This window comes from Aplidium turbinatum, chromosome 15, assembly GCF_918807975.1.
Source record: "Aplidium turbinatum chromosome 15, kaAplTurb1.1, whole genome shotgun sequence".
Classification (NCBI taxonomy): domain Eukaryota; kingdom Metazoa; phylum Chordata; class Ascidiacea; order Aplousobranchia; family Polyclinidae; genus Aplidium; species Aplidium turbinatum.
Window position 1 is genome coordinate 2,427,032 of NC_137486.1, and position 144,179 is coordinate 2,571,210.

A 144,179-nucleotide genomic window follows, 5' to 3' on the forward strand; every position below is an offset into this window, starting at 1 on the left:
AAAACAAACGTCTCATTAGGTTCTGTTTGCGATCTAATCTTCCCAATGTTGCTTTTTGGCAACACTGGGAAGGAAAGGGTTAAGAAAAGTAACCTTCTTAAATTTTAAATCTACTTGCAGATCTCTAATTTAATTTCAAAAAAATAATTAATTATTGCTTTTTCTAACAACACCTTGAAATAGTTTAACCTGGCAACACCGCATACAAATGAACCGATTCGACGTTACTTACAATGTGACTCATCTTGATTACTTTTTTACTTTCAGATCGACTCAACTTTTTTGTTAAAATTTAAAAAAAAATTACCTAACCTGGCAACACTGTAACAAATTAATTGATTTGATTTTTTTATTTAAATTGTTTCATGAAAACTAATTCTTTCCACACTTGGATTACTGTGCATCCTTTCCATTGTTTACCTTTATTGATGGAAGTTGTTGAATCAATGTAGTGTTGACGCAAATAATTGACGTTGATTTAATGTTGACACAATTAATTGTTATAACGTTGATAAAACGTAAACAACTTTCACTTTATTGTCCAAAACGTAAACAACCGATCCAGTGCTTCTTGTAACTTGGATCTTTCCTCCATGTTCGGAGATCTCTTCCCCCTCCATCGCCATCATTGAGGGAATTTAACATCACAACTTCCTCCTCAACTTTGCGCAATACCTTGATGACGTCACCGAGAGAGCAAGTTCTCGTGTTTGGCAAGGTTATGAACATATCAAATAGCCACTCTCCTGTGTAGTGCTGTATAGATTCATTCATTGAGATTCATTCATCTTCTCAATCTTCAATTCTGCAGAATATGAAAAATCTTACACGTGAACTGAACACATGATTCCATAACTTTACAATTTTGTGCATTGAACAATACATATCAACTTACGTTTAGCTTGTGATATCTCTGGAGGTGTTGCGAAACCATCCCCACTTGTTTGGCACATAGTCGGCATTGCTTTAGTGCCTTTATTTTGTGGTTGATGCGCGACATAGCGCACAGTCTCTGGCTTTCCTCGCCGTTGTTAATTTTGTGGGCTTTTATGAGGTGCTGCGCGATATTTTTTGTAATCTTTTCTTGTAATCACCATCATTGAGGGAATTCAACATCAAAACTTCCTCCTCAACTTTGCCCAACACCTTGATGACGTCATCGATAGAGCAAGGTCTCGTGTTTGGCAAGGTTATCAACATACCAAATAGCCACTCTCCTAAGAAAAGTTCACTATGAAGGAAAGGGTTAAGAAAAATAACCTTCTTAAAATCTACTTGCAGATCTCTGATTTGAATTGAAAAAAATGATTGCTTTTTCTAGCAACACCTTGAAATAGTTTAATCTGGCAACACCGCATACAAATGAACTGATTCGACGTTACTTACAATGTGGCTCATCTTGACTGCTTTTTTTGTTTGAGATCAACTCAAATTCTTTGTTAAAATTTAAAAAAATAATTACCTAATCTGGCTACACTGTAAACAAATTAGTTGATTTAACCCATTAAAAGCCGCCACAAGTTCCCATTGCTCTTTTTAGGAAATATTTCAGCCACAAAGTTGTATTGTCATAACTTTTGAATTAGTTTAAAAAATTTTGATGATTTTTGCTTTTTTGATGCATTTTTTTGTTTGCCTTTTAAAAGGACACCGGCCACATAGTCAAATGTAAATCTCGCGATACCTTAACATAAGAAGGTGTTTGTTTCGGTAGAAATTTGTCAGATCTTTCTTGAAGGACGTTTCAAAGTTATTGTATGAACATATTATATTCACAATGACCATCGGCGTAGCTAGTGAGAGGGTGCCCCCCCCCCATTAGGGTGCATCAAATGCCCTCACCTTTTTCTATTAACCCTACCTTTTTTTTGGTGGTGAGGTTCATCCTAAAAATAAAAACTGTGAAGTTTGGAGTTGATTGGACAATGTTAAGGGGTAGCAGATGGCTTGTTTTTATGACAACATGTTGCTCGAGAATAAAATGGTGTATAAATACCATATCTCGGTTCAAGAAAGGGGTAGAGACTTGATTTTTGCACCAAAAGATGCGTAATTGGCAAGTTTATATGTAACTTGTTAACATACTATAGGTCTAAAACCTTTATTGGTCAAGTTATTCTCAAAAACCTGATTTTTGGCGAATTTGGGTAACACTGCACGAAATTTCTGAAAAACGAAAACGCAAGTCAACTTTTTCAAAGCAGAGTGAATAAATGAAGACAGAAATTAAACAGTAGAAATGTTCACAATGTCAGTAAGACAGTGTCTAAATTCCAAGTATTAGTGCAAGTTCCATTTATAGAGTGAGGTACCATGACAATGAACCCAATTGTCTGTTGCGTTGATTTGGCAGTGTATGTCTACAGTTTTCAACTACCTGCAATACTTTCTGGTACCGTAACGGTCTTCCTTCATTGCTGTACCAATAAATTCGTAACCAAGTTTGACTCCTCTCTCTGCAGCATCATTTACAATGCTGATGCTACTTACAATGAGCTTAGCTTTGTTATATCCATCGTCAATGTGCCAATCTTTCAGAGGTTTGTAGAGAAATCCATGGTCTAATTTCATAATTTTGAAAAAAGACCAAGAATCCATCCCGACGTACCTTGAAAGATCATGTGTTGCCTCTGTTGGCATCTTTGGAAAAGTAGGTTTTCTAAATCCTGTGCCATGTCTCTTGGTGCATAGATCATCATCAACTTCATGTTTCAACATCTTGGTCACTATCAGCTCTTTAATGCTGTCATGTACTGCATTACTAAATATAGCTAATGGTACAAGTTCTTCTGTGAGGTACCACATGTGGTTACCAAAGCTCTTGATTGCTGCATTAGAAATCACCCCATCTATATCCTTGAAACTGATTAAAGAATTCATGAAAAGTTGATCATTGTGTGGTGCACTTAGGGATGGGCAAAATAGAAGAATCGGCTATTCTAGAATTATTCTAGAATAATTTTTCTAATTTAGAATTTCGAATACCTATTCTAGAATAATTTTGTTTAATTTCAGAAAATGTCAAAAAGCTTTGTTTTTATTCTGGTTTTATTGAAGACACATCATGGAAAAGTGGCAACGAAACGAAAAACAACAGTAGCTGCCTAGGAAAGCAAGTGTTTGTTGCAGCAAAGAATGTTTAAAGCTTCTAAATGCTTGCCAGTGAGCCGCAATCAAGTTTTGATGCTGTTAATCCAGCACTCGAGAAGGATCTTTCTGAGGATGCAGAGGTGGCTAAATACTTCCTCGCAAGATCAAGCAACAGCGGGAACTTTTCTTTATTTTTGTTCCACCATTCAACTGCATCGCTGTTTGGCACTTTTGCGTAAAGGTACGATTGGATTACCGGAGTTCCATAGATCATCCATTTCATTGGATTGCTGCATTGTTGTGGAACTTACAACACTAGGTGTAGCGGTAGCCTCACCCAGAGTTGAATAAATTGTGTTCCATGTTTCGTACGATGAAAATAAATGCAAATCCAGAGCACAACGGTCTTCATACGTCTACAAACCGCACTGCTAAAGGGAGCTGGCTAGCCGTTTTCGCTAGAGCGAATAGCTATCGCTGAGCCGAATGTAATTGATCGGCGAAAAATCGATAAAAAATTTTGGCAGTCGGAAAAGTCAAACTTCGATACTATGACACCTTGCTATTATGCCACTCTCGCTACTATACCACTTTTGATCGTCACCAACTAAATTCAATAGAAAATATATTTACTATGCCACTCCTTACCCTCGCTACTGTGCCACATGAGAGTACAGTATTACTGTATTAACGAAACAATAAACGCTACGAACGAAACGATTAAACGGCTGTAAAACGTCAAAAGTATATGTATGTGCACGTAATGTGTTTTCTCAAGTTATCTATTGTAGCTCAGCCCAAAACTCTGAGGAATCGTCAGCTGGCGCATGTTCTTTAAGCGGATTTCATGCACCTCGTCGTCTAGCCGATCGCATGCTTGCATCACACATTCACACTGGGCTTCCCTCATCTCTGCTGCATGAACTTCCGGACAGTGCTCCATCTCGAACGAAACGATTTCCTCCTTAACAATTATCTCATCATCTTCGCTTTCAATCGGCTCCTTGGCATTACATTGTCACGTCACAAGTCACATTTTTACGTCACATTTTTACAAACTCTCGCTACTATGCCACTTTCTCCCGGTCCCAAAGGGTGGCATAGTATCGAAGTTTGACTGTAGTTTCATTTCGGTTTGTAAAATTTGATTCGAAATGTGATTTCAATTCGAATAATTAGATATTCGGTTTGCAACTATTCGAAATTCTATATTGCCCATCCCTAGGTGCACTTGAGGGTGCAAGTGCTGTGAGCCACCATGGGATATAGCAAAAGACTACAAACTGCACAAAGCGCCTTATCTTTGGCAGCTGATCTCTTGCAAGTATGACCCCTTTCGGTAGTTCTCTTAATATCTTTGAACCCATTAGATCAATTTTTATGGCATAAAGAAGTTTAGCCATCCAACGAGCTTTATGTAATGCACCAGGTCTGTTGAACGAAAACCCTTTCAACTCATCTCCACCACTCAGATACAGAAGAACTAAAGTGACTAGTTCCTTGTAATCTCCTCTGCTAAATGTTTGCATTAAGTAGCTCTTGCACAGCTCTGCAATTTCACCTTTTCTTGCCGATAAAGCAGGAGGAAGTTCTGGAAAATCAATATCTTCTGTGTTTTGGTGTGTAATGGTTGAGAATTTTTCTTTAAACCTTGTAAAGAGGCTAATGTCAGGACTCTTGGATACTTCAATGTGCAAGGCATCCCACACATGTGTCAGAACTACTTTACCAACATGGTGACGACATGCATACCAGAGAAGGGGGCGATTGAGTCTCCTTTGTAGCGTCACACATGCAGCCGTTTGGGATCCTGTGTTAGAATTAGTAGTGTCAAACACCGTGCAGTCAGACACTCTGCACAGTTCCATTTCTTAATTAGTTGACAGCTAGCTTCTGCGATCAGATCTCCGGTCTTTTCCTTAGACTTATGAGGAATTGCTGGTACTCCTAACAGCTTTGTCCCACCAACTCCCGATAGAAGAACTGGTAATCTTTCTTGTTTGCTAGCACCATCCAAAGTATTCATCAACTTTCCATCCCAGTGGAGATTTGCAACAAATGGTGGTGTCCAATGCTCTGCAATTTTCTCTGCAATCGTCTGTACCGTTTCAACTCTATATCTTTGAGTAGTTGCATAGCTAAGGCTCAGTTTAGATGGATCTCCTTTAGCTGTTGTAACAATGTCATGCATAACAGAAGAGATTGCAGCTTATGAAATCTTGTTTCTAACTAAAGACTGAACAACAGTAGGTGATTTAAGTATGTTAGGAGGAATAAAAACCGTCAGACCAGTCTTGACACATCTTTTGTGGGATCTTTTGGCACAAGTATAGAGAAGAACCGGAGAATCATTACCTTCCCGTTCAACATCACTACCACTGAATGCAGTACTTGATCACGTAGCCTCAATTTGTCTTGCTTTTTCACTGTCTATCCTCTTTAACTCCTGTTGTTTCCCTTTTCTTACATTTTCTTCAGTCACCGTTAGTGTTCTGTCCACACCTCCCATTGCAGCCTTCCTGTCTGTCATCATGGATTGTAAAAACCGTTTATCCTCCTCATTTTCTATTCTATCCATGGCGTTTCTTGGTCATAACTTCATAGTTGCTTCGAGTCGTCTTTTAAAGTTATTCACTCTTTCTCCTTGCTTCCCTGAAGTACGAAATTGCGGTTGAATTTTAATGATTTTTTTCATATCATCAAAAAGTTTCTCCACCTCCTCAACCATTTTATGTTGAAGAGTTGGAATCCTTGCGCAAGTATAAAAAGGCTTTACAGTTTCTACAGTTTTGTTGGCTGCCTCGCGTCTGCTACTGGCTGTTTGATGATGGGCCAAGAAGCAGAGCAGGACTTGACGAGCTGTAGGTAATCGGCTACCTGTTATTCTCTTGTCAAAATCTGTTGGAATAGTGCCCAGAAGGAAGAATCGAGGATCTTTAGCAGGAGTCATTGTAATCTACTAATTATCTAATTTTCATTCCAATATAAATTATATTTTATGAATAATATAACCTGAAAATACAAAACAGTACATTAATGCAAACAAAAATTTTATTCCAGTGTAAACACAATGAATGCTGATTTCAGCTGTGATATCATGTTAAACCATGTTTATTGACTTACATACAAAATACATGAATTTATCACTTACACAGTTCTTATTCCACAAATATTTCTCTTCATAAATACATTATAAAAATAATTGTGTAGCCATGTCAAAATGTGCACTTATCGCAAAAAATCCCAAAATCAGTTTTTACGAATAATTTGAAAAATTAAGGCTTTAGGTCTATAGTATGTTAACAAGTTACATATAAACTTGGCAATTCCGCATCTTTTGGTACCAAAATCCATTCTCTACGGCCTTCTTTAACTGAGATATGGTATATTTGAGCTATATTTGGCCTGCGTTACTTGTCGTCATAGAAACGGGCCATCTGCTACCCCTTAACATTGTCCAATCAACTCCAAACTTCACATTGTGGTGTTTTAGGATGAACCTCACCACCAAAAAAAAGGTAGGGTCCACTGCGTTAATTTTGTATAATCATGGGGCATTTGATCCACCCTACCCCCCATTAGGCAGCCCCCCCACCCCGGTCGGAAGCTTGTAACCGCAGAATATTTTTAAACCTAAACGAAAAAGCATAGTAAAAATTCTTTTTTGAAACGGATTTGCCTCGAATTCTATTTGCTGCTTCCTACTTTACTCGTTCAGGGGTGCAAAATCTTGGTCCGCCGCGGGCGGCACAAACAATAGCGATGCGCCACTGACAGTCGTCGGCTCCAGCTCGTGACCGAGCATTGGTTTTTTCATCAAATCAAATTTGGCTTTGGATGGTGATGTCATATATGGCTTTGAAGGCCAGTCTATGATGGAAAAGACGTGGGCAAAAGTCACATTGTATGGGAGGTATGGATTGTATGGAGGGAGGGACGTGGAAGTTTTAGCTTTTCTAGTGTTCGTTTTTCGTGGGCTTTTTGTATTATATCCTTTCTTTTCGAAAATTTCCGTGCCTTTCTTAGATCTTTTTCTCCAGAGTAATCTGTCACTAGCAAGGTTTTCCCATGAATCTAGATCAATGTTTGCATGGTTGAGGGAGACTTTCAGCTGATCTTTGTATCTCATTTTTGGTTTTCGGGGGGGGGAGGGGTTCCTGTCTCTAGTTGCCCCCTCTTCGTTGTCCCTTCTCATGACATGTCTTGGCCAGCGAAGGCAGTGTTGCAATATGGTGGCTTCTGAACTGGGCAACCTAGCGCGATCAAGAATTGCATCTTTAGTGAGACAATCTTCCCAACGAGTGCCTAGCATTTGATCCAGTTTCTTCTGCTGAAAATTTTCAAGACGTTTGATGTCACGGCGGTATAATGTCCAGGTTTCACAAGCATAGAGAAGGGTGGATAGAACGACTGCCCGGAGGACCATAATTTTTGTGCGGATAGATATACAGTAGCATGGTTGTTGAAAACACGATGGTTAAGTCTTCCATAGGCACAATGTGCTGCTTTTACACGATGTTCAATATTCTTTGACCGTGTTACAAACAACCAAAAAAATGTGGCCATGTGGCTGGTGTCCTTTTAAAATGCAACAATAAATATAAAGCAAAACAAACAAATAAAAGAACCAAAACCTTACACAAATTAGAGTGTAGTAGGAAGCATAATATTATAGAGTGTCAAACAATGAAGAGACATAATTCATATTTATTACCAATAGGCAATAAAACGTGCATGTTCCTCCTCACTTCACTTCATCGGGCTCTTCTCATTTTTCAACAATTTTCAAACTTTCACAAAATTCAGAAAAGTACGTTGTTCGCAAATATTTATCAACACCTTCCAAAACAGACCCTAAACAACTACTAGCAAGTTCAAAATGATTCAATCAAAATAAGATGATGCAATACTGATGCATTAAAAACGATGTCCTTTTAAAAGGACACCGGCCGTAAATGGGTTAATTTCTTAAAATTATTTCATGAAAAGTAATAAGTTTAAAGAAACAAACTTACTTTTGTTTATGTTTATCGGCCCTCAAGTTGAAGAGCAAAAAGAAGGGGCGTCAATGGGCAAGACTAAGTGTCGTTGAAGAGACCTTCAGGCAGAGGTCACCCCCCCCCCCAACCCTTTGCTAACAACTCAACTGCATCATTGCAACGTTGAACTTTATATTGATACAACGTTGTCTATCATTGATACTTCATCGTCGTCACACATTCAATTCATATAATAAACAAATAATCAAAGCATAACATCAATTTAATATAAAAATAAACAAAATAGCTCAATCATCATCAGCAGAATCATCTTCGATTCTTGTGTGTGATGTAAACATCGAAGTTAACCCAGATCTACAATTTTTATAAAGGACAAAGCAAATAATTAATTTCAAGAAGTTTCCACACTTGAAATACTTTGCATCCTTTCAATTGTTTACCTTGTTTATTGATGGAAGTTGTTGAGTCAATGTAGTGTTGACGCGAATAGTTGACGTTGTGTTAATGTTGACACAATTAATTGTTATAACGTTGATACAACATAAACAACTCTCACTTTATTGTCCAACCGATCCAGTGCTTCTTGTAGCTTGGATCTTAACTCTGGAGAAGAAAATGAACAACTGAAGTTTCCCACAACATTTTTTGACAATGATGCTTTTTTATTGACCGACTGCTCTAAAATCACATTTGGCGTATTTATCTCTGCCTTGGCAGTTATTAATGTACATTTAGCATTTTGTGAAATGTTCATCTGGCAACCCTGGTATAACTAGAGGCAGGCTGGTTCTCGTGGCGAGTTTAAATCCTACACTGTGTTTTTTTTTTGTTTTTTTTTATAGAAATTGCAATTCCGTCGCTTTTTGTCATACGTTTAAGAAAAGTAACCTTCTTAAATCTTAAAATCTACTTATAGGTCTCTGATTAAAATTGAAAAAAATAATTGCATTTTCTAGCAACACTTTGAAATAGACAGATAAAACTTTGAAATAGTTTAACCTGGCAACACCGTATACAAATGAACCGATTCGACGTTACTTGCAATGTGGCTCATCTTGATTACTTTTTTACTTTCAGATCTCCGACTCAAGTTGTATGTTAAACTTTAATAAAAAAATTACCTAATCTGGCAACACTGTAAACAAATTAATTGATTTGAATTCTTTATTTAAATTATTTCATGAAAAGTAATTCTTTCCACACTTGGATTACTTTGCATCCTTTCAATTGTTTACCTTGTTTATTGATACCTATATAACGTTGATACAACATAAACAACTTTCACTTTATTGTCCGACCGATCCAGTGCTTCTTGTAGCTTGGATCTTTCCTCCATGTTCGGATTTCTCTTCCACCTCCATCACCATCATTGAGGAAATTCAACATCACAACTTCCTCCTTAACTTTGCCCAACACCTCGATGACATCATCGAGAGAGCAAGTTCTCGTGTTTGGCAAGGTTATCAACATATCAAATAGCCACTCTCCTGTGTAGTGCTGTATAGATTCATTCATCTTCTTAATCTTCAGTTCTGTAGAATATGAAGAATCTTACACGTGAACACATACACAATTCGAAGAATGTTTGCGAACAATTTTGCTTTTTAATAGTGTTATTGCATATGCGTTCTAAAACATTGATATGGTCAGCTAGAAATTTTGTTACGATTTTGGACTTTTGAGCTGTGGCACCATTTTGCATAAAATAATCGCACTGATGTATCCTCCAGAATATAACAAGATGTTCTTTTGAAACATTAATATAATTGCTTCATTTCATTGTTACATTTTTAAGAAGGAAGTACAAATCTGCCCTCCCAGATTTCCACTGAAAGCACCCCATACTATTACACTGCGTGGTGGTTTCATTTTTTTAACCGCAGAATTTGGGTCATAGCGTAATGCGGTACTCTACTCGAATACCTTCGGGAACTCCTCTCTCCCGTCTAAAAGTGGTTTCATCACTAAACATTACTTTTCTCCACCGTGCAGCTGCCCAATGTCTATATTTTCTTACAAAAGTTGCCTTTTCTACTTCATTACTGAAGTGAGCATGGGCTTCTTGGCTTCACGGTGGCATTGGAGATCAAGATCCTTCTGCAATCGATGCCCAGTTGTCCTGGTTGTGATATGAAGCTCAGGGTGTTTCTTTTTTAATTCAACTGCGGTTATAGGCGTGTATGAAGTTACTTCATCTCAAATCTTATCCGTTCTTGACGAGGCCATCTTCAAATGCATCAGAGCCCGATTTCCTCTTCAGAACTATCCCTGGTGGTATCGACGCTGCCGATCTTTATAGATAAACTGCCTGTCTTTGGACACTTATATCTCTAGCTACACTAATTATAGAATTTCTCGGCAAAATAGAAAATCGGAAAGTAGGAAATAGAATTTCTCGGAAAGTTTTGATTTGTGATACAAATTTTTAAGTCCTCAAAATTTAAAAAAAAAATTAAAAACTAGTCAGATTTCACCGACCTACTTATTCACCATCATACGACACAACACGAGGCACTCAGAGCAATGGTTGTAGATTCATAGCGAAATATATCAGAAAACTGCTTGATAACCAGTTATAAAGTGAAATTTTTCTTAATAAATCTTGCTGAAAAATGACTCCCACTTGTCGAGCTTTGTAGGTTTTACAAACACTCGTAACGTTCACAGAGGACTTGTGTATTTTGTATAAAGCACGGAACTCTTCCACGACAGTTATCGTTTGCATGGTCACGAGGTGCTTACAGTTGATTGCACACTAAACCGTCAGATTGTATCGTTCGATCGTTGTTTTTGTATTTGAAATGGCATTTAATATAGATTAAATATTTTCTGTGTTTTTTGTAGTTAGAAAATTCTGTTATTGTAACTTACTACAAAATATCATCGCGAGCTGCGACAAAAGTTAGTAGCTACATCCGCTCTTGGTGGGTAGTGCGGCTGGCCTGTCCCGATCCCGACGAGTCAAAGATGTACATGGGATTCGATTTGCTATATTTCAAATAAAAACTAGATGTAGAACCCTATGTTCTACGTAGCAAGCAATTTCACCTATTGAGATCTCTCGCCAAACCCGAATAGCTAAGATGGTGCGGCTTTCTAAGGCAATTGGGTCGCTATCTTCTCGTCTGCAGGTGCCGTCGGACAATAAAAGTTAAATAAAGTCTTGTACTCGTCTCTCCTAAGTGCACTCTTACTAAACCAAGATGAAATTTCAGCTAAAAGAAAGCCTAAAGCTGAAGGAAGCTTTTCAAAGCCTTTTTCTACACACAGAGCAAGACTGTGGCAAATGCACTTAACAAAACACAGCTGGGCGATTCCTTCAAAATCCTTGAAAACAACAAGTTTTGCTCTCCCACCATGTTTGCTGCTCCATCACTTCCAAATCCGATGCAGTTCTTAAAATCCATACCAGCATCTGCAAGAGTTTGTTTCAGCAAACAAAACAAAGCTTCTCCTGTAGCTCTGGTGACGGGAACTAATCCAATAACCCAACATCAAGCCTTTCATTGAAGTAAATCACAAGAGCACACATATGTTTGTCAGAGGAAATGTCAGTAGATTCATCACAAATCAAAGAAAAGGGCTTGTTTTTTATATCTTCCATGAATTCTTCAAATAATGATTTGGACAAAACGTTGTGAATTATTTTGGAGCACTTCGTTCTGTGCAAGCGAATATTGGCTAAAGCACTACCTGTGCCATGCTTTTAAATGATCCACAGTTGATACAGAACAATGACAACATACCGAAGCAGCAAGCTCCATTTCCACTTTTTTAACTTCCAGTGAAGGTGACACGCTTTGAAATGTTATTTTTCTTGAATTGTTAGTTGCATTTTCTCTTTTCTTGTGTTCGTCTGTTTTGTGATGCTGGATGATGGCTGCTTTTCGTACCGCAAGCACTTTTCTGCAAAGTTTGCAATAAGGTGCATCTCCTCCATCACTAGATTTAGAGATCCAAGGAAATTCATCAGACCATTCTGAACGAAATTTTCGTTGACCATCATAACGTGGTTTCCATTTCCTTGATGCTATTATTATTCAATTTTGAATTTCCTATACTCTACTGTTACTGTAAAGGGTTGCCAGATTGTAAAGTAAATCTCTGGTAGAAATTCAGAAACAGTTTTTTTAATTTTAAAAATATACCAAGAATATACCAGTTTTCCAAAATACCGTATACCAAACGAAAAAATCGCATACCAAACAGGTTTGAAATATACCAGATTTCTGGAATTTGGTATATAAATATACCAGTTGGCAACCCTGTCACGCACCGATGCTTTGCTGGTTCAGCTCTGGATAGAAATGGTTCGCCATCTTTTGTTGGTTTGTGTCGTCTTTGACTCGTTGTCGTCGTCGTTGTTCGTCGTCGTTGTTTATCGTTGTTGTTTGTCGTCGTTGTTTATCGTTGTTGTTTGTCGTCGTTGTTTATCGTTGTTGTTTATCGTTGTTGTTTATCGTCGTTGTTTGTCGTCGTTGTTTGTCGTCGTTGTTTGTCGTCGTTGTTTATCGTTGTTGTTTGTCGTCGTTGTTTGTCGTCGTTGTTTGTCGTCGTTGTTTGTCGTCGTTGTTTGTCGTCGTTGTTTATCGTCGTTGTTTGTCGTCGTTGTTTATCGTTGTTGTTTGTCGTCGTTGTTTATCGTCGTTGTTTGTCGTCGTTGTTTATCGTCGTTGTTTGTCGTCGTTGTTTATCGTCGTTGTTTGTCGTCGTTGTTTATCGTCGTTGTTTATCGTTGTTGTTTGTCGTCGTTGTTTGTCGTCGTTGTTTATCGTCGTTGTTTGTCGTCGTTGTTTATCGTTGTTGTTTGTCGTCGTTGTTTGTCGTCGTTGTTTATCGTCGTTGTTTGTCGTCGTTGTTTATCGTCGTTGTTTGTCGTCGTTGTTTGTCGTCGTTGTTTATCGTCGTTGTTTGTCGTCGTTGACTTGTCGTTGAGTGCAACCGATACTCTGTTTTGTAATGTCTTATTTTACTTTGAAAATGACAAAGAGTCTAGACACATTTCAACTGATACTTATCCATGATGTTTGTGTACGAAAAGGAATATTGTTTTATCGTCATCAACAACAAAAAATATTTTGAACATTGTTGTGTGCAGTGGATTTAGTACATTTTAGCAACAACGCTGTCGATCAGTCATGCAGCCGACAGTGGGGCAGCGGCAGTGGCATTGACAGGGGGTACTTTTAGACCGGGGTCCAGGATCATTTTAGGGCGCCGAAATTTTTCAAAACGCCGCGTGCTAAATATTTAACATTACATTGTGGCAATAGATGTTACTTCTGGTGCTAAACTACCATGTCATGTCGCATGTGAGCTTATAAAGTTTAAAGAATTAATTGTTATGGGGCCCGGATTTTTTCAAATCATTACTTTCCAAGTATTTAACATTGCACTGTCACTGAAAGCTATAAATTCAGTCTTGTTAGTAGGCTATATTTAAATGCATTGCATGTTACTTTCGGTACGGTACTAAACTGTAAGCTCATGTAGGCTAATTTAAAAACAAAGTAATTTTATAGGGCCCGAGTTTTTTAAACATCTACTCTAGAGGTCTAGTTGATTACTCTAGCGGTCTAGTTGATTACTCTTGAGGTCTACTGCTCAGCAATACCATTTTTTTAGTTAACTTATAACAAAAGACATATTGGATAAAGTTTATGTAGTAGGCTACATTTTACACTTGGGCTGTCAGTGTTTGCAATTTTGTTTGACTGATTGGTAGGCTAATCAACTGATAAACTATTTTATTTGTTAATTTTTGCATCAGCCAAGATTGTATCGCTTAACAACAGAGTAGGGTTACCAAGTAGTGGAGCCTGATGACAATTCTTTTGGGTGTTCACATCTTTTAGAACACTTCAAACACATGCTTGATTTTTACAAGGATTCTTTATAGCCTATCAGTTCAGTTTGTTTTTATTTGAGGTATGAAAATTAGCGGGCCTTATTGGCTGCAGACAGTGGCTCCGAGAGGGGGGGAGGAAGTCGGGCTACTTTCCCCCCTAACATAACATTGTAAAGGAAAAACGAGTAGTTTTTCGTTTTGTCACTTTAGAGGGGGGCCCATTTTTACTACCGTACTAAAATAAAAATTTATCAACTTAAAAATATTTGAATGAAATGCGTAGTTACAAGTATTTTTCGATCATTGTAGATGCTACTTTAGATATTTCTTATCAAGAACAAACCATTCTTGTATTGAGTCCAGCTATGTTAAACTGCTTCAGCGCGTGAAATCTGTTGCTGTTAAGCCTGCTGATCTCTGTATCACTGAACGTTTTATCTTGTTCTAACTTGAAAACTAGTGCTGCTTTGGCTAAGCGTGTATTATGTTTGCTTGACCAACTGTACCTTGACATGAAAAACTGCGTTTGCCAGGCTTATAATGGATCCAACATAGCCTATTTGGAAAAGTGCCAAGCAAGATTGAAGGAAGTAAACCCTTCTTGCCTATTTTCTGCTTAAGGATGTCATTGCTTAAATGCACTAGAGTTGGAGTTCATGGTGTGCAGCGTTGTCCAAATATTATATCAGTTTTAAGTAGTCTAATTGATCGACTACAAGCTTACATGTCATTTTCAATTGCAGCCAAGCCAGATAGGAAGTTCTAAAGAAAGTTATCCCATTTCCAAGCAGCCTACCTGAGCAGTTTCAAACTTGTGCTTCTCTGCATTATGTAGATCACAGTCCTAAGCGAGATTCACTCTACTAACCTATTTATGCAGAGATAAAGAGCTGTGCAATGTTTTTCGGCCCCAGAGGAGGCCCACACGACGACGACAAATGGACAATAAGCTGATGGATTTAATGGAGTTAAAGGAAGATGTAAGCAAAGTTACAGAAAGCTGGAAAGAGTTGACTACTCGCAAGCTTAAGTTGTTATGGGAACTATGAATTAAAATTTTTTTTATTTTTTTGGGGACGGAACGCTCCAACAACTCCACTTCACCAGCTCAATCTTACAAACGAAATTTATTCTACTGTAGGGGAAGGTATGGACTGATGAGCCACTTTTTCACATTAAAAGCTATAGTTGGTTAACCAATCACTCTATGACAGGGGTTCTTAACCTTTTTTGTCTCGTTTACCCCTTGCCGAATGAAAAAAGTAAAATTTACCCCCACCGTTTTGGTGGCATCTTGTGATGTCATCATGTCCAGTCAACCATGCGAAGAAATGCAAAACATCCTTTTTTGTATGGATTTACCTTGGCAATAATTAGGTTGTGTACAGTAAAAATGTGGCATAGCCTACATACGCTGCTGAAATGAAACTGGTAGTCTACTTGCGTGGAGATAAAAGAAAAAGACGAAAACTCACATTAGCATAAATTTGAATCAAAATCGAGTGCAACACTACCAGTTTTTTAATAACTGAAAAAATGAAGTTTGCTTTAATTTATGATTCAGTAAATTTACCCCCTTGGTAGGTGAAATTTACCCCCAAGGGGTAAATTTACCCCTGGTTAAGAACCCCTGCTCTATGATGACGAAACTTTCACACAACATAGTGTGATCACTTCAGTATATTGTGTAAAAAAGTCAACCACATATAATTATAAGATCAACAAAAATATTTGACAACATTGACGGTGATCAGAGTGGTTTAAGGGTGCAAACGCGTTTGGACCCTTGAACCACCGGGTATGGACCCTTGAACCACTCTGATAAGTTTGACCTGAAAGATGTTTAGAGCAAACTTTTATGATACAATAAATACGCAGTTTGCAAAAATAGATTAAGCAATATTAAACTGCGAAAAGTCGGTTCAAAACTTTTTAATGTCGACTGTTTGTTTTGTCGCTTCTGCAAGTGGTGGGGGGAGGGCAAAAACAATTGATAAGGCATCACCAGCTTCGCTAGTCATTTTAAAATAGCCTACGTTACATTCTACTTACAATACACAATAATTTCTAAATTGAAAAATAAATGAAACATGTTTATTGTCCCTCAATTAGACATTGTGCTAACCCATGAACTATGTGGTTCAAGGGACAACACTTTTGGTAGATCTTTGGGCAGAACTGTTGGTGACAAAGTTCCATCTTAGCTTTACTTAATTAGAATGAAGTAAAGTCTAAATGAACTGTACTAAATCCTGCACTATATAGCCCATTACAAGTTCTGAATTTTATATCTCGATGCTAGCTGTATTTAAGTTTCTGTAAAGCTCCAAACGCAAACGAGAAATTTTACTAAAACACCTCAAAATCACACCCCACCCTCTAACTTGCAAAATTTTAAAAGATTCCATCCAGAACTTTCCAAGAAATACGATTGAACTAAATGCAACTTATTTAGTTGATAAAAAATCTACTATAAGGTTTTATTTGAATTTGGAAGGGGGTGGTTCATGGGTCAGGTATGGTCATGGGTCCATACCTTCCCCTACGCTATGTTGCAAAGGATTCGCTAGCTGTTGGTAGTTTATTCACAAATGTATCAACAAACTCAAAGATATCGATAAGTTTGAAGTCCTATGGAAATATCATTGTATGTCTGATGTGTAGTTGCGGGCATGTGGAACAAATTTAAACAAGTTGTAGGCTACAACAATGACATTTTGGATGAGTTTGTAGGCTACTTTTGAAAGAAAGCTACCTAGCAAACTTGAGCTGCAAACCGGAACGCATCACCTCAGGCTCATGATATCTGCTCAAGGAAATCATTGATTGCAACTTTCGAAACACTTTTCCAAATATTTTTGTTGCTCTGAAAATTTGTTACGTAAACCAATAGCCTACCTCCAACGGTTGCAAGTTAAAAACGTAGTTTTAGCACACAGAAAGTTGTAAGAATTGTTTACGCTCCACCACGACTCAAAACCGAGTGAACAGTTTATGCATGTTGTGCATCAAATTAGACGTTTCAAAATCTTTATTATTTGATGCTGTGATCCGTAACTTTGCATTGCAAAAGGTTTGGAATGGATTGAATGCTTTTTGAGCTATTTTCATTGCCAGCACTGTGTCTGTGTGTTTACAACTCTTCCTCTATCTACTGTAAGTTATACTAAAATTATCACCTATAACAATTTCGATTCACAACATGACTGGAGCCAACGCAGATGCAGTGACGCAGACTTGTCAAAGGAGGACGTTATCACCGACCCAAAAGCGATTCTTCCAGGATTCCACACAACAAACAGACAAGAATTCATCAGCAAACACGCCCACACTGCCCAAACACCAGAGAGTTTGCACAAACTACTGCATTCTTTGAATATGGTGCATTTTTCTTGGAGGTGTCTTTATTTGGGGATAGAGAATCGTTTTGGTACGGGACCTAAATTATCCTCTTAACGGCCATGGCCAAAGGCACCATGTATGAGATGTGCATGTGAACATCATATAACTTCACTGCGATTCTTTCAAGAGAAAATACTGAGCAACAATGGCAATTTTGCTGCAAGTGTAGTCGAGTAATTTTTGCTGATTTTCGTATTGAAATAATTTTTTTCTTATAAATATATACGCTGTTTAAAATCGAAACTTTAAAGGAATTCAATTTCACGATGAGGAAAGTAGCCAAGTTCGGCTTAAGACACATGATGCAAGGCATGATACAAATTCGTTACTTGTATTTTTGCTGAAAAATGTTTTTTTAGGGCCCACTTTTAGTATTGTTTCCCGACCAGTCATGATTTCTCTCGGAGGCCCTGGCTGCAGATGTCTAGAAAAAGGTAGAAGCGACAAAGCACGGACGCTATAACGTGCATAATACCAAAGCAGAACAATCTGTAGGTAGGCCTACTACAGCTATTGGAAAAAAAAGGCAAACTTATTGTGCAAACTTATTGTAAAGCCTGCTGATGAAGTAATGATATGTTGTTTTTTTGCTATAACCACAAATTCTAAGCCAACAAGGTTTTTAGTGGTCTGTGGAAAGTGTGAAGCTGAAATGCAGACACCTCACATAAAAAGTCATATTATCTTCCAGTTTTAAAATGTGTAGTTTTAAAAGTCAAAATCAAAAATAAAACAAAATCTATCTGCCAAGTCCTTGTAAACTTTCAACTATTCACCTACTCTAAACTGTTACTCTGTTTGGTGGCTTTGATTTTAAATTCACTTTCATCTACGTAACCTCGAAATCTACATCGTATGCACGTCGTGAACTTTTACGGTTTTGACACCTTGTTTTTGTTGGTTTTGTTCGCGTGCACTATTTTTTAACTTCATCATTATGCTACTGTTGCATTCCGACAAAAAATACTAAAACTAGCCTAATGTCACCATTGTGCCAAGCGAATGATGCTTTGAATGCAATAAAAGTGTGACCACATCGTTTTCATGATTTTGAAGTTCTATAAAATTCGTGAGTGCACTTTTTTTCTAGTTTTCATGTGCTTAGGAAACGTTCAAATATTACGTAACTCCTTCGAGGGGGAGGGGGGGTTTATGCAAAGCGTTAGGCTACGTTAGCGTCACATCGGGGGGAGGGGGTCCAAGCAAAATGTTACGTAACGCTTTCGAGTACGGAATGGTATTTTTTTGTGCTGAATTCGTGGTGAAAAAGCGTTACATGGGGGAGGGGGGTTGATAAAAAACGTTACGTTGGCGTTACATGGGGGAGAGGGGAGATCAAAAATTCGGAAAAAGGGCGTTACATAATATTTGAACGTTCCCTTAGGCTATAAATATATTTTCTAAACCTGTGATTTTTTTAGTTTACGTTTTGTCAGTAAATTTAGGACATCCCTGATTTAGAATCTCACTGCAATATGACATAATTACAAATCGTGAGCGACTAATATTTTGAGATATAAGCTTTGCTAAAAGTGTAAAAACATGTGGCAGCACTGATGTTTACCACATTCTTCACTTGACAAGTGGATGGACACTTGGTGTTCTTTCTATGAATCCTTGGTTGGGAATATGACAATCTATTGGAATATTCAAACAAATAATAAACCTTTACTTAGCCGCTGAACAATGGAAACAGAAAACTGCTTTGTGTAATCCATAGTCTATCGCACGCTAAATGTTTATTGCAAAAATGCGCACCTCAGGCAGGTCAATGCGAGCAGAGGCATAGCGAATATCACACGTGCGCTGTTGAAAAATGAAGCTGCCATTACAAAACCCTTCAAATGCAAGACAATGTCAAAGTTGAGCTTCAGAAGAGGCTCTCTGACGATAAATATTTCCAATTAAACACTGGCATTGCAATTGATGTCGAAAGTATTGCAAGAAACATCACAGTATAGTCGCCAGCTATGAAAGATGGTTGCAGACACCACATGGACTAAAGCTGCTGGTAACTTCACAAACAATGATAACGAGTATTTCAATTAACATATTTCAAGCTTAATATCATCATAAAATTCAGCAATACTCCTGTGACTCAACTTCTGCAACACTTTCAGCCCCAGGCTAGCTTTGTAAAAATAGCAATCGTTGATGCTAGGAAACAGTTTTGTCGTCATGTTTACTTGACCATTGAGGCGTCATTTCAAATGATGTCATGAGGAACCGAGCTTTTGCTTTGACACACAGCAACGACAACCACTCAGCATGTCTGTGAAACTAATAATAAGCAGTCCAAAACAATCAGTAGGTGGTGGACTGCATCAGATGTGACTGGAGGAGACTCGGCTCAGACTCTTCCTCAGCTTTAGAAGTGGTGCAAACGTTTCTCTCGATATGTAGTGGCTGTGATGCTTAGTCTTGTCCATCACTATGGATACTTCGGTGGCAGTGCTGGGTCGGCATAGGTTAGGGCAATCCACTGCGAAGGCATCGGAAGTTTCATCAAAAGCATTATGTGGCGAACTCACATCGTCCGAAGAGCTTGAACTTGACGATGAGCTCTCTGCAGCCAACGTGCGGTGAGGAGAAAGAGGACTGTGCTGTCTCACAAACCTTTTTAACTTTCCATCATGGTCACTGTGGTTTCGTGAAAAAAAGGCACTGTCGCGTTGCCGAGCTTGCCCCTTTGACGTGTTTTCTAAAAATGTACTTGTCGACACCTTGCGGTGCATGTTTGGACTCATTTCAATCGGCAAATTGGCGGTAGAGAACACTTTTTCAAACAGACGTTGAACGCTGGCAGGATCTTTGGCCGTAACATCAACATGAGCACGCCGCGTCTGGACCAAGGATTCCTGTCCACTCTGCATCCAGTCGGCCACGTTATCAGCAGTTACGACTCGCTCTTCTTCCAAATCAGATTTGTTTCCGGCCAGAGTTATAGGAACGCTCCATACGCTTTTTTTTCGACAATTCCAATTTCTCAAATTGCTGCTGTGCTGTTTGGCTTCGCTCGCTTGCGCTTGCTTTGCGCACTCAACCATCTTAGCCGTCGCTTTCGCGCTTTCGAAGCTGTTTGCGTCTGTGATCGAATAAACAATGAGGAAAACGTCTCCTGCAAAATAAAAATATACGTTTTCATCATCTTTCTAGACCAGACGGTTTTAGTCAAATTGATTTGCAATGATGCTACAGCAGCTACACACACGTTGCTGCACATGTAATTTAAAAGGTTTTGCCGTAAAAATATTAAGCTATATTGGAGCCTTGGTTGCAAAGCAAATGATCTTAATTATAGTAAAGCGTTGGTGTATGAAGTAGAATATGTTCGGGCAAAAACAGACAAGAAAATTAAATGGGTATATAGTAGAGTTAGGTAGCCTACAAAATCAGGATAGCGAGTAAGTTAAATATTTTGTTTTCTCAAAACTTTGTGGAATCACGGCAGCAATGATATTGAAACGTTCAGGTATTTCTACCAACTCTTTTACCTTCGGGTGCGCTTTACTCTTATAGAAATAATTCATTAAACCCAGTCTTTGAAGCTTCGACGTATTGCTCGCATAAATTTAATTTACTTTTGATCTTTTCGAATCATCCTAAAGATGCGACTGAACATGACGTCACTATGACGTCGGTTAGCTGTTGGGATGATATTCAGAGGGTTGGTTACTAGAGGCGCTATTCTGCTGCAATGAGGTTTATTTACAATCACTTGAATGAAAGCCTGGACACTATTGTTGGTAGATGTTGTAAACAAAGTGTCGGCATGGACTGGCGCACTTCAAATAATGGAAGATTAACAGGTGGTCGTTTTCTCGCGATCTTGCTAGCAGCCTTGCACATTGTGCAATAAATAAGTCTGCACATCACTCAGCCTGCCTTTGCAATTTTTCACCTGATGGATTAATTAATTATTATTTGATGTTCTCGAATGTTGATCTCGATGAGCCTCACGAAGCTTCATTTTGTTTTAAAATATTTTAAAGTTTGTTTTATTTCGAACACGTTGGAGCAACAATTGCTAAACTGAATACACAACTTGTTACTGCCGTCCAACATCGTTGATCTGTTTTGTTTTTGAAAATTAAAAATACAAAAGAAAATCATTGAAATTTCCAAAAAGAAAACACCTACGCGTTGAATCGAAAGGACGTTTCTAGCATAGATAAACGTACAAATCGTTTTGCGATGATTCGTTTGTGTCGTTGAGAAATCTTTCAGGCTAGTATCTAATCACCTTCTCAGATAAAGCCGAGTTGGTTGAAAAGACGCATTTTTTTCATGCAAATATAGTACGACAATTATTCGTGCAGGCTATCTCACCAATTTGATTGCACGTTTGTACACTCGGTGGTAGTAGGCTAGTAGCCTGGAAGCCAGTGGTTTTGTTCCCCACTTCACATGCTTGTGTTGATATAGTCTACTTTCGAAAGTAACAGTGAATTGGGTTCAAAAAAACCTTTCGCTTGCCTCTAGCTTCGATGTGTAAAGCTATTATATTCTTGACAATAGAGTTGTTTTTCATGGATGCGCATTGCATAACATCAAAACTACGTTCTCACCTGACATGAGGGTTATCTTTTGGTTTATCTGGTTTGAGTTCATCCCGGAAGTTTCCAGAATGTCGAGTTGGTATGTGCGACCTTTAATTGTGTAGATTTTACGATGGAATTCTTCCACGGATGGAATGTACGTGTCACTGTGAAACGAAAGATCTGGTGTTTTAACTAAACCCTTTATCATGGTCAGATAAAGACGTCAATCATGCGTAATTTTTAAGTTGATTTCAATGACGTCACCAGTTGTTTGCCTTTATTTCTAACCATCACAGTGATTGACACATGTAATGACAATGCCTAGTTTGAATCAAATGGAAATATATCACATCCTATGCAATCATGTCATTTCTTTCTCATCAATGTCCTTGGGACGTAAAAGATGGCTTCAACTGCAATAAGCGATATACCAGCGTCTCAATAAGCGGGAAAAGGTGGAAAACCCTTAGGATTTAAACATGTATGAATACTTGTTTGGTTAGTTAGGCTGCAGGTAGTTGGGTAGTAAAGCTACATGGCTGTAGCTCACACGACCAATTTGGCTTACCAAATTGCTCGAGTAATCCCGGCAGCAATGAAGTAATCCTACCTGAAACCCTTCCCCATGAACTGCGACATGATCTGGGTTTTCCCTGATCTCGATGCTCCGAGAACAACCAACCTCAGCTTGCGTTCTTCACTGACAGCAATTGGGAAGAGTGTGGATTGATCGTTACGCTCGAATGACCTGAAAAAAAAATCAATAATGACATCCGGCTTGACGCTTGACTGGCTCCGGTTGTTCGCAAACAAACGAGTTCAACGACCAATCAACTGGTTTTGAAAGCGAACATGATAGCGAGAAACCCAGCTAACCAGAAACAGTGATTGTTGTCTCAACAAATTAACTTGAACATATTGCTGAACATGTAAACAAGCAAAGCACCTAAACAAACGAGAGAAGCAAATTTCCACAAAGATTATTTTTCGAGAAGCGCTACATTCGCCAAAGACTTATTTTCACAATAAAACAAACAATCACAAACAGCATTGCGTAAAGCGTCAACAAGTCCATTGTGACGTGCTTGACGAGTCAATGATCCGATCTACCCTTCCAAAGCAACTTGTTTATTTGCGCACCAGCAACATTATTGACAAACTTCCGGCGACCAAACAAGTTCGTGGATAAGAAGAAGACTCTAGACACGAGGCTGCATTGTTTCGGTCGTTGGTGGTGCCATCATTAAAATTTTGAGCGTGATTTGGCACATTGTGCATTGATTGCAGTTGTTTTCCGACAAAGAAAAATAAATTGAATTGAAGGTAATTAAAGTTTTTTATTTTCGTTTTTAGATTAATTTCTTGTCGCTTGTCACTGCTGATCAAACCCATTGTCGTTTGCAGCCGACCATAAGTCATAGCAAGCACCTTTTACACCACAAAAGCTTTCAAATTGATGACTTCACCCATAAGATTCAAAAACCAAGTATATAAATGCATTTTTAGCTGTAAAACTGCAGTGGGCGCTACATGGGTTGTAAGTAACAGAGCCTTCGGCACATTAACAAAGAATTTAATCAAAAGAACATTAAATTATATACCATGGGTTGAACAAACTTAATAATCTTGTTACAAAGAAGCGTGCCACGTTCACACCCTGACGCCATAGTTTAACGACATATTGACTTAATTACATTGGCAAGTTGTTTTTTTCTAATCCTCGGTAATTTGACCCAACTTTGCCCCATTCATGTTTTCTATACGTCATAATGTGTTATTGTAGCTTGGCGAAACTAATGTTTTCGATGTCAAAATGTTGACCAACACATGAATGGAGGGGGGCTTCCCCTGTCTAATTCAGGTGAAGTCGTCAAGGTTGATGTCTTGTTTTGTTCGAGTGGCGTAATCAGTCTGTTTTTCCTTCGCGCTGTCACGGGAGAAAGCGCTCTCGTTGCATCCAGTTGCTTTCTGCGTTGATTATGACGTAACAAGCCAATGATGATCACGAGCCGGCAAGCATAATGCGATTTGTAGAATATTTCCTCAGGTTCTCGAATCAATAAATGCACTCTGCGCCACCAATCAATGTCACCTCGCCTTGCGTGCTTGTCATAATGTTCTAACAAGACCAAAAAACGCCTAAAACGAACCCTGATAATATTTGAATAATTTAAACGAATCGATGTGAAGCTAACTTGATGACGGGGCAATGTAGCAGTATACCTCAGTGAAAATCCTTGCAAAACTTTCATAAATCTCGTTATTGTGTTGAGATTGAGAACCCTGACGTCATTTCTGTTGCACGTACAAGAATTAAAAAGTTAATACTCAACTGCGGAAAGACATTAACTTTATGAGGTAACATTTAAATCTAAGTTAAAAGTCGTGTAATTTACTGTGTGCTTTGTTGGCAACTAAGATTTGCAGAAAAGTTGACAAAACTACAATATAACAACATGTTATCATGCGCTTGGCAAGCCCAAACAAATAATATTATTGCTACTGTTTGTTTTCTTAAGGCGTAATGGAAAGAAGTCGCGTGTTATCGCGCCCAAGCTCCGCAAGCACTCCCAACCGCGCCTGTTCAAACTTGGTTTGTAAACGCCTTTTCAAATATGCTAGTCTACACCTTTATTTTAAACAATAAACAAGAAGAATTTAGTTGCTCTAGAATTCTTCTCTACACACGACACACACTCTTTTTTCAGCAGCACACTTCAACCAAAAGTTCAGCAAATGCATAAAAATATGATGCACTCTACATCTATCAAGAGATGCTGCCTAACAACATGCTATCGGGAGCCACTACAACAAAAGCGCTCCGTGCCAAACATTCGTCCTCTGGCGCATTGCAGGTGGATCGTTTTAATACGTGGCCCTCGCTTTATGAAAAGTGTTTTGAATATTCATGTTTTTGTATAAACTGCTGTTTGTCGTTGCCACTCCTACATGCTCAGGTATTTATCATCTATGACACAGTATTATAGCAACAACGATCAAACATAAAGACAAGTGTTATGTTGTTTTTCCATTCAATTCATGCAGTTGAGTTTGAAGTTGTTATAATCTTTGGGTCGTTTTTTTTTCAGTGCTTGTGATTATGTACTGTGGCTGCTTCATTGTTTATAGATGTACTGTTTATAGATTTAATAAACCATTGTATTTTATTCGGATGTAAATAGGATACTGACAGGTCTATGAATGTAGATTAAAGTTAAGTCAGCCTTATTTACTTTAGTTGAACGGCCAATTTGATGCCTGTGGAGTTATTAGACTGCACTACCTCAGAAATTATGAGTTAATGTTGCGTTTTTGAAAACATATTTGCAGAGACAAAATGTGGGCAAAGTTTGAAAAATTTGGGCAAGTTTTGTTTGCTCCTCGCCCAAAAAAACGTGTTACTCTCCTGCGGCTATGGTCCTTCTGACAACACACTGAGCTGAACAGCACTTCATAAAAATGAAAACATCAATTACTTACATTGTGTTAATATCTTTCAAGAAGGCGTCTTTGACAGATTGTAAATTTCAAACACAAAAACAATTTGCCAAAATTTAATGTTACGAAATTAGAATATTTTTCTGCAAAAAAAATATTTAAAGGTAAGTTCATACAAAGGCTCGTATCTTTAAGTATACTTCTGTTCACTGTCCTCTTTTTGCCCTTTTGAAGCCATTTTTTGGTGAGATCTCCTTTATTTTAGAAACAGCAATAAACACCAAAATGCAATGGCTTGAGGGAGGGCGATATTGTCCTTCCACAAGATTTGCTTTGTTGAGCGCCATAACATGATTGTCCAATATCCACGCACGACCCATGTTTGTTTGTTGTTCTGTGGAAGAATGCAGCGTTCCTCTAGACTCTAGAGAGTCTAGAGTAGACTCTAAAGCAGGGTTTCCCAAACTGTGGTCCGCGGACCATTGATGGTCCACGACGACTGCACAGGTAGTACGTGGCGATATGACAGGAAATTAAAAAGTCACACATATACGTTGTACAGTACGTAGCCTACCCTGTCAAAGATAATTGCCGCAGTTCTTTACAACTTAAATGATTTCGAAAGCTTTTGTTATCCAGTATCGTAAATCTTACTTGTTGCACCTTCGTTGCAGTTAAAAAGTAGTTTACGAAAAGTTAGTGGTCCGTGGCCCAAAAAAGTTTGGGAAACCCTGCTCTAGAGGCTAAAGTTGTACCAAGAGCACAATATGACTTGCATGGTTTCATTGCGTTTTCTGCAGCCTACAGGTAGGCTGCGATCATACTTGTAGCATCAGCTCGAACTTATAAAGAAATTTTAATCTCATCGCTGTTTCCCTGACTTAGCGTGCAATTTAACTTTTTGCATTTCAGAAATCTTTATTTTCCGCTCTATCTACCGGATTCTTATCACGCCACTCTGGTCATTCAGCCGCCGCTCATGCAGTGGCGGATAGGCCGTTCGCATTCCTTGGATGCCAATATCCAGAGACTGACACTGCTTGCTGTCTTCCATTGTGTTTTATAGAGTTTCAAAGCCGCTTTTTTTTGTTCGGTTCAGGCTTGTCTCGCTCCACTGGACCGTCATTGTACATTTCCTTGGGCGAGTGTCAACTTTTCATCCGGGTCACTGGAGAATTATCAGTACATGACGAACACTGCACTTAAAAAAAATGAGGTTTTTTGAGAAAGAAATTCTCAGTAAATTCATGGACATTTTGTATCTGATGATACATTGTAAAAGATCATTTGAAATTGTACGACCCTCACGCTGAGAGTGAGGTACATCGGCAGCATTCGTGGAAAGGCCATAAATAGTTACGATGTGATTGTGAAGAGTTGCTACAAAGTGAGACAAACTACCACAGTTGAGCCGATTCCCGCAGCAACAATACGATGGTTTAACTCCAAGGCCACATACATCACGGTGGCCTACACACATGTGATGAGGCAGCACAATTGACGTTAAATCCATTCTCAGACTGAAAAAGCCTTCGAAAATTTCATATCATAATTCCCGGCAGTTTGTTTTGCACCTTCGTTGCGTTTAGCTTTTAAGTTTTGAGAACAAACTCAGAATCGTAGGCTAATTGGACGATCATATTTTACGTCCTCACAACGTATACTTGTTAATTGCTTCTTAATTCAAAACTGCATATGCTATTTGAATTGATCGTATGTTAACTTCAACGTGAACTGACGTTACTATATATGTATCAACAAGGCATCGGCTGAGTTGTAAGCTGTGTTGGGTTTCTCAAGCCGGGTTAGAGCTTGAGTTTAAAGAAATAAATTAGGTTTAAATTCCAAACATCTTTTGCAGGCCACCTTGACTTTGCTTCTGTGATTATAGTCTAGAAAATTTGACTTTTTTAATTATTAAAAATAATAATAAAAAATTTCGTAAAATTAAAGGTTAAAAAGTTTAAGTTTGCTGCTTACCACTGAACTTCACTTAGGCCTACTACTCAAATTTACTAAACAAGCATTTGTTTATATCTGAGAAGGTCACAAAAAGCATTTTTGATCAAAAGCCACCTTTTTTTTTGTTTAAGACCCCTACTCTGAGAAGATAGTTTTGTATCTCGTACCTAGAAATTCTTGATTACGTGAACGTCTGTGATAATAAGTAAAAACCTAACCAAGAGCACTAGGCTCCACTTTGCTGCGACATTCAATGCATAACGCGCGATGGTAGAAGAAGCAAAATAATTTTTAAAACTCTTTCTCATAATCTTTGACTCGGTACTTTCAAGAAACTGAAGTTTTTGTTGAAATAAATTTCTTTTCTTAACCTGCCGTACTTCATGCAAATTGCCGCACGACCCTGGTCTACATTGGATTGTTGACTGACTTGGACGCCACCATTGTTGACCGCGCTCGCTCGGTGGATCCGGGTCCGTGTCGACTGATACCTTTGTTGGTTTTATTTGATGTCCATGTCGCTATTATGACGTCACTAACAATAAGTACGAATAACAATCGATAACGCGAAAGCAGCGGTAGAGAGTCTTCAGGTACAAACAAATCTACTTAGAACTAGACCCACGCTGGTGAAGTGCAAATTGATCTTTCTATAGCCAAGCGTCAGCAGAACAGCCGTTTTATCATTAAACATTTTTCTGCTTTACTATTTTTGTTGTTGGATACAATCAAGTTATTTTTGTGTTTCAATATCAATTGTTTGTTTATACCACCCACTAGATAAAAATACAAACTAATACAATTAATCGAAAATGGCAACGTGAAAGAATTTCAACGTTCGTTCTGACCAAATTATAAAGTACCAATTCCACTCCTGAACGCATTGGATTCTTTCCTGGAGAGGAATACCTCCCCGGCTGGAAAGTACTGATTTAAACTTTTTTTTTAATTTGAAGAAGTTGACAAGTTGTCGTCTGATCGTACCTGCTTATACGTACCTGCTTATACAACGTCTGATCGTACCTGCTTATACAACGTCTGATCGTACCTGCTTATACAACGTCTGATCGTACCTGCTTATACGTACCTGCTTATACAATCGTCCACATGCTGCTTATACAACGTCTGCTCAACGAAGCCGACAGACATCTCTGCGGCTAATTAAGTGGACAATACATGGAAATCCAAATAGAAGTCAACAACCGTTTGATTGAGTCTCCCTCCTCCAAGTCAGCAGTTGTGAACTGAGTAAATGGCGAGCAAGTGACAACTGAGCTAACAATATTTCAGCAAGTGGTTGAAGTTAAAAAATGATGAAACTGAGCAAGTAACAACAGAGAAACCCGAAACTTGGCATGTCACAAGTCAGCAAATTCAGTTTAGCAAGCGATGACCAAGCCGTCCGAACTGAGCAAGCTAATCTCATTTGCTGACTTGACAGTAGCTGCAATGTACTTGCTGAGTTAAAGCCATGGTATGCTGTTTCTCCAGAAAGTGTAAAATGAGGTAGGTTTGTTTGCTTCCAATGAAACATAGCAACAAAGAAAAATCTTTTAGTCAAACTTGTTTACGTTTACAACATGGCCACCTGGAGATGCGGCCTAGCTACTGGCTATTGCTAGTGTTTGACCGACATTTTTTGAGATGTTTTTACTTTTTGCGGTTTCCTAATGACATAAAACTTTTTTGTTGCCTTGAAGAAGCAGTAGCAAATGAGACAAAATAAGTTGAAAAACGCTAAATCAGACTGTTATTGAAAAATTAACAGTCTGACTAAAATCTTCGAAATCAAATTTTCTTTGTTTTTCAACATGTGAGGATGTTAAAACCTATTGTGTCATCTGAGGAAAAGAGAGAAGAATGCTTAAAAATCTAAGTTTTTGAAAAAATCATTTACCAAAGTTAGAAAAACCTGGAAATTTCTGCAAAATGTGACAAATCAGGCCGTATCTTTAGATGGCCATGTTTACAATCATAATACAGTTCTATCAAAGTGTCATTAAAAACTTTAAAAAACTTTGCACGATGTGTGTTTAAGGTCGCGATAAATTAAAACTCTGTACCGTACTTATATTTCAGATTCGTTCTTATTTTAGGTTGTGGGTTGTTATCACATTGAAATTGTAAGAAAAGAAGATGTCATACCTACAAACATCTGTTGGACTTAATCAACAAATTTGCAAATTTCTAATGAAAAAACGTAGCTTACCGTTAATGAAGCTTGCTCGACCATCTTGTAGCCTTCTTTAGCGCAAATAAACACCTACGGTACGTTTTGTGGCCTGCCAGGCCTACTTTTGCTACTGCCGTTAAATAAGTGTAGGTTTCCATAGTTTAACATGGTCTCTCATGCAATTTTTTTTTAATTTTCTTTGAAAAAATTTCTGCGTGCGCCACTGCTCGCTTATCCAGTGCTTTAACAACTCCTCCTAGTTGGAACTGTGATGTAACTGTGACCTCCTCTGGTCCTGGTTAATCAGATTGAGTTGTTGACAGTAGTGTTTACAGGGGGTCCAGGAGGTACTTTTGGACCCGGATAATTTTAGGGGCCGGAAGCTTTTCAAGGGGCCAGGGAACAGACACTACAGTGTATTCTTTAGATTATACAATAAGTTTTTCTTATAAATGTATTTGATCCGATGACATTTGAGGCCAAATGATCTCATTAGTAAGCCCGGGCTCAAAGTATCATCTCTCAACGGCCCTGATTGTTCAACACAGAGCGTACTTAGCGATTTTTTAGGTTTGTGAATTGTATGCTATTGTGATGTAAGCTTGTTGTGTGCTGTTCTAGAATCTAACTGGCAAATGTTATTTCACTCTCACAAGAAAGTAATGGCTTGGTTTCTTAACTACTGTAGGCCACTTCTCCCACTGCAAACGTTTATGATTCAACTCACTACGTCATCAATAAAGAAATTCATTTTAGGCAAAAAGTGTTTTTACTGCGTTGTGTTTTGCAGGTGGTTCCAGGCATCATGCTCAAAAACACTGACCCCAGCAGAAACATCATCTCACGTCTTGACGTCATCGATGCAAAACCGTGGCCTCTTATTTCCAGACCACTGCGCTGCTGTTGTTTGTTGCAGGAATTATTTTGCACGAGTGCGTACTAAATGCTCTCAAGACAGAGGCATTGTTTGTGCCAAGTGGTAATAAACGTCATAATCTACACGCTTGCTGCTTGTTCCCAAGATCAAAGTGAAGCCATCGACATTTGCCCTAGTTGCCATAGCCAAGTTCCTCATGTAACAACGTCATAATGGCATGAATGAATCAGAACTGACGAGAAATGCCGAAATATTTTTTTGCTTTTGAAAACTGATATGAAAGGCAATATTGTAAGTTTTTTAATCCAATAGCTACTTGTTGTTCGCCTGTAGAGGGTACAGACTGCACCAATAAGGTTGCCATATGATGACGCACAACTCCTGAAAGATAACAGTCGCATCAACCAAGTTTTTGACTCAAACACGTTTATGGTATACATTCTGTGAACAACCAAACCACTAGATTGCACAAATTCTTTGGCGAGATTCACACCAAACATACAAAACTGTCTTCAGCAGCATACAAAAACGTCGCACAAAAAATGGCGCATGGTTGTTTCCTTTGATTTTCAGAAATTTTATTCCTGGTGTGAATGGTAAAAGGAAACAAACATGCGCCATTTTTCGTGCGACGTTTTTGTATGCTGAAGACAGTTTTGTATGTTTGGTGCGAATCTCGCCCAAGAAATATATTTTCCCTGTAGCAGCATTGATGAAATACGATGCAAGAGCAAGTGTAACAACGGGTTGGGTTATGTTCGGACAGGTTTAATGCATGAATGGAGTCTTTTTGGTGTAAATAGTAAAGCTGCGTCTGCGTGAAGCGTAGAAGTCCGGTCATGAAAAATGAATTTTTGTTTTGTGATTAGCAGAATAGCCTGATTTGTTAATTTTAGGTGATCCAGAAAATTTCTTATTATTTTATTGTTGCAACTCTTTGAGCAGACGCTCGATGACGATGACGTGATCAACATGAGAAGATAAAATTTCAGATTTTAGCAGTTTCACACATAAATATTTCTTGATCAAAATAATGCAAATAGTGCACTGCGGTACTGCTACAAAATTGAAAGCCAGCTTTTTGTATTAAACTATACGATAAAATGCACTCTAAAGTTGTCCAAAAACTCTTAAAATGCCTTTCAAACTTCACATGACTTTTATGCCTCGGTATTGTCCGTCATTTAATCAAACTTTATATCAGTAGTCCCCGCTTATTGATCCAACGGTTCAGTGGCGGCTGGTGCTGTTTGTGAGCAGTGCGGCTGCAATAAATAGTCCGGAAGGCGAAGCCCGTCGCTGAGTTCGCCGCGATGCATTCAAACTTTGTTAAAAAGTTGATGTAATTATAAAAAAAAACTGACAGTATTGCTTTGGCAACAAACTTTACTAGTATTGAGCTTACTCTTGACTAGCCTAGCCGTTGCATACAATGTTCAAGTAATTTTGAGATGCCCTAGGCTGGACTAGCACTTCCTATAACCTGTTGAATACCCTAACTCTACAGTTAACACTTCTACATTCATGGCTCATCGCTATTCTACGAAATAAAAATTAACTTTAAAAAGTCTGTAAAGTTATTCGGTTAGGTGGTTGGTCACAACGGTAAACCATAATTTCTTCATGGGAAAATTGTAACATAAGATTTCCGGATCCGTTCGTTCGTCTGCATGCAATGACCGAAAGGAAACACTCTTCTGAAAACGTCTATTCAAGAATTGTATTTCTGTAAAAATAGCAAGGCTGTCGAAATTGGAACGCAACACCATACGCCACTAAAACTTGTCACTACAATACAAATTACTGAAATAAAGACGGAGATTTCGTCCAGCTGGCAAGCACTAAGCAAAACAGTTAAATATGCGACCAACTTTTCAAGCAACAATTTTAAAATGACGAGAATAGATTGCAATATTTCAAACGCACGTAAGCAGCTTCTGTGACGTAATAATTATAAGCATTATGAAGCTATTCAAACACCTGTTGAATTTGGCTTACATCATATCTCGTAATTCAAGATTTAACGATGATGTAATGCTTCAACAGGTGTGACAAAGGTGATGCAATCTTTGCTTATTTTTTAGTAATATTCTATTACGTCAGACGCCCAGATTCAGTAGACCTGAACGGTTTTATGTGACGTTTGATTTGTACAGATATTGTCCGTAACGGTAGGCACTTTAACGTATTCCACTGGTCGACGCAATCATGCGTGACATAGTCTACGATTCATCTTCTACTGGTGGATGCAATCACGTGATTTTTTAGCCAATCAGAGCGCTTGAAATCCAGAATCTCGGACTGCAGACAAGTTTGCCCAACGTCGCTGTTGCCAAACGAAACTTTTAATATTTTAATTTCCTATCCGCAATTCTTAAGTGAAAAAAGTAACCGGGTTGGACAAACACAGAGGAAAACATATTTTCTCTCTTCTCTTTCTTTCAGGTGGGGCTGCAGCTCTGCAGCTCCATGGCACGAGCCGCCACTGCAACGGTTAATATCCGCTTATTAAGCCCAGTTTGGTCTGGTGAGTAGGCTATAGTTTTTTTCATAGGGGCAAGTTTGGTGCAAGAAAGATTCAATTTGACTGTTTATTTATGGTATAGTTCAGTTCAGTTTATTTTTGTTTTGTTGGCGAAAAAAAAAGAAAAAAACAACAATATACAAAAACACAAATATTTCGCACAACAAGGATGGCAGCGAAAGACCAAAAGGTCACAAAGGTCAGTATAATTAGAATACTGACAGGTCTACAAATGTAGATTAAAGTTAAGTCAGCCTTGTTTACTTTAGTTGCACGTTTTATTGCCTGTATTTTCGTATAGGCTACTGCCAAGTTGATGACCGTGGAGTTATTAGACCAGGCAGTGGCGGCTCGTCCATAGAAACTGCAAAACTGCAGCACCCCCTGCACATTTCAGTATTTTTTTTTTAATAATTTCACGTTTTTTCTCATGTTTTCTATAAATCCTACCGACTGGAAGTTTCATAATTTCTGGATTTTAAAAAGTATTATGATTTTTTAAGTTCTGTATTTGGCAGCTCTGAACTGCAAGCAATGCAGTTGCGATCTTATAAAAGAACAAAGAGAAATTATGACGTCATATTTTGGCTGAGGTTGCTTTAAATCCTACAATAGACCTTTTGCACATTCAAAATCACCAGAGCGTGACGTTTGAGTTACGTGGAGTCTGAGGGTTGAGAATCGCTTGTTTGTTACGGTTTATGAAGGCGTTTCTTGTTATTGCAAGCAAGCGTGAGGTCGATGGCAGGTGAAAGTAAATTTTTTGTGTTTATGAATTGTTGTAGGTTATCGGTACACTTCAATTCTTGTTCGTTTTAATCATAGTGTTGGTTAACAGACTAGGAAAGGCAATTTAGGACGGCCATTGTAAAGCTTGTGCATTTTGACCGGGAATTATGGACCACGATAGTGGCACCTTGTCTTGCAACATTTTATTTCATTCTGCATAACATAATATGCAACGAACCAACCACACTTCATTGATGATACCAAGCATAGTCACTGGTATTTTCCTGTCGAAGATGTGAAATTGACGAATTTTTTATGGTCCTCTCTACATGAATGAGATTGCGTGCAATACTTCGTTCATTCAACACTTCGTCCTCACTCATTTGAGGCCTTCTACCTAGGAACGGTGAGATATTTAAATGTAGACCAATACCATGTAGGCTAAGTCTTTTTCTACAAGAAACCCTTTATCGGCCATAACAGCATCATAAAGTGCAGTTCATTAGCAGCTATTTTTTGCTTCAAAAGGTGAAATAATCTACTCTTCTGACATATTTCTTTGTCACTCACATTACCAGTGTACAACTCAAATACAAACATATTACCCCCATTTGGATCAACTCTCACTAATGACTAATGCCTTTGCAGTGTTCGTACTTTTATAGTTCGTTTCGAGACGTACTTCAATGCAGTCGATGATGATCATGGTGCTTGGGTGGTCCTTTTTGAAGTCCGGCTTCATGGTTGTTTGTTGTTTGTTTTATTATCTTTATCCTGCATTGCGGGAAAGCGGACTTGAGCGCTATGCATCGGTCTACGCCTTCCGACGTACACCTGACCCACGCTGCAGCCGACTGCAATGTCTGTTTCCGGTTGTCTGTGACTCTATTTATGACTTAAATTTGGTACTACCCATTACTCGAAATCGATCACTGGGTAGAGGCAATTATCGTAAAGTTTCTTGCCCAGAGAAACAACAGCAAGTGCGGGTGGCTGGAGTCGAACATGCAGGCTCTCGACTGCGAGCCCAACGCGCTAACCACTCGGCCACTGCTGCCGACACTCGGCCACTGCTGCCGACGAATAACGTCACGATGAGGGAATAAGTTCAAACTAATCAACCTTAAATACATGAGGTGCATTGTACAGTACGAATGCAGAACTAATACCAAACCTTGTGCTTTAAGTCTGTATAAAACAAACCCAGGCGAAGCTTCAACACCAGCAAAAATTCAATCTTCCACCGCTAATCTATGTAGATGCAGTGCTCCTGTAACATTTTGAGGTATTTCGAAAATAGCCTCATCATTAAGTTCTGCATCAATATTTTGATTTGCATGCTTAGCTTTTGAAGCTGTATAAAACAAGAAATTGAACTGAACTGAACTGAACTGAACTGAAATTCTTCTTATCTTTGCCCGGCAAGATCGCTTCCAATACAGCAAAGAACTGGTCGAACTCGAAGGTTGACACTTCTGTAGCCTAAGTTTACAACTTAAAAGAGTTATATTTTTTGGCACATTATACTGAAACACTGATACACGCCTGTAAAGACCACAAAACAACAGCTCAAGCAAACGTTAAACAATTTATTCGCCTGCAAACTACACCACTAACTCTATCCCACAGCATTGTAAACAGCGACAAGTCGTTCACGACTCCAACGTCACGCTCTGTTGGTTTGTTATGCAAAAGGTCTATTTCGAACTGCAAATTTTGCAGTTGCAGGTCACGTGGTCAAGCTAGCTACTGTTGCAAATACTTCATTGTTTTCAAGCACGATATTAGGTGGCTGCGACTGATGTTGTTACATGGTTAGACTAATGTGCTTTGCTTTCTGCACAAAAAGATAAAGCTTAGAGACTAGGTTATCATTATTGTTGTTGAATTAAATTTTGTTAAGGTTCATTGTTAACTTACGATAATAAGTTAAGGTCAAAGGTCACATGCTAAAACAACCTATTTAAACTTGTTGAACATCAGGAAATTAAGTGCTCAAATAGCCTCAGAATTCATGAAATACCACTAAAATAAGATAAGATTTTATGGGGGTCATGCCCCCAGACCCCCCTTGCTTGGCATTGCGCCTTTGGCGCTCACTCTTTCACGTATACCTCCGGTTGCAGCACCCCCTGCTATAAATACCACGAGCCGCCACTGAGACCAGGGGTCTGGAACCAATGGTTCGCGAGCCATATATGGTTTTTGTGACGGCATCCAGCTCACAGAAAGTTTTATCTTAACTTTTCGTTATAATTAAAGCTGAAAATATGCTCAGAATGCACCAAATTAAATGCATTTTTTCAAAATTTTCTCGGAGAGGTCTCCTAGGGTCTGTTTTTATCATCTTCAGCAAACACGTGGCTGCCTGGCTGGTGGCTTCACAAAATTGTAGCTTTTATGGCTCTCTTACCTAAACAGGTTCCCTACTCCCTAGGCTATATTAGACTATACACCACCTCAGAGATTAGGAGTAGGCCTAATGTTGCGTTTTCAATGTAGGCTATCTTTGGAAAAACAAAATTTGGGCAAATTTTGTTCACCCCCAAAATGTATGACTCTCCTACGGCCATGAATCAACGATTCATTGGCCGCTTAATACAGAGCAGTCCTGAACGTGTTTTGCTCAAGCGCACACCCCGAGAGTCGAACCAGCGCCTCTTGATCTTAAAGCTTCACAAAGTTCATTAATAAGTTCACCAAGTGACACGATAATCAACTGAGCGATCGAGGCGGACTGGGCAAAAATACGCAAAACCTTTTATGCGTCTTTTTTGCATAAACAGAGGCCTTCTTTCAAGGTAGCCACCCATAGATATGACAATTCCCCGTAAGACACCGCCAACCAATCAGATCATATGTTTAACTGACTACCGTTCAATCGTGACCCCTCTAGTATTCACTATTCAGCCAGAAAGTTGATCTTACTCAGAACTTTGTTTGGTAGTTACAGAACAAACTAGATTTATGACAAGGGTGGGAATCGAACCCACGTCATCGAAATGTATTCCCTAGCCTTAACCCATTAGACCAGTCTGGCTACGGCGGCACGTTCACTGATTTTACTTTCTATGAGAAAAGTTTGCGTGTTTTCTCTATTTTAACTGTAACTTTCTGGTTGGTTGAAACGCTCTTCCCGCAACTTCTCATTGGTTCAATGATTCATTTGTCTTACCAAAATTTTTTATGTTTAAGTAGCCTACCTACCTTTTTGCAATGGTGGTTTTGACAACATTTATTTGAGTTGATATTATCAATGGTTTGCAAACTCAAAACTAAGAGCGGTTGGAGCAAAATGATTTATAAATGCGCGACAACACTTCCAAGAAAAACGCATCATGTCTAACAAGTACGAGGCGGTTTCTTCAAGTTAACGGGCCTCTTGGAATGGTTACAACTCAACATCATCCCGAGTCTAAAACACTTTCTGGACCACCCTGTCAACGTTACTGCCAACAATCGCTTGGTTAAAACATTATGAGGTAAATATTAATAAAGGCCGCCGGAGTTGACATTCTCTGGCCGGAACATCCTGCCTCTGGTGCATCACTAGTTGATTTCCAATGGTAGAAAAAGTAACCTTTCTACCTGAGATGTAGTGTAGACCTACGGTGTTTTGCGCTAAACCAAAGTTGTTTATTTAATATTTTTGTTTGGAAAATCAAAATAGAAAATAATTACAAAAGACACTGGTCCGTGTGCAATGCACGGTCATACATCTTGACTTTCGCGTTTTGTCGCTTCTACTTTTTGTTATCAACCTCTACTCTATTTGGCATGAATGGGCTTCTTTATGACGTCAGAATTAAAAACCAAACTGGTTTAAAGTTTTTACTTTACGACGCCTTTCAACGTCTGCATAGCCGAGTGGTGAGAACACTGGAACGGCAATCGAAAGGGCGCCGGTTCGACACCGCTCGAGAGCATGCCGCTGTGTCTATGGCAGGACACTTAAAGGCCTGCCTGAAGGTGGACACGAAGATTGGCTTCCTTGCCTTCCCGTCCACTTAATCTAAATCTTCAACCACCGGGTGTAAGCCTGGATACGACAAACAAAAACGTCTGGAAGATCTTCTGTGATCGTAGTGTGCTACATGTTGTCGCAATAGGCGCAAAATAAAACTTGATTATTAAAAACAATCCTGGTTTCAAGCAAAATTTGCGAAACTTTTATTTGCAGTGGGAAAATGTTTTGTCCTCCGACAGCTATGGCCAGTGACGTAACAGGCTGGATTCCTCCATCGAGCTATCATGGATGCGCTGTAACCTTTCTGAAGCATCAGTCGACCAACCAACGCATCGCGTGTATGGAACGCAACTTGCCTTTTCTCGTAACCTGGGAAAGTCAGCGAAACGCAACAATGCTCAACAGTGACGTCATTAACACAGCAAGCTGTGAAACTATTACCAATATTCACATCGATTCATACAATTCTGAAGCAAATTTTCTATGAAGTTATTTCGAGCGAAATATCATTGGCTTCAAAATCAAGATGTTTAGTTTTAAGCAATAATTGGGCTTGGCCGTTTGAAGTAACAAGCAGGCCATGACCCAGATAAAGAACAGCCAGTGCGCTCATGGCCAACATCAACAATGAGTTCTCGACATCAATTACTTTCCCTGGAATCTGTTCTGATTTCAGACAAGCTCTCACGCGGACGGTCAGTTGCAAGAACTCTTGAGCCAGTGGTGACGGTCTGATCGTGATACATCTCACGAACCAGACGAGTAGGCGTCAATCGACTCGCGACGTTGCCGCCGTTTCGATCGTTTCTCTTTTTTGTGCTTCTTGTCACGAGGCTTATCACGTGATCTTTCGGGTGAATCATGAGCTCTCATCTTTTCTTCATGACGTGATTTGTGTTTTTGTGAATGGTTTCTGTCGTGACGTCTTTCACGTGAACCCCTCTCTCGATCATGATTTTGTGATCTACGAACTCTGTCACGTGACTGATGGTGCTTCCCAGGAAATACGTCATGATCGACGCGGCCGCGAGAAGTCTTCTGTTGCAACATATCCCCGTGAACGTCATCACGTTTGTGACGTCGTGTGTGATCCTTTCCCTCGTGATGTCGTCTTCCTCGCACCTCCTCCTCATCAACGTGCTCCTCCTCACGACCTCTTCCAACGGAAGTCTTCGATTTCGCGGTGTGTACGTCATCATTAGTCTCCGTCGTGGCATCAATGGAGTCTCGGGAGCGATATTTGTGCTTCTTCTTTTTCTTCTTCTTCTTCTTTGATGCTTTTTTATGTTTATCAGAATCAGAATTAGTGAAGTTGGAATAATCTGAAAGAACAAGAGCATCCACATCCTCCAGTGCAGCGGACCGCATGCTCATGGCTTTCACTGCCTTTCCTTTCAAAGACACCACACTCTTATCAGGGGGGCTGGGATGATCTTGAGACTCCTCATCATTGTAATCAGGCTCAAAGTTGGATTCATCAGGATTCCCCATTGACACGCGCCTTCCTTGCTTTTCGTCACTAAGCTTCGAGTTCCTCCTTAAGGTGATCACCATCCTCGCATCTGTGATCGGCTTCTCCTTCTCTCCAACAGGTGGCTTCGTTGTAGGAGTTGTGTCAATCTCCTTATGAGATGCTGGCGATCTAAGTTCTGCTTCAACTTCTTTTGTTGCTTCCTTGATAAGAGTAGGAGGATTTCGTTTGATCCGGATGCGACGACCTTTCACAGCTGCTTTAGTCTCCTGTGACTTCATCACGCGTTGACCAACATCCCTTCTGTCAGCGACTTCTTTCCCTTCATCATCAGATTTCTCCCACCTGCAACAACATCTGGTTACAACCGATGCCTCTCAAGAAAACCAAGCCACCTTGAACTATCACAGTATCACACTCTTGGAGTGATCCGACGTGACCAGGGCTGCGATTTTTTCTTTGTCGAAGGACCAAAAATTCTGCGTTTGTTTGTCGAATGGTAATATGACGTCACAAGAATCAAATAAGCGTTTGGCCGCGAATTACCGCACAAGTTGTGTGGATGTACGTCAGAGTCACTTGAGTTTTTAATCGCACGCTGGTTGAGTGATTGCAAAGGGGTATCCAGCGCTGAGTTATGTACCTACCGGACGTGTATATTGTTTGTTTTGCTCCAAGAAGAGAGCTGTAATAAACGCGAAACTGAGGATCGCAAAACGAAAAAGCCCTTAGGCTATACCGCTAGCGTAACCTACTGCAAGATTTTTTTTCCTTTGGCATCTCTTTAGTCTTGCAGTCTCGCTTGGTAGTACGTAAATAGTTATACACGTACCCGCACGCAAACACAGTTAGGAGCGAAATATGCAAGTTACCAAATGTTTGATGCCAGGCGTTAAAACTTCGATCAACATATTTTTCCGCAGTGTTGGAGAACTCCTTTCCATAAAAATAACGGGTTTTTTCATCTGTATTTCTGAACACCTGGTCGGAAACTAGGCTGTTTTCTAGATGAGAAAAGCTTTAAGATGTGAAAGTATCCAACAAAGTCATTTTAACAGTGCAATATTGTTAATTGGCTCATACGGCGAAATACAAACTGGCGTAGACAATGAAAACTAAAAGTAGCCTAGGTTGTTCCATCTGTAAAAGAAACCCGTTGTGTCGAAAAGCACGAAACGTGTGTGGTGAAATGTTTGATGCCAGGCGTTAGAACTTCGATCAAAGCATTTTTCCGCAGTGTTCAAAGTGGCGGCGCGGACGCCTTGGGAATTTTTCGAGTGAACTGTCACTTTTAGGCCTTGCCTTGAAGTACCTGGAGCAAGAATTTACGTAAGTCGACACTCTTATGATTGCATCACCTGATTCTCCCACCCCCCAATTGTTCAGTTTTTATTTAGTTTTTTTCCCGTAAGACCCGTAAGCGTTTGTCGAATAGTGACGGCGCGTGTCAAGCGGCATTGCCGCCGAAAAAGGCAAAAATCGCAGCCTGGACATGACATTTTTCGATTTAGATAAAAGGAAGCGAAACTGCAAATTTAGCTTTCTCGGCCTCGATATTTCAAAGCATTGATCAGAAGCACTTAAAACTCGTATGACGTGATAATTGTAACATTCTTATACAACCTCGTCATATAAAGTTGATGTCACTGGTAGGCGCTTTAACGTATTACACTTTCCCAAACAGTAACGAAATCATGCGTGACATGTGACATCACTGATGATTCGCGAGAAATCGTAGACTATGTCACGCATGATTGCGTTATTGTTTTGGGCAAGTGTAATAAGTTAAAGTGCATACCGATGTCACTTGCACGAAGATTAAGTTCATTAATAAGTCATAAACATGCATGGCAGTCCGTCACACAGCGGCACACAGTAGGCAAGCGCGAAACAACGCAGACAAACACCACGTCACAGTCACGTGGGACTTACTTAGATTTGGGGATGGTGATTTTCACTAGCTCGTCCCCTGTGGGCGCTGGTCCACTCCCATCGTACTCCACAAACTTCCTGTCCTTCCCTTGAACCAACTTTTTCTCTCTTCCAGAGGGGGACGCTGTTTGCACAACCGGTCTGCGCTTGCGTGACACCTTGCGGGAGTCTTGATTGAGTTCAGGCTTACGATTTGAGTCCACAGCACTCTCTGCCACTTCTGCATTCATCTCTACCTCACTCTTCACGTCAACTTCCCGATGTTGTGAAGGCAAAGAGGAGGTCATTGGTGATGTAGTTTTAGTTTCTTGCCGGATTTTTGTCGATTTTAATTTTGATTTTGTAGTTTTGTCTCTTGTTTTAGTTTTAACCTTCTTCTGCTCTTCACCCCGGGCATTTTGTGGGGACTTGATTGAAGATCCAGCGTCCAAACTCTTTTCAACTGCTTTCGTCACTTGCTCTTCTAGCATTAAGTGATTTTGTTCGTCGACCAAGCGATCCTTCCTCTTGAGTTGTGCTGCATCATCATCAGTGGTTGATTTTCCTTGGCCAGGAGATGAACCTCCAACTGCCGTAGCTACCTGGTCACCGGCCACTGCAGACAAATCACCAACATCTTTGTCATCAGATGGTAGATCCTCCTTCAAAATCGGTGCAGGGTCCGGAACAGTTTTATTTTTATTATCATCATTCATTGGAGAGAATATCTTGTTAATTTTTGGTTTGGATACCTTCTCTTTACTTCTCTCTTCTTCGTTCTTACTAGGTTTGGACAGTTTGCTTCTCTTTGTAGAATCCGACTTCTTCACTTTGGTGACCACCTCAGATGGCTGATCGGATTTACGTTTTGATAACTTACTTGATGACTCACTTTTGCTGCCTCGTGATAACTTGGACGACGCTTTCTTTGATTGGCTCTCCTTTCTGTCAAGCTTTGATGAATCTTTTCCTCCATCACTTTCAAATTTTCTTACTTCTCGTCGTGGCTTCTTTCCTGCTTTTCCAATGTCATCACTTCTTTTGCTGGATGATTTAATTCGTTGTATCGGCTCCAAATCATCTGGAAGAGGCCGCTCATCTCGCACAGGCGTTCCATCCCCATCTCCAATATCAGGTCGAGGAGACGGCTTGTTTCGCTTTCCCACGCGCGGCATACCTCGATCCGGGGAAACATCACGTGGATAGTTGCGACTTCGCTTGCGCGCGCGATGTTCATCATAATTGCCGCGGTCGTTGCGTCTTCGCTCATCACCATAGCGACTTTCTCGAGGGTAGTCTTCTCTTCTTCGTGTTTCTCGGTATTGACGCTGATGACGTTCCTCGTCGAACCGCTGTCGGGATCGAGGTGAGAGCTGCATTCGATACTGTTCCTCTTTAGGATCAAAACCTCTGGAGGTTGGAGCAACATTGCGACCTCTGAAACGATTGTTGTAGTAATCAGCATCTCCACCACGATCCATGTGGCGGTGCATCTGACCGGGTTGTTCAATATAGTGAGGAGGAGGAGGAATCCGTTGATTGTTCCAAGGCTGTGCATCCATTCCAAATGGAGGAGCATGTGGAGGCAACCCACCCATGGGGTTGATTAGCACGGAATTTTGGATGGGTGGATGGTTGGAAGGGAGCATGGTGGGGCCAGTACCAGGAGGTGAGGGCGACTTAGAGTAACGTGACTGGATGAATCTATCATAGGGAGGAGGAGGCATGATTCCACGTTCGTACCAGTCTCTTTCATACGTCTGCCTGTAGTGGGCGTAGAGTGCTTGATCACGCTCGAAGTCTGCTGCTTCCTTTGTAGGGAGGCCAGGGATAGTGGGCTCTGTTCGAGTGATCACTGGTATGAGGGGATGCATTGCATCACTTTCGTTCCGATGGGGGGAATGCGATTTGCGGCCCCGTTCAAAAGATCTGCGACGACCCCTGCCAGGATAACTACTCTTCTTCTGTGGGGAGTAACTCCTCTCGGACCTCCTGAAAGATAAAGCATGATTGCAAATTGGGAACTACTGAAATTTAACTGAAAATAAAACTTTGTTCTTGCAACAGCAAAGCAAATGTGGACATGGAGTTTGACAAAACAAATCGTTTATTTTCTTCCTTGCAGAAAACGATCAAAAGTTTTAAGAAGTCAACTTGAGAAAAAGCACTAAACTTTTTACTGTAGAATTTGTACATTTAAAATCAGTTTGCAAACTTTACATTTAGTCATTAAGGGTCCTTAGGACTGGAAAGTTTGCTGAAAGGTTTCCGTGACCACAAAATGTTGGGAACCTCTTCTTAAAGGCCCCTATAAAATTAAATTGTTGTTGAAAAGGAAGTTGTATGACTGGTACACTCAAGCAAAATGATATAGGTTATTTTGCCACAACTCAATGGGTCTGCGCTCGTTAGCAAGTCAATGTTATGGTTTGACAAAGGTGGGCTCAAACACTCTCACCACCTCATCCTATCTCAGATTGATTGAACAACTTTCAAACAAACCGGTTTCTGTTGTGAGGACTCCTCTCCCTCCTAGGTTGCTTTTTCCGACTGTAGCTTCGACTTCTCCGCTTCTTCCTCGGGGAAGAGCTCCTATCCGACCAGGAGGCAGAACCATGGCGCCGACTTCTGACAGGTCGCTTAGTTGGTCGCTTACGTTTGCTTTGTCGAGGTGGAGGAGAGCGCGAGAAGCTCCGAGAGTAAGAGCTGCTTGTCCTTGTGGAAATGTTATAGTTTGTGAAGATCCAGCAGTAGAAAGCATTCGTGAAAGCGGGGAATCGTCACCGTTAACCTTTGTGGGGTTATAGAGACAATATCAGCGATTCCATGAACCACCACTATCTATGCTGGCCGTTGGAAGATGTTAATGTGGAACGATGTTTTGACATACAGTAACAAGGTAAGGATTTGAATGACATCAACTGCTCAGTCATCAAGGTCATCTATGACTGCTCAAACAAAAACTGCAAACTTACCAGGAAGATGCCGAGTAGGACGAATAGGAGCTGGATGTCTGGGAGGAGTAGCTGGAGTAGGAAGCGGAGCGAGATGACTTTGATGAATAACTTCCGGACGACGACCTAAAGAGACCCAATAAGTTTATAGTCGACAACAAAAAGTGATGAGATGAATAGATCGTTAACAAACCGATCAATCACCTGCTTCTTCGGCGTGGTCGCTGCTTCAGTTTCTCAGCAAACTCATCCGACATGATGTCCAGTTTCGACTTGTGGCCGCGACGTTCCGCGCGCTTTCGCGGCGATCGCTCATTCCTACCAGGCGACCTACCGCGACTATGCTGGTGACGATCTGATGACGTGCTAAAAAGATGCGTGCGTAATGATGACGAAGTTCAAATCCCTCACTGCGTTGGTAACATGACGATTAATAACGTTATGGTGACATCCTGTCAAGTTACCACATAACCTACCTCGGTTTGATGGTTGGTATGATGGCTGTCTCAGATCCGGGTGGCGGAGGGATCACTGCAAATAACAAAATGTTTCATATACAAACCATTCATTATGTGAGAAACAACACCTGGCTTAGTCATGTGTCAAGACTGATACATGTACACAAGTGGACCAACTGGCTAGTTCCATCGAGCAAGTAGAGGTTCGCTGGAACCCAGCGTAAAAGCCTGCTTCTTTAACAGAACAAATCGTTGGAACAATGAGTCACAAATTAACTACCCTCACCTGCAGAGGTGATGACCTTGCCAAGAGATGGAATTGCCATTCCAGGAGGAGGAGGGAGGGATCCGGGATGAGGAGGGAAACCTGGAGGGGGCTGAGAGAAAGGAGTTGGTCCCAAAGTTGGAGGTGGAATCATAACATGGAATGGAAATGGAGGAGGTGGCCTTTGATACATCGTCGAATCAGGGTTGATCACCTGAACAAAACAAAATAATTATCATCATTAAAATCAACTAAACTACACTTCTACGGGCAGCTCAACAAGAGTTCGAAAGTAAGACAACATACCTGGGGGGGCAAACGAGGCAATCCAGGGACAAGACCAGGAATAGCTTGACCCGGAGGTGGAAGCTGTGGCATGGAAGTTGGCGGAAGTGGATGCATCTGTGGGGGGATGGCAAGATTAGATGGTGGAAGTATGTTCTGGGGTGGGGGAAGAATATTGTGAATTGGAGGGGGTGTAGAACTAGAATGTTCACTGACAACTGTATGATGCCGTGTAATGGGGACAGCAGTACTGGGCTTACTGGGAGGGGTAGGATCGAGTTGAGGTTCAGGAGTAGGTGGGCCTAAATCATGAGATGTGGGGGAACTATTATCATCGAGGTGGTGGGTACCATCATCAATTGAATGATTTGATGAGGTTGTCTCCGTTTCAATAGTTACTAGTGGCTTTGCATCATTGTTTTCCGGCCTCTCTTCTGAAGCCTGCTCAAGACGTTCCTCTTTTTCCTCAGCTATTGGCAATGGTTCAACAACACTCTTTGGTGGATGCTCAACATGGATGGATAAATCTTTGGAGTCTTCAGCACTTCCAGGTTCGGGCTCCTGCATGGACTTTTCAAGAGGTTGAATTCCAGTTAATTCTCCACTTGTTTGTCCCACGGAACTTCTGAAAAGACGATTTATTTTGTTTTTCTCCCTTAATTTACACTACAAATAATTATACATCAAAAACAACATCTCACAGCGAGAAGTCGAAATAACACCAATTCCATGAAACATCGATCTATGTCACTCCACATGCCTCTCTTAATGACTGGAGCCTGAAGTGTAGAACGTAGTTATCGGGTTTTTAATACTTTTTTCTGCACTCGGAGACGTCTTTTACACTTTTAGTTTCAACCCAATCACATCTGACCCTTCTTAATTGAAAAATCAATAGTATCAAACACCCTAATAGCAAGAACTTCACATGGCCAGCACCACACAATGCCTTCTTCGTTAGAGCATCTGGAGCCGAGAATCGGTTATTTTACCATCACAAGCTCACGGTGTTTTTCAAGGCTACACTGAAGCTGCTTAGAGCAGACATATGTGTCTTGTCGTCCAAGAAACACAGGTTTAGTGGACAAAGATGATGTTTTTTGTTCCTCAGCGCCACACTAACAAACAAAAAATGTCACTTGGACAGTTGAGGCGCTTTAACGTTCCATGCCTGTCTTGGCTAATGTCGGTAAATTTGGATGGTCGCCGGTAATAAAGGAATGGAGGTTGGTGCTACTTTGTTAGACCTGTGGTCCGCTAAGTTAGCCGAGGAGATTTGTTTTCCAGATATTGTCTTGTTCAATACAAAGCGAAATAAATTTGTTGGCCTTAGTTAGACAAACCTTTTTTCTTCCGCGAGAGGACGAACCACTCTGGCAGTAGGAGGGGATATGCCGGGGGGAAGAGGCTCACTGGTGTTAGCTTTCACCCTGAAAATATAAGTTCTTAGGAATAACAGTAGTGCACATTGGATCGTCCCTCAAGGTTACTTAAAGAGACTTTCAAATTTAGGAACCTTGTATCATAAGTATCCCTATCCTTTTCTAAGACTTCTTTTAACACACAAATTTTTGAAACTTATTTGATTTTCTTTTTAAAGGATTAAAAATAGTTCTTTACAAAAAACAAAACTATAACACCAAAAGATCTCAGCCATCCGGACAGCATTAACAAAAAACTGAAGTGAGTGAAATAAACAGTGAAACAATACTGGCTCTACCTTTAAGAAGGTGCCTTCCCGCAGGTAAAGCGCTAACGAATGAGGTGACGCCGCGTGGGCAGAAACAATTAAGCAAATGAGCCTCGGGAACACACATTAGATTAGTCGAAAGCAGGTCCCTGAATTGCACTGGTTGGTCTTGGTCGCAAACCCACCAGTGCCAATAATAATAGACATGAAGTAATTAGACACCTACTTGGGTTCGCTTGAGTCAGGAGTGGAATTAAACGTGTAGCTGTCACTGGGGGTGCTGCTGGGGAGTGACGTGGTCTCGATTGGAGTGGATTGCATCTTTGGCTCTAATGGAGTCGACTCTTTGCTCCCTGCATCAACTACTGGGTCTTCTGACTTGCCTAGTTTGATTCGGATTGGCTGGTTTGGATCCCTTGGAGAGCCACTGCCACCTTCCGGAGCCCGCTTGGCCAGGTTGTACGGCTTTGATGCCACCACTTGATTGGAGGTTGCCTTAACAACATAACCGCTGTTTCCCACCTGTCGGTGCTCGGCCGAGAGGTCACGTGATGACTGTCCATAGCTGACCTTCATCGGAGGAGTAGGCTTATTTTTAGGGGCTTCGGTGGGCGCGGGTCGAGGCCACACAGGGGCGTTTGCCCTTTTCTTAGCGATCCCAGTGTCATTTTTGAATTTGTTCACAGCCTGGAATACAAAATTCATTGAGGAATGCAGCCGGTGCTTCGCCAGGAATGGTAAAAACGTTTGCTCGATACAAATTTGATCAATAACATGTTTGCATGAGCATGACATATATACCTGTCTGAGGAACTTGTTGGCGATAAGCGAGTCTGGTGAGATATTCGCCTTGTGACAGGTCGGGCACTGGTGGTTGTCAGAGTCTAGCAATGCATTGCGGATGCCTGGATGAAAGAAATTCATCTCCATGAAAGTTAAATAGATGGTATCACATCGGAAAGTTTGTCTAAGTTTAACACGACACAAACTAATAACAGATTTGATCTAAAAAATGAAACAAAGTTGAATGGCACTTCCGTTGCCTTTCCATCGTCTCAGTGACGCAGACCAAATGTTGTAAATAAAACTGACAAAGAAGCGAAACTGTGGCATCAGATAACTTACATTCGTCACAATAGCTGTTGCCGCAGCAAGGAATGACGACTGCATCCACAAGCAAATCCTTACAAAGGAGGCAAATTAATTCATCCGGGATGGGTTCCTCTTCATCCTCCTCCTGAGTGGTTTCTGCCGGAGCAGGAACAAAGGGAGGTCGCTCCTTCTTTCCAATGTCATAGCCTTTCCTGTAATAAATGAATACATCATCAGGGATTAGTTTGTGAAAAGCCTTGTCCTTGTAAGATGGAAACTCACTTCAAAATTACAACTCACAATGTTGTCGCTTCATAGAGATGTGCCGATACCAATATTTTCGCCGATACCGATATTTTGCTGATACTTTAGTGTTGTAAAAAGAAGCAGTTTTGGTATTTGCAAGGATGCTAATGCTAAGTTTAGCCTTATTTGCATAAAACTATTATCTCTATTAAAAAAAGCTTTGAATTGGCATAATTTAGTTGCAAAGATTCAATCAATCCAATTTCCTTGTATTGTTGTGTCATAATAGTAGTGTTTAGTAATAAAAAGCCGCTATGATTGAGGACTGGGGCTTTAGGGCACAAACATCATAATTGCGGTTTCTGAAAATTAATAAAGGGATTATCAATTTTTTGTGTTAATTTCCATCCAAGTTTGTGATTTAATTTTAACCTTTTTGTTGAAATAAACTTATCAAGCTTCATCATGGCAGCGTAAGTTAAGCTACGGGGTATGCAACGAACTCCCACAATTTTATTGCATTTAGTTGATGTAATGTTGCATTTGTTTGGCTATTTTTTTAGATCAAAATTTTAAGAGTAGTTGACAGATATCCTCAATGATCATGTTTTTACCTTTAGTCAATTAGAAATTACTGTTACATTGAAATTTGAGCGTTTTGGTTCTTTTCAATTAGATTAAAAACATTAGTGAAAAGTAAAAAGTGAATTGAAATTTACTTTTGGACGCCTGTACGTTCGTAGGCTACACAACCCGCGTAAGTAGTTACGGTCTGACAAACGAAATGTAATGCAAATCGACGATTCCGGTGCTTGAGTGAACGTCATTCTGTACTTCCAAGATGCTCAGATTTGCGGCGATTTTTCACAATTTGTCACTTCACACTTCACAGCAACATCAGGAAAATTTATAATGATAAACTGTTTGACTTTGCAAGAAAAGTGCTGAATTTTACATAGAATCGTTTCATTCGATTTGAACAGGCTTTAGATCAGGGGTGACGAACCTTTTTGCGGTCGCGGGCTACTTTGTCAATTACACATGAGTTATCGGGTCATACAACTTTTTAATCGTAACCTAGGCCTACCATGAAATGGTATTATTATTCCATGAAAGGTATTATTCATGAAAAGTAACAAACGGAAGATGAAAGTAATAAAACTCACACAGTTGAAGTTATCTTACGCAGAATCGAAACATACAACAGTAAAAAATAAAAACAAATCAACTTGAGCAAAAATAATAGAGCAACAGTACTTGCACTGATAATGAAGAGTTTAATTTTCGAAGCGTTTGCTTTTATATGAGCAGGAGCGCCGGAAGCGGGGGGGAAGGGGGGCGAATGCTCCTGCCTTTTTTTCTGTGAAAAGGGGGGTAGGGGGGCAATGGTGAACTTTTAAGGTCATGTAAGCTACTGCGCATTTTGCAATATAACAATTTCTGCTATTCGCTTTTAGCCTAATTATAATCTTTCATTTTTGCTTCAAAATAATATTCACGACACAAAATTCTGTATCACAGTAGGTTACATCATTATAACTAACTTAGGGCCCGCAAAAGTCAATAAAGTCAAAAAATTTTAAGGACCTCGTCTATCCGCAAATCAAAGAGTAAAGTTGTTTTCAGCACCTAAGGGACTGTTTCTAAGAAGTTTATAGGTCAAAATAAAGTCAACATTTGCAATAAAGTCAAGATTTGTCAAATTATGGCTTTTGACAAACTTTTTGTGCTTCTTGAGAGCAATTTTTGTCAAAATTCTCGTGGAAGCATTGTACATCAGGAACTGCGCCACAATTAAACCATATCCATAAAAGCAGGAAATATGTCACAATGACCATGTCAACATCAGCAGTAACTTTTATCGCAAATTGTCCATTGTTTATTCATTGTTACGTAAGCTATTTAAATATTTATTATAAAACACTTCCTCTTCACAAACGTGTTCTTTTCGAAGATCAACAGTTTTGATTTTAGGGATAGCCTACTGACCTTCTGTAATACAAAAATGCCTAAGCAAGCTAAATCGTCTTCAGCTAAAGATAGACGGATTTGTCGAGATTTTTCTATCGCCATTAAACACGACGCACTTTTTATAATCCATAAAACACCTTGACTGTGTAACAAAATATTACGTTTGGGTCTGAAATCGACAAAATATTATGTTTGGGTAACTGATATCTATTCAAGGAAGAACTGTGCCCTCTACAAATAAGCAATTTCGTTAGGTCAAAATAGGATAAAAATAAAGTCAAAAAAATTTTTTTTAGGTTAAAATAAAAATGGCCCGAATTATAACATAGTATGATGCCTTTCCGTGCCATTGTTCTTTGTATACCGGATACTTGTATCATTAATGAGCTGATAGATGAGTATTATCGCTATACCTTACCTTAAAACTTAAAGGCATACTAAAGGAAAATTTCAAACCGGAATTAAGCATTAAAATGAGTAAACTGAACATTCAAGAATACATTTCAAAAACAATTACCCAAAAAAATTTGTTTTCAATGGCGCTGGCAAGGCCCAAAGTCCAGTGTTTCATTTATTTTCATTTTTTTCAAAATGACCAAAACGTGTAAACACAGCTCAAGAATACGTCATAAAGTCCAGCAATAACAAAAGCCACGTTACCAATCTGATGTTTTGAGCAAACTGTCTGCTGTTTTGATGTTAAAATGTGCTGTTTTGATGTAAATACATACATAGCCTACAGTCAAATCGCCCGCAGTAACAATTATTGCGTGATCGGTTGATTGCTAGACTTTATGACGTAGACTTTATGACGTTCTTTACAGTCGCACGCTTCGTTGCTCAGGCCAATCTCGTTTTGAAAGCTCTGACAAAAGCACGCGCACAATGATGGTCAGACCGCAATGGGGCAAAATTTTATTGAAAATCGTTTTATGGTAGCATGTTAAACACAAAGAACGTGGAAAATCGCCAAGTCAGGTTTTTCCTTTAATACCCCTTTAAAAAAATGCCTTTCAGCAATAAAAGTACCCTTTTTTCATAATCCTGCCCCCCCAGTCAAAAATCGTTCCGGCACCCCTGCATATGAGTATGATTTCTTCTTTTTTTGGCTCTATCCTTTTTGCTCAAGTTGACTAAACGTTTCGACCATTATGTTCCGAAACAACAAATCAGTTAATGAAATTTCTTTTTCAAACAACAAACAAAAGCCCATGCGAATCATACAGCTGAAGCTATCTAATGCAGCATTGAAGCATAAAATATTAAAAAAAACATTGAAAGATTGAATTTTTTTGCCTAGTGGGATTTTTGAAAAGTTTTTTGCTTGACTAAGCGTTCAATATTAGGTCCAACAAACAATGTGGCCACTCTCAAGTACATACCAAGATTTTCATCTGTCAGCCTCGACCTGTAACAACTTTTTGTAAATTGCATTTTAGAAAAGAACTGTTCGCATAGATACGTGCTGCCTTTGAGCTTTGAGATGTCTTTTGTCTTTAATGCATGAGCGATTGTCAAATTATTTTGCGGGCCGCACAAAATTCTTTGACGGGCCGCAGGTTCGTCACCTCTGCTTTAGATGAAAACTACGTTTGCTTCGGAAAACGGTAAAGCAGAACTTACGGGGAAACCACAAGTGAAACAAGTAACTTTAGCCACCATGCGTCTTTTGCTAATTAACATAATATTGTTAATTTAATTTCTCTAAGTCAACACTCAATAATAATTATCGTGATGTGACATAGATTATAGTATTTTATCTGTCCAGTCAACACCACTGCATCCAACAGTGCAACAGGCATTAGTGCGATAATCGTTTGGTTCACTAACACCAACATTAATAAGCATTTTTCTTGCTTGACGCTTTCGTAGCAAACCGGTTTTTTAATTGTTTCAGCATTGGCAAATAAAAAATCAATCTATAACCCGTCGTCTGTTGCTTTGTTTAAAAACTTTAACGTTTGAATAACTTTACTGTATCAACGGAAGCAAAACAAAATCTTGTCAGTGAACGGGAAAAAGTTTGGAAAGCTACAGTATACTATAACACTGCACTGTAATTATTTTACATTATAACGCGCATAGTTTGTGCCACAAACAAAACCTTGACTTTATTTTGCGTTTGGTTCATTTTCTTTGGCGAAAATATAATTTTGGCTTCGTTATAATTATTCTAGAATAGATTCGAATCCTCAACTATTCGAAATCCCATCCCTATTTGCGTCACATTTTTGTAGCTTCTCATAGGCCATTTTTGCTCTTCGCTATCTCCGTTGCGTTACTTGGTTTGCGTTGATGTAACGAAATGTTGGGCTGCAAAAAAATTCAAACACAAATCCATGAATGCCAATTACAAAATGTTGCTTTGATGTATTGTAATGTTAATGCGTAATGTCTTATAAGAATGAATTGAAAAGGAGTCTAATCACTCAAAATGAAAGCAATGTCACCACGAATCCTCACTGAACCAATCAGCAAAAGGTCTTGACTCTTGTTGCGCCATAACCTTATTTTTTCTGATCTGTGGAGCTGACGATGTGACGTCATTAAGTCGCTTTGAGATGTAATTTCATGATGTCATACGGACGAAAAACTTAATTAGTTTTTTGCTCCGTTAGAAGTAAAAAAGACAGATGATAAACATTGGAAAATTTGAGTCTCCTTTACAATTTAAGAATCGAGCAACGCAAAAGCGCTGAAACATAATGTTCTGTTGGAGTGAAACAATCACTGTAAGTAAACAAGGCCAAAAGGGGCGCGCAAGAAGTCATGGGAGTGTGAGGTGTCAAAAATTTGAACAAGTTGTTATTCTGCATCAGTGTGATGTTAGTTACTACAATAGTAAGGTACTTCAAAAAAATCTATATCTTTGATGATTGCGAAAAATTCGCAAGAAATGCATTTTTTTACATTTTTTAGCATCAACAGTGACTGCAAGAGTAAGGTTTGGTTCGGTGAAATTCAGAGTGTCGAGAGTTGTTATGTGGTAGAAGATTTCCCTTGAAAATGAGAGGAAGAATTTATACTAGTTACGTGAGATCTGCAATGCTGTAAGGAAGTGAGACACGGCGCTTACAGGAAAACGAATTGGCGATTTTAAAAGAACTGAGAGAGCGATGGTGAGAGCAATGTGTGGTGTGAAGCTGATGGACAAAAGAAATACCGAAGAACTTATGAACTGCTTGGGTTGAATGAGAATGTTGATAAGTTGGCAAAAGCAAATGAAGTGAGGTGGTATGGGCATGTTTTGAGAAGGGATGAAGATGATGTTTTGAGAAGAGCGCTAGAGTTGCAAGTGGAGGGTCGTAGAAAACAAGGAAGACCCAAGAAAACATGGAAAAAGCAAGTTGAGGAGAAAAGCAGCAAGGTCGGTGTGACAAGAGAGGACGCGTTAGAGTTAGGCAGATCGATGTGGAGGCAGGGTGTGGCGATTGCGGCATATCTCGGTTAACTTATGTATATTTTCAGATTTAACTTGTCGATACCGATATATCTCTATTTTTTTAAAGAAAATCATTTACATTTTTACCAGGAAGTTGACAACATTGCCAAGCACTGCAGTTAAGGACATACCAATTGGCTTCTAGCTAATATGACGTCATTAAAAATTTTGTTGTCAATAACCACAGACGGATCCACAGCCACTTTAATAACGCAACTTACTTGTCCATAACCGGCACCACGTATCTTCCATCTGCGGTGAGCATCGCACCCTTTGATTCTTTGTTCACTTCGATCATGTGACTGCGGGGAATCCCCGTCGCATGATGGTGTTGGCGAGCTGCTTCGGTCTGCCAGAAAAAGGAGTTGAAACGATTTGTTAGATGCACTCCAACAATGGACGAGTGTGCACTGTGCAACCATGCCAAGATTCAAGCACTCACCGGAAACAACTAATATTCAAAAAGTAACACTGATATAAATCATCGAAGTCATTGTCAGGTAGGATTGCTGCACACTGACGAATCAACCCCAAGCACAGATCGGGTGAGCGACTTGACATAAGTCTCGTTTGATACGAGGTGGAGTTACAAAAGCGCAAAGCGTATACAAAACAAAATGAATTATATACGCCATCCTTCTACAGTGCGTTAAAATGACACCATCCTTGAGTGAAGTGTGTGGAGTGTTACCTTAGGTAGAGGGCATTGTGATGAATAGTGACCCTGCTGGTTGCAACGGTAGCAACGGATCTGGCTCGAAACGACGGAAGCAGAGGAGCTTGGGTACTTGTAAGTGCCATAGCGTGGAGGGCGCACAAAACTAGATAGAACGCATTGACAAGTTTAACACCGTAGTTGGTTTCGATGTATACAAGATGACGACTAAATGTATTAGGCGGTTATAATTGAAAGACAGCAAAATAAAACAGCTGTTTACTGATAGCGCCGGTTTGACTTGACGGCTCATTTTTTAAGCATTTGTAATAAGAGCATCGTAGAGACAATGTTCAATTGTTCAGGTTCAACTCCAATTTTGGAAAATTTTCAAGGTTTCTTTTATGGCTAAATGGAAATTTTGGCAAGTTATACTCTTGGTTTCTTTTCCATAAACTCGGCATTAAAAAGACCGCGATGCTAGTACTCAAGTAGTAGTACAAAGGACCATATTGAAACTTAATTTTTGCATTTCTTAACAAAAGTATAGTTTAAGCTAGCCTGACATCTCCGCAAAAATGACATTGTATAATGAAAATTATCATTCGAATGCCAAACTTAGATACAAGGCAACCCGACCTGTTCCGATTTATGAAATAAATAACTCTGCACAAGATTTACTTTTTATTCTTTCTTTCATTGTCAAAAGAATTCAGAAAAATAAAAAGTAACTTTTGTGCAAAACCACTTATTTCACATCATATCAGAACAGGCCGGGTTGCCTAAGTGTATCTAAGTTGACCCTCGGATCACAAATTGCATTGTACGATGCAGTAGTTCAGTGCTTTTGACACTGTTTTACCGCACAGCAATTAATTGTATATGCAACTGTAACACACTTGCTTTCCTAAGCAGAAACTTGTCCATTAAAAACTTTGTTACTGAAGCTACTTGTAATTTAGTGCATACACTGCTTATTGCAATTGAAGTCTTTGCAAACAAAATACGACCTGACGCGCACAACATGTATTTAGGCATCGTACTTTGAGATAATCGCATATTTCAATTGCAGGTTTGTGCCGTGTTTTTTGGGGGAGCAAGTCTTTTAGGCGTAGACAGTTAGGCGCCAGCAGGATATTTACCTAAATGGCACCTAAATGAACAGGCACCACAGTGCTCCGCACCTAAATATCCTGACAAACAAACGCAAACAAAAACATTACGTAAGTAGCAACGGCACTTACTGTGAGGGATCGTACTCATTAGTTGATTGGGCAATGGCTGCTTTAATTTTATCCTCCTCCGATGCATTTGCCGCCGCAAGGTTGCTTGTCTACAAACATCACACTCAGTTGTGACAACTCAAAAAAAGTTACAAGTAAACCGACGTCCGGCAACAGACTCGAAAATATTAAATTACTTTAGTGACATTTTAAACCAAATTAATGTTTAAATGATTTGAATCGTTTTTCGATTTTATTCTAAAAATATGTAGAACTGTTATATATATCCGCCATGTCCAGCCCTGGTGTCTCAATACACAACCAGCCAGAGCAGCAAGGTGTCAAGAAAATTTTTCTGATGTCCAACTCAACCAGTAGCGTTGACAGGGGGGTCAAGAGGGTACTGTTGGACCCAGATTTATATCTGAAATGGTTGTTTAGGACCCGGATTTATATCTGAAATGGTTGTTCAGCTACAACAAGCTGTTCAGTGTTTATTTCTGTTTAAGTCCTTGTTAATGCCAATGACTAGTAGTATAGATGCCCTTCTCAGTCGGAGATACTGCAGTCAGACTCTCACTGATCATGTTGGGGGTGGAGGGAGTATGTCAGTGTGATATTGAAAATTAAATTTATTTGAAAGTATGCTACTAGATAAAAGATTCCAAATACGTAATGGAAGAAATTTTCCGTATTATTTTTACATTGCGGTTTTATGCAGAAGTTTGAAACCAGTCCTGATATAAAAAAGAGATACTTTGTTGAATATTTGGCAACGAAGTCATCAAATAAACAGGGTTGCTTGTGTCTTCTGTACTGGAACTGGTACTTAAAAATCACAATATTAGCATAGCATACCAGATGCAATGAACATGTTGAAAGAAGCGGTGCGGCACTGACACAAGATGTCTTAAATTCATACATCACCCCCCAATGAAACTACGGGGTGGACCTAACTCAACCAACATGGACCAAGCTCAACTACCTGTGCAACTACGAACAGAGTTGGCCGTTTCCACTCTAATATGTACAACTGGACTCATAAAACTTTTCTATTTTTGTGAACCAAAACTGTCCACTTGAAGCGGTTGACTGTCTCGTATCACCACTATAAGCCTCGTTACTCAATGCAACAAACAGTTTACCAGCCTCATTTTCTTTATCATAAATCGATTTCGCAATCACACCATCCTCAGTATCTTCTTCTTCTTTCGTTTGAGACTAGATCAAATCAAATTTCAGGGCAGGTGATGGAGAGCCAGGTGAGTGTAGCTTCGTCCAGCGTTGCTATACCATGCATTCCATGTGGTGCCTTATAGATCGGACATTTGAGAATGACATGGTCAGCAGTTTGTTCCTCCGCGCCGCATTCGCAGGCCGGTGAGGGAGCCAAACCCCACTTGTGCATGTTGGAATGGAAGCGTATGATCATATAGCATGTAGCATCATATAGCATATAGCATCATATAGCAACCTCAGTATGATCATATAACATGATCATGATATATGATACGGACATGATCATACTGAGGATGCTGTGATAGCGAAATCGATTTATGATGAAGAAAATGAGGCTGGTAAACTGTTTGTTGCATTGAGTAACGAGGCTTATATAAATATATACAACTTGAACTTGACTTTTTTTCGTCAGTGATGATACAGTCCCAGTATAATTACTGAAGAACTAAGTTTAAGAACGACTTGAGTCACATTTTTGAGATGTTAAAATTGCTGACGTGTTGTTCAATGATTAAAGCGTCCTTCTGTACAAAAGTTTTTTTGTGAACAGGATAACTTAGGCTACATACTTACATCATACAAACCAATACAATGTCGTTCATATAAGTTTTGCAATAATTTGAAAAAATTAACTTCCTTCTTTAAAAAACTTTTTTTGTCCAGTAGTCCACGTAGTCCAACGTAGTCCACGTAGTCCAACTAGTCCAGAAGTTCTTATAGTAAAGTCTTCGATTCTAATGTCATGGACAACTTACAATTTTTTACACAAACACATTTGGGTGAAAAGCATGGAAGATACAGAAAACTTTTTAGTGAGGAATATGGAAAATTTGTTGCACCTCTTTGCATTCAGGTTTAAGTGAAAAATTTCCCCTTGCAACATAAAACAATACATTCCATAGGCCACAAAAGATAAAACCGTGCTTGCACACTTGCAGACCATAAACACTCGAAAGTATCTGCATGGAGTCTAAAGACTTCACACTTTGTTGGCAAAATTCAAGTAAATTATTATTTAATGCAAAAAATAAAAAAAATTACCTTGGACAATTCTGCGAGGCTTAGTTTGGGAGCCGCATCATTCTCCTTCAGGATAAAACATCAATAGGTTATTTTATATTGTTATAATACAGTTTTGTAAAACATTGAACACAAGGTAAAAATCTTTAAGGTATTAGACTATTTCCACTTCTCTGTTTTTGCTTGTTCCATTGTGCTACTTGGATGCACTTTGAGGATGATGATTCCCAGTGTTGATTGAAGTTCTAACTGCTGATAGCCATTCATTTACATGCCAAGAATGTGCATTGTTATAACACCATTTAAAACTCCATTTGTGGAAATATCTATCTATTTTACTGCGAATGTGCGTGTTATGGTGAATAAGTAAATTTTAAAAATAACTACAAAACACGGGTAAGTGTAGAGTACCGTATTGAGAATTCGTGACTGTAAACACATATCATCATCACGCATTATGATAAATGCAATTACACCGTGCAACAAATTTAAAACCTTGAAAAACTTTAACTAGTGAGGTTAAACTTTACAAATTTGGGGACGCTGATTCCTAATATGGGCTTGACTTTTTACAATCACTTTAACATTTTTAAAAAAATGTGTATTATTTGAATAAGCTGAAGATGCCATTATTATAGCGAAATTGATTCTAAACAAATTACACTTATAGGTTAGATTGCTGAATGCTGAGCAAACGTCAGCACTGAGCAAAAGCAAAATAGCAGTACCATCTCCAACAGCATGCTTAAAAATTCGATAAAATGAACATGACAGGTATGGCTAATCAACAAAATTCAAAACCAAACTAATGGAATTGCTTGGTTATCGTTGCTAACCCGCATATGTTGTTACAAAGAGAAGTATTAAGATTTTCACTGAAAATAGTGGATGGGATATATACATGTAAAACTATTCTGGTAATCTATCCTTGTGCAAAGTAATTTTACTTTAGCTTCAAAATAATCATTTCATGTGAAAACATTGCCACAAAATTGCTTAGTTTATACCAAGCAATAATTGTTTAGTATAAACGTAATCGGCATAAAATAGTTTTGATCACTTTACTTTTGAGCTATTGTTACCATACAAATACTGGATTCGGTTTTGCAGTGGGATGGACATCTAAAATGCTTCTGGCAACACTGATAAAGATTTGTCATTGTTTTACATAATATTAAAAGTTTTGCAGTGATTTGAGATTTAGTGATCATACTTTGGCGATTTAGAACTCTCCAAACTATCATTTGAAAGGGAGTAAATTTAGCTTGCGTTCAAAACCGAAATTACATCAGTCTCCAGTTTGCAAGGCAGGTGTATGATTGTAGATTGCAGTGTAGCCAATTATATATGCCCAATTTTCAAGTACATTACAAGAATGCATGAAGTTTTAAATGTATTGACTGTTTCAATATAAAAATATTACATAATATATTACATATACCCAATAATTCGTGTTTTGCAATATTAGGCCTCATCTTTTCAGTTAAAAATGATGTATTGCGGTGCCGCCTACCACGTCCCCCACCCTCCATAAAATGTGACTTTTGCCCACGTCTTTTTCATCATAGACTGGGCCTCCAAAGCCACATAGGACATCACCATCCAAAACCAAATTCAATTTGAAGACGAAACCAATGCTCGGACACGAGCTGGAGCCGACGATTGCGGTGCCGCCTACCACTACCAGTCAAGCAACTTACTTCACATAGTTCATCATATTTTCTATGTTATTAGTGTATTACAATGTTTCCCAACTATTTTTGCAACAACCCAAATAGCTACTAATCTACTATATGCATAGTGATTATCTGCTATATTTGCCATAGTGCATGGAAATCGAAAGCGTAGTGATGTTGTTGTCTATGAGAATGGGTGTAGTAATTTTAGAATATAAACAATTAACTTAAGTCAGCAATATGTGTTGCGCTCTCTTGCACTTTTCTTTTTATTACAGACATGCACAATTGTCTTTATACAGAATTGTTATTCTAGGCAGGTGGATAATTGAAAACCGATCAAGCAAACTAGACCCCTCAACCTAGACCCCTCAACGGCAATCTACAAATTTCTTGGACACAAGAAGTATAAACAAGTGAACCAATCGAAATAAATTTAGCTTTAGGGAGTCGGGAGCCTACAATACGCTTGGTCATTTATAGAAACCAACTCGGAGTCATGTTGATGTCTCAAACCTATTGTCACCTTTACGAAAATAACAAAAAGCTGAAGCGGCTTGACTTTGAGCGACTTCTACACATCAAGGTATTGTGATAATGTTTTACACAAATGTTCTTATAGAAATTCAAATTTTTGTCAGAACTTGGGATGAAAAATGTCAAAGAGATTTCTGGCCTTGAATAAGGACAACCTGAGAAGACAAACACTTAACTCCATGCTTGCAGAGTATTATGAGAAAATTGTTTTTGATCATTGCAATCTAAATTTAAATGTAACTAAGCTAAAATCAATGTGTGAGATGAAAAGTAACATTCTACTTCAAATCATCAACAAATATTGATGGGGTGATCACTGATCCATCAATTACTTCACATGTTGGTCTTATTCAAATGGTACCATAAGCAACATCGGAGTGTTCCTAGCTATAAAATTATGTAAAAGGACAATGCACATTCTTCACATGTAAATGTGGGAGTATTGATCATTCACTTCTGTACAAGCATGGTTGAGCTGGATGCTTTGAGGAATGAAACACTAAACTGCAAATTCGATAAGCTTCAGTTTCGAATCCATTTAATTTTATTGCGCTCATAACTCGTGTGCCAGCAACAATCTCAGAACACCTTCTACAAATTACCAAATTGTTCTGTGCATAAATGTTTGTTGAATAGTCTGATGCCTGACAAGGCGGCTTTCTGTTCATGAATTATTAGATGACATAAAGTCAGTCCAGTTCATCTTGATGTGAAAGCGCACAAACCATGGCAAACTTGCTATGCCATTAGTGAGCAAAAGTCCTTTCATTAACAAACTGTTGGTTTTGCTGACCAACTGACCATGACTGTTCGCGTATTCACAGTTGATAATGCAATAGTCATTATTCGGAACAAACAAAATGCAGAAAATAAAGTTCAATTAATTAACGTGACAGTCTTGTGGAGAGTTGTAAAAAATCAGTTGTGATTGGCAATAAAACTCAAACCTAATCGTTGAAGTAAATATGCAAATCATAATTTTACTATATATATATTCACAAAAAGCAATATACTTCTCTTTAAAAAAAAGTTCTAACTTAGAACATGAAAAAATTCAATAACAATAGCTTATGACAGTGAAATTAGAACATTACGGACAGTCGGACACACTGGGCAAAATGGATGCAACAATTGGCAATATCTTCAACTGCTACTGCATGGAGAATCTCCATGCAGTAGCATCTCCATTGGAGATCACAACAACTTTCACCTAGGGCCCTAGGCAGTACACAAACAGGTTTAAATTAGCACCGAAGCAGTCGTTCTCAAAAAGATTGGGATCTTGCAAAGTCGAGAACACATCTGCTTTAAGAATACAGGAACATGCAATGTCTTAAGTAAATCAATTATAATATTTCTCATTAAGATAAATTTAAATAGGTTTCAAGTCGAATATCTAATTGCATATGACGTAAACAGTGATACAGCATCCAATAATATAATCATTCAAACTAACCCGACTTGTAAAACTGTAAGAAGGCAAAAATCAAAAGCCTATATTATAATTCTGTTTAATTAATATATGCTTTTGTTTTTTTAGTTATAGCACACATACGGAACAGTTGTCTAATATCACCAATCTCCATTAGGACAACGCTTTAGTATGTTTGTTGCATGAGGTTTTTACTACACTGGGAGCATGCTGATTGCTGACTGACTAAACATAAATAATAAAGCTGCTCATTTCTGGTGACATTAATGTGCCAGCCTAAAAATCAGACCAATGCCACACAGTTTAAAATGGCACATCATTAGGATCACTACCAAGCATCAATCTGCAATCAATAAGCAAAACACTTTCACAGTAGGCTAAGGCTGGCGCATGTCCTTCACTTATAACTAGCACCTTTGGCACAAATTAATATGAAAATAAATAAATCCATAGCAAAAGTGTAGGTAGGGCAGCACTAAATCACAATGAGATATATCAATGGAACTAAAAGAAACAATTGATACTGACTTGACTTCGTCTTCTCATAAAATATACAGTATATATAACAATTAAACTGAGGAGATTGGGGTTTGCATGTTATATAACACAAAAAGCACAATTATACCTATAAACTGCGTTTTGAGCGCACACTACTTCAACACGGCCAGTTTAAGGTCTGGCAGTTTGCTAAAGCATACTTTTGCACTACACCACATACAACGCACCAAAAAATTTGATTGAGTTTAGTTATGCTATACATCAGCTGCATGGTTAAGTGGAGACAATCCTGGCACGATACTGCTCATTGCTCAAGGACACTTTCATATTACTTGCACAGTTTGTAATGCTAATTATAAACTGTTGTTACTTGAAAAGTGTAAGATGATTGCAGAAACAAAAAAGAAACATAAAAAAGTTTTAACATTTCTATTTGAGGCATTGTCATAAAAATGATACAGTGTGTGCAAGATGAGCAAAGCGATTAAGGTGTAAATAGTTTTGGTTCAAGTTAGCATGTACCGTGCGGTGATAAGTAGGAGGTAATTTTAAACTTAAAGATTTTTATGAAAACGTTAAACAAAATTTGATTTTTTTTTATAAAAAAAAAATCTAATTTTTTTTCAACCCTGTCGCAACAAAATGCTAGAAGAATTGACACTTGACATTTTATTGACTAGCCTACTTATTCAACAGTCAGCAAAAATCCATGACTTTAAACCTGCAGAAGCAAGAAGTTCAATTCTACTCCTAAACAATGCACTATCTATGAAAGAAACTTATAAATACAATACATGCAGAAATCGACTTGTGCAGTTATTTTGAGACATGATATTCAATACAGCAAAGAAAAACGGGCGAACAATGTAAAGCTTTATAGGGCTACTTTTCTGCAGCACACAAGACATCAATAACTTTGCGGTCGCGAGTTCAGTGCAAAGCAATGGAACAGTAATAATAAGTTAACAACATTGCACTTAAACAGTTTCTTCAAAAAAAAATTAATGAAGTTTGGCCATTGGCCACTGCCATTTTTAGCGACTGGATTTCTCTGCTAGATTCTTTACTAGTAAAACATCACAGACATAAAAGTATGTATGTATGAAATAGTGTAACTTCTATTCTAGCATTAAAATTTTAAAGTCAGGAGCCCAAAGCGTATTTAAGAAAAAAATTTCAGAAAAATTTCAATGAGTTGTAGACTCCTTGGGGTAAGTTTAAAAAACATCGCAGTTGATTTGTTCCATCATAATTACACAACATACAGTAACAAACAGTCCACAGAAAGTTTCATCTGGGTTTATAATTTATGAAAAATTGCAAATGAATTACTGGATAAAACCTGTACTCGATACACCAAGATAAAACATGCTGATTCATTCCAATATATCAACACTATACTGTATAAAATAAATACCTCCTGACAATTAAAACAAAGTATCAGGAGCATATAACTAAATCTGAGGTAAAAAAAAATCTGTATCAGTGCGCAACTATTCCCTAGAACAGTGAATAGCAACAGCTATCAGCAAACACAGAAATACAGACAATGGAGGTAGTGCTATCACTGGAGTCCATCTATAGTTCTACACATAAGGAATATGTATAAAGAACAATATTATATAAAAAAGATACTGCATATTTTGTGGTAACATTGGAAAACGAATGGAACAACATACGTGGTAAGCCTTTGTTGATGAGGATGATGAAGTAACCGAACTTTCATTACGTTTTCTGAAATAACAGTTCCTTGTTTAGGCAGGTGGATCATTCGAACCTTAATGACTGAATCATTCATCATTTGATTCCAAATTTAAAATTTGCCGCCACCACCATTCCAGGCATTCCACCAACCTCACTTCTAGTTCTATCAATCAATTCCTAGTTGCTATTCCCTAAATACCAGCCTACTTTGTCAGGTCGGAACATGTCTTTCAACAAGGTCTGAATTACTCCAGGCAACACTAAAATTGTTGTTGGTGTGACATCATTCGGATTAGAGTAAATTAATATTCTAGTTATTTTGGCTTGCTGGTACAGGAGGCGTTCAATCATTCACCAACATCTGCACGTCCTGTCAAATGTTTGAATGCAAGTTACAAACTTTTGGCCTATGTTGAATTTTAAATCTATCTTATGGCCACTGGCGCCGACTTACGGGGTTACGGGTGGCCACGCCACCCCGTAACCGCTGTGGCGGGGTGGCAGCCACCCCGTTTAGGTTACATTACTTACTGCAAATAAATGTAATTTGAACGGACGTTTCAATTTTTTTGATCATTGGTTTTCGCTTTAAGTCAACGTAAAGCAAGAGGTAAACCAATACAATATTGCAAAGAAAATCAGGCCTTAAAACTCGTGTTTTTTTTTCCGGCAGCCATCGTGGCTTACCGAGAGCTCCTTCTCGGCGGCCAAATCTGCGTGCTTGGAGGCCAAAATACAATAACGATAGCACAAGTAATAGCATTAAACTTGCAACAATGTTAAAATGATCTAGATCACTTAGCGTTGTTGAAGTCTGGGCGACGTCCTGCAATAGAATCATTGTACCACGCATTAAATGCTTTATCGGGATTGTAATCCGGCATTGCGGGACCACCTAACGACCCTAAATTGTTTTAACTGCTCGCAGCTGAGTAAATTGTTTCAACTGCATACCGCCTTTCATAAAACCTGACCATCCGTTATGATGTCACCATTGAGGGTGTGAAGTCACTAACCCACAGCGTTCTCAACTATGAAGACACGTGTTTTACCCACGGATGTCAACTAACCTAGTTCTCCTTTTTAATAACGATTCAATGTCCGACAACATTGAATCGATATAAAACCGACAATATTGCCAGCCGATGTAAATTAGTACTTCGGATGGTGATCGCAGCTGAATTCTAACGCATACTTCGCTGGTGATCGCAGCTGAATTCTAACGCATACTTCGCTGGTGATCGCAGCTGGATATATTCAATACAACAGTAGTGACTATGGTGCGCTGACCTAATTTTGCGTCACTCTTTGATACTACATATTTTCGACATTTAATCCACGATCATTCTATTGCGAAATTAAATAATTGCCTAGAAGAAACCGGCGGCCAAACTTGGCCGACGGAGGAGGTAGCACAGCACTACTTCAAGCACTACTCATTCAAGCACTACTCAAGGTCATTCAAGCACTACTTAGCGGCCACGGCCGCCGGCTGCTTTAAGGCTTGAAAATGATTGTTTTTGTCACAAGCATGATACTCGCGTAACATCAAGCAAGCTACGTGAAGATTACGCAACACGTGGCTACGAGTTTTTTCCTTGTTGTTGTTGCGATTGTTTTATTTGTTACTTGTCATAAGTCATTGTTACATTTGTTAGGTTTGCAATGGAATTTATTAATCAATAAAATACGATCTTTCCATTGCCTCCCTCAAAAATCTTTTTTGAAAATTTTTAAACTGCTTATAATATCGCAATAAATTATGCCAGCTATAAAATACTTGGAAATAAAATTATCTCAATGATTGATAGCTCCACCCTCTACCTAAATGAATATCTATTTTCAAATTTCATTAAAAAAATGCAATTTTCGAAACTTTTTGAGTTTTATTTAAAAAGTGCACCTAGTAAAGTCACAGCAGTTTTAACGCTCTACAAATTTACACGTTTACATAATTCTATACGAGGAAAGCTACACCCCCTGTCAATTCCCAATAATAAAAGCAACCTTTTTCAATTACTCAAGATTTTGCATTTTGGATTATTTTCCGATTTCAATTCAAGTGTACTGTCATCTACTTCATGCTTTACTTTCTACTTTGTTATCTACTTCATGCAATAATATTGCGTGTCAATGCGGACAAACTGTGAGGCGGGAATCTATTGGTCTGACATAGAAGTTGCTTGTTGCATCATAGAAAAAATTACGAAAAGTCGTCCTGTAAAAGTCTGAGGCGGGAATTTATTGGTCTGACATAGAAGTTGCTTGTTACACCATAGAAAAAATTACAATAAGTCATCCAGTAAAAGTTTTCGCCGACATTCCAGTTTTATTCAGCTTAAAGATGCCACCGAAAAAGCGTTCAAAATTGCAGCCCTTTATTGAGTCATTTTTTGTTGCGTCTAATCAGGATTTCAGCCAGCATGAAAGTGACCAAACGTCTGAACGAAACGAAAGTGTGCCACTGCCAAAAGGCGTTAGCACGATCAGGAAGGTGGAAGAACCGAGCACGAGCAGGATAATCGCTGTTGAAGGGAGGAGCTGTCAAAAATCGTGGGAGAGCGAATTCCCGTGGCTAGAATACGATAGATGCAAAGATAGAGCCATTCTGTCCGATTTGCAACTATGTCGCAACTGCTTTATCTATTTGCAAGCAATGAAACAATTTCATTAATGCTTCCAAACGTGGTCTGCATTGTGAAAATATACTGATCGTTGCCTTCCACCACCTGCGAGGCGGAGCAATCGTTCAGTGCACTCAGGCGCATAAAAACCTACTTGCGATCTACCATGTCGCAACAGCGATTGAACCACGTCCTAATTTTAAATGTTTATCAAGCTGGCTTCACGGTTACAACTTGACCGGTTGATTAACAGTTGGATTGACAGAGCTGCTGTTCGCAAAAAATACTTTTGCCAAATGTTAAGTGTCAGATCAGCAACGTAACAATAAAATTCACGACATACCTCCTGTGCTTTGTTTTAAAGTTGCTTTGTAAATTATCGAGCTACAAATCAGGTGTGAAAGGACAATTGCATCTACGAAACACGCCTAGTAAAATTCAAACAAAAACATGCAGTTTGAAAGTTTTTAGGTTGCCATATTGTGCTATCCGCCACCCCCTGCAAAAATAAAAGTCGGCGCCTATGCTTATGGCAACACCACTGAAAGCAGCTGTTGACAAAAACCCTCGGAGCTGTTTCATATCATGTTTATTTATAGATTATGCACTTACACAACATAAATCTTGGAGTCTCGAACAGGTCCTAGAGGGATTCTCCTCACAAGCACAGCCGCATTCTTCGGAATCAAAACAGACTCATCTTTGTAAACTAAAATCATATTAAATGATGTCATAAGCAGTGATGCAATAATATAAAATTAATGCATTCAATGAAAATAAAAAAAGACATACATATATACACTTCTAGTTTGCATGTGATGTGAAAACAGCAACCAAATTCAATACAACGTATGACTACAAGATAACTGCATGTTTGGGCACGAGCAGTCATTCTGAATTAAGAAATGTTACCTTCAGATGTACAGATCATGTTTTTAACACGCTAAGTAAAATTAATAAAATATTGTGATTCAAAGCTTGAGACGATGGTTCATATCAGGGGGCAACCTAAGGCTTGCACGCCAGATCCGGCACCTAGGGGTGTTCAATTTCGATTAAGGTGATATTCGAAATTCGTTTTTCGTATCGGACATATTCGAAATTATAGCAGCCCTTTCGGCTGAACGCAGTTGAAAGCAACGCGAGTGGCGCGAAATCTGTCTCGTCGCATTTTGCAAGCAAAAAAAGACTTCGACACATGCGCATCGTCGATCACGTGACTATCACACGTTCTCGCGGGTCCAACAGCCAGTCCTGCACCAGGGATGCCAGGTTGGCATTTTTAATGCCAAATTTCACAAATTTCTCTCCAGAATGAAGATAGCTAGGTTGTGCAATAGCAGAAAGTGTAGGCTGAGCTTTGTCGCAGTTTTATCCATTTTTTACCTAGTCCATAGGCGCCTAAGCCGTGGGGGCAGGGCCGTAGCCAAACCGCAGAGCAAGGGGGGGGCACTTTTTTTAGGGGGGGACGGAAAAAATTTAAATGGGCAAAATCATTATCGTTGTAGCTGTTGCTTGAGAATGTTGAGATATTGCCAAAGGGGGGCGAAATTTTTTCAGGGGGGGGCGAGGCCCCCTGGCCCCCGGCTGGCTACGGGCCTGCGTGGGTGCCAGGCCCCCACGCATATTTCTGTGTGGGGGCAACTTTTTATGCTGTATTGAATATTGATACATAAAACAATAGATAAACTAGCGAACGGCAGCAGAAAAACACTTTTTGAATGCAAACCGCAACAGCTTCGCGAATCACTATGAACGAGTTGCGATGCTACAATCCAACACGACAACAAAATATGTCATTTTTAAATTGATTTAATGTCTGCAGACGTTGAATCAATGTAAAAATGACTGATTTTGTTGCCTGGGACATAGCAAAAATCTACCATTTTGTGTCGATTCAATGTCATCAGATGTTGAATGTACCCAAAAACAACATAATTTGCTACGTAGACGGAGCGTGCGTTTAGGTTTATGCGCTTGCAAACATACTCGATGTCACTTTCGAGTCGAAACTTCTGCACTCTGCAGTGAAAAGTCGCGGCAGTGAATCGCTCGCTGTGAAAATGAACTTGAAGTGTTTGGGATCCCAGCGACCTCGGCTCCAGCAGAGCGATCGTTTTCAAAAACTGGCCTGACCTTCACAAAGCTGAGATCCCGACTGACGGGTGACCGTGTCGATCAGCTTGTGTTCATAAACACCAACATGGGCCTGGGGCTGTAGACGTTATTTTGTGTTCTTTTTTCGCAAATTTTCATGGCTTTTTTTGGCGTTTTCTAGCGAATTTTCATGTCGTTTCTTTCAATAAAATCTCATTTTGCAGTTTAGTGAATAGTTGTGATATTCGAAATCGAAATTCGGAAATCGAAAACAAATTGAATTTCGAATATTAAAATAATCGAAGTTGAACACTCCTAGGCATACCAAGGAAAATCATCCGGCTCGCAGCCTCTTTACATTTATAGTATTATAGCCTGGCCAGAGGTATATTATAATTGAATATAAGAACAAATACTTTTTCATTGATCATTTTGGCAGGGGCTCCGGACACTTCCTGAGAGTGGGGGGGTAATTTAAGCAGGGGCGGGAACAAAGTTTTGACATCGACAGAGGCTTATTGGATTATCGCATCACATATACTTCTGGAAGGTGGCTCCCCAGACCCCGTTTGCATTACTGAAAGCTTCAGTTTCTTATACAGCGTCCTAGGCTGCATGTTTCGCGCCGAAGGCCCAAAATTTTTGCCTTTCAGCACGATTTCAAATCGAAAAATTCTTTTAACAAATCTGAAATCACGAGCAAAAGCTTTTTAACATTTGCCATATTTTTTTTAGATTTTGAGACAATTTTGACTGGAAGAGGGGAGGTACGCAAAATCCCTCTCTGGGTCATTCCAGCTCAATTCACCCAGTGCTGTTAACACCACCATCACCGATTTACATCAAATTTGGTTTGTGGTTAGGTTTTGGGCAAAAACGCATAAATTTTAAATTTTATCAAAATCCGGCCAGTGGTTTTGGAGATATGGCCCTGTGAAATTTCGTATTTTGGGGGAAAATTGGGGTACCCGGCTTATTTCAAAATGCCATTTCTCAGCAACCACTGGGTGTATTTTAATAAAATTGGTGTCATTTTGCAGGAAATTGGTCAAGGATTTCATTTCTGTGGTTAATTTTCAAAAATAAGGATGTTTAGGGGTAATGACCTTTTGACCTTTGCTTTGACCTTGATTTTGACCCTGTGGATCACGTGATACAAAAAACTTGTCTACATGAAAAATATTCCTTGATACCATCTCTATAACATATGAAAAAATGGGAGAGGTAATATTTTTAGTTTAGCCATAGTTTTCATTCAAAGAGGACGATATCTGTGAAATTTTCATAAAATCCGGTTAGCTTAAACCTTATATTGTAGAATAATTCTTGCTGCTCTTGCAACAACAGTGTACCAGCTTCATTTTTAATATGAGAAATTGATTTCGCCATACTGTTATAGCATGGTCAGTCTGATAAGGTATATCGTTATCCATAGGCGCCGAGTTTTCAAAATAGCTGGGCGGGCGAACACATACTGTCACGTCATTAAGGTTATTTTGTGCGTTTTACAAAAGGGCGATTTTGCTAGGTTGTTGGGCTAGCCTAGTTTTACATTTAAGTCTATGTCTCCTCTAACACGATTTGGAAATAAGTAATAAATATAATTGGTACGCAACAACGTCTGGTCCTGGTAATTCAGTTCAGCATATTTTTTGTGATTGGTATATGCGGGTTGCGGGACGAAACTTGCGAGTTTAATATCAGTGACGTAACAAACGCAACTGTGATGATTGAGACGACAAATTTAGAGCATTTTGGCAGCAAAGTTAATTGATAACGTTGTTTGGGAGAAAAATTACTCCTTTGAAGAACAATGCTACAGTTTTTACACCGATTTAACATCTGGCGATGTTAAAACGATGTAAAAGCAGTGGAAATTGCTGTCAGACTTTTGCCGCAAATGAACTTCCTCACAAGTTTGCGCAATTTACTTGATTTAAAGCACTGGGCTACCAGTAGCAGAGTGGAGACAAACAGCGCGGCTGGACACTTTTGCTCCTTTAACGGCGAATCAACGTTGTTTGACGTTGCATGAATGTAACAATAGCAATAATTGACAAAAACTAATCGCTTAATTAGTAGGTCTAGTAGGGCCCAACATACAAGGAATTCAATTTTTCAATGTCAAGCCTGACCGGATTTTGAAGCTTGCAAAGAAAAATTGAAAAAAAGATTCTCGTTGGCAAAGACAATAAAAGAAACACTAAAATTCCATAGATTTGTTCCGATTTCTGAAACAAAGTTATTCGCGTACAAACTCAGTGCTCAAAAAAATCTGCCTGAAATAGTGTCAGTGAGATGAAGACCTTGCACTTGAAGCATTGAATGAACCTATCAACATCGCAAAACAGACATATGTGTGCTGACTGCTGTATAGTGTATATGATTATGAACCGTGGATAGGTTTGGTGAAAGACATTTCTGATGAGTTTGGAGACTATCATGTAAACTTTATGCATCCTCATGGTCCAGCCAGAATCTTCTACTGGCCTACCTCTGCTGATAAATGCTGGATCGATATTAATAACATCTGGTAGATGTCGTTACACTATTTCCAAAAACGATACAATTAAACTTCACAGGTTGTGTAAAAACTGGTCAGCTCAGTGATTGCTGTCTATGGAAAACTTTCAGAACCTAACATTTTGTCTGTTGTGTCTTGACTAAACTGTGTCATTTAACTCATTTTTATGCAGTATTAATTGGGAGCGTTTATGTATTACATCATCAGAATTTGAGATATTTTACCCCTTCCCCCATTTGCCATCATTTCCCAATGTTATAAGCTTATTTTACAAAAAAAACAAACACCCCTCATCATCATTTTGGACCCATTCTTTCTGATGATGCAATGTGCATATCGTTCCATTTGTACATACCATAATACTATTTTTGAAGGTGATTTTAAAAAAATTTGTTGAAAAATCATGAGACATGCAAACTTTGAGTGAAAACTATGGCTAAAATAGAAATATTACCTCTCCCATTTTTTCATATGTTATAGAGATAGTGCCAAAGAATATTTTTCATGTAGACAAGTTTTTTGTATCACGTGATCCACAGGGTCAAAATCAAGGTCAAAGCAAAGGTCAAAAGGTCATTACCCCCAAACATGCTTATTTTTGAAAATTAACCACAGAAATGAAATCCTTGACCAATTTCCTGCAAAATGACACCAATTTCATTAAAATACACCCAGTGGTTGCTGAGAAATGGCATTTTGAAATAAGCCGGGTACCCCAATTTTCCCCCAAAATACGAAATTTCACAGGCCCATATCTCCAAAACCACTGGCCGGATTTTGATAAAATTTGAAATTCATGCTTTTTTACCCAGAACTCACACACAAACCAAATTTGAGGAAAATTGAAGATGGTGGTGTTAAAAATTTCATTTTTTTTGGGTGATTTGATGTGGAATGACCCCTCTGTATTCTTCCTTGGCTCAAGTCCTCCAAATTTTGCACTTCAGACGCTAAAAGGTTAGATTTGAAAGGCCAAAAGCGTTAAGGTCAAAGCTATAATCTATAAAACTTCATTTACAATTACATGAATACAGCATGACAACCCATGCCATAACATCCATAGTGAAATGAAACGTTTCAGCATCTAGGGTTAGGCCTAGCCTACATTCAACTCAGAAAAAAAGAAGCTAAAATGCAATAACTTTTACAAGAACTGAAAATAAGGCGACATCTTGATCGATACTACGTAGGCTACAGGAAAGCCTACCATCTGCGCCGTATAAGAAATAACACTAAACAAAAAATGCCATAACACCCAGGTAATCCCTTGTGCCAAAATCTCACAAAACTACAAAGAAATAACATTATGAACGAACGCCTCAACTCAAACAAAACACTGTGTGCACTGTGCACTCTGCTTCTATTCTAAGCAGAACAGTCAGAAGTCGCCAAAGACTTTAAATCTTTGTGCATTGTTGAAACAAAATTCTTTGCAGATTTCATGTACGCTTAGTTCATCCTAATGCTCTTAATCGGCATGGCACATGGCAATGAAATTGAGTCTTGAAGCAGTCATTGTGCTTCGGAGCCATGTTTTTAAGCGGCGTAGCGAGCTAAACGATCTTTCAGCTTCTGCAGAAAAAGTGCCATTTACCAATAGCAATTTTACAAGTTTTTCCACACTGGCATAAAACTCTTTGACAATAATAGGCTTAAGTCCCATTAACTTGTTTGGAACATCGCACACATACTTGATATGCCCAAATTTCTGATAGAAGTGGCTTAAATCTTGGCCCAAAATTTTCACGTTGAAGCCATATTGTTCCAAAGCTGTAACAGCACTGTCATTGACTGTGCCAGATACTAAAACTTCTTTATGTTTTTGGTGACTTTTAATTCCTTCGCCATTGAAGCGGTGGGAGATGCCTTGCACTATGCTGTCAATAGATGCATAGAACTGCCTTCTGTAATGAGAAGCAAGGTCATGGGAAGCACTTTGCTCTCAGCGCTTTCTTAAAATTTGGACTATAGCTAAGCCTAAAGCTAGCTACTTGCTGCTGAAATTCCTTGTATGACTGCATAAATTGTTCATCATTTCTAAGATTCTGGTGATTAACTTTTGAATTTTCAACCAGCTCCATCATGTCGCTGATGGCATAAGACTTGATCTGCAACAGGCCAGTTATCTTTTCAAGTGGTTTGAATAAAACTTGGCAAAACTGCACTGCAAAGTATGTGTTGCCTTGGGAATAATTTGGAACAAAGGCCTAATGATTTCGCATTGTTGAAATTTTGAAGTGTGTTTAGCAATGCTTCGTAGTTTGATAACACTGAAGAAATGGCCGGTACACGTGTCAGTCATCTTGTTTGGCACAAAATGTGCAAGCCATGGTGGGATTCCTCCTGCGGGGTGATTTTGAACTTGCCAGACTGATTTTTCAAACTACTTAGCTCCTGAACAATTCCCATAGCATTATGCAGGTCTCTATTGCATATTTGCGTTATCTTGCGAGTCGGAGTTTCCAAGCAAACAACTAAAAAGTTGGGCAACAAAATAAAGAATGAAAATAAAACACAAAAGTAGAAAAAACATAAAAATAAAATTTTTATCTCTACATTAGTGGGGGGGGGGGTAATTTTGCATTAGTTACCCCCCCACTCCAATTGGTGGGGGGTAATCACCCCCGCGGCCCCCCCTCTAACGAAGCCCATGCATTTTGGTAAGCCCACGTTTTTGATATTGTGCAGCGTTTCTGTTTCTGAAAACCAATATTCCAAAAGAAAGGAAAACCAATGAATTAGAAAAATTCTTATGCTAGCTACAAGGTAGCTTAATTTGTTATCAGCGCATGAGCATCTGGGGCCGAGGGTCTATCCTTTTACAACCCCAAATCCATGATGTTCGTGGACAACACTGGAAGGCTGCTGGAGAGCAGCTAGTCTTTGGTTTCATCATCATCGACGTTCAGACCCCTTCCACTCCATTAGGCAGGCTGAAAATATTGCAGTCGTTGATGATGTAGTCTGCGGTCTGTTCCTCAGCACTACACTCTTGACTCATAAGAGGAGAAAGAGTCCATTCCCTATTGGTGCATGATTGAGCGGAAAAGCCTGACGCCCGTACTGAGACGGTTGAGGCGCACCCATACCTATCATAGTCATATCAGGCAGGTTGGACGAGTGTCGGCATTGAGGATAAATGAGTGGAGCCTGGCGGTGCTTGACTTCCCTTCAGAATTCTATTAATGATCCACCCAATTAGCTGCAAAGATATTTTGTTTATCAGCTTTGTTAAGCAGAAGTTGAGCAGCTAGTACAAATGGGGGGTTGTGATTTCAGTCGACGAAGGTGCTCGTTTAAAGGAGCCACGAAGCAGAGACCTTGGAGTGGAGAAAGTGGTTTGGCTCCAATGCCCGATTGCCCGTGAGACAGAGTGGCTTCTTCGCAACAAAGCTCAGCAGGTTGAATGATTGTCCATTGTCCAATGGTGGGGGGCGCAGGCATCCGGTCACTATACGCAGAGTAGGGTAGTTTGAAAAAATTTTTTTTTGCAATTTCAATATGGGGGGGTTCTGAAAACCTGGCAAACCTTTAAAAATTAACATTTACACAAATTTTTTTTGGTAGGCCCCAAAACCCAGCCACCTACCCCCCAACAAAGGTAACATTTATTAAAAAATCCTCTAACTCGCTAACTACTCATAGTAGAAAGTCAGTTTTGGTGTCAAAAGATGTAGAATATCTATGTTTCTATGTATCATAAAAGGAACTTTTTCTCTAAATGCATTAGTTTTTGAGATAATTTAAAAAAATGCATTTTTTGGGGTATTTGGGTCATTCCATGCCAAACGTCCTGAAAATCATAAAGTTTCCAGTTTGACCCACTTCGATTTTGCTCAAACTAGGTCAATATGTTATTAGGCATGACATAGCCATGCATTACAAATTTTAGCTCAATATCCATTATGTAGGTGGCTGGGTTTTGGGGCCTACCAAAAAAAAATTGTGTAAATGTTATTTTTTAAAGGTTTGCCAGGTTTGCAGAACCCCCCCATGTTAAAACTGCAAAAAAATTTTTTTTAAACTACCCTAACGCAGAGCGCTGTTGATGGCAGTGAGCACTGAGGCACCAGACAGGTGCCCAGTACTCTGCTAAAGAGTAGACAAGGGCTAAGAAAGGACTGCTATATGCAAAGTGTCAGTCCTTGCTCCCCAGTTGAAACTTGTCAGGAGCTTTAGTAGCATAGCGCGGGATGACAAATTTTCTTACACAGTAACACTAAATGGTGGCGGTATGTGAGCAATCTGTCGTATCTTTATGTCACCCCCAAAGTATTTTGATTCGGGGCAAAAGGACAAAGGTTTTCCATTATTATGGATATTCAGCTCATGACCAGCTTCCCAACTGTATAGATGGAAAGTTGCTGTCACAGTTGTACTTTGGCTGAGTTTCAGTTGCCATTTCTGAAGAAAAGCTGTGATGTTTTATGTGTCCTGGCTCAGGGTGTCTAGGTCTTCCTATAGTATAGATCAGTCTTTTGAGGATTTTGAAAGGTACACAACAGAAGGATATCAGGCAATAACTCTTTGGATCCTCTGGTAGCTTAGGGATCACAACCACTAAACCTCTTCTCCAGACGTTTGGGATTGTGAGGTGGTGCAAGCAGGAAGAAAACAAACTACGTAACCAGGACTTGAGGGCAGGGCCAGCATGGAGCACAAGCTCAGGCAGATCTTATCCGCCCTGAAGACTTGTGTGGATTCACTAGGCAGAGGGTGAATTTCTCGGGGGTGAAATCTTCGGATATTGTTTCATTTGTGGTGTTTCCACTTGCCACAGGGCAGATACCTCCTTAGCGACAAGACGTCGGAATGGCTCGTTTCGGCGAGTCCGATTCGACGAGTCCGATTCGACTAGTCCGATTCGGCGAGTTCCCTATTCGGCGAGAGTCTTTTTCGGCGAGTGCCCTATTCGGCGAGTTTTTGAAATTTTTAAAAGGAAATTATCGGGTACCGTAGCCTAATTACAATTGCCGTTTTTACATAGTTTTAACGTCGCTAAACGTTGAAATCGTGCAGAAAGGAATAAAAATAAAATGTTTGAACTATTAAATTAAAATTCGTCATGTCAGTTCAGTTGTTTTTATTTTTGACCATCATATCAAAAACAATACACGCCGACATAGCAAAGGTGTAGAAAAAGGTAGAAGCGACAAAACGCGAACGTTAAAACGTGCTTGTGACTGAAGTAAGTTATTGAGTTGAAAGAAATTTGGCACGGTCGCAACATATCGTAATTCGTAAATTTCAGATCGTAAATTTCAGAAAAATTTAAGATATGAAGGGAAAATAAAACAAAGAAAATGTTACAAAAAAAATCATGCTTATGTGTATAAGTTAGTACTTTTGAATAGTTAAAATGATTAGTTTGGATCAACAAATGAGAACCCATTGTAGTAACAGAATAAAAAGGCTAACCAAATGTGTGGCCTATCGTTTTAACGTCGCTAAACGTTGAAATCGTGTAGAAAAGAGAACTTTGCTGACTAGGATACGTTGAAACTGAAAAACATTCACAGAAGCCCTACGATACGTTGCATTTTTAAGATAATGTATTCAGACGTTGAATCAATGTACAAATGAAATGTTATGCTAAATGGGTTCTTGGAACAATTCGAAGGGCTTCTGTGAATGTTTCTCAGCTTCAACGTATCCTAGTCAGCAAAGTTCTCTTTTCTACACGATTTCAACATTTAGCGACGTAAAACGATGTAAAAACGGAAATTTTTGCTGGTTGGGATAACTGGGCTACGGTACCCGATAATTTCTTTTAAATCCAACCTGTAGGCCACACATTTGTTGATCCAAACTAATCATTTTAACTATTCAAAAGTGCTAACTTACAGACATAAACCTGATTTTTTTTTTTGTAACATTTTCTTTGTTTTATTTTTCCTTCATATCTTAAATTTTTCTGAAGGTGTTGCAACCGTGCCAAATTTCTTTCCATAGGCGCCGACTTTTCAAAAAACCTTGGGGGGCGAGAAAGGTGATAACGTCATAACCATAGCGCTATTTACTCAATTAAAATAGTCTTTGATTAAGCTTAGTGTCGTGTTTATATTAACAAATAGGTCGCAAACCGAATTTATTAGAAGCGCTGCTTGAAAGGATTAGTTTTACGCACGCAGTACGCCTAGTCGTAAAAATTTTGATATTGTTAGCTCATAATTGGAACTGTTGGAAAACAAGCCGATTCATTTCCTTTTCGTGCGAGTGAACAACAACAATCAAGACAGTGAAGTTATCGAAATAAAACGCAAAAAATCATGATCTCAAGCAGAGTGAAAACCCGGTATCAGTTTTATTAACCTCGTTTCACTAATTACTGGGTCATTCCATTATATTTCAGGTCAAAATTAGAGAAAATGCCACCCACCCTCTCCGATTTGGTTGATTTTGACATTTGTGAGAGATGGCAACCCACTGAGCTCAACAAAAAAAATTTTTTTGAAATTGGTCGAGGGGTTTTAAAGTTACACCATTTTCAATTTTAACCGCACGGTGGCAGTATTTCAGCTCCAAAAAGTAAAAATGCCCCAATATCTGTTATACTCAAGCTAGGAAGTTGATGAAAATATGTAGAATACCATTTTGGGGGATGAGGAATCCAAATTTGCAAACAGAATATAAGAAAAACATGTAGTTTTGGAGTAATTTGATTATAAATATTTTTTGAAGTATATCTTTTGGGGAGAAATTTGCCCATGTAGCCGAAGAAAAAACAAACATTTTTTTTGAGGGGGATGTTAAGTTGGACTTATATTTTGATAAACACACTCCAATTTTGTTGTTCCATATTGTTCCTTGCCTGGACTGGTGGTCAAAATTCTTTCTAAAATTTTGCAAATTTTAAATGCTTTTTTAACATTTTACACTTTAAATTTTCGACCACTAGTAGGATTTTAGAAGCGGAGCAGTCATTTTTTCATTTTGCGCCTTCATTTTTTGACAATAACTTTTTACCTTGAACGATTTTCGCACTGAAAACATCAGGATTGCACAGAAAAAAGATGCGAAAAAGGTAGATTCATGCTTATTTCACCTCAAATACTACTTTTTACCAATGAAGTGCCTCTCACTCACAGTACAAGCTGGCAAAACTCAATAAAATAATGCACTAGGGCTGATGAGGCCTTCTTGCATAAATGAGTTTTAGTGTAGTACAAAGTGGCATTACTTGATTTTTGTGTACAGAAATATCCACTGTGTTTTCAATTTATCCTTGGAAATTTCCTTCACAATCACATCCTTAAGTCCTAATTTGAAGTTTGTTTTAAGTACCTTGTAGTACTTTGGTTCATTTTTTCAATTTTCTGATAAAGATTGGACAAATATGATGCTCTGGGTTTTTTTATGTTTTTTTTAAGTGGGTTTTTTAAAAAAAACCACCCGGGTTTTTTTGGGTCGGGTAAAATACCGACAACCCTGGAAAACATGCATTTTACCAATTTAAGATCTAAGGAATTCATTTGAATTGCAATTAAAAATATGCTAAGATGAACATTTCAAATGGTAATTTAGATTTAAAGTTTTTCTTAATTTATTTTTGATACGCTAAGTTTGGGGGAATATTTCGGAGCGTTCAGAAAAAGATCCCAAAAAATTTTTTTTTTTTTAAACAAAGCAATTGAAGTACAGTATAATATTTTCACGAAATTTGATTGATGTAAGTTTTGCATAAACCAAAGTATTTAACTTAGAAAATATCAACCCATAATCCCATATATATCGAAAAAATGAAAATAATTGAAACATAACTGATGCTTTGTCACAATATTTGCAGGGTTCAGCCATATTCTGGTCCATTTCTTTAAGAATTGTTTTATGTGTCAAACTACCAATGTTTTATTATTCAGCTGATTTCACACAGCTAGTCTGATCAAGATTTTACTACCGTTTCTTATCAAACCAGCACCTGCACCCTTATCATTTCTGAACTAACTTTTCATTGAAGTAGAAAACTGCCTGGCTATGATGTTTTTATTATTCAGCAGGAAAGGAGTTGTTATACAGTTTGGTTTGGAAAAGAGGATATGCTGGATGCCACCCACTTCTGCACTTTTGAAACTAACTCCACCTTCTACATCCAATGGTTACATCCAATGGTAGAAGTTACACTTTTAGCTCGCAAGAACTGAACAAACTTGAAAAACTTTTTAACTAGACTGATGTGCAATTTGGTGTATTTTTTACTGCTTAATCCTCACTCAATAATTTCTAAGCTGTACCTATGGGATTTGATTATACTTTTAACTTTTTTGATCATATGGATTGAAACAAATCACTGTCAGATGACAGACATTGCAATTTGCTGTTTCAAAAATGCCAAAACTTCATGTCAAAGAAATTGGAATTTTGCCAAACTGAGTATCAGTTTTAAACTGCAGTCCTTCTCAAAAAACAGATGGAACAACTAAAATAACTTATCATAAAGACATAACATGAACAGGTAACTAATTTCAGAAAAAAAAATTTTGAGTTTGGTCATGGCTACATGGCCAAAGCACCCCCCAAAGTTATCCCCCCCCAAATTTTTGAAACGTTGTTTTCATCTATAAATGATATATTTTCACCAATTTTGACAGGAAATTCAGATTCCTTGCCCCCAAAAATGGTATTCTACATATTTTGGTTGTTTTTTTAGCTATAAATTACGAGATATTAGCAAAACTTGAATTTTTGGGGGGCACGATGCCCCTGTCAGGTGGTGAATTTCAAACCCCCACAACTTCTAAACCACTTGGTCAATTTCAAAATTTTTTTTTTGCTGTGCTCAGTTAATGATTGTGAACTTACTGCCAAAGTATGAAACATTTCCAAGAGTATTGGTTTTTCCATGACCTGAAATATAATGGAATGACCCTACTTACTTTTAAAGCGTTGACAACGGCGAAGTATTTTCTCTTCTGTTTTTTATCGAAAGCCTTTATAGTCTTTTATTGAATACAGTAGGCTATACTCGAGTAAAGGTCGAGATGTTCGCAAGTGATTTTCACCTCAAAAAGACAAGTTCAACTAACACGGGACAAGCTGTTATCTCCAGCTCAGCAATTTTCCAAATGAACGCACTAAAAATCATTGTCGACGTAGATTACGGATTGTGAAATCGCGTCGGCTTAAGTGAAAGTTATGAATACGTTTATTTGCAGTGATTCAAACTTAATTTTCAAATTCAATGATTTCTTGTCAATTCTAAACTTTATGCACTTGTTTAGCAATATGCAAAGCTCACGAGACAAAACAGAAAGAGGAGATCATTTTTTTATTTTTGCGTGTAGCATATAATCGTTCTTATTATTACGTGACATTCCATGATCGTTAAAGTCGATGTCAAACCTTAGCGGCCGCATAAAACAATGATGTCAGGTTGGCTAGGTGATAATAGCGGTAAGAGACGTCGTTATTGCAGGCAATATCTGCGACCAAGACCATTAAACACCTTTTCTTTTATCAGTTTTCGATTTAATTCTCACACATTGCGAACAAAACAATGCGTTCTGTTGAATCATAATTGATCTCACAGCGGGAAGACCTCGTTGAAAATAGCGCGTCTAATTTAGCTGGTTTACTTAATATTGCAGTGAATAGTTACGTGACTATTCCAGCAGTACTCTACCATCTACTTTGAAATTTCCATACCGTATGAGATAGCCATGCAAGCTGCTGTTTTGCGGGCAAGAGCAACGTAGGCTTTTCTTGCTTTCGGCATTCTTTAAGTCCGTTTAAATTATCTAAATCTCCTTCGCGAAGTGTTTTATATTTGAAACACCACTTGTCATCACCATTTTTGTTGCCCCTCAACCATAAATTTACGGGGGGCGCCGGCCCCCCCTGAAGTCGGCGCGTATGTTTCTTTCAACTCAATAACTTACTTCGGTCACAAGCACGTTTTAACGTTCGCGTTTTGTCGCTTCTACCTTTTTTACACCTTTGCTATGTTGACGTGTATTGTTTTTCATATGATGGTCAGAAATAAAAACAACTGAACTGACATGACGAATTTTAATTTAATAGTTCAAACATTTTATTTTTATTCCTTTCTGCGTTTAACGTTTAGCGACGTTTAACGTTTAGCGACGTTAAAACTATGTAAAAACGGCAATTATAATTAGGCTACGGTACCCGATAATTTCCTTTCAAAAATTTCAAAAACTTGCCGAATAGGGCACTTGCCGAAAAAGGCTCTCGCCGAATAGGGAACTCGCAGAATCGGACTAGTCGAATCGGACTCGCCGAATAGTAGCAGACCCACAAGACATGATGCCTTGCGGTCTTTGTCTTGTCAACCCGTATTGTCCTAACTGGGAAACGGTGGTGTTTGCAGAAACGGGACACTGACCAGGGGAGATTACTGAGCACCCAGTGAGGTTGTGGAATGTGGATGATCCTGCATGCTTTGCAGCTTGAGTTGCATCCAGCCACTCCAGTCAGAGTTTGTCCCTGTTTCCCATCGACCAGAGTGAAAAATGGCTGGTTCCTTTGGATTGAAAAGGTGGGCAAGACGATTTGTGGCCCAGTCAGCCAGTGAGCCTCAGTTGCTGCTTGTGTCGATGTGCTGGCAGTTCGCCACCAGAGAGACTGGGGGAGTGGAACATTGGAAGTGATGATGGCAACATTCGTGAACGTGGGGGCTAGTACACATTGACATTGTTATAGTCAGAGATACATAATATATGCACTCCCCCCATTCAATCTCGGCATCAGTCGGAGATTGATTGACAAAGGTCCACTTCAGGCTCTCATGCACAAACGTGACAATGCCGTGCTTCCTGCTTAGGGTAGACCCGGGTAGCGTGTAATTGGGGATAAATAGACTATCTCCAGAGTTGCAGTGGGTCTCCTGGAAGAGGATGATGAGTGCCCGATTGGTATGGGAAGCTGCTCCACAAGTTTGATCTTGTGTGTGGTTAAGCCTTTTTTGTTGAACTGCAGGATGGTGATGCGTCTGAACTTGTCCATTGCCCCCTGCAGCTGTGCCGTCCGGCTGGAGGCTCTTAGTTGACAAGTTTCATTTGGCATCTGCTTGGGTGCAGATGTTATTCACAGGATGGGACACGAGGACCCGAGGAGCCACTTGTCGTCCATCTTGGTAGCACAATTAATAGAAGAAAAAAACAAGAAATCGTTGCAATGATGGATGTTTTACTGATGGCAAATTTGGGAAAAGAATAAGATATATATCATATATTATATATTTGAATGAGTTTCGCTTTAAGCAGCATGATCGTTAGGGTGTAACAAAAAAAAAAGTTATGTTTGGTTAGCAATTTTCTAATGCCAAATGGTCTAACTAAAAGAATGACAAAAATTTTTTTGAAAAATTTTGTCGTTTTAGCAAGCCCCACAGCCCGTTTCCATGGCAATCGGGCCCGATTTCACGAATTTGGTCTAACTCTGGCTACAAATGTCGTGAAGAGCTAAAATTAGTGACAAAACACTCGGAATAGCCAAGTTTATATATTACTTCAAGAGGAACTATGGGTCTAAACCTTTTATTTTTTTAGATAATAGCCAAAATGTGATATTTCCATGGTTTATCACTATTTATTTGCAATTTCTGCCTTGTATGACCAGACAAATAGCAACATATTTTTATTTAACATTTATTTTACTTAACGAAAACATTTTTGCACCAACACTTCAAAAAATGGCATAACCAAAAGAATGTCAATCAAGGTAATAAGCATGATTGATATATATCCTTGCAATTTGTGATCTATGTCTTGATCATCATGCAGCATTTTCTTAACCAAGACATCTTTCATACACCCAGTTAATCTTTCACAACAAGTATTGCTGTTGCAGAAAGCCAACCAATCGGCTTTAATTCCTCTGGTTAGACAAGGTGAAGTTGCAGACGAAGCATTCAGAATGCAGCAAGTGGTCGGTTTGACCACAGTAAAGTCTTGGTGTCAGGGTTACGAGCAGCCAAACGAGTTATATCCATGTCTGCTTATAAAACTCCAAGTGCAGCTGTTTTTGGATTTAGCCAAGTAGCAGCATGGTCAATGAAACAGTTATTTGCAGGTGATGATGCTGTTGATGCTTTAATGAAATCCCTGATGTTCAACACCACTTTTGGTCCTTGAATGGCGCTTGGATTGAAATATATTTCAAAAAATGATGGGGCATAGACATCCACTATAAACTGGACAATGTTGTTCAATGAGATTTGTTGCTCAGCATTTAAGTCTTGAATGCCAAACGATCTGTTATAGCCTGATGCTGCGGGTTCTTTTTGGCAATATCAAATTACACTAGCTTTCGGAACACAGTTCCCTAGTCATGTGCTATGACGAATGGTGTTGAAGTCAGTGAGTGGTTTTTCTTTTATTTTTTTTTTTTTTTTAGTGAGTGGTTTTTTAAAGTGGCTCTTTGGTTTAGCTTGAGGCTGCCGGCTGTTCAGTTTCTGTGCTGTTAGGCGTTATTGCTGTGATATTATATATGATGGAGATGGACATTATTAGAAACAAACGTGCAGAGAAAAAACAAACTATTTTTCAGATAAAAGTATTTTAGTAAGAACCTTAATTGATGAAAAGAAGAGATATCTAAAAATATAAAATCTAGCAAAAAGTTCGAGAGAGAGGAACCTTTTATTTTGTAAATTATATATTCATTATTATTACAGATCTATAGTTCTTCCCAATGGCGATAGCTGAGATGGCAGTAATTGTGCGTGGAGTAAACAAAGATTTTGGTGTTGAATAAATTGTCTAGCTGCTTTCTGTCAAGGGTAGCCTATTACTACAGGAACCGATATTTTGAAGGCAATATGTCAATGCCTTGGAGTTATGAATCTATTAAAACTAGTATTAGTAGGCTATGTCCCGTCAAAACCATGTAAAGTTGGGCTTTGGCCTGCTGTTGGAAAAAGGATGCCGACCCCTGGTTTGTGTTGACCAATGAAAGCCAAAGTCTATCGATTAAAGTTTTGCATTAATTTATTGTTGCATTATTTTCAATAATTCCTTAAAACTATTATTTGCAGCTGTGACAATGTGACATCAGATAATTCTTTTGCAATAAAATCGGTTTTGAATGCTTCAATAATTTTCTTAAAAAGTAGAAAAGTCCAATATTGGTTGGGTAGACATACTAATCTGCTTACTAGTTAGAACAGGGGTCACCAACTGGCGGCCCACATGCGGCCTGCCACGCTGTTATGTGCTGCCCGTGGAAGGTATCTGCGTACAAGTATAACCAAAAATACTTTTCTTGAGGAGTTAAAGAGCATGAAGGCAAAAAATACTTTCCGAGAAGCATATTTTCGCTTTGTATACGATTCCACCGACCGACCAATCAGATTGTAGTTCTAAGTGGAGGTCGCTTAAAGTTGTTCTAATGCGATGTCCAGCCACACTGTGAGCATAAGGTTGCTTATTTTAAGTTTGCAAATGTCATGTAAACACTAATGTGCGTTTCACCATTATTGTGTTTCACGAGCAGTGTTCCCTTTATGCAAGTTTTTGTTGGCAAAAAAGGTCGGTGTGCCAACTCGATTTATAATAAATTGGCAAAATATTATATATAAATTTAAAGACTTTTTCTGGTTGTATTGTGAAAATATTTAGCTTAGTACTGCAAAATCTTGTTAATCAACAATTCTTGCCATGCTGATAAGCACCCGCAAGTGACAGTTGTCTATAATCAAAGAAACGTAGGTTTTATAGACTCTCACAAAAAGGATGAAAAACTAACTCAATGCTTTTTTAGAAGGAACACTGTTCATGAGTTACAATAGAAACGTTTTTTCGGTGATTTCCACAAGCGTTTGTTTTATGGTGCCTGGTTTCTTTATCCTTGTTATTGGAGCCTACTTTTCGCTGATATGTTTGCAGGTCACTATTGTTGCCTGTATTGCTATGTGTCAAACATTTCCTTGTTTACTGAAACTGTTAATGGCAAGATATCTTTTGTGAAGCGACGTGACAACACCACTCTTGCTTGGCGATGAATATTCTGATGAAACCGCTGGCCTCGCTATAAGTGCGCAAAACAAGTGGCCTCGTTTATTAGGCATTGGTAAATAAGTCAAAAGTGTTGTTAACACTCTTTGAAGATTTGGTGCAAATCGGCGTTGCGACTGATCGGTGAAGCAGCATATTGCATTTACAATCGTCGCGCCAGTCAGCAAATCAGTTCATTTTTACATAGATACAACCCATTCAGACATGAAATCAATGTAAAGAAAAACGATAGGTCAACTGGGTGATTCAATGTATTCAGACGTTGAAATAATGTAACAATGAACTGTTAGGCTAACTGGGTTCTTGGAACTAATGGAAGGGCTTCTGTAAATGCTTCTCAGCTTCAACGTATCCTAGTCTGCAAAAGTTCCCTTTTCTACACGATTTCAACGTTTAGCGACGTTGAAACGATATAAAAACGGCAATTTCTGCTGGTGGGGATAACTAGGCTACCAGTACGGTGACTAGGCTACCAGTGCGGTAACTAGGCTATGCTACCTGCCGAGCCTAAACGACAACTAGCCTACATCTAACTAAAACTTAAATTATTTATGATCTTATTGAAATTAAGAAAAAACTTACACAGCAGCACTATCCAGAATCATTACCTGAATACAGCGCAGTTGTGTAGCCTATAAAAAAAACGTCTAAGCTGTCTGGACCTAAAATTGCAGTTTGCCATGGAAACGACAAGGAACTCTGCAGCTCCTCTGGCGGATAATTTGTACTTTCACTTTTTAAAGGGGATCAATGAGTATAAAATCGTTTTTGGGGTTAAAAAAATAAAAAAAACTCTCAAACCCCAAGACTGGCAACACAGCAAGCCCTTTTGGGGCATTGTGACATCATGGGGCGTTACAATACTACGTGATTTCGCGTAGGCGGCACAAACAGTGTTAAAGGAGCTTGGCCAGCAGTAGCATTGTTTGACTAATTTTGTTGTGGCGGTATATTTTGTTGCGGCGGTGTTCTAAGACAAATATTAACAACATGTAACGCTGGACACGTTCTTTTCTGGCATAAGAGTCAGTTTTATTACCTAAAATTTCATTAGTGCGGCCTGCCACAGCTCTTCTTAGTGCCAAAATGGCCCGCATGCAAAAAAGGTTGGTGACCCCTGAGTTACTACTACAGGAGTATCACAATTGTATCACTACAAGAATATAAGAATACAATACAAGAATATCACAATTGAGTTGCAAAAACACCAGTCGAGTACTCTGTGGCATGAATTAGTGCTGCAGCACTGATGAGCCCGCCTCATGAAACATCCGTCTATCGCAATTAATTCTTGCTACACTTAACTGCAGAAAAACATTTAAAAATAGTTTAAATACCTTGCAAAGTGTTAGCATTAGTTATATGCAGATCCAACTCTGTACTTTTTAATTTTTGTTTTTCCATGATTGCTCTTTTGAGATCCAACAAAGATATGCTGAGGCCATCGAAGGTAACATGCTTGAATTCAGTACTGCTTGAAAACTTGTAGTGAATAGAAGACATATTGATGACTTCCAGTTCATAAAATTTATGAAGTTATAACACCATTTTTAACTAATGAACAAAATATATATATAATATGTAAGCTTTTTTTAGAATAATTATCTTAAAACATGCAAAACTATTTTCATGTTAACAACTCGCAACATCTTACCCAGCAATTAACTTTTTTAGGAAATGGTTGCATTTATAATGTTGTAAATGAAGTTACCAGTATAACCACGGAAAAAGTCTTTTCTAAGGCTTCATACCTATTACCCCGAAATGGCCCGTTTCGGTGAGTCCGATCCCTATTCGGTGATTTTTTCAATTTTTTTTTTTAAATTATCAAGTACCGTAGCCTAATTATCATTGCCGTTTTAGGGTTAGGGGTTAGAGGTTAGGAACTCACCGAATCGGACTCACCAAATCAGACTCACCGAATAGTAGCAGACCCTCATTACCCACTGCAATTGTCTGTACCTAATATCTCACATTACTTATGGGTAATTCAATTGTGTATTTGTGGACAACGTAATGCAGACAAAAAAATTCTCGAACATGTTTCCAGTAGGCTAACAAGGCTCTGGTGATTGGTGAAGCTAATAATCACCCGCTAGTAGAAAATTAACGTCAAATGAAACACTTCCATTGGTGGTCCACTCCATGTCGTAACCACACTGCTATGATGTCCGTGTACAAAAGCTGTCAAAAAAGTGCACAGACCGAATCGGGCGATGAAAACAACTATCCACTTTTATCTTGTCAAAGCACAATACATGCACTCTTGGTAAGTGTAGTAAATTATATGCAGCGGCTATTCTTATTATATTGCAAATATAGCCTCTGAGGCTACATTCAACAATCAACATATGTCATTGTCACTTAAGATCAAAGCACCTTTTTCTTTTGTCTTCCTTCCAACAAGACAAGAAAGCTACATTTAATACCTTTAAACAGGTCATTTTTGGCAAGAAGTGTGATAGCTCACATGTCCGCGATCCATGTTCCAGTAAGACCTCTTTCGACGCCACTCAAATGTAGTCTTTTTTAATGCAAATCGGTTGAGTCGATGTTTTGTAGTTGGGTCATTCCATGTCAACTCAACAGGGTGTGCAAGCTCGACCCTCTTAGATTTTCTTGAAATTCACACTTAAGTTTCGTATTGATGTATAATGAACACAAAAAAAATTTCAGCTCATTATCTCAAGACGTTTAGAAATTACAGCCTTTCAAAGTCACCAAGGTCCCTCAAAATGCATTCGCATGTAAATTTTCCTCCATGTTTGGGTCTTCACAAGTTTTCATGTAAAGCATTTACAAATCTGAAATTTGGTATTCTGATTAAGAAGCAGCCCTAGTTTTCATATCTACCATCGAAATTGCTAATTTCAAATTAGTTTTAGATATAGAACCTTTCAAAAATTGAAATTTTTTACATTTGAAAAAATTACATCAATTTTTGATGTCCGCTATCTCCCAAACCAATAGTCCCAGAACTACCATTTTGCATATTATTATTCTATACTAGTTGGTAATTAACCCCCATGAGACTTACACTAAAAAAATGTGAAATTATTGAAGTTTGGAGGGTGCAAAGATGAAGCGCGAGCAAAAAAGCGCAAAATGCGCCATCTTGTGGTTAATATTTGACCCTGTGGACAGTCATTCAGGAAGTTGAAACTTTCAAAAAAAAATCTTCTTTGCCTAAGCTATAAACAGTTCAAGTTTCAAATATGTAACCCAACTCCTTCAATAGTAAATGCAGCTGTGAAATCATGAGTTTGACCATCACATGCAAAAGTCTTGGGGGTGTGAGGTAGTTACAGCTTACTTGGCAAACATGAAAATGTTTTGAATTTTGCTGAGGACACCCTTTTAAATTGTGAAGTTGTCAGAAAAAATAACTCCTTCAAAACATTTTTGAATTTGAAATTGATTTAGGGGTGGCCCTCTCCCCCTGAAGTTCTGCGCCCTCCCCCAAAATACCAAATCTTCATATCTCAAAAACTGCTGGAGCTAGAGATACAGTTTTTGTGTCAAAAGATGCAGAAAACATGATTTCCTATCTGCTTTCTGAACAGTGATTGTGTCTATCTTGAGTAGAAAAGCAGTTATTTAAAAAAAAACTTGTTTTGGGTATTCTAGCACAAAACAGCTCTGAACAAGTATTGTGGTCCAAGCTATTCAATACACAAAGTTCATAAACTAACTTGTATATAACTGGTTAGTTTCAAGATAAACATGAAACTAAACAAACAAGCAAGCAAACAAAGAAAAAAAAGTCAAATGAATCAGTAATAGGTCACAACTCGCAGCTATAACTAAGTCAAAACCTAGGAGAGTTGTATTGTTTCATGTTTTTGTGAATCTCTGCTATTTACTGTTGACTTTTTAAGATCATAGCAGGCATAACCATCACAACGGGTAGATGGCTTTTCCGTGTTTCAACATAATTATCTTTAAATGCCTTGCTCAATAGCACATTGAGCTGGTAACAGTAAAATAAAGCAGCACTAACACAACAAAGCAAGTATGGTACTGTAGTTAGCAAAGCACATTCAACAGTATGAGGCAAAGAATATTGCACAGCAAAATATTATAACTCCATAAGTGTACAGGATATATTTGTCACAGGACATCCCCGGCCAGGAATAAAAAAAAACAAATTAACACTGAGATTTGCAAGTCAGAACATCTTACATAAGATTTAAACACTGGAAGTAAAGTAACGGACACAAAAGATTGTGGCAAGTCATTACAATTCATTTGCAGTGTGATGGCAAAATAATCATAATTCGATCATAGTCCATTGTGTTTAATCTGTACTGTCTGCCACCATGCCCTTGCAACTGTAGAGGACTTATTATACACAAAATATCCAGGAATGGAACCCAGTACTCATTCGTGAGTTGTGAGAGCATCTTCTGATGTGATGCTGCTACTACCTATTGCTGATTCATTTGTTTTTTTTTCTTTGTTTGCTTGCTTGTTTGTTTAGTTTCATTTTTACCTTGAAACTAACCAGCTATACAAGTTAGTATATGAACTTTGTGCATTGAATAACTTGGACCAAAATACTTCTTCAGCGCTGCTTTGTGCTGGAATACCCGAAACAGGTTTTTTGAAATAACTGCTTTTCTACTCAAGATAGACACAATCACTGTTCAGAAAGCAGATAGGAAATCATGTTTTCTGCATCTTTTGACACAAAAACTGTATCTCTAGCTCCAGCAGTTTTTGAGATATGAAGATTTGGTATTTTGGGGGAGGGCGCAGAACTTCAGGGGGAGAGGGCCACCCCTAAATCAATTTCAAATTCAAAAATGTTTTGAAGGAGTTATTTTTTCTGACAACTTCACAATTTAAAAGGGTGTCCTCAGCAAAATTCAAAACATTTTCATGTTTGCCAAGTAAGCTGTAACTACCTCACACCCCCAAGACTTTTGCATGTGATGGTCAAACTCATGATTTCACAGCTGCATTTACTATTGAAGGAGTTGGGTTACATATTTGAAACTTGAACTGTTTATAGCTTAGGCAAAGAAGATTTTTTTTTGAAAGTTTCAACTTCCTGAATGACTGTCCACAGGGTCAAATATTAACCACAAGATGGTGCATTTTGCGCTTTTTTGCTCGCGCTTCATCTTTGCACCCTCCAAACTTCAATAATTTCACATTTTTTTAGTGTAAGTCTCATGGGGGTTAATTACCAACTAGTATAGAATAATAATATGCAAAATGGTAGTTCTGGGACTATTGGTTTGGGAGATAGCGGTCATCAAAAATTGATGTAATTTTTTCAAATGTAAAAAATTTCAATTTTTGAAAGGTTCTATATCTAAAACTAATTTGAAATTAGCAATTTCGATGGTAGATATGAAAACTAGGGCTGCTTCTTAACCCTTTACAGGCGGCGAAGACTATCTCTCGTTATTTGTTAGTGATTTTTTTGTATGTTGTGGTTTTTAGTCCAACTAAGAATATTTTATGAAAAAATTTTAAAATTTTTATTTCTTTGTTTGTTTTTTATTATGTTCCCAAAATGGGAACGTTGGCATGTAAAGGTACCAAAACATATCGTAACGTGTTTTGTATTTGAATACGACGTAAGCTTGGGTAGCCTACTTTATTCGATACAATAGCATTGAAAAAGACAATAAACAAAAGTACACACGTTTAAGAGATCCACAAACAACAAATGTACTTTCTACCACTGTACTTTCTACCATGTAACTGTACTTTCTACAACTATATACCCTGTCACTAACTTTATTTTTGGTGGTATACGTCACTGCATAACGTATGCATCCGTTTTTCGCGTTTTGTGCATTGCAACCTTGTATTTTTTTTTACAATACACATCTTCCTTGTGACGATGATACAAGAAAATGATTCAACGAGTCGAATCGCACTGTTGCAGACGGAGGTGCAGTAGGTTTCCTAAGTCGACGGCTTAGTTTCTCCACTTTCACCAATGACCGAGCAATCTCGCGCCTGAACTTAAGGTGGTTTTTAGAACATTGTTTTCCGTGATAATTAAAACGGAAGGCAGCTACAATTGAAAGGTTGACAATATGGGCAAAAAGATTCCACCACCATTTTTTCAATCGAAGTCGTAAGAAGATAAGAAGATAGCAACCTGTCATATACATCCACACCCCCCATTCCCTGATTGTACATAGCAATCATAAATGGTTGTGTCACTGATTTTCCCTTATGTTTTACTTTTCGTTGAATTGTTTGAATTGGTGCTACACCGCAGTAATTGCTTGCAACAGCGACAGCACAATTATCGTTCCATCTGGCACAAATTACAATGCCGTCTGATCAGTAATCAAATTCTCCTCTAGGCTTTTTCTGGAAGGTTTTCTCACTGGAGAGAGGACAGGAACCGGTCCTGTTCTCTCCAAATGTACCACATGCTCTGATGCTTTCTCCAGCAAGATCAATAAGTACAGTAGTTGATGGCTTGTGAAAAAATTGTCAAAGAGAGTAATATGTTGGTCATTGTCGGCAACACATGACAGCATTGTCTCAACTACGTGTGCTCCCAAAGGTTCAGCTCTTCTTTCGTCTTTACCGCAGTAGATTTCGAAGTTGTAGGGATAACCATCGGAGCTACACAACATCCGTAACTTGTAACCAAACTTTACTGGCTTTCCTTTTATATATTGTTTTGCACTGTGTAGTCCTCGATAAGGAACCATCGATTCGTCAATGGTTAGTAACTGCCTAAGTGGTAAAATGTACCAAATTGTTGACAATTTGACCTTAGCAGATCTAACAGCGGCTGTACCTTGGCCATTTTAGACTGAGCTAGATTGTGATTACCAGCCAGGTGCAAGTACGCTTTTATATTGCGAAAACGGTCTCTGCTTATGGTCTTAGAAAATATTGGTGCCTCCATGCCATCTGCTGTGCACCAATAGTCATTTTCTGATAGAAGACTGAGGTAACCACTGACAGTAATTAGTAAGCCAATAAGTTTTCTCATATCAACCTCATCAACTTTGAAGTTTATCCTATTCTTGTCTCTCCTTGTATATAAGCTTGTTAGCTCTACGAGTAAAGAGAACATGTCATCAGTAAAGAACAGAGAAAATATCTCAAACATGCTTTTCCCTCCATGAGCTTGAACCTTATCGGATGGATGCAGTTCTTTCGGGTCGCTTAGTGATGCTTTGTCTTTTTTTCGCCATCTGCAAGCTCTTTCCGTTTCTTCGATAGAAGTCATAGAAGTGTTTTTTGCTTAAGATCAAGCTGTGAAAACATCAAGCTGTGACAGCATCAAGCTGTGAAAATGTTATCTTGGTAAAAGTAGTGAGAACTTTTTTGAGATAAACTCCGTTATTTGTGTATCACATGTTGCCAACGTTCCCATTTTGGGAACATCGTATGAATTTAATTATGAGAAGAAAAATGCTAAACATAACGAAACAAATGGTAGGGGAAACAAGTTATTAGTAATATTCTCACATAAAAAACGCAAATATTTCGAAAAAAAGTTTCATTTGTGTTTTCGAGAAGCACTTTTTTTCGAAAGATGAAAAATGTGATTTTTGACTAAATCCATCGCTTTCATAAAGGAAAGATTTTGCAAATATTATTTTTTCAACAAATGCATCTGAAACAATAAGCATTCAACAACAATATCCAAAACAGAACATTTTTAAATGAGGTCTGTGTAAAGCTGTGGGCGAGTTCAACCCCATGTTCCCATTTTGGGAACGTTGGCGTGTAAAGGGTTAATCAGAATACCAAATTTCAGATTTGTAAATGCTTTACATGAAAACTTGTGAAGACCCAAACATGGAGGAAAATTTACATGCGAACGCATTTTGAGGGACCTTGGTGACTTTGAAGGGCTGTAATTTCTAAACGTCTTGAGATAATGAGCTGAAATTTTTTTTGTGTTCAAAATACATCAATATGAAACTTAAGTGTGAATTTCAAGAAAATCTAAGAGGGTCGAGCTTGCACTTTTCCAAAAACCTGTTGAGTTGACATGGAATGACCCAGTTGCTTCCACCTGTATTTTGTGCCACACTTTTTTATTGGGCAGTGGCTATTTGACCGGCGCCGGTCTTTGAATCTGAAACACTATTGGACCGGTCATGACGTCACTATATAGTATATAGGCATTTTTTTCTCTTTCAAAGCAAAAGACGAGAAGAGTGCCTATATAACTTCTAAATTCAACACTTGTGTTCAACTGATTCTGTGGCGCGTAGGATACGTATCGAGCTGGTGCTCCAGAGGGAAGGAGTTTGATACTACGCGGAAGCGTTTTTTTTTTAAATTTTAACTAAAATTTTGTGGTTAATTTTAAATTTGAGTAGCCTACAGCCCAATTTTTTTGTCTTTTCAAATATGAGTAATAAAGTTAGAGTTTTTTAATTTTCTTTAATTTAAGAATTTCTCTGGATAATTTTCCGTTCATCATAAGAGGATGTGACCGTGTTTGTCGAACGACGCAAAAGTTTAATGAAGAATGGAAAATTATGACAAACGGAAAATTACCCAGAGAAATTCTCAGATTCCAGAAATTTAAAAAGCTCCAGAGGGAATGAGTTCGATACTACGCGGAAGCAGCCTACAGCCCAATTTTTTATTTTATTTATTTAATGAGTAATAAAGTTAGAGTTTTTTAATTTTCTTGAATTTAAAAATTTCTCTGGATAATTTTTCGTTCGTCATAAGAGGATGTGTTTGCCGAACGATGCAAAAATGTAATGACAAATGGAAAATTACCCAGAGAAATTATCAAATTCCAGAAAATTAAAAACTCTAACTTTATTACTTAATTTTATTTTTTAATTTTCTTGAATTGAAGAATTTCTTTAGGATGTGACCGTGTTTGCCAAACGATGCAAAAATGTAATGCGTCGTTCGGCAAACACGGTCACATCCTCTTATGAGGAATGGAAAATTATCCAGAGAAATTCTCAAATTCCAGAAAATTAAAAACTCTAACTTTATTACTCATAGTTGAAAAGACATAAAAAATTGGGCTGTAGGCTACTCAAATTAAAAATTAACCACAAAAATGCAGAAGCCTAACGATTGAGTCAATTCGGGTCAAAATTTAGTTAAAAACTAAAAATAAAACAATGCTTCCGCGTAGTATCGAACTCATTCCCTCTGGAGCACTAGCCGGAGACTTATCCTACGCTACACCGAATCAGTTCAACATAACTGCCGAATTTAGAACTTATATATATATATATATAGGCACTCTTCTCGTCTTTTGCTTTGAAAAAGAAAAAAATGCCTATATAGTGACGTCATGACCAGTCAAATAGTGTTTCAGATTCAAAGACTGGCGCCGGTCAAATAGCCACTGCCTTTTTATTGTGTTGAAGTTTAATTTTTTGGGTGAACTTTTGTTCATCAAAAGAGGATGCAACCATGTTTGCTGGACAATGTTGCATGTGCTTTTTGATGCAGAACTGTTTGCTTTGATTCATAAACTCAAATGCCAAATGGTGTGTTTGCTAGACTGGTTCAGATAATACTAATACTCATACGCGCCGAATGCCGGAAGGGCAGGGGGCAGCACCCCCCGTAAATTTATGGTTGAGGGGCAACAAAATGACTTATATTACAAGTGGTGTTTCAAAGATAAAATACTTCTATCTTTGATAAAAATAGAAAGAGATTAAGATCATTCAAACGGGCTTAAAGAATGCCGAAATCAAAAAACAGCTTACACTGCTCTTGCCCGCAAAACAGCAGCTAATCGCATGGCTTTCTCTGGAAAGTGAATTGCTAACTGAGATTCGCATAGCACACACACTCACACACTGCTTATTTTTCCGCGCATGAGGAGCAACTTCAAAGTCAAAATGCGTGGTAGTGAAAAAGCGAATGCGTGGTTGAATGTTTATTCACATTTCACGAGTTATCCAACGTCTGTTAGATTTTTTGTGACTTGAAACATGCAGAATTAGGGCAGAATTCCTTATCTGGCAACGCTATTGAGGCTATATTAGTGTAAATATAGTCACAGCCTTTTTTGTGGAAGTAAGTTAATGCTCTAATTTTGTGGAACTAAGTTCGACCGAGATCTGGTGACGCGAAGATGGGAAGAGTATATTAGCGAAAGCCATTTCGAGAGAAAAAATTAAAAAAGCCGAAGTCGCTGATCGTAGTTTCCGCAAACATTTTAAAAGGGTTAGGGTATCGAAGTATCGGTTAGCAGCATCTGCAAACGGATGCAACCTAGTTCGTACCATGAACAGTTCGGACCGTCAGTTCGTACCTTGAAAAGATCGAGTAAAAAAATTAAAAAAAGCCGAAGTCGCTGATCGCAGTTTCCGCAATCATTTTAAAATTTTCTCCCTGAAAAGATCGAGAGAAAAAATAGCTCAAAACCAAAGTCCGCTGATCGCAGTTTCCTCTAACCGCAGTTTTCGCTTACCCTAACTCTAACCATAGAGTAATCTATGCTCTAACCCTCGCTGATCGCAGTTTCCGCCAACATTTTTCCGCAGTTTCCGCTTACCCAAACTCTAACCATAAAGTAATCTATGCTCTAACCCTCGCTGATCGCAGTTTTTGCAAACATATTTGCGCAGTTTTGCAGTTTCTGCTAACTTGTTTGGGGAAACTCCGATCAGCGACTTCAGCTTTGTGCTATTAAACTGTGATTATCCCTAACTGCGATCAGCGACTTCGGCTTTTTTTAATTTTGTCTCTCGATCTTTTCAGGGTACGAACTAACTGTACGAATGGTTCAAGGTACGAACTAGATTGCACCCTCTGCAAACAAACAAACTGAAAAGATCGAAAAAAAAAAATAGGCAGTGGCTATTTGACCGGCGCCGGTCTTTGAATCTGAAACACTATTTGACTGGTCATGACGTCACTATATAGGCATTTTTTTCTTTTTCAAAGCAAAAGACGAGAAGAGTGCCTATATAACAGTGGTTCCCAAAGTATGGGTCGCGACCCAAACATGGGTCGCGAAGGGTCAGAAAATGGGTCGTGCAGAGACGATCTAAATCTGCCAAAATAGGACTGTTGTAAATTAATTTATAAAGAAACTTTTTTTTCTTCTATTGAGTTGTTTTAATCCCAACATCGACAGTATTATTGCATCCTACACTTTTATTTGGCTTCTCTTCTATCAATCAATTATGGCCAACAGTTTTACCGGCATTCAAGTCACTTCCTTCAACAAATCACGTTAAACGTAGATTACTCTCTGAGTTGACAATTTAAGATTTCTGAACTATTTTTTTAATTTGAAGTTAATTTTTATCTGCGACCCTGGTTGCAGGGAAGCCGCTACGTAGGCTGTGTTATAAAATGTTGTCAAACGAATACAAAGAAGAACAAGAAGAGACATCCGACATGTGCAAAAAAATGTGCGTAGGCTATTTTTAAGCACCAAGAAGAGGCACTGAAGCCAAACCGGTTTGACTCTACAACGAATCCAGCACTTTTACTTACTCTCTGAGCAAGACGAGCTACAGTAGGCTACACCACTCTACAACTGATTGTCTGTGTCTTGTTTATAGCAGGCATTTAAATAATCGGGAATCCCAGCGTCAAATGTCTGTCTCGCTAAACGGAAATCCTTTACCATATTATACTGCAAACCCAACTTACCTTGGAGTAAAACTTGACCGGCAGTTGGCCTACAGACCCCACATGGAGTCAGTCCGTGCCAAGGTTACCTCGAGAAATAACTTCTTGAGAAGCCTTGCAGGAACAGGATGGGGAGCCCGAGCATCAACCTTGCGTACAAGTGCACTAGCCTTGGTCTACAGCTCAGCCAAATATGCCACAGCTGTGTGGAACCGTAGCAGAAACACAAAAAAGATGGATGTATGCATTAACGACACCTTGCGCATCATCACTGGCTGTCTCCGCCCCACACCTACTGCTTATCTACCAACTTTGGCTGGCATTGCTCCTGCTCATGTCCGTAGGGAAGAAGCCTCTCACAAACTGGCTTTGCATGCAAGACTCGATCCTCAACACCTTCTCCACAGTCACTCCCAAAGATATGGACCAGTCAGGCTTCAACGCCTGTCATCAACCATTTCATCGATATGCTACACCACTTGTGGATAAGAACTTCAGCTGCATGGAGACATGGGCCCAGGAATGGAACGAGCTGCCACATATCCCTCCCCAGTTTTCAGTTATACCAGCACTCTCCATCCCTCCTGGAGCAGACCTCTCAAGAAAGGCATGGGTCACATTGAACAGGATCAGATGTGACGTTGGCTGCACTGGAGCTAATCTGTTTAGGTGGGGGTTGCACAATACGCCGATATGTGTCTGCGGAGCGGTAGAACAAACAATGCTACACATATTCCACGAATGTCCCATCTTACGGCCTCCAAGTGGAAACATCGGTACCGTATTTGACAACCGGACCCAACTACCGTATCATGGCTACACGATGAGGCATTGCCAATCTAAGCTACTACAAGTCAAACGAGAGAAGAAGAAGCAGGCAAACATTGCAAAAACAGTATAGACTGCTGAAATTGTTTATACAGATTTTCTGCGTCTTGGGTCGCGAGATGTTCACCAAACTCATATTTGGGTCGCGCTCAAAAAAGTTTGGGAACCACTGCTATATAAGTTCTAAAGTCAACATTTATCTTCAACTGATTCTGTGGCACGTAGGATACGTATCTGGCTAGTGCTCCAGAGGGAATGAGTTCGATACTACGCGGAAGCGCTTTTTTTTAAATTTTAACTAAATTTTGACCCGAAGTGACTCAATCGTTAGGCTTCTGCATTTTTGTGGTAATTTTTAATTTAAACGAACGACGCAAAAATGTAATGACAAACGGAAAATTATGACGAACGGAAAATTACCCAGAGAAATTTTTAAATTCCAGAAAATTAAAAACTCTAACTTTATTACTTATATAATTTTATTTTTTAATTTTCTTGAATTTAAGAATTTCTCTGGATAATTTTCCGTCCGTCATAAGAGGATGTGACCGTGTTTGCCAAACGACGCAAAAATGTAATGCGTCGTTCAACAAACACGGTCACATCCTCTTATGACGAACGGAAAATTATCCAGAGATATTCTTAAATGCAAGAAAATTAAAAACTAACTTTATTACTCATAGTTGAAAAGACATAAAAAATTGGGCTGTAGGCTAGGTACTCAAATTAAAAATTGACCACAAAAATGGAGAAGCCTAACGATTGAGTTAGTTCGGGTCAAAATTTAGTTAAAAATTAAAAAAAAAAAAAGGCAGTGGCTATTTGACCGGCTCCGGTCTTTGAATCTGAAACACTATTTGACCGGTCATAACGTCACTGCATAAGCACTTTTTTCTTTTTCTCTTTCAAAGCAAAAGACGAGAAGCGCCGACATAACTTCTAAATTCAACACGTATTCTTCAACTCAGTGCGTGGCGCGTAGGGTTTGTCTCCGGCTGCCAATCTAGAGGGGATGAGTTCGATACTATCCGGAAGCATTCTTTTTTCATTTTTTTTTATCTAAATTTTGACTCGAAGCGCATTTATGTGGTCAATTTTTAATTTGAGTAGCCTACAGTCCAAGTTAGTTAATAGTTCTCAAGTATAGTTCTCAAAGGGTGCAACCTAGTTCGTACCCTGAACAGTTCGGACCCTCAGTTCGTACCCTGAAAAGATCGAGAGAAAAAATTAAAAAAAGCCGAAGTCGCTGATCGCAGTTTAATAGCACAAAGCCGAAGTCGCTGATCGGAGTTTCCGCAAACAAACTCGAGGGTTAGGGTTAGCGGAACTGCGGAAAAATATTTGCGGAAACTGCAATCAGCGAGGGTTAGAGCTGAGCATAGATTACTCGATGATTAGAGTTAGGGTTAGCCGAAACTGCGGTTAGCAAAACTGCGGAAAAATGTTTGCGGAAACTGCGATCAGCGAGGGTTAGGGTTAGAGCATAGATTGCTCTATAATTAGGGTAAAGGTTAGCGGAAACTGCGGAAAAATGTTTGCGGAAACTGCGATAAGCGAGGGTTAGGGTTAGAGCATGGATTGCTCTATAGTTAGGGTTCGGAATGGCCCGTTTCGGTGAGTCCGATTCGGTGAGTCCGATTCGGTTAGTCCGATTCGGTGAGTCCGATCCCTTAACGGGGGATTTTTTCAATTTTTTTTTTTAATTATTGGGTACCGTAGCCTAATTATCATTGCCGTTTTAGGGTTAGGGGTTAGGAGTTAAGGTTAGGGGTTAGAAGTTAGGAACTCACCGAATCAGACTCACCGAATCGGACTCACCGAATCGGACTCACCGAATAGTAGCAGACCCGTTAGGGTTAGGGTAAAGGTTAGCGGAAACTGCGGAAAAATGTTTTCGGAAACTGCGATCAGCGAGGGTTAGGGTTAGAGCATAGATTAATCTATGGTTAGAGTTAGGGTAAAGGTTAGCGGAAACTGCGGTTAGCGGAATCTACGGAAAATGTTTGCGGAAACTGCGATCAGCGAGGGTTAGGGTTAGAGCATAGATTAGCCTATGGTTAAGGTTAGCGGAAACTGCGATCAGCGACTTCGGCTTTGTGCTATCTTTCTCTCGATCTTTTCAGCGGGAAAATTTTAAAATGTTTGCGGAAACTGCGATCAGCGACTTCCGCTTTTTTTAATTTTTTCTTTCTATCTTTTTAGGGTACGAACTGAGGGTCCGAACTGTTCAGGGTACGAACTAGGTTGCATCCGTTCTCAAATTAGTTATATACAATACTTCTTTGAAAAGAAATGATAATGGTAAAACCATTTTTTAAAGAAGTATTGTATATAACTAACTTGAGAGAAAAATGTAGGGTCGTTCGGCAACACACGTTGACTTATGACGATCGGAAAATTACCAAGAGAAATTCTCAAATTCCAGCAAATTAAAAAAACTCTAACATTATTACTCACATTTAAAAAGACATAAAAAATGGGCTGTAGGCTACTCAAATTAAAAATTGACCACAAAAATGCGCTTCGGGTCAAAATTTAGATAAAAAAAAAGAATGTTTCCGGATGGTATCAAACTCATCCCCTCTAGATTGGCAGCCGGAGACGTATCGCATGCCCCACGGACTGAGTTGAAGAATATGTGTTGAAGTTAGAACTTATATCGGCACTTCTCGTCTGTTGCTTTGAAAGAGAAAAAAGCGCTTATGTAGTGACGTCATGACCGGTCAAATAGTGTTTCAGATTCAAAGACCGGAGCCGGTCAAATAGCCACTGCCCAAAAAAAAATGCTTCCCGTGTAGTATCAAACTCATTCCCTCTGGAGCACTAGCCAGATACGTATCCTATGCGCCACAGAATCAGTTGAAGATAAGTGTTGACTTTAGAACTTATATAGGCACTCTTCTCGTCTTTTGCTTTGAAAGAGAAAAAGAAAAAAATGCCTATATAGTGACGTTATGACCGGTCAAATAGTGTTTCAGATTCAAAGACCGGCGCCGGTCAAACAGCCACTGTCAAAAAAATAGAACATTGCTGATCGCAGTTTCCGCAAACATTTTAAAACTTCCGGTAATGATCCTAAGAGTATGCCGAAGTTGCTGATCGGAGTTTCCGCAAATATTTTAAAAGAGTTAGGGTGTTTCCGCAAACAAACAAACTGAAAAGATTGATAAAAAAAATAGAACAAAGCCGAAGTCACTGATTGCAGTTTTCGTTTTTCCGCAGTTTCCGCAAACATTTTAAAATTTGTGGTACCGTAATGATCCTAAGAGTTTTTATTTGTTTGCGGAAAATTTTAAAATGTTTGCGGAAACTGCGATCAGCGACTTCGGCTTTTTTTAATTGTTTCTCTAGATCATTTCAAGGTACGAACTGACGGTACAAATTGTTTATGGTACGAATTAAGTTACATCCATATGGGTGCAACCTAGTTCGTACCCTGAACAGTTCGGACCCTCAGTTCGTACCCTGAAAAGATCGAGAGAAAAAATTAAAAAAAGCCGAAGTCGCTGACCGCAGTTTAATAGCACAAAGCCGAAGTCGCTGATCGGAGTTTCCGCAAACAAACTCGAGGGTTAGGGTTAGCGGAAACCACGGAACTGCGGAAAAATATTTGCGGAAGCTGCGATCAGCGAGGGTTAGAGCTGAGCATAGATTACTCGATGATTAGAGTTAGGGTTAGCCGAAACTGCAATTAGCAAAACTGCTGAAAAATGTTTGCGGAAACTGCGATCAGCGAGGGTTAGGGTTAGAGCATAGATTGCTCTATAGTTCGGGTAAAGGTTAGCGGAAACTGCGGAAAAATGTTTGCAGAAACTGCGATCAGCGAGGGTTAGGGTTAGAGCATAGATTGCTCTATAATTAGGGTTAGGGTAAAAGTTAGTGGAAACTGCGGAAAAATGTTTTCGGAAACTGCCATCAGCGAGGGTTAGGGTTAGAGCATTGATTAATCTATGGTTAAGAGTTAGGGTAAAGGTTAGCAGAAACTGCGGTTAGCGGAATCTACGGAAAATGTTTGCGGAAACTGCGATCAGCGAGGGTTAGGGTTAGAGCATAGATTAGCCTATGCTGGTTAAGGTTAGGGCAGTGGCTATTTGACCGGCGCCGGTCTTTGAATCTGAAACACTATTTGACCGGTCATGACGTCATTGTCCAGTCACTTTTTTTCTTTTTCTCTTTCAAAGCAAAAGATGAGAAGCGCGCATATAAGTTCTGAATCCAACCATTTTATTCAACTTGTTACGTGGCGCATGTGGTACGTCGCCTCTTCCTATTCTAGAGGGACTGAGTTCGATACTACCCAGAAGCGTTCTTTTTTTTTAACTAAATTTTGACCCAAAGTGCATTTTGTTGAAGGCAAAAATGTATTGCTTCGTTCGGCAAACACGGTCACATCAATCAATCATTTTATTTTTCGTCATTAACGCGTCCGGGACGAAAAAGATACTAACTACAAAAATCGATATAGACCTCCCAGCACATTAATGCACGGGAAAACGTGGCAAAACCTTGAAAAGTTTAAAACGTGCTTGAATTGAAAAATTATGTAGGCTATATACCACTGGCGCCGACTTACGGGGTTACGGGGTGGCCACGCCACCCCGTAACCGCTGTGACGGGGTGGCAGCCACCCCGTTTAGGTTACATTACTTGCTGCAAATAAATGTAATTTGAACGGACGTTTAAATCTTTTTTTGATCATTGGTTTTCGCTTCAAGTCAACGTAAAGCAAGAGGTGAACCAATACAGTATTACGAAGAAAATGATAGTTTTTGTCACAAGCATGATACTCGCGTAACATCAAGCAAGCTACGTGAAGATTACACAGCACGTGGCTACGAGTTTTTTCCTTGTTGTTGTTGCGATCGTTTTATTTGTTACTTGTCATAAGTCATTGTTACATTTGTTAGGATTACAATGGGATTTATTAATCAACAAAATACGATCTTTCCATTGCCTCCCTCAAAAATCTTTTTTTAAATTTTTTAAACTGCTCATGATATCGCTATAAATTATGCCAGCTATAAAATACTTGGAAATAAAATTATCTCGATGATTGATAGCTCCACCCCCTAAATAAATACATGAATATCTATTTTCAAATTTCATTAAAAAAATGCAATTTTCGAAACTTTTTGAGTTTTATTTAAAAAGTGCACTTAGTAAAGTAGCAGTTTTAATGTTCTGCAAATTTACACGTTTACATGATTCTATTCGAGGAAAGCTACACCCCAATTCCCAATAATAAAAGCAACCTTTTTCAATTACTCAAGATTTTGCATTTTGAGTTATTTTCCGATTTTAATTGGAGTGTACTGTTATCTACTTCTACTTCATGCTTTAATTTCTACTTTGTTATCTACTTCATGCAGTAATATTGCGTGTCAATGCATGACAAACTGTGAGGCGGGAATTTATTGGTCTAACATAGGAGTTGCTTGTTACATCATAGAAAAAATCACGAAAAGTCGTCTTGTAAAAGTCTGAGGCGGGAAGTTATTGGTCTGACATAGGAGTTGCTTGTTACATCATAGAAAAAATTACGAAAAGTCGTCCAGTAAAAGTTTTCGCCGACATTCCAGTTTTATTCAGCTTAAAGATGCCACCGAAAAAGCGTTCAAAATTGCAGGTCATTTTTGTTGCGTCTAGTCAGGATTTCAGCCAGCATGAAAGTGACCAAACGCCTGAACGAAAGTGTGCCACTGCCAAAAGGCGTTAGCACGATCAGGGAGGTGGAAGAACCGAGCACGAGCAGGATAATCGCTGTTGAAGGGAGAAGCTTTCAAAAATCGTGGGAGAGCGAATTCCCGTGGCTAGAATACGATAGATGCAAAGATAGAGCATTCTGTCCGATTTGCAACTATGTCGCAACTGCTTGATCTATTTGCAAGCAATGAAACAATTTCATTAATGCTTCCAACGTGGTCTGCAGTGTGAAAATATACTTATCGTTGCCTTCCACCACCTGCGAGGCGGAGCGATCGTTTAGTGCACTCAGGCGCATAAAAACCTACTTGCGATCTACCATGACGCAACAGCGATTGAACCACGTCCTAATTTTAAATGTTTATCAAGCAGAAACTGCAAGGTTACAACTTGACCAGTTGATTAACAGTTGGATTGACAGAGCTGCTGTTCGCAAAAATACTTTTGCCAAATGTTAAGTGTCAGAGCAGCAACGTAACAATAAAATTCACGACATACCTCCTGTGCTTTGTTTTAAAGTAGCTTTGTAAATTATCGAGCTACAAATCAGGTGTGAAAAGACAATTGCCATCTACGAAACACGCTTAGTAAAAATCAAACAAAAACATGCAGGTTGAAAGTTTTTAGGTTGCCATATTGTGCTATCCGCCACCCCGTGCAAAAATAAAAGTCGGCGCCTATGCTATATACCGTATCAGTAGTTAGCACGGCCACAATCGGAAAATTAACCACAGAAATTCTCAAATTCCAGCAAATTAAAAAAACTCTAACTTTATTACTCACATTTGAAAAGACATAAAAAATAATTAAAAACTGACTACAAAAATGCACTTCGTGTCAAAATTTAGTTAAAAAAAAATAAATAAAAAAAAGAACGCTTCCGGGTAGTATCGAACTCAGTCCCTCTAGAGTCGGGGGCGGCGACGTATCGCATGCGCCACGTTACGAGTTGAGTGAGATGGTTGGATTTAGAACTTATATGCGCTTCTCGTCTTTTGCTTTGAAAGAGAAAAAGAAAAAAGTGACTGTATAGTGACGTCATGACCGGTCAAATAGTGTTTCAGATTCAAAGACCGGCGCCGGTCAAATAGCCACTGCCTAAGGTTAGCGGAAACTGCGATCAGCGACTTCGGCTTTGTGCTATCTTTCTCTCGATCTTTTCAGGGGGAAAATTTTAAAATGTTTGCAGAAACTGCGATCAGCGACTTCCGCTTTTTTTAATTTTTTTTTTCGATCTTTTTAGGGTACGAACTGAGGGTCCGAACTGTTCAGGGTACGAACTAGGTTGCATCCCATCCATATCATATCATGTACCGTACCGTACAATTTAATGAAGTTCATTTCAAACAAAGTCAGTGCGAAATTTGAGCTCAGTTTTAGCGCAAATCTTTTCAATGTCTGGGGGGCATATTTAATGACGCTACTCTAATAACTTGCAGCACCCTAGCGAAACATAAATGGCACCCTGGTTAAGAACCACTGACCTAGCCTTTCATGAATCCGATGAAGTCTATGGGAAGAAATTTACAACTTGAAAATGTCAGCAAAAAGCTATTGCCCTAGATATATGTTGTTGTTTGTAATTTCTTTTTATCCTAAATTTTTCTGAAGGTGTTGCAACCGTGCCAATTTTCTTTTAACTTAATCACTTATTGAAGCGTTTTGTTGCTTCTACTTTTTTCAAGACCTCAACTATGTTTGTCATATATTGTTTTTTCGTTGTGATCAGAAATAAAAAGAAACTGAACTTATTTTAGTCTCAACCTTCAAGCAAAATACGGGCATTACACCTGAACGGCTCAGACTGAACTGAACTCAGAATTAGACCTGGCTGGTCTACTTCTACTCTAGAAGCTAGAACTTACGAAAGTGAAGAAATGAATACAAAATGCTATTTAAGATCACGTGATCAAGACACTAATCTCAAGGCACACATTGTTCAATTTTTTTTCAAATCTGTTAAAATATCAGTTTAGTTCGGTACTCAGTTGTTTTTATTGCCCATCACAACGAAAACAATACACGCCAACATAACAAAGGTCTAGATTGCAGAAATAGGTAGAAGCAACAAAACGCGAAGGTTAGAACGTGCTTGAGATCGAAAAAAGTCATTAAGTGGAAAGAAAATTGGCGGGGTCGCAACACCTTCAGAAAAGTTTAAGATTAAAGGAGAAAAAAAGTTACAACAAAAATAACATCAACTACATATATTCAGGGAATACCTTTTTAGCCCATATAGTATTAACTGATATTTTCAAGATTTTTATAAATAGACACTTGCTATGAAGATCGGCCATGGAGTGTTATAAAGAGCGCTGATGGTGGTCGTAAAGGGAATACATCTGCGTTCAGTTCATAGCAAAAATAGCAAGGCAGGCAAAAAAACCCACAAAGAAATCCTATTCCTACCAAGAGCGAAGCCATTTCAAGCGCAACGCACCAGGTCTTGCACGACTTACAACGTGACGATACAAAACAATGAGTCCAGCCAGCATGGCCTCTGAGAGAAATTTTCACTAGGGGTACGAGGAGTCATTCCGGGCCCCCCTCTCACTCCGGGCCCCCTTTGTCTTGGGCAAAAAGTGTGATGTTTGCTTAGGCGTATTGCACATCACACAACATTTTACTGCAGAATTGGACATCTGTGCGCAATAATAGTATCAGGCTGCAATAAAACTATTATTTGTGTTGTGCATATCATGTGATCTGACCCTCGCCAATTTCTGTATCCTGCATTGAATTCGTGTGTCAGTTATTGATGGTGCTGTAGCCTACTGCTGTTGATAGGTGTCGCTTATTGTACATCTTTAATGTAAAATTTTTAAATTCATTTTTTTATTTCTCTTAGATGTAGCTTATAATTATTTCTGAAAAGGACACTACCGGTGTGTCATGTCAAAAACATTGGATTTAGCAGTTTTTTCATGTTTTTTTTTTGTGTTTAATGTTAAGTCCATTAACGTTACTGAGTGTTGTATGTATCTGGTACAAAGCCAAGCTCTCTACCAAGGCTCACACATGACATCTTGTTAAAACATAATCAAGTTAATCATCTGACCAATCCTCACCTTTCTTCATTAACTTTTGCATTCACCACATCATGCCCAGCACTTGCAAAGGTGAACGAGAGAAATCACTTTTTTGACTTCGGCTCTGGTCCTGCTCCGAAAGTATTTTCCGGCTCCTGCTCTAACTCCAAAATTCATTTTGAAGTGAAATAAGCGTGAAACTACCTATGTCAATTAAATACCGGTAGTTGTTCAAAAACACAAAAAAAACACCCGGGCTTTTGCCTGGGTTTTTCGCAAACCTGCTTTTGCTACACTATGCCCCCCCCCCCCCAGACGGGACAATAACTAACTATATGATTCAATTTAGGGTGCTTTTAGCAGAACAATTTTGCACGTAAAGCATTAATTACCACTTTGGGCCCCTAATTTCCTCGAAAAGCATTCGATTACCTTTCTGAGCCCTTTTGCTAGATTACGGGCACCCCAGGACTAAAGAATAACAACTTTTATGCTTGAAATCAGTCGTTTAAGATGGTTTTAACCAAACATTTTTGCGCGTAAACTATAAAACCACAATTTCGGGCCCCCCACAAACACAGGCCTGGGCCCTCAAGGGTACGCCGTACCCTCCGACCTCCGTACCCCCTCTTATAGGCCCTGGGCCAGTGTTGTACGCGCCAATGAAATAAATTGACGGCGTCAGCGTCAGCGTGAATTGCCTAAAAACTTCAGGCTACGGCGTAAAGTAGCCTACTGCGTCAGCTCTCAAAAAAATTGACAGCGTCAGCATCAGCGCTAATTTCTTACGCTATGTTAGCCAGGGTCTGACCAAATGGAAGTATTTCAACTAAGTTTAGGCTAACAATAGCTATGAATAAAGAGCAGGTATTAGGCTATGTTTTGAGACTACATTGTAACCAGTGATGGGCATTATCGACGATAATTTATCGGCGATAATTATCGGCGATAATTTTTTATCGCTTATCGTTATCGCTCAATTATTTTTTCAGTTATCGTTTATCGTTATCGCCAAAGGCAATATTTGATTATCGCCGATAATTAATCGCCGATAAATTTTATTTCGGATCAACGCACAAGTGGAAAGACCATGAAAAGTAATATTTTTACTAGCCACTTAGTTAATGAAACTAAAATTAAAACCAGTTCTTCTTCAGTGCCTGAAGTGTGTATGCACAGGTCGTTGTCAGGGGAGGGGGCACGCCTCCTGCAGCGACGGCTCTGACAACACAATAATTTTTAGAGTTGCAAATTGCAATGCAATGAAATGCATGCAACAAGTCTCTTGTTGTTTTGCTGCAATCGGCAATCGCGAGTGAATTTTACAATTAAAATGTAAGCGCACAGGCGGTACAGGTTCCTTTGAAGCGAAGCGACAGAAATTGACAAGTGGTTTGTGAAAATGTCGCAATACGAGGCCGCTTTTACATCGGAAACATGGTCTTTCGCGCCACCTCACGTTCAACTATTTTATTCTTGTGTTTTCTTTTTTTGTTGGAAGTGTTAGTTTTTAGTAATTGTCGTAAAAAAATAAAATCTCTCTCGTCAAAGCATGAAACTTACTGTTTTAAGTGCATTAAATCTTTAGATGAGTAGATTAACTAAAATTGCAAGAACTTGCCTTGAGACGTGCGGTTACGTCACAAACTCAGTTTAAAAGACAAAATTCACACACAATAACAACACAAGATCGGCTATAGACTGTAAGATCGATTTTTTTCTAGCTTGGCGATATAACTTTAATCCAAAAATAATAACCAAATGCGTAAGTGCCATTTAACTTAAAAAGTTAACCCATTTGTGCCCAAAGTGAAAGTAGGCCTACTTAAAAAAAAATTCGGAAAATTTAAATGTTGCATAGGCTAATTATGACCTAAAAAACATATCACAATTATTTTTTTCCTAATTGTGTTTGTACTTTTTGAGAAAAAGGCTGTCCTATATATAAGACGCTAGGCAAATCTATTATCAAATTTCACAAGCTTGATGGATTTCACAGTGTATGCACATTTTTACTACCAATAACGCTTAAGATTACTGATAAATTTTCAAGCATTTTGCGTTTTTTGGAATTTTTTCAATTATTGCTGACTTTGCTGTAAACAGCCCTGCAGAAAGCAAAATACAAAGTTTGGAACGTTTTATGATATTTTCATTTGATTTAATTATTTTGCCTACTGCACGTAAGCGGCAGTGTAACTCAATTGATAAAAGCATCCAACTGGTATCTGAAGGTATAATTATAAGCACGGCGGTTACCTCAGTGGTTTGATTCTGGATCAAGAGGTTGAAGATTCGATACCTACTGCCGCTTTTGCGATTGTATTCATGCATAACTTACAAAAAGTTTTGTCCCTTTACAGTATATTATGTTCGATTTTTCGTCATGTTGATGAAAACAGTTCGTGCTGCATGGGATGGGGCAGCGCTAATCAAAAAAAAAAGAATTATCGTTATCGGACATTATCGGCGATAATTTATCGTTTATCGTTATCGCTTAACTTTTTTTTGATTTATCGTTTATCGTTATCGCTTTAGGCATTTTTCGTTTATCGATTATCGTTATCGCTTAACTGAAAAATGAGTTATCGCGCCCAACACTGATTGTAACTAGCTGCTTAGCATCCGTTGTTCGTGCTACCATGTCCAGACCAGAGGCGGTTTTGATCTGGCATCAGCATTTTCTGTTCACGCCCGACCATGCCCGGTTAAAATACGATCAGAACCAGATTAAGTGGCTGTCTGGAATACGGTAGTTATTTCCTTGTAGAAACTAGAAACACAAGCATTTCAAAACGTTTGTCTGACAGTCTGCTGCGTTTGGGACGCATAATGTCCTTTCCAAGTGAAAACATGTGTTCCACAGCAGCGCTGGATGGTATTGGTGTGTTTTATTTCAAAAACAAGTCTTGAAAACGTTCACTCGGAAATGCATCACTGTTCCAAGCGTGCTGTGATGGTTCAGCATATTATATAAATCTTTTAACAAGGTCCACTGCAACAAAATCGCTCTTTTCAGGGACATAGAGCTCTTGAAAAAAAGTTTCTTCAACCTCCGACATTCATTGATTTTTCGCTTTCTCTCTCTGATCCCTCGTTCTCGATACTGCTCACGATATGAGTGACTGATCACCATTTGGCGAACTTCTTCCGCTTGTATTCCAGGTAGCCATTCCAACCAACACGAAAGACGGTAATTTTGTTGAGTTGCGCTGGCCAAAATACATTGTGAAACGATGCTATCCCTTCCGTCAATTAAAAAAAAATGACGGCGCTAGCCTCAGCGTCAACAAAACGTTGACGCTGTCAAATTGACGGCGTCAACGTACAACACTGACAATGACAAACAAAATAAAAGTAAAACATCTTGCAAAAATCCAATTATACCCAGATATCATCTTGCGGAAATCAAACGTACTTTGATATAAAGTCACGTCGATAGAGCGATAATTATAACACCCCAGCCAGAAATCAGCCACTTCCACACCGACCCAACGTCTGTAGAGGTTGAATCAATGTAAAAAATGACAGTCTCCGCTAGCTGGGATGTAGCCTATTGTAGGCTAGTGGCATGTCACAGTAGGCTATAGCCTAATACAAGAAGTTTGAAATTTATGTTTTACGCGTTAAACCAAAATAGAAAAAGTAATCCAATTCGGCATATTATGTTGAAAAAAATAGGAGACAAACAATGGTATGACGATCCAGTCCAAGATAGCCTATTGATATTGTTACGGACAATCGTTCCCCAAATCAAACGTCACATAAAACCGTTGAAGTCTAGTTAACCTATCGTCTTACGTCATGGAATATTGCTAAAAAATGAGCAGAGATTTCAGCATTCTTTTGAAACACCTGTGAACTATTTCATTATCTTAAATCTTGAATTACGAAATGTTGCATAAGCCTTTAAATTTACCTTGTGCTGGAATGAATACTATCGACTATACAATACTATCGACTATTACGTCACAGATGCAAGTTATGTGGTTTTAAATATCCCAAGTCAGTTTCGTCATTTTAGAATTGTCGCTGGAAAGGTTGGTCGAATATTAAAACTGTTTTGCTTGTGCTTACCAACTAGACGAAATTTCGTCTTTTATCCCAGAAATCTGTATTGTGGTGACAAGTTTTCTACTGCGAAGTGCATACGCGTTGCACTAATTTTTAACAGCCCATGTTGCTGAGTTTTTCTTGAAATACAATTCGTGAAGAAGCTTTCAAAAGTGTGTTTTGCTGGTTGTTATCGCACAGGCTTCAGACGAAAGGATTCGGGAATTTTATTTTACAACTTTCCCACGGAGATATTATGGTTTTCCGCCGTGACCAGATATAAAACAGCTGGTAGGAGCCGGGCACGTATGGTCACTGCTTCACGAAAATATGTCGATTGGTCGAAGAGGATGAAAAAAATTCTGTTTACTTACTTCTCTCAGATTCGGAATCACAAATCTAGACAACATGTGTGTTCAAGGTAAGTTAATGGACGACGAGGCCCAAGTTGCAAGTCGCGATTTTGGGAATTGAACGCTCTTCACTACAAACTTCATCGTAAGTTTACTTTAAATATAGAATTTCCAGGCATTGCATCCTTTGGATCCGTAGTTGGGCTTCTCTCTTGCAGGGGCGTGGATTTTTTTCTTATTCTTTTAATTGCCTGTCCTACACAGTTAGCCTACACCAGTATTTTTGTATAGGCTATTATTCATGCAAATTTGCAATTTGGGTAGAGAGGTAACTTTTTTACACCATAAACAGACATAACTCAGCAACAACACTACATTTAACATTATATAAACAAAAACAATAAGCTAACCTTTTCGGCTAGTCATTGCCAACAGCCCTTTTCAAGCCTATAGGCAATAAGAAAAATATTTTTAAAAGAAATGCTAAAGAATTCTTCTTTCGTATAAGAGGTTGGTTTTTAGACTGCGTTTCATTGGGGTCAAATGTCCGGGCATGCTTTGAGCAGCCACTTGATCTTAGAGTCTTCCAGCGTTTAGCCTACAGACCAACTACCTTGGTGGAGTAAAAGCCGGACAGTGGTAGAGGATGTGATCTGCTGTCTGTTCCTCTGCACCACAGTTGCATGCCGCAGATGTTTGTAGGTCCTATTTGTGCATCAAGGATGCGAAGCGCCCAACACCCGTGCGGAGGCGATTCAGCCTTGCTCGCATAATGCGAGTTCGACATAGGCTACATTGGTATGATCACACGACATTTGGTGACAAGAGTGGGAGAGCATTTGAATTTAGCTAATTTTAATAAAAACAGTGCAATTAAAGATCACATTAAAAACTGTCAATCGTGTTCAAACAATAAACCCTCATTGGAGTCCTTCAAAATTGTTCGTAGCCTAATGCGGGGTTCACACTGAGCTTGTCTAGCATTTAGCATATAGCGGGTGGGCGTATTTTCATGTCTGGCTTGTTTCGGCTTTATGATTTGCGCTGACATGTTCACATTGGTTTCCATAGAAATAAGACGTTAAGCGTGTGGAAGCCATTGAGTGAGTAAGCTTGTTCATATATCCGTTGACAAACTTTCAAAGTTATAACAAAGCCCGACATTGCATTTAAATCCGCTCGGATGCTTCGTCAACAAGAAAATTTGGTATTTTTTTTTGAAAAGTAGCCTATGCAAGACTACTTGCAAATAACAATGAAGTGTTTCTTCTGGCATAGACCTGGACTACTTTAAAAAAAGTTTGTTTATTGTTCTTTACAAGTAGGCCTACTTCACTTCCTGGCTGATTAACCAACAAAACAAACTGAAGACGGTAGCCTACGGTATTTTTAATAAATTTTTCACAAAACATTTAGATGGTTGGTGCACCCATATTTCAAAGAAGGGATGACCTGGGTCCTGGGAGAACAAAATTTTGTGACATAATGGAGGAATGCTTCCATCGTTACCGTAGTTTAGAATGAGTAGTAGTAGGTACCTTAGATGATCTGCTTTCTTGACAAAACGTGTCAGCTCCGCTTTGTCGCTTCTACCCTTTTTTGGACCTCTGCTATGTTTGCCATATATTAACTTATATGGTCAGAATAAAAACAAATTGCAAGCGCAGGTTACTTTTATTTCAGCGATGTTAGAAAATACAATTGGTGGACCAAGTGGACCATTTGTGAAATTTCATTTGGAATCTTGTGTTAACTTCCCCGCTTCTCTTACAACTTTTATGGTTTGCCCTTAACCAAGACGGTCTTGCCTTAACATATCTCCGCATCACAACTGTCCAAAAAGTACAGGCTGTGGCTGACATCAGATGCTCTGCAAACATCAACAGTCATGTAAGACTGGCAATATAGGCTACAGCTACACGCGTCGGGCTCTTAATTCTTTGCTCTAAAAACTACCAAACCAAGCACGGATGTACCAAAGCAAGCAACTACGGTGTACCAGTATATTGTATTATTATAATAAGGCTTCGAAGTTGAGGAAAACGAAAATTGACGATAACTACAACGTAAAAAAACGAAAAATCAAGCCGCAGATAGTGTAGCTACATTCATATCTACAATGGGCAAATAGGCCTAGCATAAGGCTTAGGCATATGATGAAACCAAGACCTGAACATACACTGCAATATTGAATCCTTTGAAAAAGAACCTACACCAATCATCTTAAACTTACTCTACTCTAACGACTAGAAATATTCATAATAATGATAAGTGATATCAATCATACCAGTGGCAGTAAACGTTCTAAGTCTAAACACTGATTGAACCAAGTAACACAACGAACGATTACTATAGCAAGAAATAATCTAATCTGGTATAAGCATGAAAATGACGGTACAGTGCATATATGTAAGTCCACACATCATTGTGAATGCACAGTCCACACATTTGCAGACAATAAGCACTTTATCAGCCACACATATCAAAGTTAACTAGATATACAAATTCAAATAATTGCAAACAATATACAGAACAACATATGTAATGTAACCAGGGCTGTGGAATCGGAGGAATTTTGGCGTATCCGGAATGGAGTAATTTAAAAGGCTCACTCCGACTTGATACAAAATAACGAAAAACAAAATTTTTGTTTAGACTCTTTTTAAAAGAATATAATTTCTTGTTCGCCGTATTTGGGTCTAAAACTTCACCCGAAAATAGAAGTGCTTGTTTTTGTTAAATTTGTAAAAGTCGCTGTATCAATTTCGATCATAACTTTGATGAAATTAAATTTTACAAAAATGGAAAACGATAAAAATTATAAAAAAAATGGAAACTCTGAAGCCGGAGTTGGCTAGTTATAAAACGAGGAGTCGCATATTTTTCGCAAGACTCCACAGCCCTCCCAGACAGCCACTTTATCTGGTCCAAATCTTTACCAATTTGGGTACGATTTTGGCCAAATAGAGTGGCTGTCTGGGTTGCATATAATAGCTTCTTTACGATGTTCAAATAATCTCAAATGAACTGAATAACGTCAGTGCAAACCATATTGTCTAAGCCAAGGCTTACTTCAAATTACTACAATACATACAATACAATTTTAGTGCCAAACTCCCCTCCAATCTTTTATCACTTTTCAAACCAGTCACATTGCAATTTGCAACAAACTGATGGCAAGCAGGGTGATCATTTGATCAAGAAGAAAAACACAATTAATTTGATTTTCACGTGCGCTCACATATCGTGACAGATTATGTAGTGTTCTAAACTAATCATTATAAGTTACTCGTAAACGATTAAAACAAAAAAGACGATATTTATGCAACAGTTACAAAGCATAAAAAGACGTACAGTATGAGTAAAACAGAGTATGGTTAACAGTCGTTGAACATTTATAAAATAGCGATTTTCATTTGTTGGCAATGCAGCAAAGTGAGCGCATTTGCCGCAAAATATCCAGTTCATTAGACAAACAGTTACATGTATATTGTATACACACCTAAACACTTAACCGACCCAACAAAGAGAAATTTCTCAGGCTCAAGCGAGTGTGATTCAAGAAAGTTTGAAATGTTGAGAAAATAACACCCAAAAGATTTTTTACAATTACAAACAATGCCATGTCTGGAGGCATAACCGATTAACCGACACAGTAGTTTAGAAGATATTTGTTTGGGACCATGTAAACTGGGGGAAGAGTAACAAATATCACCTGCAAACTTTATGTGATTAACACAAATATTAAAAAATCCGACAAGACAAGTTAAATCACACTTATGTGCTTTTCTGTTGAATGGTGCATACATACTAAACACTGTGTGACATGCACATATCAGAGGCGTGTTTGTCAAATTCAAAGTTTGGCGTGGTTAATCAATTGACCAAACAATGCTTCTTCATCTGTATTGTATGTAGCAGTAGACAGTGCTGTCCCTATTGCTGACGAGTTTTCTTTTAACATGGAGAGCAAACATTCCTGAAAAAAAATATAAGTTATGATGCAGGCCGCATAAAAAAGAACCACAAAAAAGTACTGAAGTTCCTTGATTTATGTCAAAAACCTTCAACACTTAAATAACAATATATAAATAACACGCTTGGTCGACCTTGGATGTAAACGTTTGTACAGTATATATGTATACCTAATTATGTATACCTAATACAATTAATTTTATGTATATTATGTATACCTGTATACCTAATACAGTATATACTGTATGTATACCTACCTAACAGTATACCTAATTTGAAGATATTTAATATTTTTAATATCAAGGACAAGAGACACAATTAGCTCGACATCTGTTATAGTTCTTACAATGCAATGCTTTTTCATGTCCTGATGTTACTTGCATTATCCGCTTATCAGACAAGACAAAAATTTTCTTTTTCTTACTTGTATTTTATTTTTGTGTGAACTTTTTGGTCTTTCTTAAATACCCCCAGCAGGACTCTCACATCATCACCTTGCATTTTCTGATTCTAGGTAATAATTACCCCTCAGTGAAGTCTTCAAAGGAATTTATGCTTTAAGACAGAAAGTCATTACAAATTTATGCTTTCACAGTCTCACTGAACTTGTCATCCAGGTCTTTCAGTTCTACAGCTGCAAATAAAATAAGCATTTGTAATTAACTTTTACTAATTTTAAGCATGAAATTTCTTAATTTTAGCAGATGAATCTCCACAATAATTAATATATTTAGTAACAAGAAGAGATTCTATTTGAATAAGGACATTCTGATGATCCTCCTTTAGGTAAAACAGGCTGTCAAGGATTTAGATAGTAATAACTATATTTGATTTATATTTGGTAACATAACATGTATATATAAAGGAAAAGTTTTGTTTTGAAGGTAACCAACAGCTCCACCACAATCAGATTTTGCATTCATATAGCTCATGCGCTTGCACTTAAGAGTAATTGTCATTGCATATATTCAGCTTCACAGTGACATTGTTGAAACAATACTATAAAGTCACTCACTAAGTATAACCACACTCTCTACTTCATACTTTGTGAAGATTCTTCCATTAAAAGCAAGAAATTGAAAGCATTTCCAACAAAGCTGTTGTGATCTTTCTTGTGCAAGTTTTGTGAAAAATATCCATTTAAAAGACTTATCTGCACAGGACTTACACAAACAACTTTTCAATTTCTGTAATTTTAGGTATGGTATTAATTATTTTCTCCCATATCATCATTTTAGAAACTAAAATCCTCACTCACAACATAGTTGTAGTATCTGTGAGCTTACAGTAACAGTACTTATTCGAAGTGATTATATTTACAGTACTAGTGTTACCAGATAAGAAATTTTTCCATAATTTAGTAAAGTTTAAAGTAGTTGAAGACAAAACCGTGGATCACCATGGTTGCAATCAAAAAGCATTGTTTTGTAAAAAGTGTTGCCAAGGATAGGTTTAAGCTAAGAGTTTTGCCCAAGATTTCAAAATCTCATAAATCACAAGTTTTTGTCTTCAGCTACTTTAAACTTTACTAAATTATGGAAAAATTTCTTATCTGGTAACACTAGTGCTGTAAATATAGCCACGCCTTTACTTCGTATTGCTAATTTCAATCCATGTGTTTATTCATCATCAACATCCCTGATCATCAAATACATAAATAAAACAACATAAAGTTTGTTTAGATAGCTCAGTTGCTACCCTGTAAATAAGCATTACGTACAGTCGTACACCTGAGATTAGTATGATGACACAAAAGCAGTAAAACACACAGTGAAAAACCAAAACATTACAGTTTACAAAAATATGAACAACACATGTTTTCACACTAGAACTAGATTTCTCTTCAGCTCACTGACATCAGCAACAGCAGAAACGTTTTTTTACCATGTCAGCAACGTTTTCTACCTACCGTAAGTTGTTTTGTTATCAATCATTATTTAATATTTTTTAAGTCAGAATATAAATTAATAATTACCCGGATGGCCTATATCTTTTTTCATTTCTTTCCGTAGCTTTTTCTTCAACTTCCTACCGGTAGTTCCTATCTTTGTATCTATTATGCTTTTCATCGTACAGGGCAGCAACATTTTAAGTTCTACCAGTTTTTTATTTAATTGTATATATGTTTTATTTTTTAATTGAAGCAATATTAACTGCAATATAAAAAAATTAATACCACTTGATCATATACCATTGACATAGCCTAGTCTATGTCATGACTTAGGTTTGTTTGTTAAAGTAGGTACCATACTAAATTTTACTTTTAAATCATAGACCTAGCCTATATCGAATACCGGTACATTGTGTTATACCGGTACGGTACTGCCCTGTATTGTAGCAGGCCAAGTCAAATATAGCCACTCGGCCTTCATAGATTTAGGGCTAATAAAACAGCATAGCCTACGTACAATACTGTAGCCTACATATTCTAATTCAGTATAATGCATCTAAACCTGAACTACGCTTTCATTTATTTGCCAATTATATACCGTATAAAGTTGTAAACTGTATTAGCCTTATTGATCTTTTTGCAATGAGGTTGTTTGGAAAAAAAAGGTTAACTTACGGTATCTTTGATTAGTTTTAAAACAAAAACAATCTGGTTTTTCTGTAAATTTGGAACTATTTGTCAACTATTTAGTCTCACTCTCACTTAAGTATTCTAGTGAGATCTGACCCTGGTTTATGTTACAGCAATATTATAGGCCTAGTATTTTTTCCTAGGCTTTGATCTTTAAATGCCAGTATGTTAAATCAATTACATCTTGCTGCTGGCTAGAATTTGAACTGACTGCTGATAATAATGTGTTACAAAATATCTACAGAGCCAAAACTGCTGACAAACTATAGCCTAGCCCTAAGCGAGTACAATCAGCCGACCTCTTCCAAACCTCGACTCGAAAGTCGAACAGATCGAGTTCTCAACTTCTCATGTCAAGCGCGAAATGGAAAAGTTGAAATAATTCAACTTCTGTTTTCACGCTTGAAATCGAGATCTCCAAACCGGTGGCGCGATTCGGTCACGCTTCACGCTCTCAGTGTGAACACTTTTTTTTCAGTGTGAACCATCGTTTTTTTGACACGCTTTATGATTTGCGCTTATGCTTGTCAGTGTGAACCCCGCATAAGTGTTTGTTCGCATTCGACACTAAGATTCCCAAGGCACGGCTCATCAAATCTATCAACCCAGAGCTCAACAGTCAATTATTTGCTGGCGGAGCCTCCAACCTTTTAGCAGTTTTTGATTGATTTGTCACGTCTTGTGCTTCTCGTATTTTTACTTTGTTTGTGCCACTACCTCGTGCTGTCCAATGTCCATCTTGCGTAATCTGCTTGAGTCCTTTTCTGAACAATTAATTAATTTTACCTCTCAAATATTTGACTCCGTTATGCTGTGTAATTCTTCAGTTATCATTTTGTGTGAACTAGCTAAGCAAGTTTCTCAACTGTTTAGACTTGTTCATATTTTTGCTGTGATATAGACTAGTGCAGGGGTCACCAACTGGCGGCTCGCGGGCCGCATGCGGCCTGCCACGCGGCTATGTGCGGCCCGCAGAAGGTATCAGCGTACAAGTAGGATAACCAAAAATTCTTTTTTTGAGGAGTTGAAGAGCATTAAGGCAATTAAAAAATACTTTCTGGGAAGCATATTTTCGCTTTGCATAAGTTAGCCTATACGATTCCACCGACCGACCAATCAGATTGTAGTTCTAGGTGGGGGTCGCTTAAAGTTATTCCAATGCGATGTCCAGCCACACTGTCCCAGTGGTTGATTAAAACGCGTACAAATGGGAATTATTATGCTTCCGGGCAGTTGAAATATATTTAGCTTAATTAGTAGCCTACTGCAAAAATGTTGTTAATTAACAATTCTTGCCAGGCTGATAGCTTAAGCACCGCAAGTGACAGTTGTCTAATAATAAATAATCAAAGAAAGACGGTTTTATAGACTCTCACAAAAAGAATGAAACACCAACTCATTGCTTTTTTAGAGGGAACGTTGTTCATGAGTTACGATAGAAACGTTTTTTTCGGTGATTTCCACAAGAGTTTGTTTCATGGTGCATGGTTTCTTTCTCCCTGTTATTGGAACCTATTTTCGCTGATATGTTTGCAGATCACTATTGTTGCCTGTATTGCTATGTGTCAAATATTTCCTTGTTTACTGAAACTGTTAATTGCAAGATAGGCTATCATTTTTGAAGCGATGTGACAACACCACTCTTGCTTGGCAAGGAATATTCTGATGAAACCGCTGGCCTCGTTATAAGTGCGCAAAACAAGTGGCCTTGTTTATTAGACACTGATAGAAGTCAAAAGTGTTGTTAAAGGAGCTTGGCCTGGCAGTAGCGTTGTTCGACTAATTTTGTTGCGGCGGTATTCTAAGATAAATATTAACAATATGTAACGCTGGATACTGGATAGGAAGTGCGTTCTTTTCTAGCATAAGAGTCAACCTATCTAAAATTTTATTAGTGCGGCCCGCCACAGCTCTCCTTAGTGCCAAAGTGGTCCGCATGCAAAAAAAGGTTGGTAACCCCTGGCCTAGTGTAGGCTATATCATTCATTAGTATTTCTTTTAAAAATAATTTTCTTGTAGGCTAGCCTTGAAAAGGGCTGTATGACTAGCTGAAAACGTTGGCTTATTGTTTTTATAATGTTAAATGTAGGCCTAGTGTTGTTGCTGAGTTATGTCTGTTTATAGTTATTCAAATTTTCTTCTATTGTAGTTTTGTCCTCCGTGATAGCATAATATTAGTTAAGCGCCGACTTTGTGCATAAAAAAACTGCCAAGATCAAGTGGCACTGGTTTGACTGAGGGTGTGCGCTTGAGTAACGCATTTTGAGGACTGTTCTTCATTCGGCGGTAGCCTACCTTGTGGGTGAAATAAATCACAGACAGCACTGCTAATTTCGACAATTGGACCAGCATCAATGGTATCCCTGTTCAAAACCATTAGGCTACATTCAGGGCCTGATTAAGGCTCATGGGGGCCCGAGGCACAGCTAAGTTTAGGGGCCCCTGTTGGCAATCGCTTTCAAAGCAATGCCATGTAGTCTCTGCGAATGATGAAATATGGGCTAAAAAATAGTTCAAGCAAAACTATAACTTCATAAATACTAATTTAGCCAATTTACCTACAACTTTCTAACAGTATGAACACTTTTATACTTATTACAAAAATTATTGGATGAAAAATCTCTCTAACAGATTGGCAATTGAGCTCATTTCAATTTCATACAGGAAACACTAGCAAAATATAGGCTACATTTGAATTTGAACTAGCAGAGTTTATTAATGGTTCCTTGAAACCAGTGCTGTGTTAAACCTTACACGGGTGTGGCAGACTCGATGACCAGTTTGGTCCTTCTGTCACTCCCATCGTCATCAGCAAACAACCTAGCTCATATTGTAATCTTGTATTGTTTTGTTTTTTCGCATGTGCTGATGATGCAAAATAAAAGAACTTCTTTTGTGGGCCCCGGGGCCAGAATAATTTTGGGCCCTCTATCGTCAAGCAGACCTATAATATTGTGTATATTTTCACTGCATCGACATGGAAATGTGGTTCATTTCAATAGACTTTCTCACCAGTTTAGAAAACAACACAAGTGTAAGTAACCGCAAACACAGGTCTATCATTTCTTAGCTACATCTTTGCTCGGAATGAAAGCCAAAAGTGTTAACAATTTCTAATAAAAAAAAAATACTGGGGAGCTGGTACACAAGTCCCCCCACCCTTGGCAACTCATGATAAAGAGGAATTGACCAAAACATGTGGATGGAAGTGTGTGAACAGTAAAGCAAAGGTAAAGTAGTTTCACCCTATATGTTTGGTTGAGTCCTGTCTTTGTCATGAGTTGCCAAGGGGGGTGGGGGGGGACTTGTATACCAGCTCCAATACTGGCAATGGAACATTATCGGTCACACCATCGTACCACACAAAATTTTGACTGTTTTAACTTTGCCCTGCTTTGCCGCCCGGTACCGCGCAGATAAAATCTGGGGATAAAACCAAAGCTGTAGAAATTATTAATTTCCATTCAGATTTGGTCATCTGATAACATTATTGTTTTTCACTATTTTTATGTTTTATCTGGCAACATTACTTGTTCTGTCAACCAAGGTGAAAACATTGTGATTGTACGGTAACTTGTAAACAAAAGCAGTGTAAAGCGTTTTGAGGATCAGGTGTTCAATTATTTTTATTCAACATTATTTCATTCCAAGGCAAAGCTTTCATAATTTTATGTAGGTATTCAAGTTAATTAAAGTTTTTAGGGTATGGTAGCCTAAGTTAGTGGCATGAATAAACAGGTTCCTTGTGTTAAAAATGATTTTTGTTTTGTACCGTACAACATGTGATATGCCAGGCTTATAAGGTATTTGAAAATAAGAGCAATTTCATGTGCATATATTCAAAAAAAGTATATACAGAAGAACGTTTCTGCTAAAAGTACAGGACAGGTTTTTCCTGCTCGCAACATCACTAGTCAAGGATATTTATAATTATGGTATTGTAAATGTTAAAAATGAAATGATAATTAAACTATCTGAAATGCTATTTTGCTTACAGCTTACAATTTTTTAAAACAAAGCACTTTTATTGATGAAAAGAATCTGAATATGTGAATTCAAAAGGGCCCTCCAGTTTTGTTTTTTTTTATTTCACTATTTGTGCTTTCCAATTTCTTTCAATGTCTTCTAAATGATACTTAAAAAAAACAGCCAGATTTTTCAAACATATCGGTAAACACATAAAAAATACTCTATCAATTTTTCCATTGACTTTGAAATGGGCCCAACTACAGCAATTGCACTTCAACTTCTCTATTCATATAGTTTCTCCACAGAATCCTCAATGAGTGAACTTTTTAGGTATGATGCTTCTTACCAGTATGTTTAAGCATATAATCATTATCGAAGTTTCACCACAAAAGTAAATGACCAAAATAATTAAAACAGTTGTGCCAAAAACACTTTGTGGCAATTGGGCCCTTTTTGAATTCATATATTCAATTGCATCCAATACATTTCTGCAGAACCTGTTACTAACTTTATTGCATTTTAACTTTGTTTTTAGATAGTAATGGTGTTTTTAGAGATGTTTTAGTGTAGTTAGGGCCCAAATTTGTAAAATTGGCCCCAAATTTGTAAAATAGGCCCCAAATTTGAGATGTTATAGTATAATAAGGGCCTAAATCATCTTCTTAATGGACAAGTACATGCAGTGAACTTTAGCAACTCAAAAACACTTTTCTGAAATGCAAAAATCTGTTATTTGTGGGCCCCTTGAGATGGTGGGCCTGGGATCCGGGCCCCCCTTGACACGGCACTGCTTGAAAGCTATAAAAGTATTGACGCCTACGGTATTAATGTAAAAAAATTGGAGGCCCCCAAAACCAGGGGGCCTGAGGCCTGTGCCTCGTGTGCCTCATGGTTAATCGGGCCCTGGCTACATTCTATAAACATGCGAAACTGCTGGAAATAACCTTTCAGAGGCCTTTTCAATCCAAGGATGTAGATAGGCCTATACCAACAGAGGTCTAGCTTATTCTCTTTTTTTATAAATTGATTGAAATCGATCAAAGGTGTTTTTGCTTATTCCTAATTGTTTACCGGTAGGCCTGCTCCTTTATTCCTAAAAAATGTTATTAATTTTGCCGAATATACCTCTCCCAAAAATCCTAGGTATGCTATTGCCTTCAAAAAGGTATTTTTTCATGATGGAAGGACGAGACTGATCAGTGAATCTGCCTATCTAAAAGTCTAACAGTAACATAACTTCTTTCAGCACATTTGCACTCTGTAAGACTCATAATTTGTCAAGTTTAAAATTTCTTTGATTGTAAAAGAAAACAAGCTTCTCCATGGATGCAATAGACTTCGAATAAAACTGTAACAAAATGGACGAAACTTAAACGAAAAAAAAATGCTTTTCACGATTATTTAATGTAAAAGAATTACATAGGAAACTTGGGCATGGAAACTTGTCTATAGACACAGAGCAGCTAGGATGGTTGCAATGTAAGCTATACACGGTCAGTATTTTATGTTTGTTGATATATAGCCTACCAAGATGCGAAACAACACAAAACAATATTACAAGACCTCATTAATTTAACATGCCGTTGTTTCTTTTGTGTTGCAATAAAGCTAATATGCCGTCTAGTACTGATGATTAGCAACGTGGAGCGACTTTTCGGCAGCACCTCCTTGACCCTCCATCGACGGTTTGTATTTGCCTTGGGCGGCCTGGCAGTTCAGGTTTGCACGATGAAGCAGGACTTTTTGAGCGTCTGCCATATTAGCAGCCTTCCCCTTCCATGCTTGCAAGACTGATGCTTGGAGTGCTCGCCCGTACGAAAAGCTGAGAGCCCAAGGCCGTACCAAAGGTGCGCTGTTTATCGCATTCAAGTGGAGAGTTGCAGAAGTCTCTGATTGGCCTCCAGAGAGGAAAGTTATCCCTGGCACTGCCGGAGGAACTGTGCGTCTCAATGCGGTGAGAGTTGCCATGGCAACCTGTTCTGGAGTATATTTGTTGGTGCACTCGTGGCCTGGCGTCACCATGTTAGGCTTGAGAAGAGTACCTTCCAAGAAGACATGGTGGTCGCTAAGTGCTTTATAGCATGCAGCAATCACTTCCTCAGTAACCATCTGGCAGCGTTCCAAGGTGTGATTCCCATCTGGCAATATTTCGGGTTCAACTATTGGGACGATGCCATTCATTTGGCAAATGCTGGCGTACCGAGCTAGTACATTGGCGTTCTCGTTAATGGCCAGCTGGGAAGGCGTGCTGTCGGTGATTTTCAACACACATCTCCACTTCGCAAAGTCGCAGCCATCTTGTTTGTATTGAGCACATCGCTCGCCTAGACCATCTAATCCTTGAGTGGTCGTTTCATCATTTGTACCCAATAGCTTCACCACGCCCTTGTCGACTTTAATCCCCACAGCAATGCCTCGTTCTTTCAGATAATTGCGCAGCAGCTTTCCACTGTTGTCTTTCTGGTACAAAGTTTCGTGGAAGAGAATGACGCCACCGATTGATGACTTCACTTTCTCATCACAAGTCATCAGCAAGGTCCGATATTGACGGCGGTTTTCTTCAACGTTTTCTACTCCGATTGCATCAAAGCGCTTCCCGATCGTTCCAGAAGATTCATCAGCGGCAAGAATGCCACGTCCAGAAGCTACAATTTTTCTGGCAATGTCAGAAAGCTCTTTCTGCTGCGCATCAGTTAACTTGTTCGACATTTTTTAGACTATGTTTTTATACTAAATCACCTGAAAAAACAATGCTTGAAAAACTCGATAATGCAGTGTCATTAACTAACAAGACACAGTGAGATACTTTTCAATGAAATATGCAAACAAATCTGTGGCCCAACATGACACAAATTTGCGAAATAAATAACGATGTCCAAACTTTAAAGACTGACGTAGTCACAAAATAACATGTGATGCTATCCTTATGACCCAGCTAAACCTTCTGCAGAAAATCTCAACCGCTAAGCTTTCCATTGATAGGAAAGTGATTGAACACAGCTGCTTTTATGACTTATCATCAAGTCAACTTGCCCTTCAATGACATTCCCTGTCGTACCAACCAGATATGGAAACATGTTTCACATCACGTGATGATAAAGGACTACAAACGTGACAATTGTCGAACTCACAGCATGCGACGAAATCGATACGTGAGCTGAAAGATTCCGTTCTCGTGCAATTAATTTGATACCACTGAATAGAACATGTCGGAAAAAGAAAAAATGAAGCAGATTTCAAATTAATAAGTTAGTTTACTAAACATTCAAAGTACAGAAATTTGCGGAAAATGGCTCATAAGCATTGATTGAAAAAATAATAAACTCTTTTGTTCTGTCAAATGTAGACTATATTTTATCAAAAATTCAACAAAGTAGTAAACAATTAGGCTGCAATGAACATTTCCATTTTCAAGCGAATTAAAAGGAAATTTCAATTCAATTCCTTTTTTTTTTCTTTGCTGGAGCGAACATGTGGAAAACTTAAAAGTAAACACACAAATTTGGCACCAACAAAAAGAAAAGATGGCAAAACCCAAATGTTTAACATATGCATAAAACAGTGCTTGAAAATCACTATCTTTAATTTGCACAGCCACCAAACCCAGAAAAGAGATAAAAAATGTTTTTTTTAAAAACAAGTCTACAATTAAAATTAATACTTGCAAGTACAAGGGCGATTTAAACTTTACGACAGAAAAAATGTGAGAAGTTTTCTGAGCCTTTCACTTTGCGAATCCTTAAAGACATTTAAAAACAATTAAATGTCATAAAAGACTCAGCAAGGTGAAATTAGAAACGAATTGAAACAAATACGCTTTAATTTACAAAATTTATCTTACCATTGGCACGCTGTCACCACTCAGCGGAAAAGCAGCTCTCAAGACGTGAGCATTGTGCATGGATAAGTAGGCTTTGTGCCAGGTAAGCAAGGCTTACACATAGTATAGCCCAACAGTGGGCAAACTGCGGCTCGCGAGCCGCATGCGGCTCGACAACATAAATTTGGTGGCTCTTGTATTGAATCGTAATATTACAAAAAAAATAAGATTATAAATGTTATCTCGCGCTGTCAACCAAGCAGTAGCCATGGGCGCCACATTGGTAGGGGCGCAAAAATCGGTTGGTAAAAATTAAAATTTATGACACTTCATTCAAAATCTAATTTAGGCTACGCCCAATACAATACAAAGATCAAAAGATTAAATACATTCAACACTTTTCCCAAAAACATGTGTTTCTTGACAGTCGAGTGTAGCGCCCATGAGGCTGGGCTAATCTAATCTACATGTTTTTGGGAAAAGTCTTGATGGCTAGTGTGCAGGCTATACACCGGTATGGTTAGCGAAACACAATGCTCGCTGTTCTATAGTGAGTAGTCAGGTAGCGCTGATGCCAGGAAGATCGCTCCTTCTCAATAATCCATTCAACGTTAATGTAGTCAGGGATGGCTCTCCAGTTCGCCAAACTTTCGCCATTAACATGTCCGCTGTAGAAATGGAACTGACTGACATGCAAGAAGATGTGGTTCTAAAAAACTTCAGTCAGTGCCACTCTACCATTGAGTTCTACCACAGGTTCCAGAGAATAAATATCAAGAATTAAAAAAGACCAGTGTAAGACTCATTTCTGTTTTATCTACGACTTATTGTTGTGAATCTTTATTCTCTGTAATGAACTTTGTAAAATGAAAACATCGTGCAACCTTGACAAATGAACACTTGGAAGAATTAATTCGCACAGCATTAACAACTTATCGTCCAAATTTTAAGAGATTAGCGAGTCAAGTACAAAACTGATACGGATAAACAACCATTGTGTTTTTATTGCTGTTATGTTATTTTGTGTCAACTGATTTTGCAGCTCGCTGGTGTTTGTGGTTTATCCGCAAGCGGCTCTTTCTTTGAACAACTGTGCCCACCCCTGGTATAGCCTATTAAACATAAGGTGTAAAGCGTAATGTCATATTCTGTCTGTTTACTGGTGTATTATATACAGAAATAACATGCACTTCTACTTTGATTAATTACTGACAACAGAATGTACTTCCGGGATACTTGCCAGGGTTGCCAAAAGATAATCTGGTAACCGGTCATAAGCATAACATAATAATCACATTTCAATACACTACATCCCTTCCTTCTCGGATTAAAACGTAGTTTTCCAAGGCATTACTTATTTGGATAAAAACTCATTTTACATTAAATGATCATCAAGCTACAGGTGATGAAAACCATGAGCACTTGAACCAAACGACGCATCATCATTAGATTTCGTTTACATAAGCATCATTCATGCAATCTATGGTATACACAGATTAACTTTAAGTACCAACATTTACTGTCAAAAGCAATATAGCCATACTCCAAAGATCATGATTAGCCTAATACGTTTGCTTCTACTTTTCACAATTTGATCTTGAAATTGTAGTGGCGAACAATTAAATAGATTACCACTCAATTGACATGACATTTAAGTAAATAGACATGCGTTCCAGAGCTAGTCTTTATAACGAAAGAACAAAAGGAATCATAGGCATACAAGTCTGCATTCTAGTCACTTCAAGTTACATAATCGTTAAAGCGAGCAGGTTTACTGACATTACGTGTCGGACGAGTACGTACAGGTATTGAGGACTCATTCAAATCAGCGTTCACGGTCATGTCAGCAGGAGGTGAGTTTACATTTTCATCACTGGTGTTCAATTTCTTAAAAAACGACGAATTTCGTGTCAATTGAACCCCTTCATTGTTTTGTACTGTCACTTCCCCCCTTTCCTTCCTAACTACCTGTTGGGTAGCGCTATCAAAATTTGCAGAAAGTTTATTTGATTTTTGACTTTTAACCAAAACTTCATCTCCAACCCGAATATCTGAGTCGACAGCACGTCGCTTAAAGTCAGTATATAGTTTACCGTCTATTTTACCCTTCCAGTCTCTGTCTCGAATCCCTTCATCAAAGATCTGAGGTTCTCGGCACAGTTCAGGTAATTTAGACTTCATTTCTCTGCGAAACATCATATAATAAGGAGTAGAACCTGTAGAAACTTGCGGAGTTGAACGATATGCCATTAGAAATTTGTTGATCTCATACCGCCAATCTTTCTTTTCAACTTGAGCAACTTTGATTGCCTTTAACAATGTTCGATTTTGTCGTTCCACCTCACCGTTTGCTTGAGGCCATAATGGTGTTGTTTTGTGGTGTATTACTCCATATTCTTCTAGAAAATTCTCAAAATCATTTGATACAAATTGTGGACCATTATCAGTTCGCAATGAGTAAGGTAGCCTACTCCAAACCTTGAAAACATGGGCAGAATCGCTTGAATCAATTTTTCGCTTGTGATTGATTTCAAGATTGCAATTTCGTAAAAACGACTAAAGTAATCTACCACTACTAAAATGTTCTCACCGCTTGGTAATGGACCAAGAATATCTGCCGCACAATCTTGCCAAGGCCCACTTGGTGGCAATACCCGAGCAATTGGTTCTGGTCTGCAAAAGTCGCTGGTGACTTGACATCCGTGACAAAGTTTACACATCTTTTCTGCATCAGCATCGATCTTTGGCCACCACACCTTTGTGCGTAATCGATTCTTTGTCTTGACTATGCCTTGGTGACCCTCGTGTGCCAAATTGAGCACTTTTTCACGCAATGTAGCAGGTATAACGAGTCTTGTCCCTCTGAGCAACAAGTTTCCATATGTACACAGTTCATTTTTTACATGCAAAAAGCTTGTGTCTGTACACTTGGACCAATTTCCTGAATGAATATAGTCCCTAATTTCTGACAATTGTGGATCAGCAGCTGATTCTTGTTCAAGTTCTTCTGTAGATAAAGCGACTGGCATACTTTGAAGAACAATAGATCTCACATAATCATAAGGTTCTTTTAAATCTCTGCTTTCTTCATAGGGCTCTTTATTTAGCCTTGACAATGCATCAGCAATGTTAGTTTTCCCTGGACGATAGATAACACTAAAATCAAACGATTGTAAACGCAATACCCAGCGTTCTATTCTTGCTGATGGTCTTGATTTCTTCGTGTAAATGTATTGCAGGGGCTTATGATCTGTTTCAAGTTCAAAATGTCTTCCAAATACATACAAATTGAATCTTTCACAAGACCAAACCAACCCTAGAGCCTTTTTTTCCGTTTGGCTGTACTTCTTTTCCACATCTGACAAACTTCGAGATGCATAAGAAATGACTCTCCACATTCCATCTTGTAACTGTGTCAACACAGCACCTAGACCAACTGGAGATGCATCTGTCACAATTCTTGTCTTGCAGTCATTCCGATAATATGCCAATGTATCAGCCTTTGTGATCACTGTTTTTAATTTCAAAAATGCATCTTGGTGTGCTTTATGCCATCGAAACTTTGCAGTCTTTTTGGTCAAGTCTAGTATAGGCCTTGCAATGGTTGCTAAATTTGGGATAAACTTAGCTGAAAACTGAACAAGACCCATGAATGATCTGACTTCACTAGCTGAAGTTGGAGGTTGTGCTTTTTGAATAGCTGCAATTTTCTCTGCACTGGGACTTACCCCTTGTTGGTGCAAGTCATGTCCAAAAAATGTAAGCTTTGACATTCTAAACTGACATTTTGTTTTATTCAAAGTCAATCCAGATTTTAACAACTTTTCCAGTACCACATGTAATCGACTGTCATGTTCTGTCCTGTCTTTTCCATAAATGACAATGTCATCTGCAATGTTAGCAACACCATCGCAGTTCTTCAATAAATCCCAAATAATTTTCTGATATTTTTCAGGAGCAGAACTCAGTCCAAACATTAGCCTTTTATATCTGTATAGACCTCGATGTGTAACAAATGTTGTAATATGGCGGCTCGTTTCATCCAACATTATCTGATGAAAGCCCCATTTTAAATCCAACTTACTGAAAACAGTACTAGGCCTACCATTGAGTTGATACAACAGTTCTTCAACAGTGGGAATTGGATGTCTCTCTCTAACTATAGCCTGATTGGCTTGTCGCATATCAACACAAATGCGAATGTCACCATCACTCTTAGGTATGACTACCAATGGAGAGATCCAACTTGATGGTCCTTCTGGGACTTCTTCTATAATATCAGCATCAAGCAATTCATTTAACTTCACATCTACCTTTTCTCTCAGCGGAAATGGTATTCTTCGAACAGGTTGAGCTACTGGCTTAAGAGAATCATCAATATGCAATTTTAACTCATAATCTTTTAACAAGCCAACACCAGTAAATAAACCATCATACTTAGACACAATGTCATTATCAACTTGAGGTTCAACATTATTAGCACCAGATTTAACACCATTTACATGTATTGGACCAACATGCAACAAACCTAAAGTCTCTGCGGTGTCTTTGCCCAATAGTCTGTGTCCATCGGTATCGGCTACCACAAAGTCAGCAACACATACTTTTTGTGTAACTTTTGATTCAACCTTTGCCGTAAATGTTCCTAATGTTGGAATTGGTTTCTTACTTCCATACGCGTACAATGTTTTAGCAGATTTCCTTGTTGTTGCATTAATATTACATGTCTTCAGCCATTCCCAAGTTTGCTTGTTCACAATGTTGCATGATGCACCGGAATCAACTAACATGTCTCCCACAGACACACCACCAATGTTTAAACTTACACTGCACAGCCCATGTGTTGAACTTTTCATTGAAAAGACATTAGTTGATGCTCCAAATTCATTTTCACCCAATCCTGAATTATCTATTTGATTGGCATTAGATTTTAAAAAGGTTTTAGATTTTGCATTTCTTTGTTGATAAAACTGTGTTGTATTCCTTACTTTTGATCTGCATTTCTTTTGAAAATGTCCCAGATTTCCACATTTGTGACACTTCTTCCCTCTTGCAGGGCACTGCCTGTCAAGTTTGAAATGACCAAATAATCCACATGCAAAACACTCTTGTGTGTCTTTTCCCTGTTTTCACTTAATGTTACTCTTTCTTTGTATAGGAACTGAATTTACTTCATGCTGCATGCTTGGTTCTAATGATTTTCTTTCCATCATCTTAACCTGTGAATTAACTGCTTCATGTGCTCTAGCAATAGCTAATATATCATTTAACTGCACATCTCCTTTTTCCAAAAACTTTCGTCGTAATTGATTGGAATGACATTTATCAATTACTTGATCACGAAGTTGGGTATCCAATGAATCACCAAATTCACACATAGCTGCCTGTTGTCGCAGTCTGCAAACAAATTTGTTCACCGGCTCATCATGTTTTTGCATCAATTGCCTAAAAACATGGCGTTCAAAAGGTACATTAGCCTTAGGAAAAAAATGATCATCCAACAATGTTAAAGTCTCTTGAAGAGTTTTACCTTCATTGTCTGGAACCAAAGAAAAATAAATTTCTTGCACATCCACACCAGCAGTGTGCAGCAGCAGAGCCTGTTTTTGTTCATCACTGGTGACACCTTTTCCAGGGATATACAATGAAAACGCCCGTTTCCATCGCTTCCAACGTTGTCCCTGGCTTTGTGTATCACCATTGACATCAAAGGGTAATACAGCTGACACCTCGCAGGTAACTGCAGCTCCATTCATGATGCTCACTAGTAGTTTGGACAACACGATAAGAAGAATTCACTGTCTGCTTGGACCTCTTGAACTAATAGGCTACAGATTTAAATATTTTCCTCGTCGCCAAATGTCATATTCTGTCTGTTTACTGGTGTATTATATACAGAAATAACATGCACTTCTACTTTGATTAATTACTGACAACAGAATGTACTTCCGGGATACTTGCCAGGGTTGCCAAAAGATAATCTGGTAACCGGTCATAAGCATAACATAATAATCACATTTCGATACACTACACGTAACTTGCACTTTTGTAAAATATTTGGCTGAAACTAAACTCACTATTTAAAGTGCTTGAATTTATCACTTCAATTAGGGAAGTATCCACCGGGGGAGGGAGGTTGGAGGAGCAATCGTCCCCCCTAAAATGGGGTTTAATGCTATTAATCTATAACGTATAATGCTATGAACATAATGAATAAAAGCTACATTTCCGCATTTTCACCAGTTGAATTTGTAACAGTATTTCATGCGGTTTTGGATTGATATAAATCAGTTTCAATGCGGTGGTTGGTGCTGGATCTTTTTAACAAACCTGCTTAACTTTATCTGCAAAAAGCAACATAGCCAGAGATGGGCAAGATCACCAGTATTGGTGATCTTGAAGATCAAGATCACCAGGAATAGGTGATCTTGAAGATCAAGATCACCAAACTATGTGATCTTGAAGATCAAGATCGTGATCTTGAAGATCAAGATCACTTTTTTTTGTACTTGAAAAAAAATGAAGTTTTTGATCAATGATGTTGCAAAAAATAGTTACTATGAGCAACCTGGGTAAAGGTATATAGTTGGTATTGCTAACTTTTACTTTTCAAGCCACCTAACGGAGTGGAAGGTCTGCGCGTCATGGATGATGAAACTAAAGACTGGCTGCTCTCTAGCAGCCTTCCAGTGTAGTCCGGGAACATCGTGAATCTGGGGTGGTAAAAGGATAGACCCTCGGCCCCAGAAGCTCAGACGACGACGACTTTTAACTACTCGATCGCTGGCCTAAGAATTGTGATAAGAGACAAACCGTTCCATACTCAGACCCTATTCCGACCGCCTATTAAGACCGCCATTCTAGACTTTTGAAACATCTCAAATTGGGTCAAAGAAAGCAAATATTTCTTTAATATTCTTATACGTCAACATAAAGTACACGGAAGTTGACTTCTTTATTATGACCAACACAGAAAACTTTTTCAATTTTGAAATGGCAACACTGACCAGATTACATGGAGACTTTAAATCGTCGTTTGTTGGACATATATCATATATTACCGACATATGTAGCTTACCGACACCGGCTAAGGTACCGTACTTGATTGTATCAAGTTATGGTAGCCTATCAAACAGCTTGTAGACCTAGTCATAATTTTTTGTCAAGATTAGGTAATTAGGTTATACAGTAGCTTATAAGACAGGAGTTCTGAACCAAAGTGTATTTACGATGTGATAGAAAAATAAAAGTCTTGTCAAATGCACAAACTTTGATTCAAAAAAATTAGTTATGGTAGGCTACAGTAAGTTTATTTCAAGGAAATTGGCTTGGGGTAGCTTATATGAGAGTGAAAAGTGATCCGTAGACTACCAAATGGAATCAACTTTGAAAAGTAGTTTCAGCTTTACTGAAATGAGATAGCTTTATGTTAGTAGTTGCTACTAACTACTTCTTACAGTACGAGTTCTAAAAAAATGCCTTTATCTACCAAGTAAACTTCAATTTTAAAGTGATCTTGATCTTATTATTCTTCAAGATCAAGATCACACAAAAAAAAGTGATCTTAGATCAAGATCAAGATCACCAAAAAAAAAGTGATCTTGAAGATCAAGATTACAATCTTGATCTTCAAGATCACTCGTGATCTTCAAGATCAAGATCACGCCCATCTCTGAACATAGCATACAAAAACTAAGTGTAAGCTAAATATCAAAAGCTTTCCTATTGTTAAAGCCTTTGCAATGTCTGAAAGCACAACAGAGTATTGAGAGTAAAAGTAAACCATACCAATCTATATAGGTCGCCTTGGTACAAACGCAGGTCAAAGAATCGTCAAGTACGAAAAAGAACATTTTTTACGGCAAATGAAAAACGGTTGACGACCCTGCGGGTGGAAACCATTCCATTTGCGAGTCGGAGTTCCTTCCTGCCGAGCTTTAATGTTTTAACCTGCGTGCGAATTCAAACATTTCACCTATAGGCCTGAGCCTAAACACTGAAGACTCCAGAATCAGTGGGAAAGTTACGCTGTATTAATTGAAATTTGTCAGCAACCAATTAAGTTTAACGCATTCTACTGTTGTGAAATTGCTCACAAAAATAGGGAATTGTTGGAGAGGCATAGTGAAAATTCACGTGCCAGCGTCTGGCAACACTACATTGTAGAGCAGTGCCCGTACAGGTGTGCAATTGCAACAAACACTTCAAGTTCTGCGAGTGCGTAGGTACTACAGTAGGTATAGTGAACGACGGCAAAATAAACAATATACAGCAATACTGCAAGGTAGGCCTACAAAGGTGACTGGCTCGGATTTGCGCAGGCATGAACATGGTGTTTCACCTTTGTCTGATGAAATGGGTAGCCGTACATGAGAGATTTTCAGTTTGCTAAATCCACGAAACAAGTTGCTCCAATAGAACGTAGTCAGGCGATAGAAACAATGTCCGTCGTGAAGACAAGGGCCACATAAATGGCATAGCAGTAAGCATGACTGCTTGTCACTGCATATACTGAGTCACAAAATTTATTTTTTTCTGATTCCGTTCTTGGCATTTGTAAATAACACCAGAAACTCATCCAGTGACGCATTACAAATATTTGAAAGGCACACTGCACTGCTACGGGGTAAACATACACAACAGTTGAACCAAACAGACACAAAATGCATAAAAATCTGTCACTTAATTTGCATGTAATAAATTTACTTACACCTAATTGCCAGATTTTCAGAAGAAATAGATCCAACATGAAAAGTAGAGATGTTGATAAGACAACGCAAAAAGTCCCCATTAAAGTCAGTCCTTTAAATTTTTTTCGTACTCTCATGACGTCTTGTAAATAAGTTATTGCCGGAAATAAAGCGACCACACCATAACAGCTTCTCAAAACTATCAGAATGTAATTTCTAACAGGAATCACATCAAAAATACTTTTTATAGGATTGAGTTGATACATAGCATTGTGAGCAAACAGAAAACAATACAGGATTGTTTAGTTTCCAACTCAGCACTCAGCAGTCAGCAAGCTTTTGCAAAGTTGCTAGATTATAGTTATCAAGTCAATTTATTTTGTTTCAATAGCGCCACATACAAACAAACAAGCAGAGTAAAGAAAAACAATGCATTTTTAAGTTAGAGCTTTTGGTTGGATTATGGCGCAATCAGGATGGTAGCTACAAGCGGTCATCTAGTCCAGTGTTTTTCAACCTTTTTTGAGCCACGGAACACTTTATGCCAGTGGTTCCCAACCTGGGGGTAAATCAATCAATCATTCATTTTATTTTTCGTCATTAACGCGTCCGGGACGAAAAAGACACTAACTACAAAAATCGATATAAACCTACCAGCACGTTAACGAACGGGAAAAGGTGGCAAAACCTTGAAAGGTTTAAAACGTGCCTGAATGAAAAATTATGTAGTAGGCTATATATCAGTAGTTAGCACGGCCACAAAACCCAAAAAAACAAATAGAAAGAAATAAAACAAAAACAGAGAGAAGCACACGTGTAGTAACTAATGACAGCCTAATGAAAAGTGTTGTGGATTGAATTTGCCAGTTCCAATATTGATGTGGATGAGCAGTCATAATAATAATAATAGGATGGAGAAAGAAAACCGGACATAAAAGAAACCCATCCTCAGGCAAAAGCCCGTTTTAATGTGGCCTAGGAGACTAGGAGACAAATTACCTAGGAGACAAATCGCCTAGGAGACAAATTACCCCCGGGGGGTAATTTGTCTACTTTTGGGGCGTAACGAGACCTGATTTGGAAACAGTGAAGCAAGTGAAGGTTGTAAACTTTATAAAAGCGAAAGAATTGAACAGCCATCTTGTCAAGGAACTGTGCAAGGGGATGGAAGATACGAAGCATTACTGTACCACACAGAAGTACGATGGCTGTTTCGTGGCAAAGTGATAATCCACCTGGTCGAACTTCGTGAGGCTGTCCATGTTTTTCTGATAAAAGTCCGACTGGGCTGAATACTTCTCTAACCAACAATGGATTTCCCACCTGTGCTGCATTTTGACAACTGATGGGCATTTTGACAATGAAAACTTTTTATCTGAAATGCATGTTGCTATGAACTCCCTTGATTTTACAAAAAACAACGTCAACACACAATTCTGTGAATTCATAGACACGTTCCAAAAAACACTCAATAAACACGCACCTGTAAGGAAATTATCCCGTAAAGAAGTCAAATTGCAAAACAAACCCTGGATCACAAAAGGAATTCTTAAATCCATAAAGACAAAAAATAGACTATATCGAGCGTGCTATAAGCACAAAGACGACATGAAAGTAAAGAAATATAAAGCTTACAATAACCGCTTGGTGCATATAAAAAGATTAGCTAAAAGACAACACTACACTCATTTATTTGAAGCAAACAAAGCTGATGCATCGAAGACATGGAAAGTAATTAACGAATTGATCACTAGCAAATTCAAGTCAACATCATCGCTTCCCACCAATATGGAAATAAATAACATTTTACACAAAACTGAATCAACCCACTTTGCAAACATAATGAATGAGCACTTCACCAATATTGGTACTAATATGGCAAGTAAAATTAAACCAACTGGCGTATCCTCTTCAGATTTTTTAACAACAACATGCCAATCCAGTTTTTTACTTGAAGACATCATTCCCAGTGAGGTTTCAAACATCATAATGACATTGAAAACAAAAACTTCTCCTGGAATACACGATATCCCGACAAAATTCATCAAACTTGCAAACTGTATTATTTCACCCATCCTTGCTCGATTATACAACAACTGCTTTGCTCAAGAGACCTATCCAGATCCACTGAAGCTGTCTAAAATCATCCCAATACCAAAGGTATCCAATCCCACCGCTTTAACCGATCTCAGGCCAATATCTCTTTTGCCCACTTTCTCCAAAATTCTTGAAAAGCTTTTGTACGAACGAATGATCAAATTTCTGGATAAAAATAATATATTAACTCCCAGTCAACACGGCTTTAGGACAAACGATTCGACAGAACTCAGTATAACTCACATATATGATCATTTACTCAAAAACTTAAATAACAATAACTATACGTGCTCCATTTTTCTTGACTTGAGTAAAGCATTTGACACTGTTGATCATGGAATTTTATTGAACAAATTGTATTGTTATGGTTTGCGTGGAAAAATATGGAACTTGATGAAGTCTTATTTAACCAACAGACAACAATGCACCAAACTTAACTCATTATCATCAAACTTTTCGACGGTCAAATGCGGCATCCCCCAAGGGTCAGTCCTTGGTCCTTTGTTATTTTTATTATATGTAAACGATCTACCTACTGCGTCCTCTTTCATGACCACTCTTTTTGCGGATGACACCAGCCTAAACATGACACACCATAATTTGACTTGCCTAGAACAACAAGCCAATGAAGAAATAAAAAAGATTGATGTATGGATGAGAACTAATAAATTATCGATTAATTACACTAAAACTAATTTTATGATCATTTGTAGAAATCCTCCTGTTGCAAAATCGTTCTCTCTCACCTTAAACGGCCAAAGCATTAACAAAACTGATCAAGTAAAATATCTTGGAGTAACGATGGACCACAGATTGAACTGGAACGCCCATATATCTGACCTTTGCACAAAATTGAGTAAAGTATGTGGCATTGCTTACAAAATCAGATACTATGTCCCAATATCCACATTACGGTTAATTTACTTTTCATTATTTCAATCAAATCTTCAATATTCAATAATTAATTGGGGTAGGGCCAACAAAACGTTAATACACAAGGTAGAAGTGATTCAGAACAAATTTATTAGAGCCTGTTTGTTTGGTGACAGGAAAACCTCGACGACCTACATGTACAGCAAATTTCAGGTATTAAAAGTGTGTGACCTTGCAAAGCTGGCATATGCACAGTTCATGTTCAAGTACGAAAATAATTTTTTGCCAGCATGTTTCCCTGGCTACTTTGTTAAACTAGACGACATACATCAACATGATACAAGACATAAGGCTAAAACCAGATTTTTTCTTCCCAGGTTTGAAACAAACTTTGGCAAAAAAACACTCCATTTCTTGTGTGTGCAAGTGTGGAGTGAAATTTCACACGATATAAAAGATTTACCGTTCCAATGCTTTAAAAAAAATGTCAAAAACCAACTGTTACATGAATATACATGCGTACCTTAAGTGCTCAATACAAAGGATAACTTACCTTTACAGTATATCATCATATCGTACTTATTAATCTTTGTTCTCTATAGTTAGTATCAAATTGCCCTGTTTTTGTATGCTTTACATAAAAATTGTTGCAATTCGGTGGTGGTATTCACGTTTTTCCCCGTTATTTCAAGAAAACTTTCGCAAGTGCTGTAACCTATTATAGCACACAATCACTTATTGGTCGTTAGTTAATTCTTGGTCGCTGGTTTGAATCTTCATCCTCGGCTTACTCAGTTTGAGGATGCAGATTCAAACCAACAGCAGTTGTTTTTCAATCTCAGTGGCGAACCTTTTTATTCAATGAAGTAGTGTGCCTGCCTCTGCACACTATTGTGTATGAATGTGTAGTTAGATTTACTGTGATGGGGTGGTGGCTGACTAGATGACTGCTTATGGTCTTTCGCTACCATCCTGATTGCGCCATAATCTAACCAACAGTTGTACAATGCATTGTTTTGACAACTACATTTTACTCTGATTGTTTGTTAATATATGGCGCTGTTAAAACAAAATAAATTGACTTGACTTGACTTGTGCTACCTGGCTGATATCTTTGGTGAATTGAAAATAGGCAATCTTTTAATTCAAGGCAAGAATGTAATTGTGATCGACACCAAAGTAGCCGTAACAGCATTTATCGCAAAGGTTAAGTTGCAAGCTAGTTGGAAGAGACACAGTATCAGACGCTCGACATGTACCGTACCTCGAAGGCAATGGACTTGAGTTGACAGCGGCGTTGAAAGAGGACATAGCTGACCACTTAGGCCAGCTAGCCAAAAAAGATAGACAACTATACTTTCCGAATTTGGACATGCACACGGCTAGTCTCCAATGGTGCACTGAGCCCTTCACATGTGATGACAGCCAGGTGGATGATGACGACTTTCCGGCCAAAGAAGAATTTATCACTCTCCGAATGAACGAGCGTTGAAACTTGATTTCAAGGGAAAAGCTTGGAACCCTTTTGGATCGGCAGACTCCAGGATGCACCAACATTAGCGACACGAGCATTAAATATCCTGACATCTTTTTCACCAACGTATCGCTGTAAACAAGGATATTCAACTGTCTTGGGAATGAAGACAAAGAAGCGCAATTGTCTGGATGTCGAAAGCGACGCAAGAATCGCCCTCAGTACCACAAAGCCCAGGATCACAAATCTGGCGGCTGAAGTCCAGACCCAACCTTCGTATTGAATGTTTACCACGCATTGTTATCTTGTATTCAGTATTGTGTTGCATTTTGATTGTCATAGTTAACCCTTTGAAATACATAGCAATAAACTCTTTGTTGTTAAAAATTGATTGTGGGGGTAATTGTCTCACTCCAGGATGGAGATTAGGGTAACAGCCAAAAAAAGGTTGGGAACCACTGCTTTATGCATTAAAATATTCTGACGGAACACTAAACGAAATTTTGTAATGATACAATAAAATAAACAACACAACAACAATTCATTTAGGCTACTTTTAGTTTTTGTCAGTGCGATATCTGGGCCTGTTTGGATGATCACAAAGTTGATATTCGGGCAGAAATTGCAGAAGACAAACGCGAAGCTGTTGTGATTTTGATTCTCGACCGGTGTTAAATTCAGGAAAATTTTTGAATTTTTTTTTTAGACCAATTAGGACTAAGTGAAATTGGATAATTTTACACGGCACACCTGACGATCTCACACGGCACAGTGGTTGAAAAACACTGATCTAGTCAGCCACCCCCATAACAATAAGTCTAATACATTTTTACACACATGAGTGCAGAGGCAGGCACACTACTTCAGTAAATAATAAAAAGGGTTTAGCGACTGACATTAAAGGGATAGTAAAGGAAAAACCTGACTTGGCGATTTTCCACGTTCTTTGTGTTTAACATGCTACCATAAAACGATTTTCAATAAAATTTTGCCCCATTGCGGTCTGACCACCATTGTGCGCGTGCTTTTGTCAGAGCTTTCAAAGCGAGATTGGGCCTGAGCAACGAAGCGTGCGACTGTACAGTCTACGTAACAAAAGACTAGCAATCAACCAATCACGCAATAATTGTTACTGCGGGCGATTTGACTGTAGGCTATGTATGTATGTACATCAAAACAGCACATTTCAACATCAAAACAGCAGACAGTTTGCTCAAAACATCAGATGTGGTAACGTGGCTTTTGTTATTGCTGTCTTTTATTACGTATTCTCGAGCAGTGTTTGCACGTTTTGGTCATTTTAAAAAAAATGAAAATAAATGAAACACTGGACTTTGGGCCTTGCCAGCGCCATTGAAAACATTTTTTTTTCGGTAATTGTTTGTCACAATCAATGTGCGAGGTCTTGCGACGGGCTGCTTGTATCTCGATCGAGCGTGCTGTTTTGATTGTAAAATTCTTATGCTATAGGTTATCATCGGTCATTATCCTGAGGTAACCTCTGATTACGAAATCTGTATTACGTAACGTGTATTCTAGGTTATTCAATTGCTACGTGCAGATCTAGAGTCTTCTTTAAACTTGCTTGTTTCCGCCGCTCAGTGCAACGTGACCGAACGATGAGTTCGTGTGATGCAACATTACGTAACCTTCTCGAAGTTACTAGACCGAACAAACCTTTTATAAATAGTGGTGTAATTTGCGTGATGATTATTATTGAGTTGATTATGTGATTTATGGAATTGTATTATGATGATTATTATGAGTTGATTATGAGAGTTGTGTTATGAGTTGTGGATTGGTAGTTGGTGCAGAAATTATTTTTGATTGAGAGTTGAAGAAATCGAATACAAGTAGATGAGAATTGGTGCTGATATAAATTGTGTTCGAAATTAGAGTTATTTGAGAAGCCGTTCGTTAAAGTCCTTCAAGAAGTTAGATTATCATTTCACTAGTAGAAACATTCGACATTTAATTGACTGCTTTTCGGTTATAACCCATTAAACTACGTCATTGAACCTTTCCAAGTCTTTTTCCTGGTAAGAGATAAAAAGAATTCATGACATTGTTTTTGAAATGTATTCTTGAATGTTCAGTTTATTCATTTTAATGCTTAATTGCGCGTTTGAAAATTATTCACAAAAACGCAAGGAAAACGCTTACTGAAACCTTAACTTTGCAATTGCTATGCTGTCCTGCCTAGCTGAGCTTCTTTTGGAAATAGCATAACAGCTTAATAACTGCGCTAAGCTTGACCACAGTATCTATGTAGCAGATTAAGCCAAAATATTCAAACCAGCAATGTAGCAGATTAAGCCAACGACCAATCTGTGATTGTGCGCTGGGATAGAGTTCGTCCAAGTTCAACTACAATACAACCGGGGAAAAACGTAAAGGCAACCACCACAATGTAGGCTAATAATTATTATAGAAAACAGATATAAATAGGATGATTTGGTGCTTCTGTAGATGACAAAGATTAAGGAAGACGATACGATAATATTAAGAAAGGTAGCCTATTCTTTGCATTGAGCATTTTTACGTAAACAAGTTTTTACGTTTAAAGCTACGTTTCATGAAAAAACATTTCACATTAATAAGATAATAGCCTAAGCTTACTGCAAAGTACAAATTGTCATAATGATCCAAAATCTTAACAAAGTTAAGATTTATTTCTAAAGTTTTATGTACTAAACTTGTCAGTGTTGGGCGCGATAACTCATTTTTCAGTTAAGCGATAACGATAATCGATAAACGAAAAATGCTTAAAGCGATAAACAATAAATCAAAAAAAAGTTAAGCGATAACGATAAAAGTATCGCCGATATTGTCCGATAACGATACTTTTATTTATTGATTAGTGCTTCCTCATCCCATGCAGCACGAACTGTTTTCATCAACATGCGAAAAATCGAACATAATATACTGTAAAGGGACAAAAAATTTTGTAAGTTATGCATGAATAGAATCGCAACAGCGGCAGTGGGTATCGAATCTTCAACCTCTTGATCCAGAATCAAACCACTGAGGTAACCGCCGTGCATATAATTATACCTTCAGATACTAGTTGAATGACCTTTGAACATAACCTTGGCAGTTCAGTGGTGATATTGGATAAATCCTCGTTTGAATTCATAAAAAAAAAATCCTCCAAACCAAACGAAATTTACATCGGAACAACAATATCGGATTTTTCAATGTTAAAATTAGCCATTTAATGCCAAAAACTCTCTGATAAACTCCCTGAGCTTCCGATCCTCTGATAAATTCTCCTGAGCATGTTGATATTGTAAGTTATACGATTGAAGCATTACTTTCAATATTGGCGCACGTTGGATTGGGATATGATGGTGATTACGTTGGCGATCATGGTCTTCCAAACTTCTCTGTCATTTGACATTCGTATAAAATTGTTCGTTTTGACTGTTGTGCTTGTGACCCATTGATTCAAGCCGTTTAAATAAGTTAATCTTTGTCGACCTCTGCTTCTTTTTCGCTGCATCATCCCCAATAGCGCTAATTTTTCCAAATCTCCATGTCTGTGAATATGACCTACAAATTGCATCTGGCGGCTTCTAACTGTTGTTATTAATCTTCTTTCTGCTTTTGCCAATTTCATAACTTCGTCATTACTCTTCTTTTCAGTCCAAGATATCATCAACATCCTTCTGAGAAACCACATCTCAGCAGCCTCTAGTCTTTTCTTCATATCTTTACTTATTGTCCAGCATTCACATCCGTAGGTTAGAATTGATTCTACATAATGCTTTTAAAACTTTAATTTTGGTCTTTATTGTCATGTTGCGATTCCTGAAGACTGTGCTCATTTTACTGAAAGTATCCTTTGCTATAGCGATTCCCGGAGCGATTCTCTTTTTAATTTCAGTGTCACTTTTGCCATCGGAAGTTATAATGTATGGCGGCTATATAGGCTACCCAAGATATATTTACCAACTTTAGATTGGGATATACTTTCCACAAAATTTGTAAACATCTGGATATTTTCAGCTCAAATTTTAGGACCTCTCAACAAATTTATTTCTGAACTCTCACAACTTAAATCATGCTCAGTTTCAGTGGATTTTTTTAAATTTTACATGCATTAATATCAACATAAAAATATAATTTTGATTGTTTGAGCAAAAAATCAAAAATAAGTTCAATCTTAATGAAATTTTTGAAACATGCTGAAAGTTCTTGCCCAAATTTTTAGAAAATTTTCGACTAATTGAATAGTTTAGGGGTGCGTTTGAACTCCTGGCTCTAACACCTGTGAATGCCACATAGCCTACCTTACTCAATTTTGTGCAGGGTCAGAGATATGGGCGTTCATCGTTACTTACGTTAGCAGATTGGCAGTTTTGAGGTTACTCTTCAGTTTTCGACCTACCAGTAGCCACTAGCCAGTGTTGTATTCAGAAAGCTTCCTTGGCTCTCTATCATTTACATCCAGAGGCTACATTTTTGTTGGAGAAGCGGAGCTTTTTTTTCAATGCAGTGGTAGCGGAGAGGCGCTAAATTTCTTTTAGTTCCACTCTCTTTACTTTCCAACTTAAAGTGAAAAAATGACTCGTTTGTGGAGATTTTTTATGGAAACAATGAGCGAAAAAATCAAAACAGAAACCTTTCGAATTATTGCGGAAACATCAAGCCACGACAATACCGACAAGAGTGACACCAACACCAGTCACGGCTGCGAGGATGATATTTTTGGCGTGTTGGTGCCATCGCATGAAACGTCGGTACGGAAAAAAAAAGATCAATTGTGGAGGCATTTTTCATACAGAATCAAGTCCTTGAGTTGTCCTAGTGCTCATTTAAAGGGCGGGGAAACCCAAATTGACTTTGCGAGTTTTTTGTTTCAGCGTGATGTCATGCGTTGATATAAGATGATGCATAAAGATGATGCAACTGAAACAATATATGATGCAGTATTTTGAAGTAATGCAAAAATGGTCATAAATCAAGTCTGGTCTTAAACTTTTGGCCACAACTATATGTACCTTGTGACGTCACAGCGAACAGCATCACAGCTTGATGCGCGCGAGACCTCGCAAACGGGTATCAAACAAAACCGGCCTTAGCGAGACGAGGGCAACAAAATTTGGATTTTTTTTTGCTAAAACGCATGTTGTACACAATGACATCACGCTGAAACAAAAAACTCGCAAAAAGTTAATTTGGGTTTCCCCGCCCTTTAACGTATTTTTATTAAATACAACTCCCTCACTGCTTCCAGTGCTGCGGTGGAGAGATTTTTCTCCTTTGGTAAAGACGTGATGAAGTCAAATCGAGCAGGACTCTGCTACTCGCATTTTGAAATGCTCGTGTTTTTGAAAGATGCGGACCAATAAACTTCACCTAGAACGTGTTTTTTTTTATAACGACGTCGAAATGGCGGTGTAAACTGTAAACAAATGATATCATTCATTTTCAAGGTCATTTTGACGTCACAAAATGTGTCCTGTGTCAGTTTAAGTCAGCATTTCTTAAACTGGGGTAAATTTACCCTGGGGGTAAATTCCTTGTTTTAGAGGGTAAATGAGCTACCAATCAAAATCCACATCAGTTGACGGGACAGAAAAATTGTGCCAGTTGTAGTTGTTGTAGCTTACTTTTCTTGTTCAGATCAACTGCTAATCCGAAACTAGCCTAGTAGCTTATTGATTCTTTATCGTCTAGTTCTACTGTTTTTGCTCTTCAGCTGGATGAAAGCACCGATGTATCCAATCTCTCACAGCTACTAGTCTATGTCAGATATGTTGCAGATGAAAGGATTAATGAGGAATTTCTGTTCTGCCTACCTTTGGAAACAACATCAAAAGCAGTCGATGTTTTTCAAATGCTAATTTACTTTTTTGACAAAACCAAATTGAGTTGTAGTAGCCTAAGCTTGTTGGGGTATGCACTGACGGTGCTTCAGCCATGATTGGTGCAAACTCTGGATTAAATTCCGCAGAAAAATCCAGCAACTCAAGGAACACATTGCATCATCCACAGAGCGGCGCTTGTTTCAAAAACCATTCCGAAAAGACTTCACGAACATAGATGTCTGACTGTCTGTGGTAATTAAAGTCGTTAATTATGTGAAAAGTTGAGCACTCAAAACTCGACTCTTCAGCAAACTTTGTAAAGATATGGATGCCAATCGTACTGCACTATTTTATCACACTCAAGTTCGCTGGCTGTCAAAAGGGAACATGCTCTCTCGTATTTTCGAACTAAGAGAAGAAGTCAAGTTGTGTTTAGTTGCAAAACAAAAACACGATCTTTTGTCAGCATTTGGTGGAGACGGATTTTCTACACACTTATTAGCTTACCTTGCTTATATATTCCAAGCATTAAATAATCTAAACAAGAAACTGCAAGGCCCAGGAACTAACATAATCTTGCACGCTGATGCCATCAATGCATTTGTGGAAAAGCTCAATCTTTGGAGGCAACGAGCAAAAAATAATGTTTTTGTACCATTTCATCGCTTGACTGAGATAACTGGAGATAATTCTAATCAAAACTTGAAGGAGGACATCATCAGCCATCTTCAAAACTTGCAGGATGAGTTTGAACGATATTTTTCCGAGATAAATACTGAAAGCATTTTGATAAAAGTGGCAAGAAATTC

The 144,179-nt window shown here is 38.5% G+C and overlaps 3 protein-coding genes and 1 long non-coding RNA gene across 4 annotated transcripts; all 4 read right to left on the reverse strand.

Moving 5' to 3' along the window:
* Positions 1–19,060: 19,060 nt before the first annotated feature.
* On the reverse strand, positions 19,061–25,493 carry LOC145784188 (GTP-binding protein Rhes-like). The gene is made up of 4 exons (XM_082595955.1): positions 25,362–25,493; positions 22,492–22,629; positions 21,909–22,045; positions 19,061–20,458 (listed from the first exon to the last, which is right to left on the reverse strand). Coding segments are annotated over exons 1-4 (1,071 nt in total). The 5' UTR covers positions 25,364–25,493; the 3' UTR covers positions 19,061–19,664.
* A 12,243-nt stretch (positions 25,494–37,736) lies between these two features.
* LOC145784110 (uncharacterized) lies at positions 37,737–86,121 on the reverse strand. The gene is made up of 19 exons (XM_082595863.1): positions 85,876–86,121; positions 66,557–66,653; positions 63,296–63,350; positions 57,495–57,539; positions 55,236–55,324; positions 54,028–54,157; positions 53,558–53,685; positions 47,711–47,889; positions 47,387–47,490; positions 46,812–47,272; positions 46,239–46,325; positions 44,917–45,520; positions 44,632–44,824; positions 44,364–44,418; positions 44,092–44,253; positions 43,909–44,013; positions 43,436–43,648; positions 40,955–42,925; positions 37,737–39,367 (listed from the first exon to the last, which is right to left on the reverse strand). The coding sequence occupies exons 1-19, from the start codon at positions 86,039–86,041 to the stop codon at positions 38,299–38,301; spliced, it is 5,913 nt and encodes a 1,970-aa protein (XP_082451989.1). The 5' UTR covers positions 86,042–86,121; the 3' UTR covers positions 37,737–38,298.
* Positions 86,122–112,075: 25,954 nt separating this feature from the next.
* On the reverse strand, positions 112,076–116,201 carry LOC145784494 (uncharacterized). The gene is made up of 4 exons (XR_014291006.1): positions 116,029–116,201; positions 115,098–115,240; positions 114,478–114,687; positions 112,076–114,057 (listed from the first exon to the last, which is right to left on the reverse strand). It is a non-coding gene; the product is annotated as an uncharacterized LOC145784494 (long non-coding RNA).
* Positions 116,202–121,882: 5,681 nt separating this feature from the next.
* Positions 121,883–123,337, reverse strand: LOC145784543 (fructose-bisphosphate aldolase C-like). Its single transcript, XM_082596385.1, has one exon. It carries the CDS (start codon positions 123,310–123,312, stop codon positions 122,224–122,226), a length of 1,089 nt encoding a protein of 362 aa, XP_082452511.1. The 5' UTR covers positions 123,313–123,337; the 3' UTR covers positions 121,883–122,223.
* Positions 123,338–144,179: the final 20,842 nt, after the last annotated feature.

Coding starts and splice junctions, on each gene's coding strand:
- LOC145784543 (XM_082596385.1), bottom strand. CDS start 123,312: ATGTCGAACAAGTTAACTGATGCGCAGCAGAAAGAGCTTTCTGACATT.
- LOC145784188 (XM_082595955.1), bottom strand. Junction 22,046..22,491: donor TTCATGGGGAAGGGTTTCAG/GTAGGATTACTT, acceptor TTCGTTTCACAG/TGACACGTACATTCCATCCG. Junction 20,459..21,908: donor AAAGATAACCCTCATGTCAG/GTGAGAACGTAG, acceptor TTTATTTTGCAG/GAGACGTTTTCCTCATTGTT.
- LOC145784110 (XM_082595863.1), bottom strand. CDS start 86,041: ATGTCTTCTATTCACTACAAGTTTTCAAGCAGTACTGAATTCAAGCAT. Junction 55,325..57,494: donor GCCTCGCAGAATTGTCCAAG/GTAATTTTTTTT, acceptor TGATGTTTGTAG/ACAAGCAACCTTGCGGCGGC. Junction 53,686..54,027: donor CACAATGCCCTCTACCTAAG/GTAACACTCCAC, acceptor TTTTTCTGGCAG/ACCGAAGCAGCTCGCCAACA.